Genomic DNA, 141,853 nt, shown 5'->3' with positions numbered 1-141,853 from the left:
AAACAGTAATAGAAAAATAACTTTTTAGCTGAAGACCGTTTAGTAAAACATTGGTAGAAGCATAACTTTTCAATTGAATGTCATAAAGCAGTAATAGAAACATATCCTTTTCTTTAAAATTCGTAAATCAATAATAGAAAACTATTTTACGATTTGATCACTGTTTTACGATCTTCAGCTAAAAATTTAATAATAGATTTTTTTAGGGTGATTAAGTTAAAGGTCGCAAAATAGTAATAGAAACATAACTTTCTAGCTGAAAATCGTAAAACAGTGATCGATCGTAACTTCATCGTTGAAAATCGAAAGACTTAAATCACCTTGAAAATATCTATTCAATTAAATCTTCTTGTTATTAATTTTTAGCTGAAGATCATAAAACAATGATCGAATCATAACTTACCTGTTGAAGATCGAAAGACTTAAATCGCCCTAAAAAAATCCAATCAATAAATGTCCTTGTTATTAAATTTTTAGCTGAAGATCGTAAAACAGTGATCGAATCGTAACTTCCCTGCTAAAGATCGAAAGACTTAAATCGCCTGAAAAAAAATCTTATCAAACAAATCCCCTTGCTAATAAAAGTATTTTGCTCTTGTTGAAAATCAACAATTTAGGTATAGCAAAAACCCATGCTGAATAAAACCAACCCAAATCAAGTAATGGAAACCTTGAGCTCCATTTCAAATTGCCTATACCAAATCTAGCAAACAAACCAACACAAGAAATACCAAACTAAACACCATTTAAGAAATAAAACATGTTTGTCTAAAAACAATTCAAGAAAGTACAAATATCCCTATTTCTTTCCCCATTTATGATAGATACCTTTTGCAGCGCCAGAACGATCAAATTAATTATCTTAATAATTTGGCCGTTCTAGCTGCGGAAAAAAATGCATCCTTTTAGACGATTATGCTCAAATTATGTACAAGATCTTCGATAACCAAAGAACATATGCATGACCATCTCTACCCGACAAATCTGAAAAAATAAAAAGAAAAAAAAGACAAGTTCTTTTGCTGGCATTCTAACGCGCGATCTCATTATTCTCATCACTTCTCAACAATTCTTGCCCCGTAGTATGGTGCTCCAACCACCATTAAGCCCGCGGGCTTGTCTATCTCCTCAAGCCATGCATAGTCTTCGCTCTTCTCATCATCCGGCAACTTTTTATCATCAACTGTTATTTATGGAAATAAAGTTTTGATTTTTATGAGTTATTTATGGAAATAAACAAATGGGAATTGGTTAATTGATGAGAGTTATGAGTGATAATTAATAAACCTGAAAAACACGTGAAGGGAAGAGTGCGATAGTATTGGCAGTGGCGGCCTTCGGGGTCACAGTAAGGTGGGCCCAAGACATCGAGAACCGCACATGAAGTAATGGCGGTAAAGCAATGCATATTACCGCCATCAGTCGGGTAAAGAATTGATGTGTCGCATGGAGCGGTGAACGCAGAGTTGACTTTGAGTTTTGCCAGGCGCACGCTAACAGGCCCGCTTACGGGTCCCACTTCACCTGATAAAACACAAATGCGTAAGTTTTGTTACATGAATATAAAGTCAACCGACTTGTTTGTAATGGTACAAAAGTACATGTATTGACCTGAACCCGAAGCAGCCCGTTTCTACTTATTAATCATTATCATGATATTTTTATGTGAATATTATGGAAAAATAATATATCTATAGTTAAGAGCTTACCCTTTGCAAAAGGAACACTAACGGGCCCACTAACGGATCCCATTTCACCTGATGAAACACCGATGCATTACATTCAATGAAACCAAAGTCAACGACCCGTTTTGACCAGTAAAAAAATTGTATTTTGCCATGAACCCGTTACTAAAGTCAACCCGACCAGTTTGACCATTAAAAAAATATGTATTTTGACCCGTTTAGCTCATTATAAGTTCATTTTATAAATTGTAATTATGACATTCTTGTGTGAATAATATGGAAAACAATATATCTATAGTTAAGAACATACCCTTCGATGAGCCAGCTTCGGGGGTAGAAATTGAGGCGCCATCATCCACCCAATCATATGCTTTGATATGCATGGTTCCAAACAAAAGCTTACTGAAAACCGTCATCTGCGGGTGGTTATGAAGCGGGAGGATACCCGATGGAGGCAGTAAAAAGATTCCGATCTGAAAAGATGAATAATCGTCTATAAATTAAACTCACAATTTCCGTCTTTGTTCTTAACTAAGACTAGATATGGAAATTTAACAATAAAAAGCGTACCGAAAATTTGTCGCACTCGGTAAGGTGGAGGTAAGTGATTCTAGGAAATCTTGAGGTTTCTTTAATCTTGAAGTAGGGCATATTACCCCATACACCGACATCACATGCAGTAATTCCGTCTGAAAAAAAAATCGACCATTAGATTATATAAATCCAAAATGTTTTAGAATACCATATTTATCTTAACCTCATAATCACATTATGCTAGTTTTCAAGAGATTTGATCGGTCAACGAACGGTGTAAGTCAAATGAGTCAACCCAAATATAAGCATGTCATTGTTTAAATATTTATGGTCAATCTTAAACCTAAGTTGCCAAACACAGAAGTTCAACAATATATGCTTATAGAAACAGTTTATACAGAATTAAGATTTATGAATATTTTGTACGGTTAGTTGGCCGGGCTGACAGTGACCCAAAACAAAAAGGCAATGCTAGACATCTAAATCATTCACCGACAACACACGTAAACAAGAAAGTAAGGCACGGAAACTCATTCAGTTTGATAAGTCATGGTGACGAGTGATTCGGTCAAATAATTTAATTCGAATTAAATTCTAGCAAAATTCGATAAATAACATTACAAGTAGCAGACTATTAAATAAAGACTGAACAAAGCAGCAAAGGTTTCTATATTTTAATAATTTTCACATACTCCTTCCCTAAGTGGAATAAACCTAATGCCTTTACAAGTTGATATTTTATATTCAAAATCAACCCACTTGACATCAAGTCAAAATTAAACAATGCAAACTACAAGGAATCAAAATACCAAATTGAACAGAATGATTAAAAAGACCGATTAGAACCCGAACCTCGCAAATCAAGAAAACCCTACAAATCAAAATGCAGTCTTTATCATAGATTTAAGCTCATATACATTGAAATTGATCAAAATCATTAAAAAGATACCCAAATTAAACCCGACCCACATATCAAAATGCAATTTTTTTTACCATTATCACAAATTCAAGCTCGAGAACATTCAAATTGATCAATAGATATTAAAAAGACAGCCAATTTAAACCCAAACCTCACAAATCAAACCAACCCACAAATCAAAATTCAATTTTTATTATAAATTCAAGCTCAAGAGCATTCAAGTTCTACAAAATCATTAAAAAGACATCTAAATTAAACCCAACCAACAAAAATAAAGCCAACCCACAAATCAAAATGCATTCTTGATCAAACATTCAAATTGATCAAACTCATTAAAAGATGGTAAAATTAAACCAAACCACAAATCAAAATGCAATTTTTATCATAATTTCAAGCTCAAAGACATTCAATTTCAACAAAATCATTAAAAAGACGTCTAAATCAAACCTAACCCTTATAATTCAAAACATCCCACAAACCAAAATGGTTTCTTGATCAAAGATTCAAACTCAAGAACATCGAATTTAATCAAACTCATTAAAAAATCATCCGAATCAAACCAACCCACGAATCAAAATGCAATCTTTATCATAAATCGAACCTCAAAAACATCAAATTCCACCAACAAAATCCTACCACATCATCAATCACAGATCAACCCACCTTTCAAAAAAATCTAAAAACATAAAAAGAAATTGAAACTTTAACCAAAAAAACTTACTTAAAATAGTTTTTAACCTATCCACACCTTCCACAAAACAACCCACAAATCAAAATCCAGTTTTTATCATAAATTCACACTCAAGAACATCCAAAATGATCAAACTCATTAAAAAAACATCCGAATCAAACCAACCCACAAATCAAAATATAATCTTGATCATAAATCCACCCTCAAAAACATCAAATTCCATCAATCAAAGATCAACCCACCTTCCAAAACAATCTAAAAACATTAACAAAATTAAAACTTTACCAAAAAAAACTTACTTAAAATAGTTTTCAACCTATCAAGACCCTTCACAAATCAAAATGCAATTTTTATCATAAATTCAAACTCAAGAACATCCAAATTGATCAACTCATTAAAAAAACATCCGAATCAAACCAACCCACAAATCAAAATGCAATCTTGATCATAAATCCATCAATCATAGATCAACCCACCTTCCAAAACAATCTAAAAACATAAAAAAAAATTAAAACTTTACCAAAAAAAACTTACTTAAAATATTTTTTAACGTATCAACACCCTCCACAAAACAACTCACAAATCAAAATCCAATTTTTATAATAAATTCACACTAAAAGAACATTCAAATTGATCAAATCAAACCAACCCACAAATCAAAATGCAATCTTGATCATAAACCCACCCTCAAAAACATCAAATTCCATCAATCAAAGATCAACCCACCTTCCAAAACAATCCAAAACCATAAAAAAAAAAAAAAAAACTTACTTAAAATAGTTTTCAACTTATCCACACCCTCCACAGATGGCACAATCCCAGGTCCACAATTAGCAAACACCTCTCTGCATGTCTCATACAGCTTCTGAACTGCATTAACTTTGTTCTGTCTCATTCTCCTCTTCTTCCTTTCACCACTCATCTTCTCCATGCCCATTTGATTATCAAACTAACCACAAAATGAATAAAAATGAACAAAGATTATAATCTGGGAATATAAAGGACAAAAACAGAATCAATGGGCACTTTGTTGCATCTTTTTTGTTCTAAGATCAGGTGACAGTGAGGCTATTTCTATTAATATTATTAATATCAATATTAATGGGATAAAGATGATGTTTTGGTCTAAAAGATTTGGAGATGAATACCAGGGGCCATGGTTGGGGTTTCCAGTGGGCCGTTACAACACCGGATTCGGTATTTATTGCAACCTTGACATAATTAAATATTCATTTATTAGTGTTATTATTATTATTATTGTTATCATTTGAACTAACAGAAATCGTTCAAATGTTCAACTGGCTAAATTCATCACATCAAAATGCACCCGTCTTTTGATCCGGAAAAACCCTCATCTAATGGCAATGCCCAGGGGCAACGCTTCCTTAGGGGCAGGGCGGGCCCGACCCCACTGTTTTTTTTTTGTTTGGTAATGTAAACCAACCCTTTTTGGCGTCGAAAATTTGTATACGTAGTTCAAATTCACTTGTTTTTTGCCCGAAAATTTGAGTCCCCCCCAAACCAACGAACTCGTCCAAGCTTCATCACTGGGAACGCTGTGAACAGTGGCCCGAATGCACGACTATGTAGTGAGATAAAACACGTTCAATCAAGCATCCAGCTGGTGAATGCCACCTACTCGTCTAGTCTCCCATCATCACCTGGTACCCGCCAAAATTAAATGGTTGGGGTAGGAAATAAACCTGAGTTACATGAAACACCAAGTCCTTTTCTTACCACTTTACCACAAGCTCATTATCATTTATTTATTTGTTTGTTTGTTTATTAATTTATTATTTTAAATTGTGTAAATCATTAATGGGTTGTTAATTTTCTTGATATCTTTAGCTTTAAATGAAGGCATGAAGAAAACGTGACATGTGACAACTGTGTTTTGGTTGTAGGGTTTCTTTGTAACAAACTTAACTTTTTCAATTTTAGATAGGTTGCATTAATTTAAGGGTGAGAATTATATAATTTTATATTTAGGAAAAGGTTAGTATATAAGGGGAGACGGGGTGGTCCGTTATGGACCTCCCATCACTTGTGATGGCTTGTGGAACACCGCCGCCGGTCCTCTAAGCATCGCATGAATGTGACCACCTGTAGCGTAGCTAGAATGCATTATTGTGAAGCTAGAATGCATTATCGCATGGATGATATGAAGTCACATGTCTAGAATGCATTATTGTGGTTATCCGCACATTAGAAGGGACAAGAGCATGCTGGTTATGTGGGACCCTGGAACTAAAAATTATTTTTTTTTTAATTTGAAATCAGCGACCGAACTACTTAGTAAAATAAATAAATTTTTTTAATCTTAATTTTATTCAATATGTTTTAAATTGAAAACAAAAACTAATTTAATTGCTTGATTTTTTTAATTACTTACTAGTTAAGTAATGTTAAAATAAACAAAAACATAAAGAAAAAATGCGAATAAAATTAAGATTAAAAAAATTTACATATAAGAAGAATGAGTGTGGTAATGTTAGGGATAAAATGAACATGTAAGAACTTATGATGTGGCATGTGACTCAAGAAGATAAATTCAAACATAAAAATGAATAACAATATCCTTTCTTTTATTTTTATATATAATTATATATAAGATAACTAGCAAAATGTTGGTGGCATAAGTTTTGCTTTTACATTTATTTTAATATTATGATTTTTTTCATTTGATATTATATATAACATTTGCTTTTTTTATTTGTTATTATTTCTGATTTTTGTATTTGTTATTTTTATTTGAGTTATAAATTTTTATTTACTTTTTAATTTTATTTGATTTACAGTTTGGTTTAGTTTATGTACCTTCACGAATCTAGCTGGTAGTTACCATATTTATGTCAACTCGCAACCATAACAAATGGGTTATACCAACTGCGTACACGTCGTTTTAAACATGGTTTTTTTTTCTTTTTATTGTGTTATAAACTATTTGAGTGCCAATACTATTTCGGGCGTTTACTAATTTATATTTGGGTTTAGGGTAGTTACCGTAACAAATCTAATTGATAAAGGTTGGATTTGCATCACAATGTCACCGCAACGTAGCGTATATAACCTATATTTTTTCATAAATTTGGTTAGATTTTGTTGAGCTTAGTATTTGTTGATTAACTTCGAATATAGATACCCACAAACAAGAGAAAGATTATGATATCATAAAACTAATATTTGTGATCATCTGGGTTGTTGTAAGGTTACTGTCGTCTAGCATCGATAATTGTGGATTTGTTGATCATTATAGTAAAAAGCTTCTCGCAACCAAAAATGATCTTACAAAACTATAAGACGAAATGAAGTTGCGAGAAGAGACGGGTACAGCTGTTAATAGCTTATATAAAAAAATTATAAGCGTTAAAATATGAAATATAAAATACATTCAAAATTTTACATATATGAAAAAAAAAGAAATTAACCAAATTCATCACGCAATGCAGCAAGAATTCAGTTTCGGTTGATATCAGCTTGATTTGGTTTTTTACGGAGCATCGGATCAAACTTTTTATTTAACACATGATGTGAAAGTTGTATAGTATTTTGTGTAACCCATGATGTGAAACCTATTTGATGTAATGTAGCATGTGACCTGGAACAGATTTGTCACTCTACCTAAACAATTTTGACGAGGCATTCTCTAGAATTAATAAAGTAGTTCTATTATAATTTAGTATGCTGAATTAAATAAAAAAACATTATTATATATGTGCTTAAAGATATAATACAATAATACATTATAGTGTTTCTTTTGTTTTTGGTTTAAATATATATATTTTATAATCCGTGTCGCGTGCTTGTAAATACGTTGCATATGTATATAACAACGTAATGCTATGTATATAAGTATATAACTTGTATATAATTACGCATAAATATAACAAAACGTAGTTACATAGCTAGAAGATAATTAAAGTTGCGGAAAGAGAAAATTTGGTGATGACGTTAAATAAAAATAACTAAATAATATGTATTATTTTATACATAAAATTATAATAGAAAAAAAAATATAAGCTAATTATTAACATACAAAAAATAATTGATAAACAATAAACGAGTCGAACCCGAGCCAAGCTTGAGCTTGAAAATCTGCTCACGAGCCGAGCTCGAGCTTTAAAAATAGCGCTCGAATCGAGTCGAACTTGAGCTTTAGCTTCGTGTTAAGTTAAACGAGCCAAGCTTGAGCTCTTTATAAGTTAAACAAGCCGAGCACGATTCAAGTCGAGTCTGGGCTCGGCTTGTTTGTACCCTTAAATTAATGGAGAACCCATTTCCAAAACCCTCTCAGATCTACGGCCACAAAACCACACAAATGACCGCTTTACCTAATCCAACGGTCCATATACACCAAATCACACGTCAGCAGCAACTTTTCACACTTCACCAATCGGTCCTTCAAAACCACTAATCGCACACATAAACAATCGTACATCACGCAGTACCACTTGTACTCCAAATACAATTCAGCCATTTAGGGTTTGGTAAAACGGTTACCTCTCACATTCACCTATTTCATATAGCTGTGACCGTACTCTTTGTTTCTCGGTACGGATCTGCAATTTGAGCTTGAAATCATGGTGAAAGGTCCAGGACTGTACTCCGATATCGGCAAAAAAGCCAGAGGTTCGTTGTTTCTCCATGCGTAGATGCGATTTTGTAGAATTACAGTTCGATTTAGGTTTTATTTGTGCGTATGAGTATGTATTTACGGTTTTATAGTTTGATATATGTGCGTGTTAGGTGTATGATTGTATTCGTGTTGATTTTGAGTCTGTTTTATAGAATTATAGTTATATTTAGGTTTTATTTGTATATGAGTGTGTATTTACGGTTTTATACTTCGATATGTGTGCGTGTTAGGTAGATGATTGTTTTCGTGTGGATTTTGAATAATTATAGTTCGATGTATATGTTTTTGTGTGTATGGGTATTATTTTACGAGTGTTTAGTTTGTTGTATGTGCGTGTATAAGTATATGATTGTATTTGTGTTGATTTTGAGTCTGCTTTATAGAATTATAGTTAGATTTAGGTTTTATTTGTATATGAATGTGTATTTACGGTTTTATAGTTCGATATGTGTGCGTGCTAGGTATATGATTGTTTTTGTGTTGATTTAGGTGTTTTTGTGTATATAAGTATGTATCTACGAGTGTTTAGTTTGATATATGTGCGTGTATAAGTATATGATTGTATTCGTGTTGATTGAGTCTGTTTTATAGAATTGTAGTTTGATTTAGGTCTTAGTTGTATATGAATGTGTATTTACGGTTTTATAGTTTGATATATGTGCGTGTTAGGTATATGATTGTTTTCGTGTTGATTTTGAATAATTATAGTTTGATTTAGGTGTTTTGTGTATATAAGTATGTATTTACGAGCGTTTAGTTTGATGTATGTGTGTATAAGTATATGATTGTATTCGTGTCGATTTTGAGTCTGTTTTATAGAATTATAGTTAGATTTAGGTTTTATTTGTATATGAATGTGTATTTACGGTTTTATAGTTCGATATGTGTGCGTGCTAGGTATATGATTGTTTTCGTGTTGATTTTGAATAATTATAGTTTGTTTTAGGTGTTTTTGTGTATATAAGTATGTATTTACGAGTGTTTAGTTTGATGTATGTGCTTGTATAAGTATATGATTGTATTCGTGTTGATTTTGAGTCTGTTTTATAGAATTATGTTCGATTTAGGTGTTTTATTTGTGTTTATGAGTATGTATTTATGAGTGTTTAGTTTCATATATGTGTGTGTATAACAGTATAAGTATATGATTGTGTTCATGTTGATTTTGAACCTGTTTGTATGGAATTATAGTTCAATTTAGGTCTTATTTGCATATATGAATGTGTGTTTGTGATTTTATAGTTTGATGCATGTGCGTGCAGCCGTGCATACGCATATGATTGCTTTCGTGCTGATTTTGAATCTGCTTTGTAGAATTGTAGTTCGATTTAGGTATTTTGTTTATGTAAATGTGTATTTGCGGTTGTATAGTTTGATATATGTGCGTGTATATGTGGATGATTGTTTCATGATGAAATTTTGGATCAGAAGAAGTTGATTTCTAATCTGTCTGTATAGTATTATAGTTCCATAAGGTTTTTTTTTGTGTTTATAAGTCTGTATTTGCGGCTGTATAGTTTGATATATGTGCGTGTTAGCCATGATTGTTTTCATGTTGATTTTAAATCTGCTTTATAGAATTACAGTTCAATTTAGGGTTTTTTTTTCTTATGTATAGGATGTATTACGAGTGTTTAGTTCGATATATTTGCGTGTATATGTATATGATTGTATTCATGTTGATTTTGAATCTGTTGTATAGAATTGTAGTTCGGTTTAGGTTTTTTTGTGTATGTATTTGCGATTGTTTAGTTTGATATATGTGCGTGTATACGTATATGATTGTTTTCGTGTTGAAATTTTGGATCGGAAATTGATTTTGAATCTGTTTTATAAAGTTATATTTCGATTTTGGTATTGTGAATATATGAGTATGTAGTTACGATTGCATAGTTTGAATTAGGTATTTTGTGTATATGAAAATGTGTTTACGATTGTTTAGTTCAATATGTGTGTGTGTATGTATATGATTGTTTTCGTTTAGGAATATTGGATCAGAAGAAGTTGATTTTGAGTCTGTTTGTTGTTTGATGCAGATCTTCTGTACAAGGATTACCAGGCGGACCATAAGTTCACTATCACTACCTATTCAACGACTGGAGTTGTGAGCTACTTTTTCATTTTTATAACATGTTGATCTGTTTAATCGTTTTTGTCTGCTTATTTGCTTAACCTTGTTACAAGAGTGTCAGCAGGTTATCGTGTATGAATGTAGCTGTTGTTTATGTAATTATCAAGTTTTATGTTGTTGATGAACAAACATCCGTTTGTAGGTGATAGTTGATTGTATAATTGTTCATTTTTCTGGAAAGTGGAAGTTGCTAGGCCTGCTGTTCACAATTTCAGAATCATGTTTTATGTTGTTGATGCACAGACATCCGTTCTTCTGTGTTTACAACTCATATCATTGTATAGGCACTAGTCTGTTGTGATATGACATTGTATATTTGAATAGTTAATGAACATCGTTAGTTTTGCAAAATTAGAAGTGTTAAAAGTCATTTCTAATTTTTTAGGGAGTCTAGTTAGGAGAATTTCAATTATGTTGCAGCATTGTTGATGGTGTTTATGCTAAACATTGATTCCACATCAGATGTTGATGTGCCTTTTACATTCTGATGTGTCTGAAGTAGTTAGCTGTAATGAGACTATAATCATATAGTCGTTCCTAATGGCTAGTGAAGCTAAGGATGCTCTGTTAGAATTTGTTCGCACCGCTTGTACTTGTGTGGTTATTTTACACGTTTACTAAGCTATATTTGTTATCAAATAGTATGAGCTTTCTCTATATACGGTAATTGTGAGCTCAATCTATGTCGACATTTGAGAATGTTATGGCCTTTATTTAACATCAGCGTGTGTGCATAGTGAGCTCTTTTCGTAGGGTTCACATGTCTTTCTCTTGTCTTCTATTCATTTGTGTCGACTTCATCTGGTCTTGTTTCCAACTTCTGTATAGCAAATAGTAGTTATTGGACAATCATAATGCTTGCTGATTTGGCGTATATCTTACTAGACGCAAAAGATCCAATACACCCATTTGTAATGTTTTAGCAAGTATAATATTGATCAACACTTTCTCTGAAGGTTCTTGTTAGCTGATTTCAGGATCATATTTGTCGAACGGTTTGGCTTAGTAGGATAGGTAGCATATTGCTGCTCTTATACAACTTTGGTTGTGACTAACCGACTAGTGGGCATAATTCACTTATTTGATGTTTTTTAATGAGGTTTTTATATGTGATAGATTAGATGTGAGTATACTGAGACATTGCATGACTCACAATCTGGTTGTTTACTTTATATGAGACATATTATTTAAGAAAAATTATATGTCTGATAAAGCCTTATTAGATGCAATCCAAGGACTTGCAGTATTCTCTTGTTAGTGGTGTTTGCATTACGACTTACATTCTCAATATCTGACTTTCACATTATGTAGGTAATCACATCATCTGGAGTAAAGAAAGGTGAAGTATTTCTTGCTGATGTCAACACACAATTGAAGAGGAAAAACATCACTACTGATATCAAAGTGGACACCAACTCCAATGTAAGACACTCCTTTATTTTGACTTAACTACATCATCTTTTGTACTATCTGGAACGGATATTAACTGAATCGTCTGCATCATTACTAGCTCTCCACAGCTATCACCATTGATGAACCCATACCCGGGCTTAAAACAATAATCAGCTTTAAAGTCCCTGATCAACGGTCTGGCAAGGTATGCATTATGCAATCTACTTGAGAAACCGCAGATATATTTTTACAACTGACGTCTCATTTTTTTTAATTAAAATGTGTTTGTAATGTTTTCTGATTTGACAGTAATTTTATTTCATTAGGTTGAACTTCAATACTTGCATGACTATGCTGGAATCTGTGCGAGTGTTGGGGTGACCGCGAACCCGATTGTGAACTTTTCTGGTGTTTTGGGAACAAACATCGCTTCCATTGGAGCTGATGTGTCTTTCGACACCAAAACTGGAGACTTCACTAAATACAATGCTGGCCTTAGCTTCTCAAATGCTGATCTTATTGCTTCTTTAACCCTGTAAGTTGCCGACGCGTTTCGATTAAAGTTTCTTTTTGAATGTAGTATAACTAAATCAGCGGAACACATGATATGTGTAATGCGTAAATGTTTCGAAAGCGTGACATTTGAAGTATTATGTTGGTTATACAGGAATGACAAGGGCAACACACTCAACGCTTCCTACTACCATATCGTTAAGCCTTTGACCAACACATTAGTAGGTGCAGAGGTGATCCACAGCTTCTCAAACAATGCAAACACCATTTTGGCTGGCACCCAGTACTCATTGGACGCGTTGACCACAGTCAAAGCCCGGGTCAACAACCTGGGAACAGCGAGTGCAGTGATCCAGCACGAGTGGCGCCCGAAGTCCTTTTTCACACTTTCAGGAGAAGTTGATACTAAAGCGGTTGAAAAGGGTGCAAAGTTTGGTCTTGCTCTGGCTCTAAAGCCCTGAAGTGCTGACACGTGTTGGGAAACAGTCGATGCAGGTTTTTTTTCTGTTCCGTATTATGAAGTTTTGGTAGAAATAATTCCCAAATGTTGTTTTGAGGACTAATACTTTCTTCTCTACTTGATCCATTCATTGTTGAGGCATAATGGATAGTAGATACATTTTGAGGTTCGTCTTTCGAGTTTCTTCTAATCAACTGTTGATTGTTGAACAATTTCTTTTATAGTTCATTAACAATCCAATCTTCTTTTTAATCAACTGCGTTTAATAAACAACCATGTGGTGGGATTTTGTGATCATGAACGTTAGATTTAGGGATGAAAATGGGAGTATGGGACTAATATCTAGTTCCAAAGGTGCCCAAAACGGGGTATTTTCAGGAACCGGTTTTGGGTATGGTTAACAAAAGTCCAAACCGGGTTTGGGTAGGAACCGCTTCTGGGTATAGTCGGGTATTTGACCGGGTTTTTTCGGGTAGGGATGGGTTTTGACCGGGTGCAGTTCCGGAGAGAAACCCAAAGCCCGGTCCGTACCTGCGGGTAGGGTTGGGTCGGGTCTGGTTCCGGTTAGGAACCATCGGGTCGGGCCTGGAACCGGTTTTTTTTGTGCACCTCTATCTAGTTCTATATCCATTTTCTAATGGTTTTTAAAATATTTTATTGTGGGTAAACAAGTTTAGGTTATCGGTCGAGCATAATGGTATAGTACATCCATCCTAATCATGAAGTTTTCGAACTTATCAAATACCTGGATTCCTGTTTAAAATATTTCGGATGACCTAACTCTAGTTACCGTCAATGGTTTAGACATTAGGACAATTATGGGTGTAAGCAAGTAGTCATTTGCGAGTTACTCGACTTGTTAAGATCTTGAATTGCCTGAGCTTAAGACGAAGCTTATTTTGGTGATCTCGGCAAAACAAATTGTTTTTGTTATGATATAATATTTAATTATTTAATTGTATCACATATTATCTTATATAACATTAACTAATATTTAAATACAACTAATATTGCGTATATAATATGTATAAAAAATAATTTATGCGAACAAGTATATAAAAAATGTAATACTTAAAAAGTATAAAGAAATAATTATTAAACAAAAAATAAAGTGGTCAGCTCGATTAACGAATTTAATTCAAGCTTTTAATAGAAAAAGCTTCGTCTGGTTCGTTTATAGATTCTTTAAAAATGGAACAAAGGCAAAATGATAGTTGTTGGGAAGCACTATCGCACGGGTGACACACAACGAAAAAAGTAATTAAATATGGGGGTAGAATATGGCAAAACTATAAATCGAAGGGTGATTTGTGAACGTTTACTAAACATTAAGGGTTAAAGGTATAGGTTTACTTTTTGGTCAAGTTAAAGCTTTCTTTTAGGGGGGGCAAGTTGTTAATAATTGGTCCCATGATTACATGTTAAGAGGTCACACACCAACCGGAAAATTGTTTTATTAAATTCAATAAATGACATTAGTTCATTAGTTGTTCCAGAAAAGGCTGTTCAATATTATACTATACATTTTATAAATATATCAATTACAATTATTGTCAATGAGCTGGTGGTAGAGTGGTAAGTTGGGGTTTGTTTGGTATGAGATAATGGAATGCATGATGGAATGGATGACTGAATGTAGTGGGCAGTGGAATGGAATGATAGGCGAGTAGGCGACTTTCACTAGTTGGATTCTTGAACTGAGCGGGTTTTATCTCACCTTACTTTGTGTCTTCAGGCGAGTGATTATGGGCGTTGACCTTAGGTGAGAGTTTTTCCCGGATCGAAAGACGGGTGTATCCCGATGTTGTGAATTTAGCCAGTAACCTATTTAGAGGATTTGTTGGCCGTTAATTATTCTAGTATAAAAGTTACACATAAATAATAATTACATTAGTGTTAAATGTTAACATAATTATTCTAGTTATTTGTACGTTTTTCACGATAAAATAACACTACTTGCAATTGAAGTAAATGGTAATCGTAAATATAAATTTACTAAATTATACCTAAGTTTCATAATCTTTCAATCTAAGTCCACATGTAAGACATAATTACCAAGTAATAACCAAAATTCGTGTATATGACCCAACCCAATTCGACCCAACTGGAAATTTTTGAAAAATTTATATAACGAAAGTCAATTGAGTACCAACCCTAAAAATTTTTGAAAAACCTGTGAAAATTTCATGGGTCCATCACTACCGTTGCTATAGGGTGAAACTTTCTCTTGTTTTAGTGATCATGTTTTTAAGTTGAAAATGCAAGGTTACTATAGGTGCAAAATATGGTTGAACTTGGTTGTGGTAAAAAACGGGTTTAGGTTTATAAGAAATTCGCTTAGATAAAAATGGATGAACCTGCTATATTTGTTTTTACAACTACTGGTGATAACGAACAATATGGTTGCATTACATTTAAATCCACTCTTTATACCTCCTCTTTTTCGTACCTAAAACAAACTTTTACTTGTATGAATTTGAACCCACTACTTTTAAGAAGCAAACACATAACACTAGTCCACATGCTCATAAGCCTTTATACATTTTAACCATCTAAAGAAATGAAATTTCTTTTAAAAATACTATTAAGTTGGAATAGTAAATCATGGCAAACAAAGTAGGTTCAAGAAACTACCATTAGATAATTAAATGCTTGTTTTAAATTAAAATAAATGCTTGTGAGAGAAATCTCTATATTTTTTTTGAGGGTTATAATAAGTGAAGCATATAGAAAATTTTAAAGAGATGAATAAATTTGAAGAAACATTATTCGCCCTCTATTTACTTTTTAATATATTTGAAAGTGATTGTGAGTAAAGGAGAGAGAAAAAATAATGATAAAAGGATTATATAATATATAATTAAAAATGAGAAAGAAAATATAATGTTTTTTAGTATAATTATAGATATATATAGAGAAGCTACTATGAATGCTCTAATTACATTAAAAATCATTATCTTTTATCTCTTCTTTTTAATTAAATAATATTTTTATATGTTTATTTTCACATTTTCTCTCTCTCCCATTCACAATTCACGTCTGCTTTCAATAAATATTAAAAAATTATGAAGTATAAATAGTGTTTTTTCAAATTTACTCATAAACATATTCTTTTTCCTCTATTCATAACGACTTACAACCACAATCTAAGAAATAGAGAAACACTTCAAAGAAAATAATACATGAAGTTGAACTGCAACAACCCAAATAATGCTTTCATTTATAGAAAACCTAAGATAATGCTACATTTATTTTTTGAAAAAATAAAAAAAATGAGAGACTATTCAACTACAAAAAGAACTCAAATACAAGCATCAATAGTGCAATTAAAAGTTAAAATATTCAGAAAGACAAGCCTAGCCCCTAGGAAAAAAAAAGCATACAAAGTGCACTACAGTAAAGTCTTAAATCATCAATCCTACAAAACAGAATTCATCATGAAATTGACATCACTCAAATGTTGGTATACAATTCTAATATGATGTGTCAAATCCAAAGTTACTTTCTACATATTCTCATAAAAAAAAAAGAGAAAAAAAAAGGAAAATGGTCCATCAAGATTCTAGCTGAGAAAGCATATGAAAAAGAGTGTTTTTGAGACAGGGATAAAGAAAAAGCTAACTGTTATGTTTTGCTTGTTGACAATTTTCTATAGAGCAAAATAATATCCAAGTGGGCCTAAAATGTTTTCTTTTAAAATAATTTATAACCTCAAACAGACAAAAAGCACAAAAAAGAACTCATAAAGTGCAATAATAACAAAACAAAACAAACCAAAATTTTCATTGAGAAAGTGAACACAAGCAAAGGATGCAATAATAATAATAATAATAATAATAATAATAATAATAATAATAATAATAACTAAAGGCTAATGCACAAGTTTTATAAATCAACACAAAACTAAAAGAATTCAAAATCTAAGTAAGGCCCTGATGATCTATCAGAATCAGAAGCCTTCTTGTCGCTTCGATTCGTCGTTGCCTTTCCCGTTTGACTAAAGAACGAAAGGTCAACCGGTTTTGGAACCTCAGGAGGCTGAATCCCACGAATTAGAGCCCAGTTTATGCTTTCGAAAAATGGGTGTTGTTTAATCTCAGTTGCACCTCGTTTATACCCTAATCTTTTTTGTGGGTCCTTAACGAGAAGACCACGAATCAAATCCTTTGCAGCCGAACTAATGTTTGACCCCTCAGGAAACTTTAACGTTTGACCGACAACATTAAACAACGTCTCTCGGTTTCCATTCCCTTTAAACGGTGTTTTCCCATGCAGCAACTCGTATAAAAATATACCAAACGTCCACCAATCAACCGCACTCCCGTGACCATCACCACGAATGATCTCAGGTGCTAAATACTCGTGGGTCCCAACAAACGACATGGATCTAGCAGCAGTTGGTTCAACAATAAGCACAGGGCGCGAGTCTAAATTAACACTATTCTTATTCTTTTCGGCTTTGGAACTCGATGTTTTGGAAGAGTTAAAAAGCCGCGGTTTGAAGCAAGATGGTTGAAAGCAAGTGGGCTCCACACAAGAGGGTAGTTTACAAGAGGGTTCAATGCAAGATTGCTGGATGCAGTGTGACGTGGCAGTGCAAGATGGCTCGGTTGTGGACTTGACTAATCGCGGGTTGACACAACATCTTAATGACAGATCGAAATCGGATAGCATAATGTGACCGTCTTCTCTAACCAAAACGTTTTCAGGCTTTAGATCGCGGTATACTACTCCCATCATGTGAAGGTACTCTAGAGCTAAAAGCACTTCAGAAGCATAGAATCTGCAAAGTTAAATAATAGCACAGTTATGGATCAGCTATATAATCAAAAGATCATGTGACTGAAAATGTAATTTCATGTGGATTATAGCTAACAATGCTAAACAGGCCATGTCCACGGATTGACGGTCAACCCAGACACGAACCGAAAATCATGTCAGACAGATGAACTTGAAAACGACACGAATATTTGCGGGTTGACATGAAAATGACCACTTTAACCTGATTTTTTTTGTGCAGATTAATACCTTAAACTTACATTTTTAAAACAAAAAATAAATCTTATATAAATAATTACATTTTCAATATAAGTCCATGTCAATTTCGCTTTTAAGTTTTGGCATAAAATACTTAACCAATTTAAATTATAAACACAGTCAAAAAGTAAAATTAAAACATAAACGAATTAATCGGTAACCCGTGAAACCGCCGAGCAAATACGAATTTGGCCCGAACCCCCGTTTATATTGAACCCAAACCCGCAAATTTCGTGTCATAACAAAAATTGACAACTCTAAGCACAGCTACAAATTAGATTAAAAATTCTGAATTATTTAACACGTAATTGCATAGGTATTTAAAAAGCATACTTCAATTTGGTTCAATTAACCCTAAAGCAACAAAAACAAAACATAATGATATCTCATGTAACAAAATGTTTCAAAACATGTAACCAATAAGTTAAAAGTGTTAAACCTTGCAGCCTGCTCGGAAAAATGCTGCCGCTGCCGCAGAATATGAAGATCACCACCACTGCAATACTCGATAAGCAAACACGAAAGCTTCTCGGTATCAAAATGTGTCGGAAGAAACGGATGATCCAACATACTGAGAATCTCTCTTTCGGTTTGAGCCCGAACTAATTTCTTCCTCCCCACCAGCATCCCTTTGTCCATTGCGAATAAACAACCTAATGATCCTCTTAACTCAGCTAAATACACACTCCCAATATCCCCAAACCCTAGCTTTTTTAATAACCTAAAATTGCTTAAACTCAATTCACCATTCTTAGCCGTAACCGATTGAATGGCGTCCCATCGAATATGAAGGTGAATGGCATTCTTTTGAATTATTAATATTGGAAATGCAGAAGTTGATACCGGCTTCACATCGGCGTGTTGTGTTGTGAGTGACTAGTGAAAATGGAATACTTGACTGAGGTCAGATCTGGTGGAGGAGTTATAATAATAATAATAATAATAATAAGAGTGTTTGCTGGGCATAATAGTGGAAGTGGAACGAGTGTGTGTGTGTATGATGAAATGAGATGAGAGAATGAAGAATTTGTAGGTTTTTGTGGCATAGTTAATAGTAAATACTTTGCACTGAGATGTGGAATTAAGTGAGTTTGGTTGGGGTTTGGGTCTAGGTGGTATAGTTAAATACTTGATGTATTATATATATATAGAGAGAGAGGCAAAGTATAAAATAAAAACTCATTTTATTTTTGAAAACTCTAAAAACTCATTCTCAATCACATGTTTTTAATTAATGTTTAAATCTTGTGGTTCACAATTAAAGTAAATAAAAAATGTAAATATAAATATAATTTTTTCTCTCTTCTGAAAATATATATAAAAATTAGTAAAAAAATATTAAAAAATAGTAAAACATTTTTTTTTATGTTTCGATGTTTTGTATTAAATGTTACAATATATATTACATGTAACAAAAAAAAAACGATGTTACATAGGATTTTCGCAGGTTTTCACAACTCAAGTGGGTTTTTATTTTAACCTTACACTATATATATTTTATATATATATGATATGGGTAATGGGTTTGAATTCCACCCAAAGGGAAGGGAATATGCCAAAAAAAAAAAGAAAAAAAATACATGGTTTAATAGCAAGAATAATTTTTTTTAGTAGAGTGTACATTAAAAAGTGATCTTGTAAATGTAATTTCATGCTTACATGTCCATTTCAGTATTGGTTGGGTGATAAAGGCTCAAATGAAATGGTTTGATTAGAGATTTTCTAAGAATCGACTTAGCAAAGTCACCTACTGAAAAATGAACGATCTGTCGAGCTCATGATCGATTTCTGAGAATGGATTAGATCGCGCTAATGTCAATCCGTTTTCTTCCATTTAGTCATATACCAGAAATGTCAGCTAATGTCAATCGCGCTAATGTCAGCTATTTCATATACCGGAAAAATGAACGATCTGTCGGGCTCATGATTGATTTATGAGAATGGATTAGATCGCGCTAATGTCAATCCGTTTTCTTCCATTTAGTCATATAAAAAAGCATGGATTTAAGAATTCATTAATCCAAATCAAGGAACTATTCGTACATCGGTGAATCGAAATAAAGAATCTCAATATTTCATATTTTGTCATCATCTAATTGTTCTTGAATAGGCCCATTATTGTCTTTGGGAGTGAAAACCAAGGTTCAAAACTTATAGTAGTTTAGGATTGGAAGTAGGGATAGATTGGTATGTGAAGTCGTCAAAAAAAAGTAGTTGTGAATTGACATGTCTAGAATAAAAAGTCGGGTGATATTATTGGTACACCATGTCTAACAATATATACCAGGTCATTTGTTAGTTCATAAGGTTCGTATCACTTAATATTGGTTTGTATAGCCTTGTTATCAGCTAAAACAATGTTAGAGAAGATACGGATAACTTGAATAGGAAGATCGTGAAAGTATTGAAGGGAGAAGATATGAATACATGAATAGGAAGATCACAAAAAGATTGAAGGGATGCAGATTAGTGTTTGTCATCCTTGGGTGTGTTTTTTTTTCAAGCTCGCCTTAGTTATTTGAAGAAACACTAAGTGAACCCACGGGCAGATTATAGATAATCTGGGGGTTAAGTAATGTTTCCCACGAGGATGAGGTCCAGCAGAGAAGGTTGTTCTTCAGGGGACCTGCAAAACAGACACCGTAAGCTCGTCACTGAGAAGGGGGGGTTCCTCCTTGTGACCACCCTCCGGCGTGAGAATCAGACTAGATTGCTCTGAATATAAGTGTATATTAAGAGATTGCTAGATAAGATTGAGATATCAGATGATGATCCTTACCATTCCAAGGTGTTGGAGTATTTATAGCCGAAGGTAGGTTTCCTAGAAGGTACAGCCGGCTGAATAGTATTCCTGTTCTACCAACAGTGGACTACGCACAGGCCATGCTGGTTGGTGGATAGGCTACGGCCAACAGTAACAAGGTCGGCTGTATACTGTTCCTTTACTGCCGGCTACGCACTGTTCCACCAACTGTAGGCTGCGCACGTCCCATCGTAAGGGTTGGTGAGTAGGCAGCGGCTAATAGTGACAAACAGTACTAGAGGGTGCTCCTCCTCGTATTGTTGTCGGTGAGCTATCACCCTGTGATTGGTTCATGGGCTGCTCTGGTCAAATTGTCTGTTCCGCCCATACCTTAGTAGGTGTAGTACGAAAGACCTTCCAGAAGCATACGGACTGGCTCATTTAGGCGGGAGTATTCCCGCCTTGCTCATTCCTTCATGTGACTACTGAAGTAGCGAATGCCTTGTGCGTGTAGCCTTGCTGTTAGTGCGGGTAGCCTTCCCTGATGGCTTGTATCCGCAGCTGTGGGAACAGGCGGGGTACTTCACCATTGGGAGGCTTTCCCTGCGGGTACAGCTGGCGTACTGCGCGTAAGGTTCTCTGAGCATGGTGGGTCCTGCTGGAGCAGTTGGTCATTGCGCAGACGTCCCTATTCAAGGTGAGTCTTGCGGGTCCAACTGGGCTCTGCTGGGACCTACCTCTTCAAGTCCCCCCAGTCCAATGTTCTTCTCATGAATTATTAATAAATGAGGTGAACTTTTTGACTTAGCAAGGGGTTTTTGAAAAGGGTTTAGTTTTTAGGTTTTCCGTGGTGATTCTTCCCGCGGTTTTCCTGATGTCACGCAGAAATTCCCGACTTTTCTGCTTGATCTTTGGGTGTGAAGCGGGTAGGTTTGTAACCTCCTCGTACGTCAGGAGCGTTCGAGTCCCACTTGTGTGGATTCTCCATGGGGTTTTGGTAGTTTTCAACATACTGATCAATTATGCTAAAACCACCAATCCCATCATGGAGTTTCGAACAATGTAGTTCTCGACGTTCCCGCTATGCGGGGATGTTATTCCCGTTTCCGCAAGCATTGCCCAGAAGATCCTTCTTGGTTTCAATTCCCTGCGGAGCGCTAGGTATGTGAAGGGTTTTGCCTTGACACTGTACCCGCACTCGTCTTACGGTTACTTTACTTCCAAGTTATTCCTGGCGTCAATTCCCTGCGGGTGCTAAGTATGTGAAGGGTTTTGCCTTAACACTGTACCCGCATCCGTCTTACGGTTACTTGGTTGCCAAGGTAAGGGGTATTTTCCCGCTTACTTTTGAATCTTTTTGAATTTTGAATTTTGAAATTCGAAGAGTTGGTGGAAGGATAAGAACAGTCCAAACCTCTGAAACGTCGTGCGACGGTTTCTTCTGACTGTGTCAGGACGTGCAGGAAGTTATGGTGACGTGACAGTACATGGTCATTCCAGTCGCTTTTTCAGGCGCGTGGGCGCGATTTTTCGGGCGCGTGGCCGCGAAATTAATGGTATGCGTCCTATCAACAGCTGTTGCCAGCTTGCTTTTTGCCACGTGTCTTAGTTTCATTGCACCTTCGATTTCTCTCTCTTCCGCATTAAATGCATCGCATTAATTGCGATTAGTATATAAAGGGGGAGAGGGTTCTTTGTAATCCACACTTTCACTCTTCTCTTCATCTTCTAAGCGATTTCCGGCGAATACTCACCTTTCAGGCAAGCATTCTTCCGAAATCGTTTTCTTTCTTTTGCAAGATGTCGTCTCGTGATCTCGATTCTACAGCCGATGACAAGAGTACTGCTGGCGAGTGCCAGTGTGCTCTGCCTGGCGATCTGTATCATTACATCGTCAGGAAGTTCATGCTCGGGTCTCTCGAGCCTGAGTTTCCTGAACCCCACCAGACGGTGTATGATGCCCCCAGAGGCAAGATCGGGGTTTATGCTGCATTCTTTGTTTATGGGAATCTTAGGTTCCCATTGACAAAGTTTGTTTACCGTGTCCTTGAGAGGCACGGTGTGCACTTGACCGAGGTGCACCCGATGGCGATTGCCAAGATTCGGCACTTTGAGTGGGTGTGCCGGATTCTGGGCGTTGAGCCCTATGTTGACCGCCTGATGACCTTCTACACTTGGAGGTGCATCCAGGGGTGGTACACGTTGATAACCCGGATTAAGGGTTTGAAGATTTGCGCAACCGAGCGCAGTCTTCGCTCGTGGAAGAGGGAGTTCTTCTTCATCTCCGCTCGCGCCATCCCCCTTGCCTTGAAATTCAAGAACGGGCAAGCACTTCCCAGCCTTCACGCCTCCAACTACGAGGAGGCGGAATGGTTTTCGAAGATATCCTGGGTCCAATCTCCGGTTTACCGGTTTGCGGAGTCCGGGATGGTGATGTTGGGGATGAGCCGGGTGTGGAAGGAGGCGGATGCGCGAAAGATTCCGATCGTCCTCGAATACGGTTCGAACTCTGTTCCTTACGGTATGCTTTGTTTCTTTTTGTTGATTTTGAATTTCTTCTAACTTCTTTCCTGTTTATTTCAGAGGGGAACGACTTGCAATCGCTCCTTAACCCGCGGGAGGCTGACGGTCCCGCCCGGATGGGTACTCGTGCTCTGGACGAGAACGAGTTGCCCATCCTAGAACAAACGGCGGATCGGTTCGTGGAGGTCTATCCGCAAGGCCATGAGATCCTTAGCGCCCGTCGGCCAGGTAAGGCGCTATTCGACCCTCGACCCCTCAATGTTGAAACCTCTGCTGGAATTCCTCTAATCGTATGTTCTGATAAGGAATCCGCAGATGGTCCTCCGTTGGTGCGGAAGAAGAAGGCTGCCGGCGGGAAGGGGAAGGAGAAGGTGGCCTCACTGCCGATCCAGCGCCTCGGTCTGATTCGGAGACCGAGAGCGAAGAGGTGGCGGGGAATCTCGGTGGTGATAAGACCACCGCTCCGGAGGCTGCGACTGTCACCTCCGGAGAGCCCAAGAAGACGACGGTGAGCGGCGCAAAGAGGCCGGCTCCATCGGGTTCGTCCCCGCCTCTCCGTACCTTTAGGCTCAAGAAAACCCGTAAGTACAAACTTCCTTTATCTATTAACTTCATAGTTCTTATCATTAACACTTATCTTCTTTACGCATGCGTGGATGTTGACGCATTCCAGGGTGGAGCGCAGAGGAGTACCTCTCCGCCAATGACGGTAGGCTTGGTCAGCCTTCCTGAGGCGACGACCCAGGCGCCTGCTCCTGCATCCGCTGGTTCAGTCGCTCACTCCTTTGAGCCGACTGTTCCAGCTGTGATGACGTCACCGCTGGCTGTGAGTGCTATTTTTACAGCATCTTTCACCGAGCCGGCGGTTACTATTGCTGCGGATTCTGCAGCGGCCACCGCGGCGGCCGCCACCATGCCTCCTCCGTCATCGGCAACGACGGCCGATCCTTCAGGTATGCATGGGGCGTATCGCCAAACTCTGCCACCTTCCCATCTGCCTGACCTCTTGGATGGATTTCCCTTGGGTTCAGGTGATGGGTTCGGCGGCTATCGGCCTGTTATTGACCCTACAGGTGCGTAGGGTTCTTTTGGCCTATTTTATATTTTTCAATCATCTTTTCCTAACTGCTCTTTGTTTTTTGCAGTGTCGGATTCCAATGAAGTGTATGTTCCACGATGGAACATTCGCCGAGGAACAACCCTTCGCACACCTGTGGAGTGCGTGGAGTGGGCTCGTCACACTGCTCCCAGTGGTGCGTTGGGGGAAGCCATGGCTAGCTACCAGGAGGGTAGGCTAAGCAATGAGCTTCGGGTTCTCCTGGCCCGGATGCAGCCGCGCGTCGAGCTGCTTTGTCGTGAAAACGACAAGTTAAAAGCAGCTCGCCTTCAGGAAGTAGCTCAGGCGCGGGCTGTCCGGGAGGAGAATAGGAGGCTTTCCGCCGCGGCGGCGGAGAAGGAGAAGGCGTTCAAGGCCCTTGAAGTCGAGGTTCAGGCCCGTCTCGAGGCTCGCTCCAAGGCTGCCCAAGCTGTTAATGAACAGCTTCGGCTGGCTAAGGAGACTGCTAGGAACGCGACTGAAAGGGCCACCAAGGCTGAAGCTGTTGCTGAGCCTCTACGCCTGGAGAATGAAGAGCTTATAGCTAAATTAGAGGCTCTCCAGCAGGCTCATGATGCCTTGGCGATGGAGGACGCTAAGAAGCTTCAAGAAATCCTGGACCAGAGGGGGGTGCTTGACCATACCGAGCGTAAGCTAAAGGGCGTCGAAGAGGCTGCGGCTAAAGATGTGTTGCTTGCCAACCTCAACAAGAGTGAAGCCGAACGCGCCCGTAACGAAGCTCAAGCTGCCCTCCAAGAAGCTCTGGTTGCCAAGGAATGGCTTCTTCGAGAAGCGTTGTCTCAGGTATGTTTAGCTTCATGTCTTCACGCTTTTCTTTGTAAATAGAAAAGGTTCTGATACTTGTATTTTTTTCTTTGTAGGTTGTGCATCGGGTCTTCTCAGAGACGTCTTATGACGATGCTATGAGCACAGCCCTCAACGCTTCTCATGAGGATGGGGAAAAGGCCGGCTTCCTGCTTGGTCTAGGGTTCGTTGAGAAAGGCATCCCGCCTTCCAACTTCCCTTTGTATGATGTGGATACTGAAGCTATTTACGACCAGGCAGTGAACCAGTATGCCGCCTTCCCGCATCCGGTGGTGGAGAAGGTAAACGAAGTTGCTGCTGCTGATGATGGGCTAGCTATTCTTAAAGCCTTCCTTGAACCATCACGCTCTACTGATGGAGCGGGTCCAAGTGGAAGTGGTCCTGAAGCTTGATTCTGAAGATCCCTTTCCACCATTAGCGTAGATTTTTGCTTTTGTATAGCTATCTTTGTAATATTTGAATTTGATGAAATAAAGATTATGTTTGTTCTTTGCCTTGTTTATTTTACGCATGTTTTGATCTAACTTAGTAATTTCTTTAGTACTTAGATAAGTTAACTTTTTAACGTGGTAAATTATAAGTTTGTTTCGCTTCCTCTTTCATGATTGTGCGGGTATGACCGTCACTTACACTTAGTAGGATGGCTTAACTTTACTTATATCTGACCTGCGTGGAAGTTTTCCTCATCTTTTCCTTTGAAATTTTCTAAGTGTTCAGAATAAGTTAACCTTTGAACGTGGTAGATGATAGGTTGAAGTTTTGCTTCCTTGCTCGTGATTGTGCGGGTAAGACCGTCACTTGCACTTACAAGGATGGCTAAACTTTACTTACATCTGACCTGCGTGTAGGTTTTCCTTATTTTTAGCGTTGTGTTTATGCGGGTTTTGCCGCCTTCCACACGTAACGACTTACTTCTTTCCCCATTTATGCGGTGAATACCGGCACCAGTGTGGGAAGTTCATAAGTATAAAGGTAAGGCTATCAACACATTGTGAAAGGAGAATCATTTCCATTAGAAGTGGCTCTAGGCCTTTTCTTTACAAGTTTGGAATTGATCTACATATAACATTTGCGTAATTGAGCTCAATTCCATGTTCTTGGGATGGGAGTGCCATCGAGCCTTTCGAGCCGGTATGCGCCCTTTCCCAGGACTTCTTTGATAATGTATGGCCCTTCCCAGACCGGGGCCAGCTTTCCTGGGCGTTCTTGGTTCGAAGCCTCGTAGTTACGCAGTATGTAGTCTCCTACATTGAAGTTACAGAGTTTTACCCGCGTGTTGTAGTACTTTTGCATTTGTCGCTTGTAGTTCTCTTCACGCACTGCGGCTAAGTCTCTGCGTTCCTCGGTTAGCATAAGGTTCAACCGTCTTTCCGCATCATTGTCTTCTGGCTGAATCAAGACCCTTGGTGAGGGTAAACCAATTTCGACCGGGACCATGGCTTCAGTGCCATAAGTGAGACTGAACGGGGTTTCTCCCGTACTGGCCTTCTTCAGCGTTCTGTTTGCCCAAAGGACGTGCGGAAGCTCGTCCACCCAGCCGGATCTGTGTTCCAAGAGTCTTTTCTTTATGCCTTCGACGATGCTCTTATTTGCTCTTTCCACCTCACCATTACCTTGCGGGTGTGCCACTGAGGTAAAGGTGTGGGTGATTTGAAGTTCTTTCAGCCACTGTTGTAGCTTCTTGTCAGCAAAGTTGGTGCCGTTATCGCTCACCAAATTCTGTGGAAGTCCAAAACGACAAATAATAAATTCCCAAATAAATTTTTTGATATGTTTCGCGGTTGTTTGGGCTAAAGGTTTTGCTTCTATCCACTTGGTGAAGTAGTCGATGGCTACCACTAGGAACTGAACATTTCCTGCTGCTGTAGGAAATGGGCCTGTCACATCGATGGCCCACTTCTGAAATGGCCATGAAGAAGTGACCGGAACAAGTTCATTCTTCGGGCGGTGCGTGTTGGGTGCGTAAAGCTGGCAAGACCTGCATTTTCTGATGTATGCCAGCGCATCCGTATGCATCCCCGGCCAAAAGTATCCCGCGTTGTTTAGCTTAGCTACAACAGCGCGGGGACCTGCGTGTACTCCACAGATGCCTTCGTGTACTTCCCTCAGAAGGTAGTCAGCATCTTGGTTGTCCACGCATCTTAAGAGTGGGCCAAGAAAGTTACGTCTGTAAAGGATGTCATCGATGAGTTGATAATTCAGTGCTTTACAGCGTAGTTTTCTTGCCTGTGTTTTTGACTCTGGCAGTGTACCTGCCGCAAGGTATTTTATTATTGGTGTCATCCACGTTTCCGTGCCGGTTTGGATGACACAAATTTCCTTGTGCGGGACCGAAGGTGTCTCGAGGAGTTCTATGCGGATATCCTTTCCTAAGTGGGTGAAGGCTAATGATGCAAGCTTGCTTAACGCATCCGCAGATTTGTTTTCACTTCGCTTGACGTGTATGACTTTGCAGTCGTTGAAATCGCGCATAAGTGATTTTGCTTGTGCGAGGTACAGGGCCATTGTGTCGTTCACGGCCGTGTACGTCCCGTTGATTTGATTGGCTACTAACATGGAATCCACGTGGGCTTCCAAGTTTTTCACTCCCATCTTACGCGCAATTCTCAGCCCAGCCAAGAATGCCTCGTACTCGGCTTCGTTATTCGTACTTGGAAAATCCAGTCGAATAGCGTAAGTGTATTCTTGGCCCGCTGGGTTGGTTATTATAATGAAATTAAATCAAAAGGGCTCCATCAAGCATTAAACAAATGAATAAATTTCAATTAGACGTATTCAATGCCATTTATTTAGTTTAAAGTTCTTATTTAAGCCGTCAATCATCTTTTCAACCAATATGTAGTAAACTCACTTGGGCAGTAGCCAACAGCTCGAAAGTAGGATGAGAGATAGGCAGTGACCTGGACGTCAATTAGGTAAAAACTAAACCATGTCGGTGGTAGCGAGCGGTAGGAGATCCAAGTTGGCAGTGACTTCGCACAAGCCTTCGAAATATTAAAAAGCTACTCTTGGCTAAATGCCAAGTTTGCCATCACCCACGCCACGTGCGCGTTTGTGTTTCTCTTGAAAGAAACACTACAGGAGACTCCCGCTTATATACCACTTCAAATATGCTCATACCTGACATCCTATTTGGGACTAGTTCCCACTTCCCACTCTTTCCAACAATTTTTTTATTAGTTTCAAGGCTACGACAGTTTCAAACATCCAATTTTAAAATTGATATCACATTCATCTTAGCTTCATTTTTTATGTTGTTTGATTCATTGCAAAGTTCTCATAAAGTATAACACACCCATTAACTAATACTTGTGTGGACCGCCATACAAATAAATATTTGCGGTCCAAAGTTAGCGGGAATAAAAAACACTTTTACACTTATAAAACTTATTGTTTTCAACATTTTTTTCTACACTTGACAAGTCTCAAATCAAATCACACAAAAAGTTACCACAAAATGTGTATTTTCTTTGGAGTTAAAGTCCACTAACAAACATATGTGAGGTACAAAATTAATAAATAACATGGTTTAAGATATAGACTCGTAAATCCTTAACATACAAAAACAATTACAAGTTTCCATCAATATACTTTCCATTATCTTGGCCTTATTCTTATGAAACGAAGCATTTAATTAATTTGGAAGATCGCATTAAATTATGTAGCTTTATTAGTTTGGCATGATTAAAAACTACATTACAATAACAATAAATTTTATTTTTTTTTGTATAAATCTATGACCGTTAGGGCATGTTTGGGATTGAGTTTGAGAAATGATTATTGCCTTATTTGCTTTTTTCAAAAAACTATTTTGAAAAGTCAGAATTTAGAGTTTTTGAAAACTGATTTTTAACCATTTAAAAAAGCTATAATAAGAAAGATTTTTGTAATTTCTAAACACATTTTAGTTTATTGACTTTTTAAAAACATCAATAAGCCAATAAGCAATTTTCAAACTCAATGCCACACATAATACACATTTATAATGTTATGAGCATATCATATTATCATGTAAAATTTTGTGTCTATTCTTTTTGCTTACTCTATGTGCATTACAAAGCATATATTTCTTTTTATCTCCCAACAGTTTTCCCTTTAATAATGTTATTATAATGCCCGAATAAAAAGGGGAAAAGTATTAAATATAGAATTTGAAAGATACAAATAATACCAAAAAGTTTAATATATATTCATATCTATATAGCTATACTAAAAATCAATATCGTTTCTCTTTCATGTTCAATTAAATAATACATTTTTATGTTTTTATCCTTATCTTTATACTCTCATCCACTCAGGCACTCACAGTCAATTTCAGAAAATATTAAAAAATTATACGGTGTGAACAGTGTAACCCCAAATTTAAATTTTTCATATAACATTTTCTCTCTCTCTTTTACTTACAACCAGTCATAATCATACCATATAATTTACAAAACTACTCACATATTTATAGAGAACGAGCTAAGAATGCTCTTAGTATTAACATTATAAAAAAGTAATATTTTTTTAAACCCCTAACAGTACCCAGCCACCCGGGTAAATACATTAGCACAAGGCTATGCTTGTGATCGCAAACAATGCTTGTGGCCAGCCTACCATCAATTCCAATGAAAACACAACGTTCCAAGACCCACTATGATAAAACTTCTGGCTCGCGCACGACATTTTTTCATGAACTTGGCATTTGCTAATTCACAGGTCAGTTTTTTTAAATGATCTAAATAATAGTTACATTATAAAACACGTTCCATCTCATTATATAAACTGCTATTATATTTTAAATATTATTTAAAATTTAAATATGTAACTAAAAAAATAATGAAACCTAAATCCAATCAGAATTATGGCCCTTGTATAATATGACAAGTTATGTAAAACCGTATCCATTGAAAAGGCTTTTGAGTCCAAGTTCTCCAACGTGACGCCAAGAACTGGAAGACCATTGTGGCAGACACTGGTCCTTGTTATTATTTTATATACAAATTCTTTTATTTTATTTAAAAGTTTAAAATAAATATGTAAACAAAGTTATAGCATATTTATTTATTTGTAAAATAATACATTTTAAAAACTTGGTATATAAAGCATAATTATTAAAGTTTAGAGTTAATAACTTGGATGCTTTATGCGGTTTGCTGAATTGCAAACATGCTCCCCATCTTTCCAAAATTACATAAAACTTCACGTCACACGTCCACTAAAAATATCTACATTTATCCAACATTCGAACGTCTCTAAGCAATCCTATCATCGATCATGTTCTCGAATAGGTACAAGTCTAACAAATTATCCTAACCACCTATCCCATGCTAGTTTTGTAAAGGAGTAAAACCGCCCATTACCTCTTGCATCCTATGCCAATATTGAAAAACAACATTATTCTCTTCAAATGGTCAACTATTTGTTGGAACACTTATCTGCTCATCAAAAACCGTCACCTAGATTGTTGTTTTATACAGTTTTCGACAAAGGTGCCACCCACCAAATTTTTATGTGTAGCTTCACAATCTCTACATACCTTTTCTTGTTCACGGGTGCGACATACGCTCTTCTTTGAATAATATAAGTGTCATGTTTTTAATTGTTATAAGAAAAAACAATCATAGGATGACTATAACAAATTTATGTTGTAATTTGTGCAAAAGTATAAAATAAATGAAAAAATTGTCTGGTTAAATTGAAAAAAGTATTTATATAGTTCAATAGGTCATATACACTTGAGCTCATTAAGCGAAAGAAAGGAAATCTCTTTCTTTTCATTTTCTTTCCTTCTCTTCACTTAGCTTTCTTTCCTTCCGGTTTACTCTTTAAACGCCTTATTTTTCTTTCTTTTCCTCCCTTAAATGAAACTAGGGAACACGCCATCTTTATCTTTCTTTTCCTTTCTCTCCTACCAAAAATCTAAAGGAACAAACTTAATTGTTTCTTTCTTAGTTTCTTTTTATTTCCTCTCTCTATAAGTGAAGCTCGGGAACAAGCATAACATATCGTCCCTCCTCGTAGCCCAGATCTCCGGTCTCCCTCGCACACTCTGCAGCAGTGCTATCGCCTTCCCATTAGTCAGTCTCCTGATCAGGCGTCGTCACCTATAACCAGTTCTCTTAAGATACCCAAATCGAACCTTGTTCTGATTCGAGTACAGTTATACGCATCTAGTTAACATCTTATTCAAGTGTTATCATGTATACTAATACCAAGTTCGTGTTTGGGAAATAGTACATAAGTTTTTGCGTCGTGTTCGTGTCTTCTCGTGTGTAAGTCCTTACGGACTCGAAGAAAGGAAGCTGAAGGTCGAGAAAAATAGCTAAAGCAACCCAAAGATAGCTGAAGAAAGCCTAGTCCCACCACTATTTCAACTGTTGGTCCCGGCAAACACAAAAATGAGTGAGAAAAATCCTTTCGATGGACACGTGCAAGGCAACTGATATAGATGAAGAAAGGCGAACCGTTTGAACCTATTTTCATGTAAACATGTAGTTGAATGGGCCACAAAGGTCCAGAATAAGAAATCATGTCATTTCTTTTAGCCATAAACTAATTTCTAGTTTTTTGGCTGTCTTGTAACATTCAGTTGCAATTAGTACATTTACCGGTAAAAAAAACAAATTAACCTGCATTCGACGCAAACGTTTCTTTTATCTTTCTATAGAAAACAAAAGTCAGCGCAACACACCTTACCTTGTTAAGCAAAATTGTTTCAAAATCCACCTCAATACTTCATTTGTTTTCGGAAAACTTAATCAACATGCTTATTAATAGCATGCTTGTGAAAGGGCCAAAGGTTTACCAACCGCTCCAACACGCCCGCACTTTTGAAGTAACCAGAGAACCCTTGAGGAGTGGACGGTGGTGGAAAGTCTTCCGCAGGCATGGCAAAAGGTCTCATCATCTCCTCCATTTTATCCAATGTAAGATATGCCCCTACTTCTTGCAGCCTTTCCGGACCCATTATTGGTAATGTGTGCTCTTGGTGCAGTGAAGCCGCTTCGATGTCAGTTTTCTAAATAAATAACAATTATTAATTTGTGTGAAAAAAGATATATGAATGATTTCTGTTGAAAATGGGTTATACCTTCAAAGGGGATAAATCTGCGCCACGACTAAAAGTCAATTCAAGACGATACCGTTTTGGGTCCTCCAAATTTACCTATAGGGGATTAATGATAAGTGAAGTTAATATGATTGTTCTTTTTATTTTTTACTCAAATATACTAACCTCAGTATTTTCAAACATCCTTAATACGATATAACTCATGTAATCGAGTTCCTTTGTTTTCAAAAGGCGTTCCAAAGCACTGTCGCAAATGAGGCCCGCTTCCCCGTTAAGAGATTCATCCAAGTTACAGTAACGAAGAACGTTCATCAATGAGTGGATATGAGATTCCTGTCATTAAAATATTATATATATATATAGAGAGAGAGAGAGAGAAGGGATCATGAGAGAACTTTAAATATACAAGAAAACTTCGAGAAACTGCCTTTAAACAAGATTTCTTTAATATTTTTTCATATCTTATTAATCTTTGCCAAAAAATATAAAAATAACTATATGTGGCTAGCGAGTAACATATATGTAACTCGTAAGCTACATATATGTACCTCGTGTGAGATGCACATATGTAACGTCATGAGCTACATTTTTTTATATATATTTTTACAACACTAATCTTACAATTAAAAAAATGAAAAAAAAAATTTGATTTGTTGGTAGTAGTTTTCTTGTAACTTTATGGTTCCTAATGAACTCTCCCACACACACACACACACACACTCACACTCACGCAACAAAATAACAATGTTAACTAAGATGGTAGTTTTACTTACCGATGTAAAATAAAGGCGGGTTCGGACGTGTCTCTCGGGTGTCTTCACATTAGCATATCTAAAGAAGTGAATGGTATTCAAGTACTACCTTTTGAATATAAATACATATTAAAATTTAGGCATAGGTTATTCCAACACCACAAAGGTTATTCAAACACCAAGTGCCTCTATACGAGTCATATAGGGGCTATATGAGCTGTATAGGGCAAAATTATGTCATAATGTGTCGGAGTGTGTCTCAGTCTATACGGGTCGTATAGACCCTATACGACTCATATAGGGGCTATACGGCTCGTATAGACTGAAAAAGCTGTCATAGGGTATGTTTGGCAAAGAGCTTTTAGAAGCTCTTAGGAGCTTCTAGCTTCAAGCTTTTAAGAAAAAGCTAATATTCAATAAAAAGCTTTGTTTGGTGGAAGAAGCTTCAAGCTTTTAACTTTGGAGAAAAAGCTCCATGTTTAAACGCTACTAGTAGTAGCGTTTGAGAAAAGCTAGAAGCTTTTACAATTGAATTTACAAGTTTGGTACTTGAACCTTTATCAACTTTTGTTAATTTTTATAATAGCTACATATTTTACCCTTATTCAAAACTAACTACCCCTTTGACTTTTTAAAAGACCATAACTTTTTCACACGTTAATATTTTTTTGAATAAATTACATCATAAAAAAGAGCTTTTTATTCTCTTTAATTTGAGTATCATATTGCTATACTTTTTTAACTTTAAAAATTAGTATACTACGTAATTACTGGTTATGATTAACAAGAAGTCGAGTCAGACGAGCTCCGGTCATGTGTAAGACCAAATTAGGGTCGAAAGAGTCGACACAAAAAGGGTTAATTTAGTTCGGTTCGTGTCGGTACGGTTTTGAGTCGAAAGGGGCCAGGTCATAACATGTTTTAGATTAAAACGGTGCCGGGTCGAAAAGGGTTTCAGATTAAAATTGGTTGGTTTAAAAAATTATCTATTTGAAATTACTGTATATTTCAGTTTTGTTTCTTGATTTTCTCCATCGGTCACACGCTTACTACCTTTGCATGAATTAAGCGTCTGCATTCGGGTTATGTGTGCACTATTATCAAGTGAATCACATACCAACACTAATTATGCGTTTGATGTCAGGTTGCGCCTGCACTCGGCTGCACCGCGCGGGCGCCCAACTAGTTGTATTAAAAGCTCCAGTTACTATGCCAAACACCTAAATATATCTAAAAAGCTACCAGCCACCAGCCTCCAGGTTCCAGCCTCCAGCTAGTTTTGCCAAACATACCCATAAAGTACGTTTGTCAATTATGCAGGGGCTATACGACTCGTATAGCCCCTATACGAGCCGTATACACTTGTTAACACACTATTGGGATGGTGTTTGAATATAATGACCCTAAAATTTATGTACTTACTTTGGATCCAAACGGTATTTTATCTCCTTGTCATCGTCTTCATCCTGATCCATTGATCTATCACTTGTGAAGCTAGTTCTTCTTGATTCTTCGCTCTTAATCAGAGGTTTAGGTTGCTGATCTGCATGTTCTTTCACATTCTTGACTGAATTTGTTGAGCTTTGACATTGATTCTTTAACTCTACAACATTGATGGCTTCTTCACGTGTATTCCTCAAATCAATCAAGATTTTACCCAACAAACGACGAGCAATCTACAAAGTTGGAACCGAAGGTCATATATTATATTTTTCTGGAAAATAATATAGTTAAAGATATTTATTAAAGAACTTAGGCAACATAGATAAGGTAACAAATAATTAAGGTACCTTGGAGCCTATCTTCAGTTTCTGCTTCGGGTTGATGCCATACTCGTTTGGAATGACACCATCAGCAAGTAACTGAGATGATTGCAAATCTTTTAGGAAACTTAGCAGTAATAATAATAATAATAATAATAATAATAATCATAGACAAGAATAATGAATTTGATCCATAATCCATATCGATATACAAGTATGGATCCAGATACGATACAATCTATATTTAGAATGACCCTTTTTGGCCCAAACCCACTTCAATACAAACCCATTTTGACCGTTAGCCGACCCGACTAGGATTCTTGATTGTAGTTGATGAAATGTCGTACCTGAGCAACTTTGAAGAGTTCATCCAGTCCATCTATATTAAGATGTGCATTATGCAAAAGATCATATCTGTTGAAGGTTGTAAAATGAAGTTATATCCAGCACAAAAAATAAAATTTGAAAGTGTGATGTTTGCTTACTTGCACGAGTCATAAACATCTGGAATTTGAGTTATATCATATCGGCTGTAAAAAGAAAACAAATGCAAAATGTTAACAAAATCCGATCACGTTTGGATTAACTTAAAAAAGCTTACTTCTTGCGTTCATTATACAAATCCCGTTCCAGTTTTCTCCATCGTGCATACATTAAAAGAAAACCTTCACTTCCACAAGGCAACCCAGCAGCAATTCGGTCAACATCTATATTAGTTTTACCAAGTGCTCTTGCTTGATCATATGGTGGAATAACATCGTATGAGGTTGTTTCAGCAAGCGTCTCATCTTCATCTTTTGCTAGTAGTCTCACTTGTTCAGTAACCTTTTTAGTCAGACTCACCTATTAAACACACATCAAATCAGTAATACAACCATATAATAACACACACATTGTTGAATACAAAAGCAGAAACATAAGTAAATGTTTACCAGTGTAGGTAGAAGCTCGGCAGCATTAGGTGGAAGTCCAGCCCCATCAACCATCCAGGGTTTTTTAGATGATCCATTTGCTTGCACCGCCTTGACTCCAGACGTTATTAGGTCGTTTAATCTAGTCTATAAAAGCAGAAAGAAAAATTGAATTTATATAAAGAAAAGGAATATGGAATAATTAATCATGTGTGCGGATACAAAACAATATTGATTATTGCCTTTTTCAATGTAAAAACTCAGGATCCAAATCTACATATGATGAAGCATGAAAATCTAATGTGTTCGTCTAAATTTAAAAAAGTAACCTTCGCTTCTTTCATCTCAATACTTGCATTATCAAGCCCGTCCAACATTGAAGAGTCCTTACTGACTAGAGAAACCTTCATGCAAAGTTATAACTTTTTGGTTATAACCTAAACAAAAAAATGCATCATCAAACTTCTACTATATAAAGTAGAAGGCAACAAACCAGTATTGGTGTTAACTGTCCTTCCAAATCCAAGAGCCCTTTGGCAAACGCAGCAGCTGACATCTGTTTTGAGAGAATTTAACCCGCAAATAAGTTCGTTAAGGGCGGTGAAAGTTGACAAGTGCATAATACTTCAAATGAGGAGGCCTAAAATAAATTTGTGAATCAAACTTGATACCTGTACGCGGCCCTCATCAGAGCTGTAAATTTTGAGGTCATGCCGGTATGTACTGTGGAGGCGAAGCAGTCCAGTACCTTCACCTGAAATTATATAATATTATTAATTTTTCTCACATGCATAATAATGAAGTAAATAAGTAAATGAATTCATCCTCTTTCTGCAACTCTTGAAAATAATATTATGTTGGATCTCTTGATTGATGTCTAGGTATTCAGCAATAAGTTAGAAGTACTTCTACTTTGTGCTGTTTATACACACATTTCACTTAATATATGTATTATTTGTGATATTATTTGAATCACTCAGCACAAAGGTCAGATGCTGAGAGCACAAAGCTAGGGTTTCTTGTGAAATGAATTAATGAATCATCCACAGGCAAAAGTATGAACATGAACCACCTGAAAGGAAAATAAGTTAAGACTGGAAAATGATTTAGTATTTACCTGGATACATATTGTTGCGAAAATATCTGCCAAGTTCCTCAGCCTGTCATAAGAAATATATAGGCAATGCACATATACTTAGATGTTAATTATAAAAAGTTCCTGTTGTTTAAACAATAATCTACTGTATCACTTCTGTTAACCATGATCACAAATGATAACATTTGTGTATATATATGCTATAAGGAATTAAAATTCTTCAACTAAAGACCTGTTTCCGGCCAGCATGTGTAAGAACACCTCCATATTTCAGAACCATGAGAGCTTCTATTGGCCGTTCTTCTTCAGTATCACCTTTTGCAACTTTAACCCGCTTAAGTGGTTTAAGTTGAACCTTGCGATATATGCCAGAGAAATGACCGCCCTGAAAACAGAGCAGTTGTCATTTACCTAAAACAACTATGAACTTTAGAAACAGAACATAAGAAGCTAAAGCTCTAATACATTATAACTCAGAACAGTTGATCGGTTTGGCGGTTATAACAAATAATCCTTTTGCCCTACATTATCTAAATCAGAATTCTTGTTCTCCAGTTTTTATATGGACTAGCAATTAGTATGAAGTGAAGGTGTGATTGGAAACAAAACTAAAATTGCAGTAAGCATGAAAAGTTTTAAAATGTAAACCTCTTCAAGAACTGCTTTAACTTGACGAAGCTTTTCCGCATGTTCAATATCTTCTGTTTCGCTATCACTTCCAGGACAAGGTCTGTTAAAACCAAAATATTCCGTAAAAGTATATAACATCACTAATTTTACAAAGAACATGATTCAAATTCGTAGCATACAACATATAAACCAGATACTAATAACTTGAATAAATGCATTTCACATGAGAAATACCTAGTACGAGGTACTAATATCCGTGTAGCATCTAACAGATCCTGCAATTGAACTGCACTTTTGAGCTTTGTCTGCAAGAAAAATAATTGTTGAGTAGAGTTAAGCAATGTATTAACAAATAATTAGAAACAACAAGATAATGAGGGTGAGCATATGAAAAGCACCTCAGCTCTAGGTCTTCCGCCATTGTATTTTAGCATCAAATTCAACAACTTTTCTTCAGTGACCTTCAACTTCACCTTTTGCTTTGGAGTTCTATCGCCACTGTCCAACAAGAACATAACTATTTGCAAAATGTACTCACAAAACCAATAAAATAAAACTAAAGGATATAATATCTTACTGGCGAATAATGGCAATCACACAACGTAGCTCCTCACCCTGCCCAAATGAGCCAATGATCCCGCTTCCTTGGCGTGTTAGCCCCTCAGCAGGCTGAGTTGGCTCATTGACTTTCCAAGGCAAAACTGGTGGAATAGTTGTTGAAAGATGGGGAGCTTTTGCATCTAGTAACATCTTTCTCAACACACAGGCAGCATCATCATAATATCTGCAGTTGTGTGCATATCATGAAATAAGCTAAGCAAAAATAGACAGAGCACTTTCCAATCTAACTTTGATTTAAAGGTACTGAATATGTATTATTAATGCTTATTACTTGTGAGAGTTTTTGACAAAGCTCCACCCATTCACGTCACAGACATATGAACGCCCTTCACAGCGCAAGAGATCAAACCCACACACCTGCAGAAATAACATGAGTATAGCAGATCAACCAAGTTGGTAAATGGATAGAATATATTTATTAATAAGAAAATCTATAATTGATCAAACAGAAATGATAATAATTTAAAAGGTAAAAACTGGCAAATTTCCACATAATATAAAGATCGTAAGCGAGAAGAAACAGAAAGTGGCAAAGGAACACACACACAAAGAGGTCTTGAGAATAATATTGTAGACGCAAAAAGCTTTTTTGTGAGAAGTCTAGGCGTGAATAAGATAGCATACCCCTTGCCTAAACGCGATGCAAACTTCTCTTGCCATTTGCTTCTCATTTGGTGTAAGAAGCACTGGATACCTGACCTGCAAATGATTACAAATTCAAATAGATATCAAACAAACTCTCTAAATCCCTCACAATGCACAAACAGCATCCATGTGAAATAAAAAATGTAGAAAAAGTTCATTGGCAACTGTTTCAACAGTACGTCATTGATATCCTTACAAAAGATACACTTATGTTACATGTACCACTTACTTCTTTGCCATCTGGATTTCTCATAACTACACCATCAACAACAGGAGACTTTCTAGCCTCAGCATGTGCATATTCCGGACCAACTGTATACACCTACAGCATAATAAGTACCCAGTAAGCAAGATTTTACAAGGATGCATAATGATAATGCAATCACTAAGAAAACAATTGCAATGAAATCTAAGTCTGTTTATATAAATATGTTTGGTCAAGAATTTAAATAACCTTAACATCTGTTCCTCCGGTTGGCATAAACTCCTCATATATGTAAGAACCATCGCGTCTCACTCTTCTGACCTCTGGATGAAATTCACTTGACCTGTTGCCGACCTGAAGGAAAGACACATTGTAACCATGAATTAGATACTAAACACACGTGGCAAATATGGACACAAAGATTTACACGTGTTATCACATATAGAGATACTTCACACAACCAGTTGTTATATTTTATGTTTTAAGAATGAAAACAAAAGGAGCATGTGTCCATACATCTGTGTAGCTAGCTTTAATACCTGTTGACAAGGATTTAGAGAAAAATAACATTTTCTAGCTCCAGCTCAGACATAAGGCTTATGGCAGTTTAGGGTCTAGAAGCAAAAGGAAGGCACACAACAAACCAAACAGTTTAAATTGTAACTAATTTGTAACTTGAAGATCACTGGAAACATGTTATACCTAGATGTTCAAGTTCAAATATCACTTGTTAAAAATATATAGTTTAACGTGCCCCACAAACTCACAAGCAAAAAAGAAAGGGGAACACAAAGAAAAAACCAAAACCAAACATAAAAGTAAATAAAAAAACAAATAGAATCATTTAAACAGATCACCTTTCGAAACAATTCTTTCATGCCACCACCTGCTGAACTGGGGTAATATATCATTATTCTGTGATCCTCACCTTTAAGGAGAAACATAAAAACAGACAACTTAGTTATAAACAATGTAAAAACAAAATCTTACAGAAGTATGCACAATGCTCACTTTATGGAAAAAGAGTTATGAGAGTTTTGAGTAAAGATTACAAAGATAAGAACGACCGTATATTGAGGCACGCATGAAAAGAGTAGAAACCACAAAACAGTAGTTTAAAGAAGGTAAACTGAAATGGTTTTGGCAAATGCGTACCGTGAACAGGTTTCTCCACAAAAGGCTTCCAAAATCTTTGCCCATGGATCTCAACAAAATCTTCTTCCTCAACAAAATACTCCAACTCTTGGTCTGGCCTGTCTCTATTTACAAACGCGTATCTCGGAACTGGAATCCCATACATTTCAAGGCACTTGATTTTTTTACCAGAAAAAGAAGAATTTAAAATTAAAGAAAAATGACAGGCACATTAATTATTGTCTTCATAGGGAACATAGAAACATCATAAGTATGTCCAAAATCACTGGGGTAGTTGAACATGAGTTCATTGGAACTGAGGATTGGTTGCTTGTAAAGAAACACTGCAAAACATGGTATCTATAGAAGGCCGTTAAGCACCATACCTCATATACTTTCCTCCGGTCATGAAGAAGGTGTTGTGGTTCCAGTTCATTTACAAGATAAGGTCTGAAAAAACATTAAGTATAAGGTAACTTGAGAAACCAGCTTTTTGGAAGAACATTGGAAATTGTCACAAATTCTTGTAAATCACACACATGGTAAATTGGTAATGAACAGAAAAATTGGATGGATAATCAAACAAATAACAAGTTAACAACTAGCCCAACTCAATAAGAATGATGGAAAAAAAACAAGTTACGTTGTCAACTTTAAAAAAAAAAATTTACGGTTTAAAGAAAAAACTATAGCCTGGTTTTCAACAATTATAACGAGAGCAGCTCAAAATAGCAAGTCAAGGCTATAGTTCGTGGAGAAAAAAACTTGACCATATTCAAAACAAAGAAATGAAAAACACATACTTCCTTAGTGCAGCATAAGCTTCAGCCTTTTCAAGTGGATATCCAGAGGAATGAAAAGCAATCAAACAGTCACACATTGGCCACCTGAAATAGCAAAGTCAACCCATTATCAGTAACTGCAAGCAGGTAAGACCGGAATATCCTAACAATACTGTTTTTCAAAACACGTATTTGAGAAAACTGATCTGTTTTTACATATATCCTGTATATAAAAGAATATTGGCAGCCACTAGTTTGCCAAAAATATGCATCCCACAATGTGGCAATACAAAGTCAAAGATGGTGGATATTGACTTGCTATATGGCATTTACCATATTCCACTTTCTTCATGAAGAGAATAAAGTGAACCGTGCACCCATAGGTTTCCATCAGCAAAACCAATTAGAAATTTTTTGTTTATAAAGTTATGCATGAAGAGATTATAGCTATAGTGTAGAACGGATACTAAAAACACATATTGCATTAAAACTGTGTTACGTGAACGATAATTTTAACAGTAAGCCATATAATCAAGACTATAAACTGCTAAGAATAAAATAACTAATTAATATTTTCAAACTAATATTAGATAAATATACCTCTCTATAGGTTCCTCCAGGATAACTTTGTCCCCAAAATAGATGATCTACAGGATTATACAACAAAACAATGTTATCATGAAAATTTTTTGGCTACAAACCGACACCATCAACAACTTCATTCAGTCATTCAAATCACTTATAAAGTTATAAGTTATTTGCATGTCAACAAAACCACAAATAGTATTATGTCTAATCGCCAACCTTTTATTTAGAGAATCCGATAGGCTTGAGCTCGTCTAGGCTAGGGTGTAAACGAGCTGAGCCAACCCTGAGCTCGTCTACGCTTGAGCTCAGCTCATGAGTAGTTTTTCAAGCTCAAGATCGGCTCGTCTCGTGAGTAGTTTTTCAAGCTCGAGCTCTATTTCAAAAACTTGAACTCCGGTTGTGAGTAGTCTTAATGCACGAGCTTGGCTAGTGAGTAGTTTTATATGCTCGAGTTCGGCTTGTGCTCAGCTCGTGAGTGGTTTATCAAGCTGGAGCTCAACTGTGAGTAGTTTTTAATGCTTGAGCTCGGCTCATGAGTGGGTATTAATGCTCAAGTTTGGCTCGGGCTCGACTTGTATATTACTTCTTAATTATCTTACTTATATTTATACTTATTTTGTTGTATATATTTTTAACTATATTTTTTACATATATAACATAATATAAATATAAATTATACACTTACTTTTATCATAATTTTTCAAAGAATTATTATAAAATATATATTTAATATTTAATATACAAAATAAAAATAATATATATCATAGGCTCGTGAACAGCTTAAGCTCAACAAGTGAAGCTCAGGCTCAGGCTATTAATTAAACAAGCTTATGTATAGGCCTGAGCTCATTTAAACTCGGTTTGATTCGAGATTTTATTGAGCCAATTGCTACCGAATCTCACTTCCATTTCAATTCACAAACACGACTCTAGCTACAATTAACAAACACTTAATAATCAATTACCTCAAATTCACCAAAGGCCTGCAACCTCTCCAGTATTTGCCCCATCGGAGCCGAGAAAACCTAACGCAACCGGAATAAATAATAATAATAATAATAACAATAAAATATAAACAAAAAATCAAATTAGGTCACAAATGAAATGAGATCATTGAAGCAAACACATTCGTTACACTGTTAGTTAGTTAGTTAGTTAATAATAATAATAATAGTGTGTGTTAGTAATAATAATAATAATAATAATAATAATAATAATAATAATAATAATAATAGTGTGTGTTAGTAACAAACTGAATAAAAACCTCGGGGCCGCATTTCACCTTCTTTTCCATTACGCAAACACCGACTATTATCTTCTTCTTCATTTCTACAAACTTCTTCGATTAACTAACTGTAACGTATATATATGTATATACGTGTTATTATATATATATATATATGGAAAGATATAGATATTGATTGAAAGTTTAGATGACGAGTAGTAGTACCGTATATGCGAGAATCAAATCGAATCAGTAGGTGGTCGTTGTGGTTTCGCTATCAGTGAGGACCGACTGTGGACGAAAAAGGTAAACAATTGTGTATTTAACTATTTATATTTTATAGAATATCCGTGACAAAAGAAAAAAGATATTTTACTTTTTTATACTTTTTATTTAAACGATGAGTGACGTGGACTATGATATTTTTGGAACGACAAACGTAAATGGGGATACACTCGTCTTTTGATTTGAGAAAAACTCTAACCTAAGGGTGAGTTTGGGATTGTTTATTCAAGTGACAAATGACTTTTTGTTAAAAATGACTTGTTAACTTATGAATATTTTTAAAAAAAGTTTTTAAAAAAAATGTTTGGATTAGCTTTATGTGTTGGAGAAAACCAAAATGACTAAAAAGGACACTGTTTTTTAAAAATAATGTAATAGGTTTTGAGGGTTATAGAGGTGTAATAGGTAAATCAAACTCATTAAGTTAATAGGTTACATACTCCTAATTTTTCAAAACCCATTTATTTTGTCTTTTCCATAAGTTAAGATCCATAAGGCCTTATGGTTTGTCAAACACCTTATACATCTTGTTAACTTTTCAAAAAGTTTATAAGCTATAAGTTGATGAAAATAAGGAATCCCAAACACCCCCTAAGGCCAACGTCTGTGAACACTCGACCGAAGGTACGGCAATGCGGTGAACTAAAACTCATTCAGTTCAATGATCCAACTAGTGAATGTCATCTACTCGCCTAGTCTCTCATCGTCACTCTAGTTTCATTGAAACTCGGGACAGAATCGAATATTGATTCCATGAAACAAGTGTCTCCGTTATCACTCCATCACAAGCTCATTGGCTGTATTTAGTATTTACATATATATCCGTGACAAAATAACAAAAAATTACTTTTTTGGAACTTTTTTTTTAAGATGAGTAACGTGGAATATGATGATTTTGGAATACCACATATATAGTACTTTTTTTTCTTTTTTTTAGCATTAAAAGTACAAATCATATAAAGTTATAAACACATTGATATACTCCTTTAGCCTTTTAATGTCAGTTATTTTTTTTTTCGTTACTGTTGGGCACAAACAATGCGAGCTTTCCTACGGATCACCACCGGCTGCCAATCCTTTGCAATATTATGACCTAACAAAAACGATGTTAATTCAAAATCGAGACCAAAGATCTATAAGGAGTTTTTGGTCAAGCACTTGAGGTGGAAACTAGATAACAATGTACATCAAGCTATTGATAGTTTCTTTTAGCTGAAATGTATTCATGTTAAGGTAAATTGTTTCGTTTGGAGGTTATATTTAGAGCGTGTTGTCACAAAATTAGCACTCTTAACGAGAGGTATTGATGTTGGAAATGATACATGTGTTTTGTGCGATATGAATCAGGATTCGTCTGTACAACTTATGGTTCATTGTCTGGTGGCTAAATGGGTTTGGTCGATTATCCATGGCTGGGTAAGGTTACCGAAGTCCAATAATTTTAATACCGTGATGGATTTTTTGAAGTAGCCTAATAAGCATAAAAATAATGTAGCAAAACGTGAAGGCCATTTGATGTATGATATCAAGACAACTCCATTTCTCTGGTTCAAAAATAGGAGTAAATATGCGGGCTTGGAGTAAAAGAAATGGTGCATATTTAATTTTGTTAATTTTCATATTTAATCAATTGTAAAAGCTTTTATGCTTTGTGTTTTTTGTCATTTTCATTTCATTATACATTTTAGGCCTCTTGCGACTTACATGTTGTTTCATTTTTTTTTATATAATGTTGAGCCTTTCGAAAGAAAAAAAAAAGGAGCCGCACTAAAAAATAAACTATCTATACCCATCTCATTACTATCCATATAAAAAATAATTTGTTGAATTAAAGCATTCCATACCGAGTTAGAGTACCCATATGTCCACCAATGTTGTTGAGACCGGACCAGACCGGCCGGGATTCGGTCCATCGATCGGTCCGGTTCTATGTAGTTCGCTCGATTCTCAAAGAACCGGCCGGTCTGAACCGGTCCTACCAGAAAACCGGACCGATTGAATCGGTTTTACTATAGTTTTTTTCTTGAAAAATTTTAATTTTAGCCGTAACAGTCATTTTTGACAAAAGTTGTTCGGCCGATCAGACCGGTTTGATCGGTTGAACTGGTGATCAGGTTACCCGTCTAGTTCGCTGTCTGATCCGGTTTTAGAAACGTTGATGTCACTGATATCACCCTTAATTTCGTTTTGGGCCTAACAAGGCCCATATCAATCCTTGGCGAGTCCAAGTATTCATAAACACCTTTTATACAATCTATATATTTTCTAAATTACATTTAATCACGATGTTTTCTGAAATTCAGTGAAATCCTCATCTTAAAACATACATGATGGTTTAGTGGTAAGAGGTATGTCTTCCTTATATGGAGACACAGGTTCGATTCCTACCTGGGTCGATTCGAAGGACATCTGTGCGAATAGACGAATCTGGGCTTTAATCATGTGTTTGAACCTGACAGAGGGCGAGGGTTTACAGATTCCTCCGGTTCCCGCGCATCACTTGGTTATGGTCTCACGATGATTGAGAAGTCAACTTTGGACATAACCCCCAAAAAATAGGTTTACACGTGAGATTCTCTGCTGTTTAAAACGCATGATGTATATATAAACAAAATGCATGGGGTAATATGAATACTCGAATAGAACTTTACATTTGTCATGGGTGGGCATACATGTACATATATATTGCAAGTGTTATACATATTGAGATACACGTGATATACTCGTCTCACAAGGTATATACGATACATAAGTAACGACACAACACTCATAAGGTTTTGCGAAATTTACGTGAAAAAATGTATCTAGAGGTTCTTCCATTAGTCGTCTCTTTCTCAACCTTCAAGCCATTGTTCTTCATCTTTTCCTTTCGTTTTTCTAACAAGAATTTCAAACCAGATAACACTTTGGATATCAAAGATTCTGAATGTTTCAACGTATTCGAAGGCGAGTCAACAATCTCAATATGCCATAAAAATTTCTTGTTACGAGGAATAGGTGTGTCTTTCCAAATAGGATCATGTGTAATATAGTTCCCCAATGGGGGCGGTCCAGAATGCAAACGCAAGTAACTGCTATGAAGTGTTTTTAACCACACTAAATGTTGTTCTTCAGGGTCAGGTCGGCTCACGGGTAACCATCGATGGGAGGTATTTCTTTTCTCGGGTTGGGTTTGTGTAACTCTAAGAATTCTAGCAACCAATCATGGGATAGAAGGTTGGTTTGACGCGGTTAGGTATTTTCCATAACAACTTTTCAAGTATAACGATTCTTCGTCGTGTATCTCAATTGTCCATTGTGCATTTTGTGTAGAACCGTCTCGCGATTTTGAAACAGATTCTTCACCTTGTGCAATTAAGTACCTACCCTGATAGTTTTTTAGACGAATGATCATGCCATTTCGTAATATCTCCATATCAACCGAGTCTAAAAGCAAACAAGAACACGGGTAGATTTATTTTCAACCCACATTCACCTTCAACAGGTGAATACGAACACGAAAATAAACCTACCACAAAATTCTTGGTAGCATGCAAATGCAAGATTTGAATGAAAAAATGAAGGGAAAATGTACGGGAATGAAACGATAAAAGAGCTTAAATTCACAATGGGATTTTGCCAATTGGTTTGTTCCAATGAATTTGCCATTTTATAAAATTTTGAATTCGACCTCACACGTTTTTCAAGTAACATAAATTACGGGATACAAGATAATATTATTTATGACAACTTTTCTAATATATACACACACACTATACGGGAGCTCGCGCGATGCAGCAGGAAACGCGGACTTTGGTAATCACATTACAAGTTTATATGTATTCATTGCTATAGTTTTTTTAGTTAAAAAAAACTATATTTTACGTACGAGTGTTTGCGGTCTGGTTTGATCATTTTTAAATTAAACCGTGAGCCAAACCGTGTCGTCGAAAACTAAAGACCCCGTTGAAAATTGAAATCGGCTGGCCAAAAGTTAAAGAAAGAAAATAACTCGTGAAATCAAACCAATGACCGGTTTGAACGGTTTCACGGTTTCAAACCGAACAATGAACACACATAAACTTGTAATGTGATTACCAAAATTGAAACGATCCCGTTGAAAATTTAAATCGGCTGGCCAAAAGTTAAAGAAAAAAAAATTTAGGTAATCACATTACAAGTTTATGTGTGTTCATTGTTCAGTTTGAAACCGTGAAACCGTTCGAACCGGTCATTGGTTTGATTTCACGAGTAATTTTTTTTCTTAAATTTTTGGCCAGTCGATTTCAATTTTCAACGGGGTCGTTTCAGTTTTCGACGACACAGTTTGGCTCACGGCTTAATTTAAAAATGATCAAACCAGACCGCAAACACTCATACGTAAAATGTAGTTTTTAACTGAAAAAACCATAGCAATATGATACTCAAATTAAAGATAATAAAACGCTCGTTTTTATGGTGCAATGTTTTATAAAAAATATTAACGTATAAAAAAGTTATGACCGTTCAAATTTTGTGGTGGAAGTTGGGTTAAAAGTGAATATAAAAAAAGTATATAGTTAAAAGATTAAGGGTCATAGTTGTAAATATTGTTTAAATTTACAAAAAGATGATTAAATTTAAGAGGGCAAATTGATTTGAAATTCACGTGAAACTTATCATTAAAAAGACCATGTTACCCTTTCTAACATGCTTTGTTGTATTGTAAGCAATGTATTAAATTTTGTAATTTACTTAAAGGCAAACGTCTTAATTTGCCCATGTCTTCCTCATTATATATATATATATATACACTAGATGGGTGCCCGCACGATGCAACGGGAACACAGACTGTTGATAATGGTTTGGTTTTTAATTTTTAACAGTTCTGTTTCGGTTTAAGATGATCAAAAACCGCTACTAATTGTTTATTTAAAAATTGTCAAAACCAGATTGCAAACACCGCTACGTAAATGCTAATATTTTTAACTAAAAAAACTAAGGCGATAGCATACTCAAATTAAAGAGAATTAAAATTCTCGTTTTTATGGTGCCGGTTTTTTTAAAAAATATTAGCGTTTAAAAAAATTATGACAGTTTAAACGTCATGGGTGGAAGTTGGGTTAAATGTGAAATTAAAAAGAATACATGGTTAAAAGTTAAAAGGCTAATGTTGTAATTATTACTTAAATTTACAAAATTTAATTAAAGTTGAGAGGCCATTATTGTAACTATGTTTAAATATTTTTTTGTGATGGACTATTTTATCCCTCCTCAACATGCTATATAAATTGTGCCATTTATTAATTAAGTTGTAAATTACTTAAAACCTAAGTGTCTTAATTTGCTCATGAGTTATGTATTATATATATATATATATATATATGCATGATCTTAAAAAATATAATTTTGTGTAAAAGACAAATAATCAATTTACAATTGTGAAGATAATATTATTTATGACACCTTTTCTAAAACTATCTTTTAAGACTCATATAGCTTAATCAAAATAATTTTTTGTCCAAACTTCGAATGCTGAAACTAACTCAATTATAAGTTCGAAGGTTTCAAATGATACAGTGACAACACGTAAATGTCAGGGAGACACGAGTGTTTGGTACCCAAGATGACACTGAATACTTTATATATATTTTTATGTTATAGAGTGTTAGATTGTCAGATGCTATTTTCTATATGCAATATATGAAGAGCGATTCTTGCAAAATAAAAAAACAAATCATTACTGTATTTGCAACTTTACGACATCTATACGTCCTTAACTTTGAGATGTCATTCCGCCCCACTAATAAATAGCCAAGTGTTGTTGAATAATTCCTTCAGATAAAAATAACAGTCTCTTTGTAAGTTATGAAAAGTATAACTGCTGTATAAGATTTAAATCCGAGTCTTTTTAATGAAGAGGTAACATAACTACTAATCAAACTAAAAGTCTTATATTATTTTTTACCACGTACATTATTATTTATAGGATTGTCTAGAAAACCAGGATGTCAATGTCCATAATACAAACATAGTATAGAAAAAGAAAGTGAATTGTGAGTTGACATAGGAATCCAAATGTAAATTTGTGTGGAGAAAGAATAGACAGGAAACACAAAACAAACTCACATTTATGCGATGCGTTATTGCCGTTAAAAAAATTATTTTTATGTTTACATGCTAAACGTAATTAAGGGTGTAAATGAGCAAGCCCGAGCCCGAGCCCGAGCCCGAGCCCGAGCCCAAGCTTGATTAGGCTTGAGCCAGCTTGTTTAACTAATAAAGAGTCTGAGCTTGACTCGTGGGTAGTTTTCAAGCTCAAACTCAAGCTCGAACTGGGCTCATTTACTATTAATTAATTAATTATATATTTATAACAATTTTTGCATATGTTTTTAATTATAAGTTTTTTATAACATAATATATATTATTCAGTTATTTTTAATCATAAGTTTATGTAAGTGATGGGTTTGAACCCAAATAAAAAAAAAGTTTGTTTAAGCTCATGTGCTGGTAAAGGAAGCTCAGTCTCATTTATTAAACAAATTTATTTTTTAGGCTTAAGCTCGTTAAAGCTCGCTTTAGTTTGAGCTTTTTTTTCAAGCACTAAAATAATTAATTTAGTTCATAACTATTTATTAATGGGACCGTCACCCATCTAAGGTGAGAATGGAGGTGCCTATATATTGTATGACCAAAGTTCTTTTCGCGGGCTGGAGTCGAACCACTATTTCTTTTGGCATGGAATCGGCTTAATCTCGGATCACTCTTTTAAGAACAGGAGAAGTACTTTGATAAACATACTTGATCTTGACTGACTCAATTAAAATATAAAGGAATATTAGTTTTAAATAATCTCAACTGTGTCCTATTGGTAAATAACAGTCTCAACTAAAGGTGTATTGTTTATAGCGGTGTGCATTAACGGAGGACTAACTCTGTTAGCTTTAGGTCGCTAGAAAAACGTTTTTGACCGAAACACTCATATTTTTTTAACTCGACCTTTTTGTCCCAAACATCTTTGTAACATTAGATCAGACCTTTAAGAATCTTTTTTAATAAAAGCCCCGTTATTAAGGTAATCAGAACCTTGGAACCACCGTCGGAATCGGTTGGTGATGCTCAAGTGGTGGTGGTTGGTTAATGGCGAGTCATTTGGTGGTGGTGGTGGTGGTGTTCAGGTTGAGTTTTCCGACAAAAAGTGTGAGTTTTTCAGTCAAAAATGTTCCTCCGACAATCTTCAACTAACGGAGTTAATCCTCTGTTAGTCACGGACTGTTATAAACAATGCACCTTTAGTTGAGACTGCCTCCAACCAAAAGTGAAGTTGAAACTATTATTTACCCATAGGATACACTTAATATTATTTAAAATCAATATTCCTGTATAAAATGTTACCTTTAGTAAGCACAAGGACTTAAATGCAAGAAAAATGAAAACCACAAAACGACAAAGCTTTTCAGTTATAAAAGACTCTAGTCTTCTCATCATCATCAAATAAACCCCAATTTCCCTCTCAATCTACACACACTTGTTCAATTCACAATTTCACACATTCATAGTGTATAATAATATTATTATTATTATTATTATAGAAAATGGAGGAGGCATTGAAGAAGGTTTACGCGGAGTTTATATTGAACACAGCGAAAGAGGCAGCTGCTCGAGTAATGGTTTCGGAGAGTAAAGCTCTTCGCATTCATCACGATTTGCAAAACACGAAAGACGAGGCGGTTCGGATGCTCGTTCGGTTTAAACGGATGATGGATGTGAAGGTAGTGATTATGATGATTTAGATTTGGAAGTTAATTAGTTGCTTATGAATTATGAATTATTATGAATTTATGATTAATACTAATTTTGGTTTAGGCAAATGGCAATTAAGTCTCGATCGATAATTAAACACGAAGTAACGAGTGGCTCTTGTTTATATTAATTAGAAAATATAGCTCAAAAAACTGATTACAACTCTATCAAGCCCTAACTCGGTTTGACTCTTGATGAACGCTAACTCGGTTACATCTAGTGTGTTTTTGATGAACCCTAACTAACCATAACTCGATTTATATTTTGTTAACCTAACTTGTTAGCCAAGACATTACCAATTATATAACAATTAGGAAACATAACCAACTATGACAGACTGGTCAAGGCCTGATTGATAATTAAACACGAAGTAAATGACTTACTCTCATTTATATTAATCAAAAAATATAACTCAAAAACCTGATTACAACTCTATCAAACCCTAACTCTGTTTGACTCTCGATGAACACTAACTCGATTGCATCTCACATTCTATAATGTTGACCATAACTCGGTTTATATAGACTAACCTAACTTGATTGCCAAGGCAATACCAATTATATAACAATTAGGAAACATAACCAACTATGACAGACTTGTCAATATTTGTTCCTCAAGTTCACCGACTTGTGACTTAGAGTCCGAAATTACGTCCAATAGGCAATGGAATGGATGAATTTTACCAAATGATATTTTTTAAGGCTAAATTAGATGTTTCTTATTCATTTCAAGTGTTGTAGAACTCGCTAGGTGCTAGTATAGGGAGTAGCAATTAATCGGGATTAAGCCGATTGGAGCTTATATGTAGTTTTTGAAATATTCAAATATATACCAAATTTTCAATTTTGACCGAGTTTGACCAAATAACGATTAATCGGCAACTAATTGGTGGGGTAGGACTAGCGATTAATCAGAGCCTAGTCGGGATTTTTACAACATGGGTAACAAAATCTAGAAACTATTTGTTCGGTTTTGGACTCAAACCGAACCAAAACTGAAATTTTGGTTTATGACTTATGATTAGTCCTAATTTTTGTTTTTGGCAATGGATTGGATGATTTTTAGTGAATGATAGCTTTGCTAAGTTAATTTACATGTTTCTGTTTCATTTCAAGTAGGTAACAAGTGTTATAGAACTCGCTAGGCGCTAGTCGGACAGAATGATAGGGACTAGCGATTAATCAGATTGGAGTTTATATGCAGTTTTTGAAATATACAAATATATACCAAATTTTATGTATAAAATTTTCATATTTGACCGAGTTTGACCAAATAACGATTAATCGGAAACTAATCTGTGGGGAAGGACTAGCGATTTATCGGAGCCTAGTCGGGATTTTTAAAAAAGGTAACAAATCTAGAAACTGTTTGTTCGTTTTGGACTCAAACCGAATCAAAACTGAAATTTTGGTTTTTGAGTTTTTAAAGCCCGTTCAGTTTTAGTTTTTTAGCTTTTGGTTCGGTTTTGTTGGATGATTTTTACTAAATGAAGCTATATTAGGTTAAATTAGATGTTTCTGCTGAATTACAAGTAGGTAACAGAATCTAGAAACTGTTCATTCGGTTTTGGACTAAAACCGAACCAAAACCGAAATTTTGGGTTTTGAGTTCTTAAAACACGTTCGGTTTTGTTTATTTAGGTTTTGGTTTTGTTGAATGATTTTTACTAAATGATAGCTATATTAGGTTAAATTTGATGTTTCTTCTGAATTACAAGTAGGCAACAATTTCTAGCAACTCTCCATGATGTATTTGGTTAGAATTAGGTCAGGACTTGCTTTATATAGACGCTTAACCATGGTGTGAATTTATAAATGTTAGGCTTGTGGATGCTGTTATTGATTTGGGCCCGGTTTTGTTGGATTTTATGTTTCTTGTCAACTAAGTTTGTAACCCTAGTTGGTCTTTATTTATCATCACAACAGCAGAAAGCAATAATGATATATCCTAGTTGCAACCCTTGGACGTAGGTCAGCTTTGAATGAACCATGAAAATTCTCGTGTTCTTACTTAACTTTTCTGCAGTTTGTTTGTGTGCGTGTTCGCAACCCGCTCCTAATAATATATTTATAAGTATTTTTGGTTACTATCACTGAGCAATGCATTAGGAACAGCTGAACAGGTGTACGTTACTAATTCTTATGGAGGGCAAAATTGTTGTAATCTGTGTATTTGGCTTCTCTTCTGATTACTATGATGTTCAGCATTATCTGAGAAACATCAAGAGCTCTGTAATAATTGTTTTCAGGGCGTTACAAAACTCTAATGTGTGTCTCATATTGTGAATAGCACCTAACAATTGTTGCATACCAGATTGTGATAATTCTAGTTGGTTGGTTATGCATGTTTTAAATCTAATTGTACTACTATATTTATCCATTGTACTTCCATTTGATCTCGCCCGATATTGAACCTATTCAAACTTTTCATCTTTGTGGTCATTTTTTGCTTTTAAACATGTTAAGTCTGCAAGGTATCTTAGTTCATCTTTACAAAGTCGCATTCATGAATGACAGTTGTGGGACACTGAAACAATTTTTTTTTCTGTTATGAAGTTTTAAAAAAGCACTGAATTCGGCTCTGATCTTAGCTGCAGAAGCTCTCCATGCCTTTAGATTGGTTGCTACTTATATATGACAAGAATAACTTTTGACATTGAAACCCTAGGCAGTTTTTACTACTTTTTACCTTAAGTTTGGGGACTTTCTTGAGTTGGACTTTCTGTTGGTAATTTCCATCTAAAAGGTCCACTTACATGTCGGTGAGTTGGAGGTGGTTGGGCACGTGTAATTCATTATTAACTAGCTTGAGACCCGTGTACTACATGGGTAATTGATGAAAAATTAATAGTTAGTAATTAAGCAAAGTACAAAAAACAATGAACTTATCATACATTGTTAAAAGACAACCGTTGTACAGTAGCGCTTAAAACAATTTTAGTATTTATTTAGTTTTTCATCCTTCAAATTAGTATTTAATAGTTATCAATTAACAAATAAATGATAGTGAATGATTTTAGGGATTTAGTTGGTTTTAAATTGTGAGGATTAGTGTGGGAGTCACAAGTTACAAAGTCACAAAACATTGTAGGTTTTTATTGCAGAATATAGATGCTAATTTGTTTTAAGGGGTGCAACTAGGGTTTTATTAGTTGTCTTGTTCACCAAGTTTGGGTTTCATATGAGAGTTGTAAGAGAGACACGAGATATGTGTAATCAACGTTTTCGAGTGATATTTCTTTGATAATAATATTGGGAGTTATCCAGTATATACGTTTTGTTTGTGTTTGCGTTTCGTGTTTATCAATTGATTTATGACTTTGTAGGTCTAGTGGAGATTAAGATTTGTCCATGATTCAATAGTTACAAATATGTTTCGTGGAATAAAAAGATGATTGAAAGTTGAAACAACAGAGCTTAATAGAACAAACTGTGGTTACATATAGTGAACTAACACTAACCTAATAATCTTACACTGAAAAATATCTTCTATGGTGTTTGTTACTGACACAAAACCGTGTGAATTTTCTTGATTCAGACAACTGAAGCAGAGTCGACAGCCCTGAGTCAGCAAAAACGAATCAAAGAGCTGGATGAACATCTTAATGAAACAGAAGGTGTGATAATGGATCTTAGAGCAGAAATAAGGAAAGCACATGAACGATTGGAGGTAATGAAGAACAGCGACATGCAACAATCAGACCAGCCATCAAAAAACGAGCACACACATCAAGAACATACAAATGTTAATCCAGCAAAAGAGATTACAAAATCTGATCCAGATTTAGCTTCTATAATCATTGGACACAAAGAGCCTGAGTTATACAGAAACGGATATACTCACAGAATCCATGCACTTGATACGAATATGGTGGATGAGAAAAAGATTTCTGAAGAAAAGGAATTAATCATCAATATGGATGAAACAAATCGTGCACCAAACAAAGATGCAAAGAACATTAATGGGTCAGAATCAAACCACAAACTTTCTCGGTTTTGTCATGTGAAGTTGAATTTAAAAAAGAAATCTTGTGGAAACGATGCGAAGTTAACAGAAAATGATGAAAACAATGCGTGTGCTCTTCGTAGAAGTGTTAGAAAAAGGAAACCTAGGTGTTGGGATGAAATATCTTCATTATTTAAGTCGCGCAACTCACTTTCTCACTGCAAGGATAATAATGGTATGAAATTTGAAGAAACTAAGGATAATGAGACCCGTAAAAAACATGAAAGTGCTGCAAAAGAATCTGTTGGGACGGCTCGTGATGGTGATAACAACGGGCGTCTGAAGTATACGTTTAGCAGGAGGCAGAAGAAGGCTTGTTCTTCCATCAGTTTGACTGGTCAAATGCGAGAGAAACCAAGTTACAACCTTGAAAATGAGAAGTCAACTCCGATTGATGATTCATATAGTGATAAACAAAACATACTTGATGTTGCTTGCCAGGTTAGTTTCTCTTTACCCAAATTATTTCCTATGTTATATGCGTCCTCGTTTAAAGTTTAATCATATCTGTCAGGATTGATGATGAGATATGCAATAATAATAAATGTAAAAACATGTTGTAGCTATTGGAACATAGATTAGGATTTATTAGTATCGAGCCCACGGGCCCAATTAGGCATCTAGAGTTTCCTTTTAGATATCAGCCAATTCAATCTTTCGTAATCTTACATTAGCGTATTAGCCGTTGAAACTTGAATACATGTATTCAGTGGTGAATACAATATAAGTATACATATGATGCATCGGAAGATTTCATGAGAAACTAAAAAAGATATGAGAAAGCTTTTACCAACTAATCAATTTTCTTATAATTTATTTTTCATTTCTTTTAGTTATAAGGTTAGAAATGTAAAAGATTAAAATAAAAATATATCTGTGTATAGAGCTACATTTTTTTTATTTTATTTTTATATTTTTTACATTTCTAACCTTATAAATAAAAGAAGTGAAAAATAAATTAAAATAAATTGATTAGGGTAACTTTGTGGTGTTCTCATGAACCCTCCCCTATGATGTATTATTACCAATAAATAATTATACTTTCTAATATTGCATTCACTAGTCCATATGTGTATACATTGTTGTTTACTTGTATTCACCGGTAAATACAACTTACTTGAACATTAATTACGAAAATGCCACCGCGTGATTATTTTTCTTTTACTGTCAAAAGCTGGTTATCAATTCTCAATTTTCTTATAGTGATTTTCATTAGAAAATGTGCATGTGTATATTGCTCATCTAATGATGTGTAGTCTTAATTTGCAGTTAATTTCTTTGTCAAAGTGTTGACTTCTTGGAAACTTCATTTGCAAGCAATGGTGAGCAACTGGTTTATGCATCTATTTATGTTGCTAGGGGGAAGTAATTAAGTAAATACTAAGTTACTTAAGTTCAATCACCTGTCCTTGTCATTTGGTAAATCATGATGTCAATTTATTTTGTTAGGTCAAATCTAGTTACTTGGATTTTGTATTGTCAACATATATGAGATCTTGAGTTCTATTTATGCGCTATATATTTCTATATGTACTTAAGAGGGGGGGGGATTGATGATACGACACGGAAGGCATTGGGTCGGTAAATATAACTCGTTTATCCGAACATGACATATTTAATAAATGGATTAACTTGAAGTTAACTTTTTAATCCGTTTAAGGGGTTTTAAAGTTATACTAATATTTACTTAGGGGTATCTGATGCATAAAACGAAGAAGAAAAAAATTTTGCACTTCGCCAAGAAAGTTAAGGGGTAGGCCGGGCATCCCAACCAAGGCTTTCATAAATTCGCCCATGGTTGGGGTGTAGGAAATAGGAATAGTCTAAAGAGCAATAATGAGTTTTGTGTGGCTCAAAGTGATACCCCATCCTCATGTTAATGGTGCATGTACAAGCAATGGCAACTCAAAAGAAAAAAAAAGGATATCCAACAAATGCACAATCAAGTGATGTCCAGTCTAAAAATCTCAGCTTGAAATTAAGGCATGCATTATATATTTATATCATGACAACTTTGAATTGGAGGAAATACTAAATAGTTACATTTCAAGCAAATTAAAATTTTTTTAGTTTAAAAACCGGATAATATATATTTCAAATCTTTCAAGCGGAGCCCCTTTCTTTCGTATCTATACCAGGGGTGTTTTTCGGGTTTGTTTTTTGGTTTTGCGGGTTGGGATTTTTGGGTTTTAAAGTTTTAAATCTAGACCCGAAACTCAACTCAAATCTCTCACGGAGAAAAAAGTTACATGTCATGTTAACAAGTGGTAACTTGTAAACTTGGTAATTGAACAATGGTTAAGGGTCTGTTTGGTAGGAGATGATGAAATAGAGAGAGAATGTAATGAACGACAAAATGGAACAGCCCTCCGTATAGCCCTATACGGGGGCGTATATGAGAGTTAGGTGCCTCTAGAAAACCCCTTAGTTAAAGATAAAAGAAACATGCTATTATTTTAATAATTTTCAAAAATATGTAACTATTTTTAGAATACATTACTTGTTCAATCAACATCCCCATTTTGGCCCTCAATACCTTGATCACTTTCATTCTTTTTTTCATCATAATAGTTGCATTAATGTCCATTTAATTTTGATTCTTTTTGAAGTCTATTATTCAAAACATTAATGATTAGTTTCTAAATGTGACCATACATTTATGAACATGTTTCTATTGAAAATGAATATATTATTCCTTATGATAACAAGTTCTAAAATTATTAATAGTTTTTATGCCTCTTTAGTAATCATAACTTACTTTTCAATTAATTTGGTGTGGTGGTAGAAAGTTTTGGTTTCTCAATGAAGACCCAGGATCGATTTCATTTATAACACTTTGGGGAGGGCATATGTGGCATAATGAAGTAAGATATTAATCTTTGTGATTTCTGGTTTGATCCTGAGAGCGTCCAGGTTTTACCAAAAGTGAGCCTTTAGGAGGGTGAGTTTTCCCCGAAGCTGGAGATAACTTGGAGCGGTGGTCTTTTGCCATTGAGTCACCCCGCACAGAGTACCTAGATAATTCCCCGAAACTGGAGATAACTTGGAGCGGTGGTCTTTCGCCATTGAGTTTTCCCCGAAACTGGAGATAACTTGGAGCGGTGGTCTTTTGCCATTGAGTCACCCCGCACAGGGTACCTAGATAATTCTATGTTTGTTGGTCGTTAGAAAAAGGTAATTATGATTATCATTAGTTAATTATGGCTTAATTCTAAAAGTGTTATGTTTATATAATAATTGTATTATTTATGAGGAAACATCTCCTAATTTGAAACGAAAAACAAATACATATATAATCATATATAAAAAATATTTTCTTAATCTAATCATGCATAGGAAAGCATGGGATCAACATTGATAATCATATTGCATATATTCTAGAGGTTAAGTGTTTTTGTTAATATTTTTTTAGTATGATAAAATAAGAAATATCCAATTCCTTTCTAATGGATATTGTTAAAGCTCAAATTATACTAAGGTTCCCTAAAGAATATAATGTTTTAAAAGTATGTTTCAGGATTAAAAACAACTAAAGCATATTAAAAAAATTACTAAGAAAATACTCTTTGATTAAATTATTAAAAGAGAAGAAAAATGATTTTTTGTTCCCATACAATTTGTATAGAGATGCGAGTCTAGTATTTTAAAATTTTGTGTGCGCGTAAGAGTTTAAAAATATCTAGAAAATTAAATATGTAAATGATTAAATCTTTGTGTACTAAGTTTATACCTAAAAAAGCGATAAATATGTCAAAAAAAAGTCCCTAACCAAATCGTGTTAGTGTGAGCCCCGGGAACTCTCTACTATGTACTACATGCTTCCCAAAGGAGTCCCAACTCCAACTTGCGTTTTAGACACATGTTATTATGGAGAACCCAAACAAATAAATTATTAATTATGTATCTCATGTATCTATATAACTAAGTATACGTGTCCAAAATTCATGAAAATTACTTTTAATTTAAATTAAATTTCCCAACAAAAAGACTATTCTTGGTATTCAATTGCGTAAAAAATTTTCTTGTTGCTTATACCCGAACACATAGAGTTTTCTCTAAACTTGCTAGGAAGATGTAGCTTATGCCATATGTGAAGGCATTGTAATGGAATATGTAAGTGGACTTGTATTCATGGTGGCAATGATATGATTTTATGATGTTTCATAAAGCAAACAATTGCATCTAGCTATTACCCATTAAGATATTGTCAATACAAGGAGACCTTGTGGTTTTTCTTTTAAAAAGGAGACACTAAAGTCCTGTTCGTTTCAAAAATTTGGAAGGAATTCTAAGGAATGAGATTTTAAATCCTATGAATTGATATGTTCGTTTCATTAAATGAAAGAATGGGAATGGAAACTAAATCGCATCAAATCCTACATTTCATGGGATTTCAAAATCCCACCTATTTTAAAGGATTGTTATGAAAAATAAAAACCCCTTCAAAAAAATTCAAAAAAATTAATAAAAAAATCATAACTCAAAATATAAATCAAAAACGAAAAATGTAAAAAAACTAAAACGTTTCCTTCGTTGTCCTCGTTCTTCAAAAAAAAAAACCCAAGAATGAAGAAGATTCTAATTCCAATACATATTAACCAACCAAACACATGACAGAGATTCTCAAACATTCCATTCCATTCCAATTCCAAATCCTTTAAAAAAGCCTGTGAAACAAACGGGCCCTAATAGTACTTCTTGAAGATAATACAACACTTATTACCCAGCACTCCAATAACATTATAAACTTACAAATTTAGTTTGAAAATCAAGTATTGGTGCCACAAGACTGTCATTGCTCTACGTGAAGACACCAACTCATGTCATGTCATTCAATATTTTCTTTTGTTTTATATATATGTAATTTTTTTGTTTTAGTTCAAGCAACGTAACAAGCGTAACCAAAACTAATCCAATTCGTGTCGACTTGTCGCCACAATGGTTGGGTTTTATAGACCGAATAAACGTCATTTTAAATACGTAATTTTTCGTATTATAAGCTGTGCGAGTATTTTAGGCATTTACAAATATATTTTTTGGGTTTAGTGCCGTATCGTAATGAAGCTCACATATACCAATCGAACTCGTCACTTGAATCACAAATTGTATTTGTTAATTTTTTAATGTTAATATTTATATTGTATGGTATACAAGTGTCGTTACTGTCTTCTACATTAATAAAATAATATTTTCCAATTCAATGTCAGTATCGTAATGAATTTAACCTATATCAACCAAACGCATGTCAATGCGTCGCCACAACACAACGGGTATAGACGTAGTTTATTATTATTACTATTATTATTGCTATTATTATGTAATGCATTGTAGCTAACTTTTTGTATAATAAGCTTACAAATTTTTTTTTGAAAAATTGTTCCCCATTTGCAAAAAGCAAGTCCAATTAACAATGACTGTGATTTGAGAACCCTCACTTCCCAACACGTTTATATCAGCATGTATCTTGATGCAACCAATAAGACTATGTGTTATGGAGGTTTTGTTGGGGGGCTTTATTGAGAAAAAGTGTTGCCAGATAGACGACATATAGACACACTTTTTTTTCACTCATGAATACCTAAAAAGGCTGTAATGAAATGGGCTTCGTTAAGGGCTTGATTGATGATTAGGTAATCATGATTTGGTTGAGGCCTTGGTTGGTGATAAATATAAAATAGAGAATATACAGGAAAAAAAAACGTAAATTTTAAAAATAAAAAATCAAAAATACAAAGTGAAATTTATAATAGCTTTTAAAGAAAAATTAATACTTAATAAAATATTAGTTTTTCCTTATACTTTTAGAAAAACTATATGTATATTTTTAATGTGTATATTTCTATATTCACGTCCTTCTTTTCCTTCTTCTCCTTTTCTTCTCCTTCTTCTTTATGGTTTATTTTCATATTCGCATCCTTTCTTCAATCTTCCCTACCATTTAAAAGATCCACAGTGTGTAAATTATGTGTATATTTTCAATATTAACACTGTGTTCCTAAGTCTCATTTAATGAGGTGAAAAGGAAGGAAAAGAAAGCAGGAGAGAAAAGAAATGAAATGAAAATCATTTTTTAGTGTTTCTGAGTTTAATGGAAAGGAAAGGAAAACAAAGGAATTTAAATATTTTATGTGTTTCCGAGTTGGGAGGGGAAAGAAAAGAAAGTTACAATTTTATTATTATACCCTTCAAATAAAATCAAAATAGAAAATACATGGAATAACATTTGTTGGCTCTTCTCGTTAACAAAATTTGGTCAAACAAATTGCACTTTGATCAAATCACAGTATCTCACTTTTGAGCATACTCACGTCTAACAACTTAATAAATTTTCCTCAGTCAGGTTTTTCACATTATTACCCAAAATAGAATTTTCTCATAGAGAAATAATTTTCATAGGAAAGGTCAAAAGGGTAAAGAATAACTATAACTAAGTAATAAGTATGCATGTAACTTCAATAAAATTTTCAGTGGCTCTAACCTCAGGTAACTCAACATAAACCACTTTTAAAACAACTGCAAAAGTTTTGGTGTTTAATAAAAAATATCAATATTGAATCAATAAGTATTAATAAACTAATTCAAAAAGTCAACTGCAAACTATGTTGCATACCAATTTGAAATGATAAACGGGCTTGGCTCGTTTTGACTTGTGAGGGCTTGAGCTCGGCTTGTTTGGAATCAGTCAAAAGGAAATATTTCATGGGTTAAAACTATTAAATGGATCAGATCTGTTCTGTAGGTAAAAACTATTTTTGCAGGTCATATGAGTCACACATATTTAGCGTACCAAAAGCGTTAAATAGATCAGACCTGATCTGCATGTCACAAAATTATTTTTGCAAGTTATACAAATTAACAATATTACATGAGTCAACATGTTGTGTGACTCAAAAATTCTTTTGCAAGTTATAAATATTAACAATATTACATGAGTCAACATGTTGTGTGACGCAAATAATTAACAATATTACATGAGTCAACATGTTGTGTGACTCAAAATTTTTTTTGCAAGTTATACGAGTCTTCCTGCATATTCATTTATACATGCATATATATCATGTCTCAGTGACTGTCAACAATAACTCCTATATACCACTATATTTCAACCCTTTTAATTAAAATTAAAATAGAAAATATATTAAATAACATTTTTTGGCTCTTCTCGTTAACAAAATTTGGTCAAAATTAAATAGCACTTTGATCAAATCACAATATCTCATTTTTTAGCATAGCTCACGTCTAAAAGATTCATAATTGTTTTTCACATTAACAACTGAATATTGACTATCAGAAAGAAAGTCAGTACATCTCTTAATCTCTTATGGTCTCAATTGATCATGTTCGGTCCAATAAACACACTTTCTACATATCCTTCTTTCCGGTTGCTTCATTTTCTGCATGGTAACAAAATTAAAAATTTGCATTTGTAAGTATGTTAACGGCTTACAGAGCAGCAATGTTATAACTAATGGATAAGTTCAAAGTTACTAAAATCACAAATTGCTTTAAAGTTTACTGCAGGGGTATTCTTGTCATTAAGTTAAATACAGGTTACGGGTGTAAACGAGATGAGCCAAGCCTAAGCTCCACTAGGCTCGAGTTCGGCTTGTATACTATTTAATTATTAATTTATATTCAATTTGTTTTTATTATTTTTATTTATTTTGAGAAAAACCTTAAACGGGCCTAAGCTCGGCTCCAGCTCACACAACATGAATTATACGAAGTATTTGATCATCCATAGCAAAAGGGCCAAAATTCAATTTATAAAAAAGTAGAACAAAACATTACTTTAACACAATGAAAGCTATGATATCATTTAGAGTTAAGAATGGTAACACAAATAATTAATTATCTCAACTCATATCACATACAGACTTTACAAATTTACTACATGTCGGTTGATAAAATTGATCATATCACATGAAAAATCATCAGATGTTTATGATTATATCAAATTCAGTAAATTACATATCTCATCAGATGTTTATAAACTAGGGCAAAACATGGAACAATCGATTAGGAAGCAAACTAACCTGATTAAGGATGAAGTTTACGTTCCAGGAAGAAGACGATTCAAGATGAAGAAGATGAGATGTCCGTTGTGTTACTAGATACGTGGGTAATTTAGGAATTGTAAGAGAGGTAAAATATTCTCTCTCCAATTAAATGAGACTCGGAAACACGTCGTAAAATAAAGAAAAGAATCACCATCTCTCTCCCCCTCACGCCGCGACTCGCCCTCCGGCCACCACCCCGCGCCCCCATCTGCACCAGTGTGTGGCGGTATTCCACCTTGGCGCCCTCCGACGTGGCTGTGTTTGGCGCCCTATTGCTGTATGATAAGGCTAAGGGGTGTGGGGTTAGCGCCCCGGGGCGCGAGAGGAGGGGCTCTAGCGCCCCGGTTAGCGCCCCACACCCCTCAGCCTAACACATAGCCAAAGTTTGGTTTATAGTTTAATTTATTGTAGATGCCCTATAACTTTTAAATAATAATAATTGAAATTAATATAAGTTAATTTATTAATCTCAAATATCATTTTTTAGTCGATGTTAATGATTTCATCTTTTATCATATATGTTCTCAACGGTTCGTGACTAACGGAATGCCAACGTCATTAGTTGCAGGTCGCCAGAAAAACGTTTTTGGCCGAAAAACTCACATTTTTCCCGGTTTTCGCCCCAAACATTATTGTAACCTTAGATTGGGCCTTTAGAAACTTTTTTCTAGTAAAAGCCTAGTTGGTGGTGCTCAAGTGGTGGTGGTCGCTCTCGGAATCAGTTTTTATTTATCTCAAATATCATTTTTTGGTCGCTCTCGGTCTTAGCTAACGAATTGGCTGATAACGATCCCGCCTTTTATCATATATATGTTCCCAACGGTTCGCGACTAACAAAATGCTAATGTCAATAGTTGCAGGTCGCTAGAAAAAAGATTTTGGCCGGAAAACTCACATTTTTTTCGGGAAAACCCAACATTTTCGTCTCAAACATCTTTGTAACCTTAGATCGGGCCTTTAGAAACCTTTTTCTAGTAAAAGCCTCAGTTATTGAGGTCGCCAGAACTCTAAAACCATCGTCGGAATCGGTTGATGATGCTCAAGTGGTGGTGGTGGTGTTCAGGTTGAGTTTCCCAATAAAAAATGTGACTTTTCCGACCAAAAACGTTTTTCCGACGTCCTGCAACTAACAACATTACCGTTCTATTAGTCATAAACCATTGGGAACAAATATGATAGATGGCGGATCGTTATCAGCCAATTCATAAGTTAGAACTAACAGCTACTAAAAAGTGAAAATTTGGATTAATAAAGCCAATACACCTAGGTTAAAATGTGTTTTTAGCAAATAAAATTTAAGTAAATTATTTTATTATTAAAATGATATTACTGTTGTGTTTAAAGTACCATTATTTAAAAATTTGGTACCATTACTTGGAATATTTTGTAGAGAGTTGTAACAAATTTGGAATTGGAAATATTTGGCATCATTTTAAAGACTTGGATGCTTTATTAAAGTGATTTTAGACTCAGTTTTAAACTTTTAAATGGACTATAGTATATAAGGATTTTTTTCCCAAATAGCCGCACCGATTTACCATATATGCCCCGCACCGATTTACCATATATGCGGTAACGGTGTTGGTACCAATAGGATTCCGGTATCCCGTACTTAAGGGTAAGGGTATTTTTGTGGTAAAAAATGATTGCAGTACTGAATTTAAATACTACGGTTTATTCATTTTATTTTTGGTCTTGGTATTATGTTTTGGTTATAGTATTACGGTTTTGGTATTACAGATTCTTGAATGCAGTGTTGTACTAAACCCCTTACCAATTTAGTCAATTTAACCGATTAGCTTATTTGTTACCCGTACTGGTATCAATGCCAAGATAACCGTAGATTTGACCAAAAAAAAACAACAAAGTAGTATCAAAGTGGGTATTATACCAAAATACCCGTGCTTGTACCAGTACTGTACCAATAAATTCAGTACTCAGTTTTATTGATATTCGGTACTAAACTTTAGATACATGTACGATACCGTTCTCATCCCTAACTAATATTTAATAGTATGACTACTGTGCAGGAAATTGGGAGGTTAAATAAAGGGAAAGGTTTTGTTAACTTGTAGATGAATAGGTTAATATTGCTTTTGGGAAGCTGCGAATAAGTCATGGGAAGAATAATTGAATAATGTTGATTTGATTAAGCAGGGGAGCAAACAAGTCGAGTCGAGTCTGAGCTTGACTAGGTTTGAGCTCGACTCGTATAACTTATATGGAGCTCGAGCTCGGTTCGTGAGTAGATTTTCAAACTCAAGCCCAAGCCGGCTCGTTTACTATTTATTAATTAGATTTTTTATATTTATAATTATTGTGTGTGTGTATATATTCAATTATTTATGTATAAAATAATATGTATTATTTAGTTACTTGTTGATAACATTATATATATTAATTAATATTATTAAATATATATTAAAAAATTATATAAATGATAGGTTTGTTTAGGCTTTCGAGCCGGCTCGAGCTCGATAAGTGATGCTCGAGCTTGTTTATTAAACGAGCTTACTTTTAGGCTCGAGATCGTGCTCGGCCTCGATTAAGCTCAGCTCGATCGAGCTTTTCCACGAACCAATCTCGAGTAGCTCACGAATAGCTCGGCTTATTTGCTCCCTATTTGTAAGTTATGGAGTGACCATAGTAGATTTGAAAGTGAAAGTGGTAGAAAGACATGCGTGATGGTTTATTTTGTGTGTGAAAGGTGTTTAATTTGTGTGGAAAAGGATAGTGCATTATTTGAAAGGGAAAGGGATAGATAAATATGTGTGGTGGTTTATTTTGTGTGTGAATATGTTTTAATTAGTGTGAAAGTGTATTGGAAAAGTATGGTGCATTGTGTTGTCTACATTGAATGATAACATTCCTTGGTAACTTTATTTATGATTTGATTTAAACGATTTATAGTGCGGTTTTTAGTATGGAATTTGAAACCAACTGTGTAAACTGCACTAACATTTAACGCTTATAAATTATTTATTTTTCGTTATAGAAATATGCTGTTTTTCTTGAATAGACTATGTTGTTTCATCAAAACACATTGTTTTAGAAATAATAATTGCTATACAAAGATATAAGAGGGAAAACTCAAGGTCCTTTTTTATTTACTTAGTTGCGTAAATGAATAAAATTCTTTCTTACGGATTTAAAGATGGAAAACAATTGACAATGAAAAATTAGTATTCTTTTAACTCATGCTCTATACGAGTGACTTATAGTTAGGATCAACAGAAACGACTCTACTATTGACAGATCATACGGGACTTTGAAGTTAAAGGATAAAAGTTAGGTTTCCTTGCATCCGTGGTTTGCTGCATCTGGTTTTCGTATCGGTTTACGTGAGTTGTTATCATTTCTCTTCATTTCGTCATTCCCTTTTGTTTTATTTTGCGTAATGTTGTCGTGTGTTCTCTCTTTTTTAGATTTGTACTTAATATTAAAAAAAATAAACAATTGTAGTCATATTTTTCATACAAAACTATGCTTTTGAGAAAAAAAAAACAAATTTGTTCAAGATCGTTAAACTGTGGAACGCAGACCATCAAGCCAACCCAATCTAACCAACTAACCTAGTTCAATTTGTCCTTTTTCAAAACCAACCGCAGTTATCGATTCAGTCCAAAATTTTTGTAAAAGCCATCCGAACCGGTTGTGAACACGCTCTAACACGAAGCCTTTATAGAATTATCCATATATGCAATGAAATTCTATATGTGACATTCGTCAATTTCGGGTCACTTTTATTATGTAAACCCGACCCGTTTGTAAACCGAACATTTCAAATATATAAAATATTGGATCTTGTCATTTAAAATATATAAAATATTGTTATTTTTATATTATGCATTATTTGACCATTTAAACATACCCATTTTTATGCAAACCATAAAAGAATCTTTATACCCAACCCTTCACTCCTTCCCTATATATACACACTCATCTTCTTCATTTTACTCTTGCTACATCTCCAAAAAACCCTCTCAAACTCCATAGATTCAAGGTTGTTATTTCTTATGTATTTTTTTGAAGTTTTGACTTCTCAAGTCAAACTAACTATAGTCTTTCATTCTAACTTGTTCATCTAACATTACTAACTCTTGAATATGGTGGTACAACATATATATAATACACACCCCTTGTTTCCTTTATTTGTTACTTCACCGACTTTGGTTGGTTAAGTTTCGAATGTCATAAGGCAAGGCTTCATGGAGGACTTCGTGTTCTTGATATATATTTACACACACATAACTTATTATACATATCACTTATAACTAACTTCTAACCCTTTAGTTTGTTCATCTTATTTACAAGTTCCATGGTGTGGGTTTGTATAAGACTAACCTCGGTTTAACCGAAACTAGTCCAAACCGGAAACCGAACTTTTGTTTACTAGTTTTGTTAAAATAGTTGTTTAAACATGTTTATTGCTATATTTGAGTTTCAAAAATCATTTTTACAAGTTCTTTGATATTAAGCATATAGAATCCATCTATGAACTCGTTGGGAGATGGAAACCGAACTAAACCGAAACTTTTGCTTAAAAGACTTGTAGTTAACTTTTTTGTAGTAAAATTTAAGTTTTCTTCATTTATAAACCAATATACATGTTCTATGATATTTGGGCATGTAGAAACCATCTATGAACTATTTGTGAGATGGAGACCGAACTATACCGACTTTTACTCGCTTAAGACACACAAGTGTGTTTTTAGTTATCAAGACTTGTATATTTCTTTAAAAAAAATAGTTTACAAACTGATTTTAATTATTTTTCTTAAGTACTTGGAATACTTGGATCCAACTTGATCTCATAACATAGTTTGGACCGACAAAACCGAACACTCGCTTAACGTGCGTTGTTAGTTCTAAACAATAGATCTACGTACTTGGTTAAGTGTTAGTATGTTTTAATGAGTTATCTCATAACAATTAATATTTTGGAAAGTTGACTTTGGGTTCGACCATTTGTCAAGACCCGAACCGACAACCCGAACACTCGTTAAAAACCCGTTTTAGTATCTTTAGCCTAATGGAACTTGCATTTTAGCATTTTCCCCACCTTATTACTTAACATTGGTTAAGTAAATATTAAGGTTAGATACTTAAACCCGGTTTTGAGCAAACTTACATTTTTTAAAAGGGTTATTATTATAAATTCTTAAATAGTTACATTTTAAACCTTGAACTTTAATTGATTAGTTTTTGCAACAATTACTTTATTTAAAGATCTTCAAGACAACCTTTCTAAATCCAAGACTTTCTTTTATTTAGGCTTCATACGTTAAACTCGTCGTTCCGGCAAATCTCCAAATAATCAATCTTTCAAGTTTATTACTTGAATTTGAGTAACTTCATACCACGTTTTCTATCTTTTATTTTAGGGGTGACATTTCAACTTATCTAAACTAAATGTTTTATACTTGGGGTCTTAAACCACAAACGTTGTTGTATACCTTACTTGAATAATTGCTCGATTTGGTGTTCTATGCTTATTTGACTATGTGTTTATCGCTTTTGGATGGTGGAACTATAAATCATAGACCATTTGGCAACCCCTCATGGCAAGGTGTCGTTAACGTAATGTAATTAACGATAACTATAAAATCCTAAACTATTTGGCAACCCCTTATAGTTGGGTGTCGCTAACTTGTTAGCAATAACTATTTATCCAAGTTTATAGCTATTATTTATGGTTTTGTATACTAGTTTTGTGGCTTTTCATACTATATATCTATTGTTCAAACTTATGAATTGCTCACCAACCTTTGTGTTGATAAACTTTATTTTATGAAATGTTACAGGTTTGCATCTAGGTTGATTATGGAGTTCGGTGAAGAAAACATCACAAATACCGTTAGGATATTAGCAAAAATGAACAATATTTGATTTGCTATATTTTGTTATATTTTGTTGTATTTGAGTTATGAATATTTGGTTATGTGACATTTTCGATGTTGTGAAATGAAATGAGTTTGTTAAATATTGTCGCTTTAAATAGTGTCATGCGCTTATGAGCAATCGTTGCACCCCGGCATGTTCCGCCGCCTTTGGTCGGGGTGTGACAGATTGGTATCAGAGCCATGACAATTAAGATAGGTGGTTAGACGTAACGACCTAGAATTGTTATGCTTAGGGTCCTATACGTGTGTTCATACGTGTTTACTCTATCTAATTGTTCATATCGCATGTTTATTAACTTGTTTAAAATTCACCAATATCCAAAATGATCACATACACACACTTTCATAGTATTTCCAAGGCATCCTTACCTTAAAACGCAAAAAGTATATTTTCATTGTGTTTTATGGATTACAAGATTAACTTGGATCCCGTTGTTTCAAATCCCTTAAAGGTTGCGTTTATTTCGGGTTTGTAGCCATCATAGAAAACGAGAAATTATAAAATGACCATTTGACAAAAAGATTCCAAGAATCGAAGGAGATTTACTTACCTGGGATGGTTGAGTTATAATGCTCGTTTTCTAGGCCATAAATCGTGTTATAAATGTCAATACTTTAAGTAGTCGAATGCGAGCATTCCGGTCGCCATCCTAATTTTCGGTGTTAAAACAATAGAACTACGGTGATTTCGTGGACTAGTGTTTTGACATGACGTTGTATCTCGATTTATTGTGTTATTATCGTTATTTGAGTCGAAAACATGAAAAAGTTTCGGTGATTCGTACACATGTTTAGACTCCAATATGTTGTTTTATAAAACTTTTAGTGTTGGAATATCAAGTCATGGTGGTTCATGCACGATTTTTCCAACTCTATAAATCTCAAAATCTCAAATTTTTAAGCTTTAAATTCTCAAAAAAAAAAAACCATTTACTATTGTTTTCGGTTTTGTTATTTATAAACAAAGTTTTATATTTTATCTAACACTACATCTTCTCCATACTAACTCTAGGATTCACAAATCAAAAATCGAAATCTTATTTTATTTTATACACCTTTATATTCATTTCTTTTTTACCCAAAAACTTATCCCATTTTCTTTATAATTTTTTTAGCATGCCTCCGCTAAGACGCCAACCGCGCAAGAACTCCACTCGACGTATGGCCGCCATCATCGCCAAGCAAATGGCCGCTGTGATTCCCGAACTAATAACCCAAATACAAGCAAACCAACCCGCACCCGTTGTTGCACCTATTGAGCCCAAACCCGCATCCTACCTGCTTAAACAATTTACTAGTGCCAACCCGTCCGAATTCTATGGAACCAACTTTGCGACTACGTTGTTGCAGTGGTTCGAATCTGTGGAGAATGTGTTTTTACACAGCGAATGCCCGAAGCGAAAAAGACAAACTTCGCTTCAAGCATGTTTAGGGGAACCGCCCTAACTTGGTGGGGTAGTGTCATGCACCTCCAAGGTACGGATATGGCCATGGCTCTTCCATGGGCCGAGCTCAAGGCGCTGATGAAGAAGAAATTCTGTCCTAAACACGATCTCCAAAAGCTTGAGGTAGAATTTTGGGACCTAAAACAAGAAGGTGGTGATAACGCCGCTTACTCGCTCCGTTTCCACGAGCTAAGCGTTCTTGTACCTCACTTGGTCACCCTAACCGAACGTGAAATTGACAAATATATTGGGGGTTTACCGATGAAAATCCGGGACTCAGTCATGAGTAGCAAACCCGCGAACCTTGAGGAAGCCATCACGTTAGCCGGTTGGCTATCGGAAAATCACGTGAAGGAGGGTACCCTAACCCTCAAGAAAACAATCGAGAAAACCAAAACCGAGCCCGCTCCCCAAGCCAAGATTGAACCCGCACCACAAGCTATAAACTACTCCAACTCCTCCCGACACACCAACAACAACAAGAAGAAACCCAAGACTAATTACCGAAACTTTGTCGTCACCCAACCTCAACTACCACAACAAGCCCAAACTCTTCCCCAAAACCGAAAACCTTATATTGGTAACTCCCCACTATGTAACACTTGCCAACTTCACCACCCAACGAACTCGCCGTGTCGCCATTGTACAATTTGTAATCGATTTGGTCACTTCCCCAACACATGCCGATCCACCCAACGAAACCAACCCAACCAACCCAACCGAGAACTTTCCCCAAAATGCCCAAAACCGCTATGCACCATACCCATCAAACCAACCCCAACAACCCCGAGCTTGCTTTAATTGTGGTGATCCCAATCATTTCCGCCAAAATTGCCCACGTTTATCTTTTGCCAACCAAGCTCAAACCGTAACCATACCATACTACCAAACACAAGCTTACCAAGTTCAAACTTACCAACCCCAAATTCCCCAACTCAATGCACCACTCATCCAACCCATCCAAACAATCCAAGCACCACCTCCACCTCCACAACAAGCACATCAAGTCAACCATGGTAATCAAGAGCGGGCATTTATGATGAATGCAAATCAAGCTCAAGTGGCAAACGATGTTGTGAACGGTATGTTTTTGGTGAACTATCATTTGGCTTCTATTTTATTTGATACCGGTGCCGATAGAAGTTTTATTTCTTTGAAATTTGAGTCGAAACTTGCGATGCCTCGAACTAAGCTTTCCCGACCGTTCTCTGTTGAAGTCGCCAATGGCAATTCTATTACCATCAATTCCGTCGTCCGCGATTGCTCTCTTATTCTTTCTAAGCATAAATTCTCCATCGATCTCATCCCGATGCAAATGGGTAGCTTCGATGTCATAGTAGGCATGGATTGGTTGTCTTTGCACCGTGCCGAAGTCGTTTGTTTTGATAAATTCATTCGCATTCCGCTTGTCAACGGCAAGGTTCTTAAGGTCTTTGGAAACACAACGTCTCAAAGGCTAAATCTCATGTCGTGTTCTCAATCGCAAAAGTACTTACGCCAAAAGTACGTTCTGTTTTTAGCTCTCTCGGTGACAATAAACAAAAAGGAAAGGAAGATCCAAGATATTCCTATTGTTCGTGATTTCCTTGATGCCTTTCCCGATGATGTTACCGGTCTTCCTCCCGTTCGTCCAATTGAATTCCAAATCGATCTTGTGCCCGGCGCGATGCCCGTGGCCAAGGCTCCTTATCGTCTAGCCCCGTCGGAAATGCAAGAACTATCAAACCAACTCGAAGAACTTTCCGATAAAGGCTTCATTCGTCCAAGCTCTTCTCCTTGGGGCGCTCCTGTTCTCTTCGTGAAAAAGAAGGATGGTTCGTTTCGTATGTGCATTGATTATCGAGAACTCAACAAACTTACTATTAAAAATCGTTATCCATTGCCACGTATCGACGACTTATTCGACCAACTTCAAGGCGCAACTTGTTTCTCCAAAATTGATCTTCGATCGGGTTATCATCAATTGCGTGTTCGCGAAGAAGACATTCCAAAAACCGCTTTCCGTACTCGATATGGACATTTCGAATTTTTGGTTATGCCCTTCGGGTTAACAAATGCACCCGCGGTGTTTATGGACCTCATGAACCGCGTTTGTAAACCATTCCTTGATAAATTCGTTATTGTCTTTATTGATGACATCCTTATCTTCTCTAAATCCAAAGCCGAACATGAACATCATTTGCGTTCCATTCTCGAGCTCCTTAGAAACAAACAATTCTATGCCAAATTCTCCAAATGTGAATTTTGGCTCGAGGAAGTTCAATTTTTGGGACATATCGTAAACGACAAAGGTATTCATGTTGATCCTGCTAAAATTGAGGCTGTTAAGGATTGGAAAACTCCAACGACTCCCACGGAAATTTGATCCTTCCTCGGTTTGGCCGGATATTATCGGCGTTTCATTCGGAATTTTTCCAAGATCTCTTTGCCTCTTACCTCTCTCACCCATAAGGGACAACCCTTCGATTGGGGTTCGAAGCAAGAGGAAGCCTTTTGTACTCTCAAGGACATGCTTTGCAATGCTCCTATTCTAACTCTTCCCGATGGAAACGACGATTTTGTTGTATTTTGTGATGCATCCCATCAAGGACTTGGTTGTGTTCTCATGCAACGAGGTCAAGTCATCGCATACGCATCAAGGCAACTTAAGGTCAACGAGAAGAACTATACGACTCACGATCTCGAACTTGGTGCCGTCGTTTCCGCTCTCAAAATATGGAGACATTACCTTTATGGAACAAAATGTGTGGTTTTTACCGATCATAAAAGCCTTCAACACATATTTGACCAAAAAGATCTCAACATGAGACAACGACGATGGGCAGAATTACTTAGTGATTACGACTGCGAGATTCGCTACCACCTCGGTAAAGTGAATGTTGTCGCCGACGCCCTAAGTCGAAAGGTTAATGTTAAATCCGTTCTGTTTCTAAGCGTCATTGTTCAAACCGATCTTCAAATTCGTATCCTTCAAGCTCAACGCACCTCCGTTGAGGAAGGTAACATGTATGACGAAATGTCATGTGGAGCCGAACTTCAACTCGAAACCAAACCCGATGGTCTTTTGTATTTTCTCAATCGTTTGTGGGTTCCCGATCACGATGACCTTCGTACTTGTATTCTCAACGAAGCTCATAATTCGCACTATTCCGTTCATCCCGGTGCGGATAAGATGTACTTCGATCTTCGTGCTACCTTTTGGTGCCGGGTAAGAAAAAGGACGTAGCGTTGTTTGTATCTAAATGTCTTACTTGCTCGAAAGTCAAAGCCGAACATCAAAGACCTTTTGGTCTACTCGAGCAACCACCGATTCCCGTCTGGAAATGGGAAGACATTGCTATGGACTTTATCACCAAATTACCCAAAACCCAAAAAGGCAACGATAGCATTTGGGTGATCATCGATCGATTAACCAAATCTGCTCATTTCATTCCGATCCGCGAGAAGTATTCTGTCTAGCAGCTTGCTCAAATCTATGTTCGGGAAATCGTGTGCCGACACGGTTTGCCATTGTCTATCATCTCCGACCGCGATGCCCGTTTTACCTCTCATTTTTGGCGTTCACTTCAAGAAGCTTTGGGAAAACGTCTCGATCTTAGCACCGCTTATCATCCTCAAACAGACGGTCAATCCGAACGTACAATCCAAACACTCGAGGATATGCTACGAGCATGTGTTCTTGATTTCGGTGGGAATTGGGATTCTCATCTTCCATTCATCGAGTTCTCCTACAACAATAGCTACCACTCTAGCATTGATGTGGCTCCTTTTCAAGCTCTTTACGGTCGTAAATGTCGTTCCCCGATTTTTTGGAACGAAATCGGTGAAGCTCAAATCACGGGACCCGAAATGGTCCAAGAAGCCACCGACGTCATTGATCAAATCCGTAAAAATCTCCTAACCGCTAGAAATCGTCAAAATAGTTACGCCGACAAACGGCAAAAACCGATTGAATTTAATGTTGACGATCTTGTCCTTCTAAAAGTATCTCCTTGGAAGGGGGTAGTCCGTTTTAGAAAGAAGGGTAAACTAGCTCCTCGTTTCGTTGGTCCTTTTAAAATTCTTGAGCGTGTTGGGAAAGTAGCGTATCGACTTGAACTACCGCAAGAACTTGCCGGTGTTCATCCGACATTTCATGTTTCGAATCTCAAAAAGTGCCTAGCCGAGGGTAATCTTCATATACCCCTCGATGAAGTTCATGTTGATGAGTCTATGATTATGGTTGAACGACCCGTTGAGATTATGGATCGCAACGAGAATAAAACCAAACGTAGTCGTATTCGGTTAGTAAAAGTTCGTTGGGAATCACGGCGTGGCGCGGAGTTTACTTGGGAGCGAGAAGACGCAATGAAAGAGAAGTATCCACATTTGTTTGCATCGTCGTCTTCATCTTAATTTCGGGACGAAATTTCCTAAAGTAGAGAATACTGTGATATTCGTCAATTTCGGGTCACTTTTGTTATGTAAACCCGATCCGTTTGTAACCCGAACATTTCAAATATATAAAATATTGGATCTTGTCATTTAAAATATATAAAATATATAAAATATTGTTATTTTTATATTATGCATTGTTTGACCATTTAAACATACCCATTTTTATGCAAACCATAAAAGAATCTTTATACCCAACCCTTCACTCCTTCCCTATATATACACACCCATCTTCTTCATTTTACTCTTGCTACATCTCCAAAAAACCCTCTCAAACTCCATAGATTCAAGGTTGTTATTTCTTATGTATTTTTTTGAAGTTTTGACTTCTCAAGTCAAACTAACTATAGTCTTTCATTCTAACTTGTTCATCTAACATTACTAACTCTTGAATATGGTGGTACAACATATATATAATACACACCCCTTGTTTCCTTTATTTATTACTTCACCGACTTTGGTTGGTTAAGTTTCGAATGTCATAAGGCAAGGCTTCATGGAGGACTTCGTGTTCTTGATATATATTTACACACACATAACTTATTATACATATCACTAATAACTAACTTCTAGCCCTTTAGTTTGTTCATCTTATTTACAAGTTCCGTGGTGTGGGTTTGTATAAGACTAACCTCGGTTTAACCGAAACTAGTCCAAACCGGAAACCGAACTTTTGTTTACTAGTTTTATTAAAATAGTTGTTTAAACATGTTTATTGCTAGATTTGAGTTTCAAAAATCATTTTTACAAGTTCTTTGATATTAAGCATATGGAATCCATCTATAAACTCGTTGGGAGATGGAAACCGAACTAAACCGTAACTTTTGCTTAAAAGACATGTAGTTAACTTTTTTGTAGTAAAATTTAAGTTTTCTTCATTTATAAACCAATATACATGTTCTATGATATTTGGGCATGTAGAAACCATCTATGAACTATTTGTGAGATGGAGACCGAACTATACCGACTTTTACTCGCTTAAGACACACAAGTGTGTTTTTAGTTATCAAGACTTGTATATTTCTTTAAAAAAAATAGTTTACAAACTAATTTTAATTATTTTTCTTAAGTACTTGGAATAGTTGGATCCAATTTGATCTCATAACATAGTTTGGACCGACAAAACCGAACACTCGCTTAACGTGCGTTGTTAGTTCTAAACAATAGATCTACGTACTTGGTTAAGTGTTAGTATGTTTTAATGAGTTATCTCATAACAATTAATATTTTGGAAAGTTGACTCTGGGTTCGACCATTTGTCAAGACCCGAACCGACAACCCGAACACTCGTTAAAAACCCGTTTTAGTATCTTTAGCCTAATGGAACTTGCATTTTAGCATTTTCCCCACCTTATTACTTAACATTGGTTAAGTAAATATTAAGGTTAGATACTTTAACCCGGTTTTGAGCAAACTTACATTTTTTAAAAGGGTTATTATTATAAATTCTTAAATAGTTACATTTTAAACCTTGAACTTTAATTGATTAGTTTTTGCAACAATTATTTTATTTAAAGATCTTCAAGACAACCTTTCTAAATCCAAGACTTTCTTTTATTTAGGCTTCGTACGTTAAACTCGTCGTTTCGGCAAATCTCCAAATAATCAATCTTTCAAGTTTATTACTTGAACGTGAGTAACTTCATACCCCGTTTTCTATCTTTTATTTTGGGGGTGACATTTCAACTTATCTAAACTAAATGTTTTATACTTGGGGTCTTAAACCACCAATGTTGTTGTATACCTTACTTGAATAATTGCTCGATTTGGTGTTCTATGCTTATTTGACTATGTGTTTATCGCTTTTGGATGGTGGAACTATAAATCCTAGACCATTTGGCAACCCCTCATGGCAAGGTGTCGTTAACGTAATGCAATTAACGATAACTATAAAATCCTAAACTATTTGGCAACCCCTTATAGTTGGGTGTCGCTAACTTGTTAGCAATAACTATTTATCCAAGTTTATAGCTATTATTTATGGTTTTGTATACTAGTTTTGTGGCTTTTCATACTATATATCTATTGTTCAAACTTATGAATTGCTCACCAACCTTTGTGTTGATAAACTTTATTTTATGAAATGTTACAGGTTTGCATCTAGGTTGATTATGGAGTTCGGTGAAGAAAACATCACAAATACCGTTAGGATATTATAAAAAATGAACAATATTTGATTTGCTATATTTTGTTATATTTTGTTGTATTTGAGTTATGAATATTTGGTTATGTGACATTTTCGATGTTGTGAAATGAAATGAGTTTGTTAAATATTGTCGCTTTAAATAGTGTCATGCACTTATGAGCAATCGTTGCACCCGGCATGTTCCGCCGCCTTTGGTCAGGGTGTGACACTATAATCACCAAGTTTAAATGTAGTATAAATAAAAAGTATCAATTATGTTTTTCTAAGTTGAGTTTTCATTTTGATTGGTGGGCCGGGTTTTTGAGTTTTTCATGAAAACTTTATTGTAAATAACTGGGTCTGATTAGTTCGGATCTTGTGGGTCTTATCCAAACGGGTCTTACCCAACATACCCAACCCGAACCCGGCTAATGGTATTCTGATCATGATCCGAGAAACCGACCATATTGTAATAAAACTGTGTCTGATCGGGTTGAGTCTCGCGAGTTTTTTCCCGGTGTATGCTCACCTCTAGATGGGTATGTTTTGTTCTTCGGGTGGAAATATGATTCACTTGCCAAGTGATCCAGGTGTTCGAGCCTTTGCTGTGACATTCGTCAATTTCGGGTCTTGTTTGTATTCGTTTTTGTATTTGTTTATTATGTAAACCGATCCGATTTGTAAACCGAAGCTTATGTTATAATCAAAATGATGGATTTATGTTACAATATTGTTTCACACTTGTTGGGTCTTGAAAACATCCTATTTTTATTTATTTATTAATTAATTTTTTTGTTGTTTTGTGTTTTTGTCTTGATCCATTTTGCATGAAAACTCTTGTGTCTCACACCCATATTTGACCACCAACATTACCCTATATATACACCACCTTTCCTCTTCATTTTCCCTTGCTACAACTTCAAAAAAAAAAAAAAACTCTCTCAAACATCAAAGATTCGAGGTTATCTTCTTAAGTGTTCTTGAAGGATTTTGGTCTTTCATCTTAATTAGTTTATGTAGCATTATTAATACTTGTTTATGGTTGTGCAACATATATATAATATACACCCCTTGTTTACCTTTGTTAGTTACTTCTCCGATTCCAGTCGGTGAGGTTTCGGACCCCATAAGGCAAGGCTTCATGGAGGACTTCGTGTCCTTGATATATATACATCTATATAACTTGTTCATACATATTAATCTTGCTTATTTTAGTTTGTTGGTCATGTTTACAAGTTCCATGGTTATGGGTTTTTAAAAGTCTATGCTTCGGTTTAACCGTAAATAGCTCTAAACCGTAAACCGAACTTTGTTACTAGTTTTGTTTGTTTAAACATACTTAGTGTTAGATCTAAGTTTCTAAAATCATTTTTACAAATTCTATGGTTATGGGTTTGTAGAATCTTACCTCGGTCTTAACCCGAAACACGATCCGAACCGAAAACCGAACTTTTGTTTAAAGACTTTATTGTTAACTTTTGGTATTTTTTTATTTGTACATTATTATACAAGTTATTTAGTGTTTGGACATGTGGAAACCATCTATGAACTTGTTGTGAGATGGAAACCGAACCAAACCGATTCTTGCTCGCTTAAGACACACAAGTGTGTTTTTTTAGCCATCAAGACTTGTATATTTCTTTAAAAATAGTTACAAATTGATTTTTAAATATTTTCTTAAGTACTTGGAAATGTTGGATTCAACTTGATCTCATAACAAAGTTTGGACCGACAAAACCGAACACTCGCTTAACGTGCGTTGTTAGTTCTAAAACAATGGAAATACATACTTTGTTAAGTCTTATTAAATTTTATTGAGTTATCTCATAACATTCAATATTTTGGAAAGTTGACTTTGGGTTTGACCAATTATCAAGACCCGAACCGACAACTCGAACACTCGATAAAAAAAACCCGTTTTAGTATCTTTATTCCAAAGGGATTTGCATTCTTGCATTTTACCTACCTTATTACTTAACATAGGTTGAGTAAATATTAAGGTTAGATACTTTAACCCGGTTTCGAGCAAACTTACATTTTTAAAGGGTTATTATTATAAATTCTTAAATAGTCACATTTTAAACCTTGAACTTTAATTATTTACATTTCTCAACATTTATTTTGTTTAAAGACCTTCAAGACAACCTTTCTAAATTCAATACTTCTTTTCTTTTTAGGCATTGTGCGTTAAACTCGTCGTTCCGACAAATCTTCAAATTATCATCTTTCAAGTTTACCACTTGAAGGTGAGTACTTCATACCCCATTTTCCATCTTTTATTTTAGGAGTGACATTTCATACTTATTCAACAAAATGCTTTATATTTGAATCTTAAACCACAAACGTAGTTGTATACTTTACCTAAATAATTGCTCGATTTGGTGTTCTATGCTTATATGCCTATGTGTTTATCGCTTTTGGTTGGTGGAACTATAAAATCCTAGACTATTTGGCATCCCCTTATAGCAAGGTGTCGTTAACGTAATGCAATTAACGATAACTATAAAATCCTAGACTATTTGGCATCCCCTTATAGCTAGGTGTCGCTAATGTGTTTAGCGATATCTATTTATCAAAATTACCACTTTTATTTATCGTTTCGTATGCAAGTTTTGTGGCTATTTTTATTAATACTAATATGATTAAACTTATGAATTGCTCACCGACCTTTGTGTTGACAAACTTTATTTTATGAAATGTTGCAGGTTTGCATCTTGGTTGATTTATGATTGTGAAGAAAACGACATCAAAGACCTTAGGATATTAGTAAAAATGAACAATATCAATTTGCCATATTTTGTGATATCTTGTGTATGGTTATTTTATGGATAATTGTTATGTGACATTTTCGATGTTGTGAAATGAAATGAGTTTATTAAATACTGTCACTTTAATTAGTGTCATGTGCTTATGGACAATCGTTACACCTCGGCATGTTCCGCCGCCTTTGGTCGGGGTGTGACATTTGCCGTTAAAAAAGAATCAATAATATATATAAACCAAAACCCTAAAATCCTATGTGTCACGATGAGGTCGCTCCCCCCTTTTATGGAAGCCACCAGATTGCTTAATTTTTAAATGGAGACCTCTCATTGATTTAACTCAAATTCATGGGTATGGGTCTTACCAAAACCAGACAGCTCTTAAACGGGTTATAACATCTCATTAAATCAAAAATTAATCTTACCAATTATTTGATGTGAAAATCCTATAAAATAGGGGTATACTAAAATTTAATATCCAAATTAAAAAGAAAAAGATATTATTTATAATTAATAAACGATTTTATAGTAAAAAACATAAGCGGGTCATGGGTCACCAAATCCAGATAGTTTTTAAACGTGTTATAACATATCATTTATTTATGAAACTCTTTCATCGTCAAACCCTAAGTATATTATTAACTTTCTTACAATAAATAAAATTAAAATCCCAAAAATAAATATTAAAAAATGAAAAATGTAAAACAACCATTCTCTCAAACCATCAGATTGCTTTATTTGTAAATGAAGGCTTCTCACGCATTTGATCTGAATTCACTTGTAAAGGTCTCACCAAACCCAGATAGCTCTTAAACGGGTTATAACATCTCATTATATTAAAAATTAATCTCATAAAATATTTGATATGAAAATCCTATAAAACAGGGATATACTAAAAATTAATATCCTATTTTATTTAAAAAACGATATTATTTATAATTAAGAAATAAAGAAAATAAACGGGTAATGATTATCACCAAACCCAGATAGCTTTTAAACCGGATTATAATATATCATCTATTTGTGAAACCATTTTATCATCAAACCTCAAGTATATTAATTATTAACTTTCTTACAATAAATAAAATTAAAATCCAAATAGACATATATAAATATTGAAAACAAAAATGTAAAACAATCTCCGTAATACGGGAATAAAATCTAGTAATAATAATAAAAAAGAAGTACCAATACGTACTAGTTTAAACATAATCTATCAAGATGCCTTAACCATAATCGTCAATGACTCAATATTGACAATTATTATATTAGTAAAAACAAATACTGTTTTCCAAAATAAAAAATATCATTTTTAATTTTTCATTTTTTTATTTTCAGTCCACACCTTATATATATGCTCTTTAAAACTCTTTCTTCCACCCTTACCTTAAAAACTCATATTTTCCTCACTCTTGAGTCCTAACAACCTCAAAACTCTTCATATTAACATGATCAAACACAATAAAAAGGTCCAAAATGGATCACTCCGGTCAATATTCATGCACGCTGACCGTACCGACACGTTTCTAATGATTCTTGGTTGTTTAGGAGCCGTCTGTGACGGTATTTCGATGCCCACTATGTTACTTATCACCAGCACCCTCATGAATAATATTGGTGACTCTTCTTCTTTGTCCATGGATGTATTCACTGACAAAATTAATAAGGTCAAAATTATTAATGCATGCATACATTCATGCATATATTAAATTTATATCATTATATATTTACATGGATTATGATCAAGAATATTCTAACTGGTTTTTTATTTTGTATGTATAGAATGCTGTAAATCTTTGTTACATGGCTTTTGGGATTTGGGTAGCATGCTTTCTTGGTAAGTTTTTAGTTTTTACTCAAATTTTCAACCTTTTTTTTCCTTTTTTTGTAATTTATTCTGGAATTTACAGATATAAAATACACATATTATTTGATAGATGATCAAATGATGGAATGAATATGAACTATGATTATTTATTTATTAGCTTTTTTTTCTTTTTAGATAAGTCCAAGTTTGTATTTTAAGTTTTAACCACTAGACTTCAAAAAATTCATTTTTTTATTGAATATTTTATTTAACATATGACTTTTGTGTTGGTTATTTTATTTAGGGTTATTGGATTGTAATAATCCCAGCTTTACCTATTGGTCGAAATAATCTACACTCAGAAAATGTTTACAATAGTCCTGACTTTAAACGTATTTCTCTACAACAAACTTATACGTATTTTTTATGTCATCAAAAGGCTAACGTGTCACTTTTCAGTTACTATGGAATTGCTGAAGGAAAACACGTTCAAAGTTGAGACTGTCTGTAAACATTTATTGAGTTTTAGTATGTAATTTAAAAAAAAAAACTTTATGTATTACAGAGGGATATTGTTGGGCAAGAACAGCTGAGAGGCAGGCATCAAGATTAAGATCAGCTTATTTAAAAGCAGTATTGAGACAAGAAGTTGCATATTTTGATTTAAATGTTACAAGCACGTCTGAGATCATTACAAGTGTTTCTAGTGACAGTCTCATTATTCAAGAATGCATAAGTGAAAAGGTAATTTTCTTCAAAATCTTTTTTTTTAATTTTCATATAAACTCGATTAGGTGCGCACGGTTCAGTTTGATTCAATTATTAGTCTCAACCAGATTAACCAATTAGTTTTTGGTTAATTTGTTATTTTTTTGGTTCTTGGTTTTCGGCTATTACCCAAAACTAACTTTAGGCTAAATTTTTTTTAGTTGAAGATACATGAAATTGACGTATAAATATATGAAATAAAGTTATAAATACATGAAACGGATATATAAATATATGAAATGGCGCAGGTGTAATACATGATCAATGGTGGTATAAAACATGAAATACGTGGAAAGGAGGGATAAAAGCTATAAATAATTAAATATATGAAAATATGAATGGTTCAATTCAGTTCAGTAATTTTGGTTAACCAAGGATACAAAAAATAACCGATAACAGATTTTTTGTTAATTCAGTTTTTAGTTAATTTCGATTCAGTTCGTCAGTTTTCTGCTCGGTTTGGTTAACGGTTCAGTTATTGATCACCCCTAAATTCAATAATTGTAGGTTCCGGTGTTTTTAATGTACATATCGAATTTTGGCGGAGCGTATGTTGTGGCATTTATATTATTATGGAGGCTAGCAATTGTTGGCGTTCCGTTTATTATAATTTTGGTCATCCCTGGTTTGATTTATGGACGGGTTTTGATGAACTTATCGAGAAAAATCAGGGACGAGTATAATAAGGCCGGGACTATGGTTGAACAGGCAGTTTCGTCGGTTAGGACGGTTTATTCGTTTGTTGGTGAGAATAAGAGTTTGTTGGAATATTCTGCTGCTTTGGCGGATAGTGAAGTTAGGCTTACAACAAGGGTTGGCTAAAGGGGTCGCGGTTGGGAGTAATGGTGTCGTGTTTGCCGTGTGGTCTTTCTTGTGTTGGTACGGTAGTAGGTTGGTGATGTACCATGGAGCGAGTGGTGGAACGGTGTTTGCTGTTGGAGCGGCAATCGCTATCGGTGGATTGTATGTTATCTTGTTTTTTTATCGAACATTTCGTCAATGGCTTTGTCTGAATTGCGTATGGGTGTTGATTTTTCGGTTTTAAATATTAATCTGGAAATGAAACTAAACTGAAAATGTTTAAAACTGAACCAAATTACATATTTGATTTTCGGTTTAGTTTATATCGATACCGAATTGGGTTTTCAACACAAATAACAAATGGTTATTTAAAGCTTTTCACTTTTAAGCTCAACCCAATTACAATTTTAACCCGGTTTTATTTAGCACAACTCAGTTAATTAAAAATAATTGTAGAAACAAATAAACAAAATAGTGTATTCGGACCGAAAACCAAACCAAATTGGAATTAAGTTTTCGTTTCGGCTTTTAACAATCTGAATTCGGTTCGGATTGGTTTTTAGTTTCGACTGAAAAATATTCAAACGAACCGAATGAATTGAAAACCGACCAAAAAACCCCTATTTCTGCATGCCACCCACTTTGTTTTTTTTAATATTTAAATTAAAAAAAAAGAATTTCTATTCCATCGGTGACTCCATATTATCCTGTTCTCTATCTGACATTTGATGGAATGACTTGTCTGCATGACACACCCAATTATTATTATTATTTATTAAGATTAAACAAAGGGAGCCCTTGAACAAAAACATTTTCTGTCATCAAACATTTACATAAAAAAAACAAGATATCAACTTTTAACAATATCTGAATATGGGCAAGAAAACACAAGGTTAAAAAAGGGAATATTCCCAAAATAGTTCTTTTTAAAGAGAGGATTTTCAAAATAGTCCTTTTTTCTTTAAAATTATTTAAGATTTGGACTGACAAGACGTATTGAAAAAAGATAAAAATAATGAGGGAGCAGTCCAAATTTTGAAGGAAAGTCAGGTAGGAGACGGGATTTGAGGAAATAATGAAGGTAAAGTCCAAATTATTTTGTAATGTTGGAGTAAAAGTTCATATTTTTTCAAAACTTTTTTTTTTAAAAAACTTCTTAGGAGACTGTTTTTTTATGTTTCCTACCTTTCCCGTCCATATTTTCAAATTCTTGGAAAAAGAGATTTTAAAATCTCGTCTTGAGAGACGCATTTAGGATGAATTTGTTCTTAACAGACGAGATTTCTTTACTTTCCTACCTTTCACGTCCAAATTATATAATTTAATATGGGTTTTCTTTCTTATCAATCATTAACATTTCTTCATCAATCTTCTTCATCGGATATCTTGTAGTCGGCCAAATGACGAGGTTTAAGAGGGGAGATCGTGTGGAAGTTAAGGAACCAATGAACCCGGAACCCAAATCCTTAACTTCCACACGATGAACCCAGAACCCAAGTTAAGGAACCAATGAACCATCAGATATCTTGTCGTCGTAGTAAGAACCAATGAACCCGGAACCCAAATCCTTAACTTCCACACGATGAACCCGAAACCCAAGTTAAGGAACCAATGAACCATCAGATATCTTGTCGTCGTAGTAAGAACCAATGAACCCGGAACCCAAATCCTTAACTTCCACACGATGAACCCGGAACCCAAGTTAAGGAACCAATGAACCATTGGATATCTTGCCGTCGTAGTAGGAACCAATGAACCCGGAACCCAAATCCTTAACTTCCACACGATCTCCCCTCTTAAACCTCGTCATTTGGCCGGCTACAAGATATCCGATGAAGAAGTGTTAATGATTGATAAGAAAGAAAACCCATATTAAATTATATAATTTGGACGTGAAAGGTAGGAAAGTAAGAAATCTCGTTTGTTAAGAACAAATTCATCATAAATACATCTCTCATGACGAGATTTCAAAATCTCTTTTTCCAAGAATTTGAAAATATGAACGGGAAAGGTAGGAAACATAAAAAAACAGTCTCCCAAGACGGTTTTTTGAAAAAAAAAAGTTTTGAAAAAATATGAACTTTTACTCCAAAATTACAAAATAATTTGGACTTTACCTTCTTTATTTCCCTAAATCCTGTCTCCTACCTGACTTTCCTTCAAAATTTGGACTGCTTCCTCATTATATTTATCTTTTCCCAATGCGTCTTGGCAATCCAAATCTTAAAACATTTTGAAGAAAAAAGGGCTACTTTGGGAATCCTCTCTTTAAAAATGGCTATTTTGAGAATTTTCCCGTTAAAAAACTACAAGAATTGCATAAAATACTTGTACCTAATGCATTAATGATTTAACAAAATAGCGGGCAGGCAGTTATGTAACTAAACTTAAATCAAAAGGTACAAGTGTGTTATTCGGTTATCATAGTTTTCAATATTTTTTTGATTCTCATTTGAATGTCTATTTGTCTAAATAATTCCGATAATGACAGATCACTGGGTTCCGAATTATCCAGCGTGAAGTACTTCTCCGACGCAATTGCAGCAGGCGAACGCATACGCGAAATCATACTAAGAGTCCCCGAAATCGATTCTGACAACATGGAAGGCGAGATACTCGAACAAATCTCGGGTGAAGTTGAATTTAAAAACGTTACATTTGCATACCCGTCAAGGCCAGAATCTTTAATATTAAAAGAGTTTTACTTAAAGGTTCCCGCGGGTAAAACAATGGCGTTGGTGGGTGGGAGCGGGTCAGGTAAATCGACGTTGGTCGCATTGTTGCAAAGGTTTTATGACCCGCAAAACGGGGAGATTTGCGTAGATAGGGTGAGGATTGATAAGCTTCAACTAAAATGGTTTAGATCACAAATGGGCTTGGTGAGTCAAGAGCCTGCTTTATTTGCAACAACTATTAAGGAAAATATATTGTTTGGCAAGGAAAATGCTACAATGGATGAAGTTGTTGAAGCTGCCGAAGGTTCAAATGCTCATGAGTTTATTTCTCAGTTGCCTCTTGCCTATGATACCCAGGTTATTTTTCCTTCCTAGAAAACATATTTTAGCCAAACTAATTCGTTAAAGCATATATTCTTTTAGTGTTAGGATCAAATACAAATAAATTAGTGTGTTAAGCGTCTAAAGCGTACACATAACTAGAGTAAATATTATTACTTTTATGATTTTTGTACTAGAGTAATTATTATTACTCTACTTCATTTTTTGTATTTAAATTACTCTAGTTTAAAATTGTATAGAAATAATAATTATTCTAGTTACTTGTATGTTTAGTAGGTTATATTTCGTTCTTTTATTAAGGAAAAATGTTTTTATAAATAAAGCAATAAAAACAAGAAAGATAAAAGGTAAAAACATAAAAAAGATAACAATACAAATATAACTTTCTTTTTAAATTGGTTTGTTAACAAAATAAAAGATAATGATTTATTTAAAATAAAAAAAAAGGTCAAATGATAACTTAGTAATAAAAATTAAAAAGTGAACAATCATTTTTAGTCAACTTATATTGGTTAAAATAGCTAGTTTTGTGCTTTTGTGTGATTGGATTTTATATATAAAAACTGTCTTTTTCATGACAAAAAAATTATGAAATACATAGTTTATATAATGCATTTTTTACTATCTTTATATGTTATAATGTAAAACACTTTATGTATTGACTTTGAAAGTGATGCAAAACACTTTATGTATCGGCTTATTGGTTAAAATAGTCCTACAGTTCTCAACGTATTATTGATTCTAAACAACGTTATAGTCTCATAACAGGTAGGTGAAAGAGGAACTCAAATGTCAGGTGGACAAAAACAAAGAATTGCAATTGCCCGCGCAATAATCAAGTCGCCTCGTATCCTTCTTTTGGACGAGGCCACAAGTGCGCTCGACACAGAATCCGAACTAGTGGTTCAAGAGGCACTAGACCAGGCTGCAGTTGGCCGAACCACCATCGTCATAGCTCACCGCCTCTCAACTATTAGAAACGCAGACGTTATAGTCGTTGTCCAAGATGGTCAAGTGGTAGAGTCTGGTTCCCATGATAACCTCATCCAACTCGAAAGCGGCCTCTATACGTCATTAGTTTGCCTGCAGTAAACCAAACGAAGCGATGAACCACCTGCTGGACCATCTGCAATCGCCTCAACGGTTAATGCGCATAGAACAAGTAGTCGTGGGCGGTCAATGGTTAGTCGGTCTAGCTCGATCAACAAAAATGGAGGTGAGAGCATGAACACTACATTCCTAGTCAAGCAAGAGTTTCCAGTTCCTTCGCTTAAACGCCTCTTGGCAATGAACATTCCCGAATGGATGCATGCATTGTTAGGAAGCTTGGGTGCGATACTATTCGGTTCGATACAACCCCTTTATGCGTTCGCATTGGGTTCAATGGTATCCGTTTATTTCTTAACCGATCATGACAAGATCAAGCGCAGTACGATGATTTACGCGCTATATTTCTCTTGTTTAGCAGTTTTCTCTATGGTAGTCAATATCATTCAGCATTACAACTTTGCAGCCATGGGTGAGTACTTAACCAAGAGGGTTCGAGAACGAATGTTGTCGAAGATACTCACCTTTGAAATCGGGTGGTTTGATCGTGATGAAAATTCAAGCGGAGCCATTTGTTCTAGGCTTGCTAAAGATGCCAATATGGTATGAGCTTTATGATGAGTTTAGGACTGTAAGCGAACCGAACGGACATGAACAAGGCCTTGTTCATGTTCGTCTGTTAAGGAAATAATGTGTTCACGAACACTTACCGAACACGATTTTATGTTCGTGTTCGTTCATTAAGGAAATTAATGTGTTCACGAACACAAATAAAATCGACAGAGCCTAGAGATTGAGACCTATATATTCATTAATGTTAAACGAACACGAACACTTTATCGAACAAATATTTATGTTCATGTTCGTTTATTTAAAAAATGAACATTTGTGTCCGTTTATGTTTGTTTGTTTAAAATCTAAATGAACATAACTGAACAAAGATAAACAAACATAAGTGAACATATATGAAAAAATGTAAATGAACACAGACAAAAATAAACGAACTTAAATGAACACAACTTAACAAATATAAAACCTTTAAGTAGATAACTCATCCATATAATATTTAATTATTCTCTATTAATACATAAACGAACATAAACGAACGTTCATGAATATAAATGAACGAACGGAACATGTGTTCATGTTCGTTCACTTAATTAAACGAACCCAAATTTTTTGTTCATGTTCGTTCATTTATTAAATACACGAACTTTCCACGAACGATTCACAAACAGTTCACCGAGGGTTCGGTTCATTTACAGGCCTAGATGAGTTTCTTTAATAGTAGGGGTGTTTGCAGTTCAATTTTGACTTTTCTTTTTTGGTTAAACTGTGAGCCAAACCATCAGTAACTGTTTTCACAAGACAAAAGCAGCAAACTCGCAGCAGAAGCGGTGTCAAATCTACGCACAATCACCGCCTTTTCGTCTCAAACCCGAATCCTCAAAATGCTCCACGAGGCCCAAAAGGCGCCGATGCGTGAAAGCATCAAGCAAGCTTGGTATGCGGGGTTCGGGCTCGGGTTTTCTCAAAGCCTCATGGCTTGTACTTGGGCTCTAGACTTTTGGTATGGCGGGAAGTTGATTAGCAACGGTCAACTCGGGTCGAAAACTTTGTTTCAAACGTTTATGATATTAGTAAGCACCGGGAGGGTGATCGCAGATGCCGGGACCATGACAAATGATCTAGCTAAAGGGTCTGACGTGGTGCAGTCGGTGTTTGCGGTGTTGGACCGGTACACTTTAATAGAGCCCGAGGACCCGTATGGAGAGAAACCTGAGACCATTACGGGCCAGGTAGAGATACGCAATGTGGAGTTTGCGTACCCTGCCCGGCCCGATGTTATGATCTTTAAAGGGTTCTCGATTAATATTGAATCCGGGAAATCAACCGCTTTGGTTGGACAAAGTGGGTCCGGAAAATCAACTGTGATCGGGTTAATCGAACGGTTTTATGACCCGTTGAAAGGCGTTGTCAAAATCGACGGTAAGGATATAAAGTCATATCATTTGAAAACTTTAAGAAAATATATCGCGTTGGTGAGCCAAGAGCCGACGTTATTTGCGGCTACTATAGGCGAAAATATTATATACGGGGCGTGTAAGGACGTTAGTGAATCCGATGTAATCAAGGCGGCAAAAGCCGCCAATGCTCATAACTTTATCTCGGTTTTGAAAGACGGGTACGACACGTGGTGTGGTGACCGAGGGGTACAACTTTCAGGGGGTCAAAAGCAACGAATAGCTATAGCCCGAGCCATACTGAAAAACCCCTCGGTTTTGTTATTAGACGAGGCGACTAGTGCACTAGACAGTCAGTCAGAAAAGGTTGTACAAGAGGCGCTTGACCGAATGATGGTTGGGCGGACTAGCCTCGTGGTGGCTCATCGGTTGAGCACGATACAAATGTGTGACACGATTGCGGTTTTGGAAAAGGGGAAAGTGGTTGAGACCGGGAACCATGGTTCGTTACTAGCACGAGGGGCGGCTGGAGCTTACTACTCCTTGGTTAGTTTTCAAAAGCCTAGTTGCGTTAGCCATACGATCGGTTAACGTTTATTTGATGGATTGCTTCGGGTTTCATGATCGCAAGTGTCAATATCGAACGATTTTGATTCGGGTTTTGAAGCGAATTTGAGGGTGGTATGTATATAATAGAAAGGTTTGTTAAACATATCATCTCTTAACACAAATGAACTGAATTGTATATATGTATTTGTAACAAGTGAATAAATCAATTTGTTCCTATAATCTGGATTGAGCCTAATGGTGTCAATTTTGGGGTTTACTTGTATTTGAACATCTTGCGTTTACTCCAAATTTATTTTTCAACATAACTAGGCCTATAAGCGAACCGAACGTTCGGTGAACTGACCGTGAACCGTGCGGTGGGGAGTTTGTTTATGTTCGTTTATTTAATAATTGAACAAACATGAACAAAAAAATTGTGTTCGTTTAATTAAACGAACGAACATAAACACATGTTTCGTTCGTTCATTTATGTTCGTGAACATTCGTTTATTTATGTTCATTTATGTCGGTTTATTTATGTTCATTTACATATTAATATAAAATAATTAAATGTTATCTTGAAGAGTCATCTACTTAAAGGTTATATATTTGTTCATTTGTGTTTGTTTAAGTGTGTTCATGTTTGTTTGTGTTCATTTACATTTGTTCATGCGTGTTCATTTATGTTTGTTTATCTTTCTTTAGTTATGTTTGTTCATGTTCGTGAAATGTCCGTTTGACCATATATGATTTTGCAAGTGGTTGTGTGAATCAAGATATTAGATATATGGATAATAATTTAGTTAGAAGTTGGAACTAACTAGTAACTTACGTGGTATGCAAAATTTGAGATTATAAGTGTTAATGGGTTGTGAAGGATTGAGATTGAAATGACATGTTAGAAGTTCAAAATACGTTGCTCGACTACTAAATATGCCATAAGCTAAAGAAAAAGGGTGGAATGTGATACAATGCACATTGAGCTTAATAGGGTTTTTACTGTTTTTCGTTACCAATAACTTGTGTTGTAAAATGCTTTAGTTAAAGCTCATGAATAAGATAGTGTATAAGGATCCTGAGAACAAAAAAACTCCAAATCTTAAATTTATTTTAAAAGCTTCTAAAATATGCACTACATCACATCCATTATCATCTAAACTAACTCTAAATTATATATATAGAAAAAGACCACTACATTTATTTTTCATATATGAAAAACTACTATTCATCATCCATTAAGATATTTATATATATAAAAAGAAAAAATAATAAAATAAGTATTTATTTTTAATATATGGAAAACTACTATTTATTGTCCACTAAGTTATGTGTATATGAAAAAAAGAAAAATAATAAAATAAGTATTTATAATAAGATAAAGATAAAAATAGAAAATTAAATGCCAGGAATAAATTGAAAAGTACAAATTTTTAAAAAAATATAATTTTAGTTAAACTATATTTAAATTACACGGTGGAGGGATGTGAACGCTTCAATAACAAGAACTAATATCTTCAAACTAACCCAATTCTAATCTTCTTTCCTACTTGGTTTGTATTAGGGGTGTTCAGATTTCGATTCGCATTCGAAACATTCGAAATTCGATTATTAAGATTCGAATTCGGTTTTAAAAAATTCGAATTCGATTCGATTCATATTCGCGTATATTAATTGAATATGAACCGAATACGAATTTATGATTTATTATTCGATTCGATTCGAAATTCGAATTCAAATTATATATACATATATGTATATATATAATATTTTTTTTGTATTTGTGTCAATTCCATAAATAATAAATGTTCATTACAAATTATTAAACCCAATATGTCATATTATTGTATTCTAGCCTATACTAATATGGGTGTTATTTACTTCTCGTTTTGAATATTTTAAATTTATACTATTTGTAGTTTAGTTTTGAATTTATTATCATGTGATATTGTGGCTACTTTAAATTTATATATTTTTTTTGCAATTATGATTATGGTTTTCAAATTTTTGGCGTAGATAAACTTGAGTTAGATTGTATTTATTCGAATGAATATTGAATTTATTCGAATTCGAATTTCAAATACGATCTTGACTTGAAAATTCGTATACAAATTGAATATAATAAGAATACGAATACAAATCGAGTAGTTCAACTTTTAATCGAATACGAATACCAGCAAAAAAAACAATTATTCGGATTATTCGATTCGATTTAACTTGAAAATTCGTTATTCGATTCGATGAACACCCCTAGTTAATATCAATTTGGGGTTTCCCCACTTTGACTCACTTTCAACCCGAACCGATTTTGACTTTTGACCAACGTTAACCCAACCCGAAACCCGTCTTTACCAACTTTAACCTAACCCAAAACCAACTTGACTTTGGGCCAACTTTAACCAAACCCGAAACCAGCTTTGACCAACTTCAACTTAACCCGAAACAGTTCAGACCCGTACCAGAAACCGAAGATGCACAAAATACCCCGTTCCGCATCCGACCTGGAACCGATTCCTACCCGTACCCAACCCGCGGGTACGCCTGGCATAGGATTTCTCCCCGGAGCCATACCCAGAACCGGAACCGACCCGGAAATACCCGGTCAAAACCCGATCCTATCCGAAACCCGAAAAAACCCGGAAACCTGGTCAAATACCCGATTATACTCGGAACCGGTTCCTACTCGACCCGATTTTGACTTTTGTTAACTATACCCGGTTCAAATCCGTACCGGTTGACCAACTTCAAGCTAACCTGAAACTAGTTCCTACCCGGTTCCACAAAATACCTGGTTACAGACCCGACCCGCGACCGATTCCTAGCCGTACCCGACCTGTGGGTGTGACCTGGTATATGATTTCTCCCCCCGGAACTGGACCCACCGAAACCGGAAATACCGGCTCAAAACCCGATCCGACTCGAAACCTTAAAAATATCCAGAAACCCCCGACCATACCCAGAACCGGTTTTGACTTTTGTTAACCATACCCGGTTCCAGTTCCGGTTCCTAAAAATACCCGGTTTGAGCACCTATATCGGAAGCTGTTGGATCCGGATAATCCAAAATGAGTAAATCAGGTATCCATTTCCAAACGAGGCCCAAACTCACAAAACCACAGCACTCACTTTGAATCATAAAGCCCACCCAATGTGTATCCTCCCATACGATTCACGTAATTCAATTACATATAAACATTTCAGATTATTATTATTATATCATCATCATCATCATCTTCATCTTCATCATCACTTGCACAATACACACCAAATTCATTCACCTCTCGCCGCTTAATCTAATTTCACTAATCACCGTTCCAGAAGCCTCGATCCAAATCCGATTCAAGTCATCTGCTGCCTCTTTAGATCTGCCCTAATTTGTCACTTCACCGGTTTGTACTGTTTCTGTCACGTCATTTATATGTTATCAACCGGATTTAAGTTTTAATTTCAAGTCCGTGTGTTTTGAATCTGTTATTATTAATCGGTTGATTTGTTTACGCAGGGATGAAACGGTTACGAGAGGATCCTCACGGAAGCTCTCAAATTAGACGGCCGTTTGCTGCTGGTGGTGGTGGTGCTTATCGAGGCGAATCGTGAGTTCTCGTGTTTAATCGGTTTGATTTTGTGGTTAGGTTGCTCATTTGTGCTTTGATTGTTTGTGAATTTGAATCTGATTAGGTTTTTTAGGGTTTAGGTTTAAGCTTGATTAATTTAGGTGATGTTACTTTTGTTTTTTGGAAAATAGAATTGTGCGATTTGAATGAATTGTATCGGAAATCGCATTTTACAGAGAATCACAACTTCTCGTGTTTAATCGGTTTGATTTCGTGGTTTAGGATGCTCATTTGTGTGTGAATTTGAATCTGATTAGGTTTTGTAGGGTTTAGGTTTGAGCTTGATTGATTTAGGTGATGCTGCATGTGTTTTTTTGGAAAATAGAATTGTGTGATTTGAAATGAATTGTATTGGAAAGCGCCTTTTACTGAGAATCACAACTTTTCGTGCTTCTAGTGTTTAATCAGTTTGATTTTGTGGTTTAGGCTGCTCATTTGTGCTTTGATTGTGTGTGAATTTGAATCTGATTAGGTTTTATAGGGTTTAGGTTTGAGCTTGATTGATTTAGGTGATGTTGCATGTGTTTTTTGGAAAATGGAATTGTGCGATTTGAATGAATTGTATTGGAAAGTGCCTTTTACGGAGAATCACAACTTCTTGTGCTTCTAATGTTTAATTGGGTTGATTTTGTGGTTTAGGTTGCTCATTTGTGCTTTGGTTTGTGAATTTGAATCTAATTAGGTTTTTTAGGGTTTAGGTTTGGGGTTGATTGATTTAGGTGATGCTACATGTGTTTTTTGGAAAATAGAATTGTGCGATTTGAAATGAATTGTATCGGAAAGCGCCTTTTACGGAGAATCACAACTTTTCGTGCTTCTAGTGTTTAATCAGTTTGATTTTGTGGTTTAGGCTGCTCATTTGTGCTTTGATTGTGTGTGAATTTGAATCAGATTAGGTTTTATAGGGCTTAGGTTTGAGCTTGATTGATTTAGGTGATGTTGCATGTGTTTTATGGAAAATGGAATTGTGCGATTTGAATGAATTGTATCGGAAAGTGCCTTTTACGGAGAATCACAACTTCTTGTGCTTCTAGTGTTTAATTGGTTTGATTTTGTGGTTTATGTTGCTCATTTGTGCTTTAACTGTTTGTGAATTTGAATCTGACTAGGTTTTGTAGGGTTTAGGTTTGAGCTTGATTGATTTAGGTGATGCTAGATGTGTTTTTTGTAAAATGGAATTGTGCAATTTAAATGAATTGTATCGGAAAGCGCATTTTACGGAGAATCGTGAGTTCTTGTACTTCTCATGTTTAATTGGTTTGATTTTGTAGTTTAGGCTGCTCATTTGTGCTCTGATTTTCTATGAATTGAATCTGATTAGGTTTTGTAGGGTTTAGGTTTGAGCTTGATTGATTTAGGTGATGCTACATGTGTTTTTTGGAAAATAGAATTGTGCGATTTAAACGAATTGTATTGGAAGTGTCTTTTATGGAGAGTCACAACTTCTTGTGCTTCTTGTGTTTAATCGGTTTGGTTTAGTGGTTTAGGATGCTCATCTGTGCTTGATTGCTTGTGTGTGTTGATTGGTTTCGAGGAAATGGTTTTGGAATGGTGATTGTTTGGGAATTTGAATTTGATTAGGTTTTATAGGGTTTAGGTTTGAGTTTGATTGATTTAGTTGATGATAGATGCTACTTTTGGAAAATAAATTTGTGTGATTTAAATGAATTGTATCCGGAATCACATTTTACGGAGAATTGTAAGTTCTCGTGTTCAATCTGTTTGATTTTGTGGTTTTGGTTGCTCATTTGTGTTTTGATTGCTTTTCTGTTTTGATTGGTTTTGAGGAAATGGTTTCGTAACGGTGATTGCTTGTGAATTTGAATCTGATTAGGTTTTGTAGGGTTTAGGCTTGAGTTTGATTGATTTAATTGATGTTACATAGATAGCTCTCAAATTAGGAGGTCATTTACTGCTTATCGAGGCGAATCGTTAGTTGTCGTTTGTTTTTGTGGTTTAGGATGCTCATTTGTGCTTTGATTGTGTGTTTATGGCTTTATGCATGAGGGAATGGTTTTGGAAGTGTGATTGTTTGTGAATTTGAATCTGATTAGGTTTTATACGGTTTGGGTTTGAGTTTGTTTGATTTAGTTGATGATAGATGTTATTTTTGGAAAATAAGTTTGTGTGATTTAAATGAATTGTATTCGGAATCACATTTTACGGAGAATTGTATGTTCTCTTGTTCCATCGGTTTGATTTTGTGGTTTTGGTTGCTCATTTGTGCTTTGATTGTTCGTGTGTTGATCGGTTTCGAGGAAATGGTTTTGGAATGGTGATTGTCTGTGAATTTGAATCTGATTAGGGTTTTGTAGGGTTTGAGCTTGAGTCTGATTGATTTAGTTGATGTTACATTATAGCTTTCAAATTAGGAGGTCATTTGCTGCTTCCCGAGGAGAATCGTGAGTTCTCGTGCTTAATTGGTTTGATTTTGTGGTTTAGGATGCTTTTTTGTGTGTGTTAATTGGTTTTGAGGATATGACTTTGTAATGGTGATTGTTTGTGAATTTGAATCTGATTAGGTTTTGTAGGGTTTAGGTTTGAGTTTGCTTGGTTTAGTTGATGTTAGATGCTCTTTTTTTTTGGAAAATAAGATTGTGTTATTTATTTGAATTGTATCGAAAATCGCATTTTACGGACTGATTAGGTTTATGTGTGCCTTTAAGGGTTGTGTGCATTCTGCAGCTTTATCAGTTTTGATTTTATGGTTTAGGTTGCTCAATTGGAGACTGGAGTTTGAATATGTGTATATATGTGTTGATTGGTTTTCGATGTCTGTTTCGAGGAATGGTTTTGGAGTTGTGATTGTTTGTGAATTTGAATCTGATTAGGTTTTGTAGGGGTTAGGTTTGATTTGTTGATTTAGTTGATGCTACATTCGTTTTTTTTGGAAAAGAAAGTTTACGAGATGATCCTTACGGTAGCTCTCAAATTAGGAGGTCAATTTGTTGCTGCTTCCCGAGGAGAATCGTGAGTTCTTATGAAGCTCTCAAGCCCAAATCAGCTGATTCGATGGGTGGTTGTCGAAAACAGTGACGATGGCCAAGTCCATTGATTAATTAATTGACATTGTATATATATATATATATGTATATAAATATAATAAAATTAAAAATAATAAAATACCTAAAATAATATGTTTTGTTTATCAATAAGCATTATTGCATTCTCTTCGACAATCAAAATAATCTAACCTCAAGAAGCCTCCAAATAAACACTACTACTATCCCTATCGCTGCACGAACGAAGCTCTCAAACCCCAATCATATCAAGCCACTAGTCTACTACAACCACCGAACCATCTCCTGGTGTAGATCCTCGGCCCCTTTACAGATTAGCGGCACCATCTTGAAGCTGTATAAAGACAAACTTAACGATTTTCCATGATTTAGACTAAAATAAGGAGAGATGCAATTCTTCTTTGTTTGCTCCAGTGAGCCGACATGGCAGTACCACATGTTCAAAATCACCCCAATGCTGCTTGCTTTCATTATGGCATCCCTTTCATCAAGATAACTTGAGTAGCAACGGACTTTTCCACCCGGTGCATAAACCTGTCTCTTACAACAAGCGTGCCTACATACATGCTCCCAGGTGGCAACACCAGCAACACCACCTGAATGTAAAACACAAAAAGTAAATATAATGCATCCAGGTTTATGGACCTCTCTGTGTCGGCCTTCCCAGTCACGTGTGTCCATGCACCGCTGAGCCGCCTTTTTGCCTGTGGCAGGAGCTCTCTGGTCAAGTAGCCGTAGGTCCATGAAGAACAGAAGTGTTTGTGCCATGAGGTGCACATACGTGTGAGCCACCACCATCATAAAGGATGATGGTTCTGGCGGTTGCTGGTCTTGGCATCTTGCTCTGGTTTTACATTGACCATGATTTCAATCTTCTTTGGGGTTAAAATTTTGGTCTCAAACATTTTGTTGTACTACTTATAATAGGTTTTGTAGGGTTTGAGTTTGATTGATTTAGTTGATGTTACATGTGTTTTTTTGGAAAATGAAATTGTGAGATTTGAATGAATTGTATCGAAAAGCGTATTTTACGGACCGATCAGGCTTTTATTTCCTGTTTTTTAGGTTTATGTAGATTTTGAAGTTTTTAATCAGTTTGATTTTATGGTTAGATTGCTCATTTGGAGTTTATTAGGTGTCTATGCATGTGCTGATTGGTGTTTGATTTTTGTTTCAAGGAAATGTTTTTGGAATTGTGACTGTGAATTTGACTCTGCTCAGGTTTTGTAGGTTTTAGGCTTGAGTTTGCTTGATTTATTTGATGTTACATGCGTTTTTTGGAAAACAAGTTTGTGCTTTTTGAATGAATGGTGTCAGAAAGCGCATTTTACAGACCGATCAGGCTTTTGTTTCTTGCCTTTTAGGGTTATGTGATTAACTGATCATTATAAATCTAATTGGAATTAGGCAAAAGTAAATTGAAAGTATAATTAATATTAATAACATTTACGCAAGGGTTCATTTATCCAATGGGGACATGATATGAGGTCTTATCAAGAAAGGGGAACTGAAGCCCGAAATTTGCATAGGGTATAACATCACTTGACATCAAACAGCTTCAGAAAATTACATAAGGGCTACAAAACGATTTTAGGAACACAATTTAGTCAACGAATTGATTAGTATCCTTAAATACTATTATAAGTAAGGATTTGCATATGTGATTCTTAAGTTATAATGTATCTTGCTTACATGTGTCATGTGATACATTTTTGTGGAATGCTAAAATATTAAATGTTCATTTATTCCTTTTTAAATTATAGACATGGCCAACCTCAAGCCGCAGGAGTAGGCAGTGAAGGAACAGGAGGGGTGGGTGTAGTAGGTGGCGGAAGCGGTGCTGGTGCTGCTGGTGGTGGTGATGGCGGCAGCAGTGCGCAGAGACTTACAACCAATGATGCGTTGGAATATTTGAAGGAAGTAAAAGATATGTTTCAAGACCAACGGGAGAAATATGACATGTTTCTTGATGTGATGAAGGATTTTAAAGCTCAAAGGTAAATAATTTTCTGTTGAAAGATTGACCATATTGACCTTGGTTTGACCTAAATAAGAAATTATTTGATGCAGAATTGATACTACAGGTGTCATAGCAAGGGTGAAAGAATTGTTTAAAGGCCATAATAATCTAATTTTTGGGTTCAACACTTTCTTGCCCAAAGGTTATGAAATAACTGTCATCGAGGATGATGAGACCCCACCAAAGAAATCTGTGGAGTTTGAAGAGGCTATAAGTTTTGTTAACAAAATAAAGGTGGAGCTGGTTTTTATATTTGTTGAAAGAAACAGCAGTAGTTTGAAATTTTGGTTATAATTATGCTACCATTTCGGTTGCAGAGACGCTTTCAAAATGATGATCGTGTTTACAAGTCGTTTTTGGACATCTTGAACATGTATAGAAAGGACCATAAGGGTATTAATGAAGTCTATATTGAGGTGAGTTTTTGTAAGCTTTTATAAAGTTGTTTTTAGTGGTATACAAGGTTATTTTTTTTATTTCACTCCTTGGAATCTGTGCAGGTCGCTTCGCTTTTTGATGATCATCCCGATCTTCTAGAACAGTTCACAAGATTTTTGCCAGCTGCATCAGCTGCTGCTTCTGCACATCCTGCTTCCTTAAGAAATTCCCATCAACGTTTTGATGAACGAAGCTCAGCCGCAGTCCCACTCAGACCGGGACAACATGATAAGGTGTGTTGGAGAATTTGTTAGTCTTCAGTATTTCTTATCTAATTTTCTTTTACTATTTGAAGGTAAGCTTGTAAACGAACCGATCTAACACGAACAGTGCATGTTTGCGTTCATTCGCTTAACTTTCGTTGAACAGACGACCGACACAAACAGTTAAACAAATGAGGTTTTCTTGTTCATGTTTGTCTGTTAAGAAAATGAACATTTGTGTTTTTTTATGTTTGTTCATTAACAATATGGACGAACGACAACGAACGCAACTTAACATATAAAAGAACATAGCTGGTTAAAACCAGTTAAAGGTAAATGTGAACAACAATGTGTTGGTCTTAAAATGCTATTAAAAATTGTAAACTAACTATGTTGTAATGGACCTAAAAAATTTGAATAAATATATTAATGAATGAACTTAAAACAAAAGTAAATTAACGAATCATGTCCGTTTGTTTATAAGCCTATTTGAAGGGGCTAATATTCTTTTGCATTAGCAACAGGGCCAGAGAGACAGGAACAATGCTGAACGGGACCCGGGTGCTGATTATCCTGATACGGATGATAAAACGATGATGAAACATCATAAGGAGCAGAGAAAACGTGAAGATGAGAACAATAGGAGAAATACTGATCAGGATCACAAGGATTCTGATATTGATGGCAACAGGGATCGTCTTGAAAAACGAAAATCTGCACGGAAAGTTGAGGATTTTGGGGCACCTTCAGGTTCAGTTCCATATGATGATAAAGATGCCATCAAAAGTGAGTAGATGATCAACTTATCAGTTGTTGAATTTATACATATGCTTTTCATTTGTTGAATTCTTTAAACATTGTGGTATTTGTTCATTATAGGTCAGTACAGCCAAGAATTTACTTTCTGTGAAAATGTGAAGAACAGATTACGGAATCCAGACGATTATCAAGCTTTTTTGAAATGCCTTCATATCTTTAGCACAGAAATAATCACCAGGAAGGAGTTACAGAGCTTGGTACATCACATAGTTTGTGCTTTACATTTATTTGCTCTAAAAGAAGTCTTGCATGTTTTGTTTGTGGAACTAGACAATGCAAATTTGACGTAGTTTTATTTTTCATTTTCAGGTTGCTGATTTACTTGGGAAGCACACAGATCTTATGGAAAGATTCAGTGCATTTTTGGAACGTTGCGAGAACATAGGTGGCTTTTAGATTATTATTATTTTGTTGGGACTTGTTATTTCTTTATGAATTCATTTTCACCCTCACTAATCTGTCTTGTTTGCAGATGTGTTCTTAGCCGGCGTCATGGACAAAAGTATGTGTTGCTTCTTTTTTTTTTTGCATTTTTTATTGTTAGTTTACAATTTACATTGGTGTAGGTCTGTAAACGAACTGAACGTTCAGTGAACCATTCATGAAGAGCTCGGCGGAAAGTTCATTTATTTAATAAATGAACAAACATGAGCATAAGTTTTTTTATTTAGCTAAACGAATGACATGAACTCATGTCTCGTCTGTTATGTTTGTGAATCTTTGTTTATGTTTGTTTTGAATTCGTTTATGTTCATTCGTTTGCAATCATTTATGTTTGATACTTTACGTTTGCTTAAGTTTGTTCATTAATATGTTCATTTAATTTTTTGAGGCTCATTGCTTTTCAGTCTAGTTTGAATAACTTATTAGGCTCAAGACATTGCTGTTCACATACTTTTAATTGGTTTTAGCTCAGTTATTCATTCATCTATGTTCGTTTACGTTTGGTGAAACCTTTGTTTATATTGTTAACAACAAACATAAACAAACTCGTTCATTATTTAGCGAGCAAACCCGGACAAGAAAACCCGGTTCGTTTAGTTCGTGTTTGTTCAGTTCGTTTACAAGCCTACATGGGTGTGCACTTTGATTGGAGTTGTATTCTCATCATTTCACATGTTTCTCATGTTAGAAACTTTATGGAATGTTTCTAAGTCAACAAGAACAGAGGAGAAAGAAAGGGAGAATAGGCGTGAAACTGACGCTAATAAAGAGAAAGACAGGTGCAAAGAGAAGTATTGGGGGAAGTCCATACAAGAGCTTGACCTTTCTAACTGTCAGAGATGCACTCCCAGTTATAGACTTCTTCCTGATGATGTAAGTCTATTGTGTGCTGACTTTTTCTACTGTTATTGAGCAACTTACTTTCATGTTTTGATAGCTTATATAATATATGTATTTTGTTTTTTGCAGTACCCGATTCCATCAGTAAGTCAAAGATCAGAGCTTGGCACTCAAGTACTGAATGAACTCTGGGTATCTGTGACTTCTGGTAGTGAGGATTACTCATTCAAACATATGCGTAAAAACCAATATGAAGAGAGCCTGTTTAGATGTGAAGATGACAGGTAAGCTAACATTTAATTGTGTTAAGTGATGAAGTTAATTTCACACATCCCTCTCAAAACCTGGTATAATATCATGTATATTATACCCTTTTTAAAGTTTATGACATTTATACCCCTCCCATAAAACTTGTATTAGCATATGAGAAATTGAGAATTTCAGTGGTCATATAAGTATTGTATTTAATGAAATGGGTGTATATGTATTTTAAGTAACTTGAATGGGTATATTTGATACTAGTTTTTTTGACTGGGTGAATGTAATACTGCTAGTATTTAGGGGTACACAAGGTTTCCCATAAAATATAATAAAGAAAACGTGTACAGGTACATATCAAATTAAGTAAGTTTTTTATGGTGCCTTTTAAGGTTTGAGCTATAATGAAATGGGTTTATATGCATTTTAAGTAACTTGAATGGATATATTTGATACTAGTTTTTGGATTGGATGAATGTAATACTGCTAGTAGTTAGGGTACATAAGGTTTCCCATAAAAATATAAAGAAAACGGGTACAAATACATATAAATTTAATTAAGTTTTTTTATGGTGCCTTTTAAGGTATGAGCTGGACATGTTGTTGGAGTCTATTAGTTCAGCAGTTAAACGTGCTGAGGAAGTACTAAACAGCATTAATGATGGTTTGATTAGTTCTGATGGTCCCTTCCGTATCGAAGACCACTTCACTGGTGATAATAATTTATCTTTCTTATGACATCCTATAATTCAATTATGAATTTTTGTTATCATTTCGTGTAATTTTGTTTGAAATTCTTGTAGCTCTGAATTTACGCTGCATTGAACGTCTATACGGTGACCATGGACTTGAAGTGTTGGACACACTGCGTAAGAATCTATCTGTTACATTGCCTGTTGTATTGATTCGCCTGAAGCAGAAACAAGATGAATGGAGAAAATCTAGAGTAGATCTTGACAAGGTTTGGGCTGATGTTTATGCTAAGAATCATTACAAGTCACTTGATCACAGAAGTTTTTATTTCAAGCAACAAGATTCAAAGAATTTGAGCCCAAAATGTAAGTTAATAAGCATTTACTGATTGCACAATTTACTTGTTTCTCTCTTTTATATAATGTTTCTTTTGTTTTCATTATTACTAGGCTTAGTGGCTGAGATCAAAGAAATAAAGGAAAAAAGCCAGAAAGATGACGATGCACTCCTTATTATTGCTGCTGCAAATCGACACACTATTATGCCAAATCTTGAGTTTGAGTTTGCTGATATGGATCTTCATGAAGACTTGTTTAAACTTATTAAATACTCATGCAATGAAGTTTGCACTAGCAAGGATGAACTGAATAAAGTGTTAAGACTTTGGACTACATTCTTAGAGCCAATGCTTGGTGTTCCTTCTCAGCTCCACAGTTCTCCAAATGTTGAGGCCAAAAATGAAGGTGATGTTGATGGAAGTGCATGTGGCGATAGTGATACTGTTAATACTAAGCAAGGAAAACCATCCTGTAATGGAGATGATAATAATATACCAAAAAGAGTATGTTCAAGCAAGGGCATTTTGGTAAATGGAGGTACTTTGTCCAAAGAAGGTGGATCTAATGACGTTCATTCGCCTCAGGTTTGACTTTTTTCTGTTCGCCACGCGTTTTACTTATCCGATGAGTTATATCTGATATATTTCATCTGTTTTACAGCATGGTGACATGCCAAGATCACTAACAATGGCAAATGGAAATTATGCTAAATTTGAGAAAGAAGAGGGAGAGTTATCACCAACTGATTTTCATGAGGTTGATTTTGCTTCATACGGAGATAATAACGGGTCACATACTAAAGCAAATCATAGTATGGAGATTGATCAAGATGCTGATGACGGGGATAGTGAGAATGCTCCAGAAGGTGGTGATGACGGGTCAGGCAGCGAGTCCGCTGCTGCTGATGTGTCAAGGGAAGAACAGGAAGAAGATGAAGAGGAAACAGAAACTGATGGTGAGGCTGAGGGAATAGAAGGTGCAAAACCATTGGCAAAACATGTGGCTTCTTCACTACATGATGGAGTGAAAAAAGATTGTAATGTCTTTTATGGAAATGAATCCTTTTATGTTCTTTTTAGGCTTCATCAAGTAAGTATATACAGTTTCCTTCTTTTTTTCTTTTGGATTTATATTTTTTAGCATTATTTACTCGGATATGTTGCCAGGTATTATATGATAGATTATTGTTGGCTAAGCTTAATTCGGTTTCTGCTGAAACAAAGTGGAGAGCTGCTAAGGACACCTCCTCACCTGATTTGTATTCTAAGTACTTTAATTCCACATTTTTATCTTTTACTCAGAAGCTTATACCGAATATTTTCTCACTTATGATTATACTTTGCAGATTTATGAGTGCCTTATATAACCTGCTTGATGGATCTACTGATAATACAACATATGAAGATGATTGTCGTGCTATTCTTGGAAATCAATCTTATGTGCTATTTACTTTGGACAAAGTTATATATAAGCTCGTGAAACAGGCATGCATCTATTGATCTTAGGGGGTGTTTGGGATTCCTTATTTTTACCTCTTTCTGACTTATCCATAAGTCATAAGTCACATCCTTGTGACTTATGGAACTTTTCCACTCACATACTAAGCAATCCCAAACACCTTTTTAACTTATTGATAAGTTATAAGTTATAAGCAGGCAAAAATAAGGAATCCCAAACACCCCCTTATACCTACAAAACTTGTAATAAGGCATATATACCTAAAACATGTTTTAAGATCATTGTACCTTGTGCGTTAAAATCTTGTATTTTGGGTACATATATGATATTATGTAGGTTTTGTGCAGTGTATAGGAAGTTTCTCCTATTCATTTATGTCTCTTGGTGAAAGGTTCTGACTACTTGTTTATGGATGCAGCTTCAAGCTATTGCAGGTGATGAGGTGGACAACAGACTAATTCAGCTATACAAGTATGAAAGATTCCGAACGCCTGATAAGTTTATTGATTCTGTATACTATGAGAATGTACATCATATCCTTCATGATGAAAACATATTCAGATTTCAGTGTGTAAGTTTTTTTTGGTCTTTTTACTCTGTTATTTTTTTTCTTTTCATTTGGCATGTAAGCGTTTTGTTTATTCACTTTATGTTCTGCAGTCTTTTGGATCGAGTTGTTTAACTATCCAGCTTATGGATGACTGGAATGAAAAGGCTGAAGCCGTCACGGTTTCTATGGATTCTAAATTTGCAGCTTATCTTCGTAGTAATTTTCTTTCAGTTGTGCCTGGAGAAAAGGAATCTGGCATTATGCTGCAAAGGTGACACCCCCCCCCCCAACCCACACATCATTGTTGAGTTTGACGGGATGCAGGTGCTAATTTATTTTATAATGATATAATTCTAACCACGTGCAGAAATAAACGCAAATATTCAGACATGGATGAATCATCTGCTACGTCTGTTGCTATGGAAGGTGTTAAAGCGGTCAATGGTTTGGAGTATAAGATGTCTTGCTGCTCGTCAAAGGTACATGTTATCATTGCATTACTTTATTTATATGCTACTTCTATAGATATTATGTATTTTTTTTTTCATTTATGAAATTGCAAAGAGGCATCTGCTGTTTTATTCATTGTTTCAGAGTACGCCATTCTTTCTTTCTTTGCATCTTTTTTCTTAAAAACTTTCTTCTATCTATTTGTTGCAGAATCAAAAGATTGACTCTCAACACCCATATTGAACTCTTCAAATAAATGAGTCTTATTCTGGACACAAAAAATGTGATTTTGTCTCGTGTGTGCACAAAACTATTAAATGACCTATTGAGTCTCTACTATTTAGGGTGTCAAACTGATGTTCCCTATCTACTTTTCTTATTGCATTGTGTTTGAATCTTGGTTCTCTAATGGGAAATATTGCTACATGTTTTCTTTGACTTTCTAAAAACCATATATCTTTCAATTGTTTCACAACTTCTTGCCTAGTAAGATTATACTGGTACTTTTGGTGATCTTTTAATTATCTGAAGTAGAGCTATAGCGGATTTGGTAAACAAAAATCATCACAAAATAGATGAATGCTATTTGAATGGTGCACAATGCCACAAGTTGGAAACACACTGGTTTCATCGTTTAGTGTAGTGCTTGCCTAATGACTATTTTCGAGCAATGAATTCTAACTTCCAATTAGGATTAATGATATACCAATTAGGCTTTGTGTTTGGGTTTGAAGCTTCTTTAGATTCTATATATAGCTTCTTACGCTGTACATATAGCTTATTTGGTTGTACACATTGCTAGGTTGCTTCTGGAAGAGTTTCTTTAGGCTGTACATATAGATTCTTAGACTGTGAATAGGTTCTTTACATATTATATCGCATGAGTGTTTTTATTATCTAATTTTTTGGTGCTTGAGGGTTAACAATGTAGTAATTATTATCTAGAATTAATTTATAAATACTGTATGAATTTGTGGCGGCTTGCATACGTGAATTATAGTTACTTGCTGTTTTGAATTACTGTCCTTATTTATACTATGCTTTTATGTTCTTGATGTTAATCTACTTTCATGCTAAGCCATGCAATCTTGTGAAATTATGGAAACTGAAGAAGGAACCTTTATAATTCATTAATGCCAATATTTTGTAAAACCAAATTGTTCACTGGCCCAAAATAGTTACAAAATGAAGAAGCAATTATGGAGAAGTATTTAGATGTGACGTTAAATTATGCAAAAAGATATTCACAAAACATATGTTGAAATTTTAACAAACAACGAAAAATGACGTATAAGAAAATGAGTAGAAAAACGAAGTGAACCATATGATTCTAGGCCTTTAAACGAATCAAACGAGAAGTGTGCTTATGCTTGTTTATTTTAATAAATAAACAAATGGTTCGTTTGTTCATTTATGTTTGTTTGCATTCATTTATGTTTGTTTTAAGTTCGTTAATATATTTTAGGGCCATTACTTTTTAGTCTAGTTTTAATTAGGGATGGGATCGGTAGTACCAAATTTCTTGAAAAGTGGGCACCGAATACTGTATCGATTTTACCAATACGATATGGGTACTGGTACTCGTTACAAAATTCGGTACTTTATTGTATTGTCACTTACGGGTATAGCTTCCTTACCGAACTGGTACCGTATCGAAAATTTTGGTACGGTATTCATGGGTACCAGTACTTGGTATCAATGCTCATCTCTATATGTAATAACCTTTTAAGGTTGTTGTTGACATTTACTTTCAATTGGTTTTGGCTTAATTGACCGCGTTCATTTTTTTTAACGAACGAACACAAACAAGAAGGCCTGCTCATTTAGTTGTTGGTGTTTGTTTGTTTGTTAGGTTAAAGTTAAATGAACGAACATGCTCTGTTTGTGTTCGTTTGGTTCATTTAAAAGTCTATGTAGGACCAAATGGCGGGATTATTAGTTTTCAGTTCATGAATAAAGTCTCCATAGATCCTCCAATACTTTGTTATGAGTGGGACTATACTAGGTACGCTTGTTTATTTCATGAATAAAGTCATGAAACGCTATTAATTGCTTGAATTTCTAACTTAATAACGTAATAAATTTGCTTCAGTCGTTTCTAAATTAGTTAATTTACAACTACGTTCACTACATAAGCCGTTAGCTCTAACCAGTTGGAACGTTAAGTGTTTATACGATACTAAATTATAACTAGTGTTAACACTAGGAGGTGCAACCAATGTTGTCAAGATTGAATTTTACTCGAGATTGCTTTTGTTTTTGTAAGATTGGAAATTAGGATCATAAGTTGGAATCATCATCATACGCTCCTACTTAACGGTCATAATGTTTTTCATAGATATTGTAACCATAGGGCTTCAAACTTTAAACATTATAAGTTATATGTTAGTAGGGATTTAGGTTACTAAATAAGTTATAAGGATCTAGATTTATGTTGAATATTGAAGTCAAAAGACTTCATGAAAATTACTTTCTTGGACTACTTGATAAGTTTCTTTATATTTTTGACATTAAAGTTCCTTTATATGCTAAGTTTGAGCAAAATTGAGAAAGCAAGAATTTCAAATTTACACATTATAGTCCCTCTAATTGGTGGTACCGGTTCCAAGTTGTTTAAAGTTTTTTCTTTATTTCTTTTTTTTTTCACAGTTTTGTTCGGAATTAACATGTAGAGTTACTTTAATGTGCAAAAATTTGTTGAACTTTTGTGAGAAAAAATATAAAGTGTGTGGGTATTTTATGATATTTGCCCTTGTTTTTTTATTAAACAATGCTTAGTTGATTTGTGGTGTTCTAATTCAGTGATACAGGTCAAGCAAGATCTGATCCTATGGCCAAGATCGTATACTTTTCATTTTCACTTTACAAAAAAACAAAACCAGTTTCACATGTTAGATGCTTATAATCCTTAGTGGGCTATTAATAAATCCACCATGGTTTAAGTTTATTCAAGAGTTATTGGGCTAGCTTATGATTTTGGGCCTGACGTGTTCGGTATCCTTTACCTGAATATGTTCTGTATCGATAAAGGTTATGGGCCTAAAATCGCAACATGATGACAAAAATGGTAAGAAATCTCATGTAGAAGCTACAGATCACAAAATACAACTACACATCTATGTGCACTCTAATTTACTAACAGAACTTGAATTGTTTGCTTTTTGAATAGAATAAAATCATGTGGTTTAACCCCGGATCTTACCCTTTTGATTATTTTGCTATTTTGTTATGTAGTTTGCATAGATCCATTCTAATTCGACGGTATATAATTTTTCCTTAAAGAGATGATTTTAGTTATATATTTCTTGCTGATATGACTTTGTTTCTGTAAGAAAAATTAGGAGTAAATGACTTCACTGAACTCTATTGTTAAATGGGCTGGGACCCACTACTTAGGCTTAATTATTCCTGTTACTGAATTTAATGCAAAGTTTCCGACGGAAACAACACAAAAGCGGCAAGAACTCTAGGGTAGAACTTGTGTAGTTATGATATACTTTCCATTGATGCGTGAATGATTTGCCATGTAGATTATAATGTGCTAATTGGATGTGTTTTGTTTGCTTCACGAATTGAATACAATCATTTCATACAATTTTGACAGTTACAATTTGCGTTGTATGTTGTATCCGCTGATAAGCTTTTATTCGTTTTCTAAATTCTAATCAGTTAAGTGCTTGCAGATCTCCTACGTCCTCGATACGGTAGATTTCTTCATTCGCGGGAAAAGAAAAAAACGAAAAACCAACGGATGCAGATCTGCATTGTACAGCAATGCTCAGAGAAAAATACAACGGTTTCATAGATTTCTAGAAACCTCTACATAGTAGCTCTCAGTGTCATTCTCCATGAGGTTTAAGGTACAGCATCTTTCTTCATCATTTAGATTTTAAATTAATATAATACTCTGTTGGCATACACAATCTGTCTTATGAAGATTGCAATATCTGATTTTTGGATTAATGGCTATTGTCAAATGTTATTATCTGGAATTTATTGAGGTAAAACAAATTTTTTCTTAAATGGGGACAGATCAACTTAGATCTTAAAAGTCTAATGCCAAAAACTAGAGGTTGAAGGGTTAATCTTGATTAAGTTGTGATGTATTTGAGTTCGAGTCGGTTAGTTGAGTTATTCAAGTTTATCGAGTTGCTTAAATTGATTATATAGATATCAGTTTTATTAGGATAAGTTTATAAGTGTTTTTGAGTCATAGTTGGTTTAGGTTTTGAGTCTAGTATATATAGTTTGATAGGGTCAATGGTTTATGTGCGGTTTTATTTTGCATGTTATTATTAAAAAAAGAGTCCCATCAATTGCTCTTGGTCAAAATCATTTTCTTATTTCTTGACTGTTAATTCTGGGCCAACAGAGGTGGCAATTTCAAACCATGCACTTTTTATTGGGCTGATTTGGGTTGCATTTAAAATGGATCAAACGAGTCAACTCGAATTTTAGCTAAAAAGGGGTAGGGGTCGAATGGTTAAAAGCGTATTTATTAAATGCACTAGGCTTACTCAAGGCACATAAGCCTAGTCTGGGGCCTAGGTGCAAAAAAATAAAAGCGCACTTAAAAAAATTAAAAATATATTACGTGTATGAAAAATTATATTATTCTTCAAATAAAATAAACAAAAGCTATTATATAACACTTAGTATCATCTAATTAGTACCATAACTCCATAACTTATAAAATAGTCAAGATTCAATTGTAATTCCAAAACTTGAATAACTAAATGTTCACTGTAGTTCCTTTGACCTCTCCTAGATCTAAGTTCCAACAGCACTCTTTTCTTTTCTTTTGCTCGGCTTTTATCTTCTGATGTTCCTGTAGTAGACAATGCCGAATCACTCACCTAGGAACTAGAAGCGCATTTATTGAGCATCACCTAAGAAATGGGCCTAGGCGCAAGAAGCGAGAGCTTTTAATAACTATGGTTAAAAGCCATTGTAAGTCTGTTTTTAATGCATACGATCTTCTGGTTTTTTTCAGTGATTTAGATTGTTAGTTTTATAAAATTACGAAAGTGTTTTTTGAGTCAATAAACCAGACCCGTTTCATTTTGACCCCTACCAAAAAACTGGCCCATTTCAACTTTTGCTTCACCCTTCATCTTGCTAGGGCTGGCAAAACAGGCACGTGTGTTGTACACACGATTAAACCTGTTTAATGAAAAGCATTGTGTAATTTTATACTTGTCAAATAATTAATATTAGTAGGTTAGACTCCTTCATTTCTCCTTGGTACATGAAACATACTATTGTGTTAATAGACATGAGATATAAAGTAGTTAAACAAGTTGTATTCATGTTTGATAACCTGATAGGATCCGGGAATCAAAGAAGGGAGTATTAGGGTTTTTTAGCCTGATTCGAGAGAGGCCATATCTCCAAAAACAAAACACGTACTTTGCTTGATATATTCACTTGAAAAACAATTACAATGAAAGACAGGAAATTAATACTAACACTTCCTACGGTTACTAGAAAACTGATAAAAACTGTAAATAAACTGCGATTAGCTAGGAGATGAGTTTAGGCGGGATCTTATCATAACCATGTTAAGCGCGTCGTCTCTGGCTTATTAAACACGATAAGACCCGTGATCTTGCTACCTAAAAAAGTATAGAATCTCTTTCAGAAAAGTGAAAAACTTTTCTCTGTTAAAACCCGAAGAGCGACATTAAAGTATAAAAGGGGTCGCTCATTTTGGAACTATGCATGTAAGTTACTAGTTACGTAGTTAACTGTAGTTGTCATAGTCCCTTTTGACACTGTGTTCAATAATGACAATGAGATCTTATGAATGCAATTAAAGATGCTACCTTCGTGCTTATGTTGTAGAATCTTGCTGGCATATATTAGCTCACAACAAGTGCCACTATAGGAACAAGTACGGAAGTACCACGTGAAGTTCATACAAACAATGATATACAAGCCATCAATTGTGTAAATATGCTTCTGGAGATTTCATGTTGCAGCTGAGGTTTCTTCTCATCTAACCGCTTCTTATTGTTGTCATGCCCCAACGCAGAGTACTTGTTTGTTTGTATTTCTTTTTCTTTTTGTATTATTTATGTCTCCGATAGAGGGGGTTTTTTTCTTTTTCTTTTTTTTCCGATTTTGTAATGGCAGTATTTGTTACAAGGTGGTGGGGGGAGGGGTTTTCATTTTTTTTTCTCAAGAAATAGGAAAGCTTTTGCTCCATGAAAGGGGTATTTTGGGCTTTGTACAGACCGTTAATGTTGCATACATTTATCAATTTATGTAATCTTACAATTATTTGGCCTCAGAAGCGTTTATGATCTTTCCCATTCCCCCCTTGTTTTTCGTGGTTTGTGAAACTTCTGTACTCATGTAAATTACTAGAGAAATGTGTTGATTTGGGTCATTTTTGTTGGTTAAATGGGAATGGGTTGATTTGTTACTCAAGTCATATTACAGGTCACTCGTAATTATGTGTCTTGAAGAAGCCGTGTTGCATTGTGTGGTTTGTTAAATTCGTCTCTTTTTCTTATGTAAACAAATTATAAGTGGTATCTGAGTTGATTTGGGCCATTATTGCTGGTTAAATGGGTTGATTTAGTCACTCAAAATATTGGTTACATGTGCTAAATTATAGTTTCGAGCGCTTATATCCAAATAGCCAACAGTATCTGCCAGCAGCAGCTATGTCCGCTAGGTGACCTTTGTTCACTGTTTAGTTATGCTGTTATGTTTAAAATATGCTATTTTCTTCAGAGTTTTTTTTTTAGACTTACTGATTATGTTTATAATTTATTGTTGGTACGATTTATATAGAATTCATGATCGTAAATCACAGTTTTTTTTAATATGCTAATTGTGGTATTTTGGTGTCCGCATAGTTCATCTTTTTTGTTTTGATCCGGTTCCGTAACCTGATTGCAACCAAATTTGCGTCGACTCTCAGCCGCATGGGTTTTACCAACAATTACATGTTTTAAATAAGTATATATTTTTTCTATCACCGTAACCAACAGAATATGAATCTGTATACGGCTACAACACGCCTGAGCAATCATCCAAGTGGTCCAAGTTGGCGGACGGTGGCACGCCTTTCAAGTTTTCACTTTTGACTGTTGACAACTAATAGTTGTTATTTTTATACACAAGGTGTGCAACTTGTCAAACCCCTCAAACATGTATATATATCATAGCCTCTGCATTCTCCTACAACCGTTTCCTGTAACTAACTAAAGCATCCATCATCGTCGTCAATGGCGTCTTCAACCTTGAACCGTTGGTTGAGGCCTGAGGTTCGTTTGTAATTCGGATCTTCAATCATTATTATTCCCTGCTTTTGCTTATTTTAAGTTTGTTTTCACATATTGTTTTTGAATGTATTTCACGATTTAAGAGATAATTGAAGCTATTTAATTATGGTAATGTGATCTAATGGACCTGAGAATATTGTTATGTTAGGTTTATCCTTTGTTTGCTGCGGTTGGAGTCGCCATTGGAATTTGTGGTATGCAATTGGTTAGGAACATCAGCGGTAATCCGGAAGTTAGGTTTGTTTCCATCTCTACATATACATGTATTTTATTGAATTGTATTGTATTATATATTATGTATCTGCAAGTTGCGTAATCGGTAATCCGGTAGTTAGGTTTGTTTCTATCTCTACATATACATGTATTGTATATTATGCATCTGCAAGTTACGTAATCGAATAATTGCGGTTATTGTACTGTTTGTGATTTATGTTATGAGAAGTTAGGGTTGCGTAAATGTCGGATTGAAAGTAATTGATGTTATTTTTGAAATTAGAATGAGATGTGATGTGATGTGATGATTATGTGATTGAAGTTATAGGTTGCTAGATTAGGTTACAACTTTCTCATTCACTTGCGTGAACAAATGACAAATCTAACCGTCGATTTCGAGATTGGATCGATAAAAAGCTTAAAACGAGCTGAGCCTTATTGCGCCTGAGCCTCAAATAAAGCTCGATTAGTTATCTAGCTTGAACTTGAGCCTTGTGTATATTTAAGTTTTAATTCTTTTGGACTTGTATGTATTAGTTTCCCACTGTACAGTTGGGCTCGATTGAGCTTTCGCTCGTTTAAGCCTTAAAGGTACTGCACACGAGCTCAAGCTGAGGTTAGGCTCGTTTAAGGTTTTTACAAAATATATAAAAATAATGAAAATGTGTATTAAGTTAATCAATAAATAAAACGAGCCTAGCCTCAGTTATGTTTGGGCTTGAAAAAAGACTCACAAGCGTAGCCCGAGCTTAAGAAGAAAACGCTCGAAATGAGCCGAGCTCAAGCTCTCGCTATTTAAATCGCCTGAGCTTGGGCTCAGATCGTTTACACTCTAGAATTGGCTGTAGCATCTTCAATTTGCAGTAATGGATTTTGTGCACATCCAGCCAATCCCTAAATTGATGTTTTTTAGGTGAATTAGTTTTTGCTTTGAAGTATATAATCTTGTTCATAACCTGATTTGGGAAATTTAGATAAAGATTATAACTTAGAGATCATTGTTCAACTTTCTGATATTATTTGGAACTTTATCCAGTCCATTCTTCGTTTGCTTTTGCTTTAACTTTCTGCAGTTTTCGTTCTTATTTATAAACTTGAAGCTAATTTCTATAACTTGTTATAAACTATTAAATTGTAGAGTGACCAAAGAAAAAAGAAGTGCTGGTGTGTTGGATAACTTTGTGGAAGGGGAAAGGTATGCAGAGCATGCGGTAAGGAAGTTTGTGCGCAACAAGTCTCCGGAAATTATGCCATCTATTAACGCGTTCTTCGCAGACCCGAAATGAAGTGATTTTGGGATCCAATATTCATCAAAATAAAGTTGATTTGAGTTTTTTTGAAGATTTAAAACGAAATTGTTACTGGGAAATTTTTTTAATAAGAACATTAGGGATTTACCATAATTGGTGATATGATTTTATTTTTGTTAAAAAGACTTGTATGAGAAAATTGCTATCATGATTTAAGAGATTATTGTACTTGTTGAAAGCTTGTGTTTTTAGGAATTGTGTTATTTTGTAAGTTAATATACATATATGAAAAGATTGTAATGAGTGTTATTTGAGTTTAATTAGATGACTATACAAGATCAACATATCAATGAGTAAAATTGGATTGATCCCCTCTTCCTATTATTTTCCATTTCATATTTATTTTATGATCTTGTGCCCTACGCCCCTGCTGATCACAACATTTTTTTGGTATGCATTTATAATATATATAGATAGATTATATTATAAAACATTTAAGAAAGGTAATTTAAAACTTTTTTAAATTTAAGAGTTTTACAAAATTTGATATATATGATACAACACTTGATGTATTTACGTTTAAGGTAAAAAAAACCTTTACAATCACTAATAACAAGGATACATCAGTTATTAATACATATTTAATTTACTACATTAAGTACATATAATAATACATCTTTTATAAATTGTTATTTAAATAATAGTACCCAAATATAATAAGTGTGCAAGGTAAATTGAGTTAGATGTTGGTTAGATTAAGGGGTTGTTTGATAGTCTCTTAATAGTCATTAAGAGGCTACCTCTTAATAGCTTATAACATTTGAAATTTTGAATGATTAAGAGGTAGCCTTAAGTCTGAATGCTTAAGAGGTAACCATTAAGATGTAGCATCTTAACCATTCAGACTTAAGGCTACCTTTTAACCATTAAGAGGTAGCCTCTTATGAAACCGCCGCGAAGCGCAGGCCACCCACTAGCAACTTTATGTAAACACATATTTAAAATATTAAATAAAAATTGTATAAATAGTAGGTTCATTCAAGCTCATTAGTGTATTAAAGCTTGATAGGTGGGGTCGAGTAGGCCAAAAGAAGCTCGGGCTCAGCTCAAACTCGTTTAGGCTCCACTTGCTTCGAGCTTTTAAAACGTTCATCTCGATTAGTTTACGAGCAGCTCAGATCATTATCACTCTAAATTCCGATCATAAGCTGTGGATAGAGGTGGGAAAACCGCGTTTTTTAGGAACTGAGAACCTGGTAGGAACCATTTCCGGGTGTGGTCGTGTTTTTGATCTATTTTGCCTGGTTTTGATCCGGGTCCAGTTTCTTTGAGAAATTGAAACCTGGTTCATACTCTTGGGTCGGGTCCGGTCCGAAACCTTGTTCACCTGTAACTAGAGGTGTACAAAACTCACACCGAACCGGTTTGGTCAACGGCTGGTCAAAACCGGTTTGACTCAAACCGGTTTAGACACAAGATAGGCCGTCCTGGTCACGTCGGTTCGATTTGGTTTATAAACCGGTTTTTCTCAAACCGGTTTGGTAGATCTTAAGGGGAGCCGGTCCTGAAACTGACGGTTTGGGTCTGTTTGAGAACCAGTTTGGGTGAAACCGGTTTTTTTGTACACCTCTACCTGTAGCCTGTAGCGATGGTCTATCATTATATTATATACAGAAGTTTAGTGGGCTTTGAAGTTGAAAGCCCAATACAACTATACATACATATACATTTAGTATAATGTATCTATTCTCTCATCATCAGTCAGTGTCTTGTTTCCAAAGCTTTGTATTGAGTCATTTACAGAACAAACACCATCATTCTCTCTCAAAACACACAGCAAGCCATGGAAGAATCAAAGCGAATTGAACACGAAATCGGAGGCCTAAAAAACGACGCACTTCGTTTCGGACTGCAAGGCGTCAAGAGTGACATCGTCGGATCTCATCCTCTCGATTCCGCCTTTCAATCGGTACATTATTATTATTATTATTAATTAACATATTATTACATAACCTTATTAAATTGTTTGTGAACGAAGAATTAGAATTTGTGTTGTTAATTAATTATCAGGCGATTGTGAGAGAAGAGGCGATGAAGAAGAAGATCCATGCCAACACGTACGGTTCCGCCTTTCCGTTGAAGCAGGACTTTGATCGAAAGATACTTTCGAGGTATTCATTCATTCAATTGCTTGTTTACTTTAGTGATTTGTGCTAATTCATGATGCTAGCTTAAAATAGAGAAAGCTAGGGTTTGGATATATAAAGCTTGAATTAATTAAGTTAAATTATAATAGAAGGCTCAGTTCAGTACTTTAAACAAATGAATTTAGTTTGTAATATGCTTTACGCAGCTATGCATCGAGTCTAACTGACAACGCCCACTTTTTATTAGCTGACCGAAAGAGTTGTTTCTTTCGGGCCACTCAGCTTAACCAAGACGTATGCTGTAGCTTGTTGCAGCTAAAAACTGAGCAGTTAATGCTGAAAATTATCGGATATCGGTCGAGGACCGATATTTGAGATATCTGTTATCCCGGTGAGATGTATATCATGTAGAATTTATATATATAGCACTTTAACACTAACAATTCAGTATATTCTCCTACTATTAACAAATTAACTTTTTGCAACACTAACAATTGTAGCAAGTAGGAACTGATTAAGGCTCGAAACACCAACATTAGACACTAAAAGTTGAAAATTAAGAATTAAAACACTGATATCGGGATATCGGTGATATTATCGGTACCGATATTTTGACCGATATTTCACATGAGGACCGATAACCGATATACCATCGAGATACCACCAAGATTGACTGCATAGGCTAAAAATTATCCAGGAAAATGGTTAGACCTTATCGCTTAAGCCGGTTTTTGGTTAAATGACATTTTCTTTCTGTATTTGCTGCAAACGCCATGCTGTAGTTGTAGGTGATCTCCTGTCAAATACTGAAATTTACTGCTTACTTTTGCTTTTGTGGTTGTTACACTGATTAAACAAATAAAAACATTCTCTCAAAGTTTTTGTTTTCAAAGGGAACATGGACTAGTCTTCTAGGTGAAAAATGGATCTTTCGTTTGGCTTGTCATTTGGATTTAGCTTTAACTTGTGAAGTTAGATCACACATTTTTTTGTATTTTATTGGATTGTTTAATTGATCAAAACTGCTTGTGGGATATCAATTTATCATGTCATGTTTAGATCTTTATATGCAACAATTTGAACTTCAGATAGTATAGGAGGATGCTAGAAAAGGTATACACCCCTAGATTGACCATATGGCCCTAGGAAATTCCTACACCGAACTCATAAGGATTGTATGACCTTAAATGCCACCAATGCTATATGGTTTAACGACTTAACGGGCACAAGGGCGTATGGTGTGGGAGCACGTCCGTTTTCAACCAATCACATAATCCAACTTACATTTAAAAAAAACATTAATAAATAATAGTTTTCACTAAGCGTTACGCGCTTTTGAGGAAAAGTCAGTGAGAGTCCCCATGGTGATGACGTGGCGGAGCATTATTCACTTTTTTGTTGAATCACTACACAAGTACACATAGCCTAAGTATTCATGGATCATTTGATTTCCCAAATCCCAGTGGGAGTTATATATATTTTTTGATGTTTTGATGTACTAGATTTCAAAGGCCTCCTGGGCTTATACCATCCTCCATGCTTGGATTAGAGTCGTATACTGGAGCTTTGGAAGATTTTGGTGTTGAAGATTACCTCCAAGGTAATTATATATATATTCGAGCCAAAAACATCTAACAAGAAGTTGGTTAATGATTGTTCAATTTTGGAGCATGTGTTGCCATTTGTGGTGTCTTTAATGTTTGTGTTGATGATTCTTGTAGGTGTCCATGACACTGAAACGATGCGCGCCCCAGACATGCATCATGGAATGGAGGTTCGTGTCGGTCTTTCAAAGGGACCTGTTCATCCCAGTTTCATGTGAAGCATTTCTGCAACCATTTATGGTTATCGATCTTGTAGACATTTGTGGTTTGGGTTTGAATATGTTCTTGAACACCTCTATCTAAATGATGTATGTTAAAACATGTTTCTTTGTGTCATTGCTAACTACTTTTAAAAAGAATATTCTTAAAAATCACTGTTTTTTACATAAAGATAAGTAATTGAAAATGTGAAGAGGATCTAAAAGAATGCGTAGTTCGGTAGCTTTGAACCAATGTTGTTATTAAATCTATATATGACTGGTCAGTTGGACTGGAAAGTGGAAGCTAAACCCTTGGCCAGTTTAATTGGCATGAGTCGAACCTAGCTTCTTACAAATGATGGTTGAACCAGCAACCCGGGTTACTGCATGGCTTGGTTTTTACTATCATAAAGTGTTTTGTGATACAACATTTTAAGAATTTAAGTTATAAAAGATTTGCACTTTTGAGACATTTTGTACTAAACAGTTTGTAAACCTGGTTGAACAAGTGACCCAGTTCACTTCGCGGACCGTTTTGTACATGGATTTGCACTTTGAGATACTTGCATAAGAATGACACTTGGTTGTCTTGTAATTTTAGTTCTTTACCTTTCAAAAAATTCTTTTTCTTTTCTTTTAAAGTATCCGGTTTTTTAATTGCACAACTTGCTAAAGTTTAAATATAAAGTGTAAGGGTTTACAATACCGTTTTAATGGTTTGACGGTTTACAGTCTAGTTTATGGATTGGAATTAAGAAGTATCGGTGTAACGTTATATACATGCATTATAGTTATTAACCATCCTTACCAATTTTTCAGTTAAATACAACATTGTGCTTTTAAAAGGTGAATAAAAGAATTGCCCAAAACTGCTAAAACCAAATTATTAAACCATCAACCATAGTTAGAAACTAGTCGATTTTTTTGTTAAAACCAATCAGCACGGACTGTGAACACCCCTAAATAAAACTTTCAGCATCATTTAATTCTCCAAAAGTAACATTAACAAAAATTATATCTGAACTATTATAATTCCAAACTGGGTGACAAAACACACCCAAAACAGTTACATAAAAAATGTTTCAAGCACCAAAAAAACTTAAAAGTATATTAAACCCTTGATGGAACAAGCACTAATCTACACGCAGCGATCAATTCCAAAATCCAAGTGTGCTCAACTACCCGTGACCCTGACCCGTATTCTTGAGCTACACTCTCTGCTGCATCTAATCTTCGAGACTTAACAGAATTCTCGCCCGCCACCTCAGCACAAAATGACAGGTCAGCATTGTAGACAATAAAAGTTTCTTGATCCAAATCGTCTTTGTTCTCACTAATTACGCCTCCAGCAGTCTTAACCAAGTTCAAAAGATCATTCTTGAACGCTTGAACAAAATCGCCAACAAAATAAAATTTCATGTTGTTAAAAAGCTTTGGAGCCTGCAAAAACATACATATTATTGTCACCAACATGTCTTGCTTCCACTTATAATAATAAAAACAAATAATAATAATAATAATAATAGCTTTTACATTATTTAGAACTCTTAGCCTCCCTGCTGCGGGCCCACCCGAACAACCATGCGTATCTAAAGCAACTTCATATGGTTCTTCATTCACAACACGTCCAGCTATCACGCAAGCTTTTAACCCTAAAAAGGTAAAAATAATATAAGCCCATGTCACATTTTTGTTTTATAAAACATTTGAACCCTAAGATCAACGGTTTAGACTAAAAACTTACATTCAATTGTAACGATCCATTTTCCGCTCAAAATAGCCATGAGGACTTTCAATGTTCTTGTACATGCACCCTTTGAATCGGTGGCAGCAATTACGTGTGTTACGTTATCTTTCCAGTACTTCGACACCGATGATCCGTTAGTTCTTGCAAAGTCAAACATAGTCAACTGCATGTTCAAAGTCAAAGGTTAAAAAAGAGCTATTGACACATGAACTTATAAATTATTTTACCAAAAGTAAATAGTTTTGTATAACAATTAACAACCTTTTGTTCTAAAGAAAGAGCAGAACCACATAACACCAAATTCTTTCCACCGTTTAGTAATGTTGTGCAGTGATTCAGATTTTTAGATATTCTGCAATCAAATAGGTACAAGAAACGTCAAGCAGGCAACTTTCATCAGCAACTTTCATCGTGTATTTAAGTAGATTGATATAATAAAAAAAACATTTTCTTTACTCAACCTAATTTCAATATCTCTAAACATGTCAAAAATACATGAAAAGTCAACAAACCAAATTTTGGTATATTAAAATCCCTAAGCATGTCTAGAATGAATGTATTTCCGAATAAAAAAAAATACAGCTTAACTTAAAAATTGCTCAAAATAAAAATAATACCACTTTTGTTATAATATTGTTAAACGCCACTTTATGAAATAATGGAAATATTTTAGAATAGGGTTTAGAGACTTTAATATTCCATAACTTGGGTTGAGGGATTTATTTCATGTATTTGCAGCATGTTAAGTGACTATTGAATATTAATATACAAAAATTAGGTTGAGAGTTTTTTTAGCAAAATAATAAATTATGTTGGGCTTTTATAGTATTTACATAATTGTTCAAAATAAACTCAAACTTGTGTACTTACTTTTTATTAGTGTTTTCTTTCACAGCTTTCAACTTCTTCTCTTTATGAAACTTGTGTGATTCGTGAGTTGGACACAGCAACAAAAAATCCTCCTATAAAACACATACAAGTTAGAAAACTATGACCATAAACCATAACACGAAAATGCACACACACGTATAAACGTTCACTCACACAGTCCCATCTGCATTCCGGGATATCATATGCACACGGCACATGATAAGTCCTTTGGCATGATTTCATGTAGCAGCCGAGAACAGCACCCTTTTTACCACAGCTGGTGCATTTTAGCTTGCTAGCCCTACTTACTTCTGACTCCAAATTCTTGATCATTCCTTTCTGAAAGTAAATCTGAGGAGCCCTGTAATTGTTAATGTCACAAGTAAATTGTTATAATTAATAATCCCACAATAAATATTCATAAAGTTCATGACTTTTTTGTGACTTATAACATTAAAAGTCAAAAAGACATACCATTCAGTGCATTTTACGTGAACATGTGTAACTTTTGAGAAATTAGACACATTTCCATTAACTTCTTTCCCGTGGGCATACGCTACCAATGCTCCACTTCCCTATTCAATCAAGATTTATAAATTATCAATCTTTTATAAGTTTTTTGCGTTCAATAATATCAAGAAAGTTTAGTTAACTGAACTTACTTCTGTTTCTTTGGAACACTGGCAAAAGGCACAAGGATTACTTTTCAAATTTGCTTGATCTTTCTGCTCACCAGAAACTGGCTTTTTGGACTCGGTTTCTGAGTTGCAACTCGCAGTGGCTGCATTTTCGGAAGAAACATTACTGGTATCAAGATTATGATTTGATTCCATCTTAATATCATCTGTTTCCTTTTGTCTTTTGCCTTCAGAGGTGTGACTTTTGGCTCCAGAAGCATCATTTTCAGCATGTCTTTTTAGTGAATATCTTATTTAAGTCTGAAAAGATTAATGAATTAGACAGGTGTTAACGTTGATCCTAAAACCAAAACAATGAGATTGCTAAAAGTAAAGACTAAAGACTAATTTTGGCAAAGCAGGTGGACCAGGCCATCTCATTTAGAGGTGGGCAAATAAACCGGTTAACCGAAACCGAACCGGTTTGAAACCAATTATGTAGAAACCGGTTTGGAACCGAATGAAACCACAGGTTTGGAACCAGTTTGTAATTTTCTCCACCAAAACTGGTTAACCGAAACCAGCCAAAACCGGGCAAAAACCAAACCGAAACCGAAGAAAACCCAAACCAAAACCGATCGTAACATGGTAAAAAACCGGTTTCAACCCGAATTGAAACCTATCATAAACCGGTTGACTTTTGTTGACCAAACCGAACCGGTATTAACCCAAACCGGTTTTAAGTTTTAAACCGGTTTGTGCACCTCTAGTCTCATTGTGTGTAAAGTCAAAACAGTTTCGCGCCACAAAGTGTTCAAGTCAAACAGGCTCAACTGTAAATAAATACAGACTAAAACATGCCATTTTAAAAAGTCAAATGAGTTCAGCAGCAAATTTGTTTGGACTAAAATGGGTTGTTTTAAAAAGGTCGAACGGATTATGCACAAATAAGTTTAGACCAAAACAGGCCCGTTTAAACGGTCAAACAGATTCGAGGGTAAATGAGTTGCAGTCATCAGTTCATTTCTTACCTTATGCTTTCTGTTTGGATCACTGCAATTACCATCCACATCTTTGCAATCACTTGATAACAGAGGGCACAATTTTTCCATCTGAGTAAAACCGACACCATTCTCCAACTGATTATCAGGAGCTATCAGCACCTTAGAACTAGCACCACTAATCTTAAACTCTGGTCTTTTAACACTTTCTGGGGTGATGCATTTTTCCAAGTTTTCAAGAGAACCGAATGTTAAATTAGGCGCATCGGTTTGTAAAGTTGTGGATTGGCCATTACTAGAATTACCCTCTTTTGTTATCCCAGCATTTTCATTTGTTAAACTGTTATTAATATCAATCTTCAATGAAGCAGGAGATTTTGCTGATGGCTTCCCCATATCTGCAATAAATTTTTTTATAAATTAATTTAAACTACTAGCATGACCATCTAGAGATGTGCATGAAACCTAAGTAAAAAAAAATAACCAACATAATTAAACCAAACTAACCAAACCAAACCCAACCCAATACAGACAGTTTGGTTTTATCACTTTATGTTTATTTAAAAACTAAATTTCAGGTTCGGTTTCCGTTTTGCGCATACCAAAAACCAATAAAAACTTAAACAAACCAATAAAAAGAAGGAAACAAACTACTTTTTTTGTTGAATTCATTAATTAACATGAAGTTTTATAACCCAAAAAATTGAGGTTCAAATGTATAATATGCAATTAATTATTAATTAACAAAAACTTGTGGCTTTAATGCAATAATCCATTATTTTGAGCTCAAGACCTTCACAAACCGATCCATGAACACGTGAGTCCATCTTTAAACATTGAGCAACATAGTTAATATAAATTACTGGAAATAATAAGTATTTTTCATACCTGAACACACAGGATGAATAACATTTGCATTAAGGGTAGCTTCAATATTCCTAAAGATGGTCACAATGTTTTCCATGAAAGGTGCAGACTTCACCTCTGTAACATTAAAAACAATTCAAGAACTGTCAGAATCAAATTAAAAATAAAAACCCAAGTGTATTTTGGTTTTTTTTTTTTCATTTTTTGTTTATATCTTAGAGTTATGAATTTTTTTTCAATTTTGTCTTGAGGGTTTTTTTTTTACGACCACAAATCCTTCATGCACTTCTTATTTTTGTTTTCTTTTGCATTTAAACTTTTCCTATGCCAGTATTATTATTTTGAAGTGTTTTATTAATTAGTCATAAATGTAAATATTAAATGGTTTACTTATTTACCATGCTTTTTTATTATAAATTGCCTTTAAAATGTAGAAGGAAAAGAAACAATATAGTGGCTATGTGAAAAAATATTGTATTTCATGAAGTCGGTAATTATAAAATTTTAGTATTTTAAATGAGTATATTGAAGTTTCTAGAGGTGTGCGATTACTTTTGTTATTAAGGGTTTAAGCCTTGAAAGGAAGAATTTTGTCACTGACTCTTACATAATTACGAGTGTTTAGGTGTTAACAAAAAGAGTTAGGAAGAAAAATATATAAGTAATTAAGATTAACTGTCATGTTTTGTAGAGGTAACCTCTCAAAACAACCGACTTAAGATCAAGTCACATCAACATGGATAGCGACATCAAGTGGTCCTAAAAAGCAGTTACGAGTTATTATCATAGGTGGACCACAAAAGATCAAAATAAAATATTTGGATAGCAACATAAAGTGGTCTTGTAAGGAACCATTATAATATAGGGGAAATGAAGTTATTTCTCAATCTTAAATGTTTAAGCATGAGTGAAAAGGTTATAGACTATAGTTATAACAATAAATATATTCACTTCAATTAACATATTTTATCAAACCATAACAATCATCTCTCCGATTAATATAACTAGTTTTATACCTGTCCGAGTTCAGACTTTCAAACTATTAAACTTCTTACCAAAAATAAAAAAATTAAAAACTTCCCAACTGATGCTACTTCTGTTTGATGTTGTTGATGCTATGCTGTTTAAGCAAGAAGTTGAATCACACCTTGATCATTCACAACAAAAGAAATGACCTTAGTCACATTACCTGGTTCAACCCACTTGTTTGATACGAGCACATATCGGTTTGGTTCGGTTAGTGATGTCAGTTACTGCAAATACCTTGTTTTGACTGTATCGCACTATGTGCTTAACTGAAATCGAAACCAAAACAGAAATCGAAACCATGTGCTAACCTAAGCCTTGATAATTGAACATCAGTTATGCTGATTATCGGTTATGAGCGGATTGATGTTGGAACTTGATTTGACCCAAACCAAAGTGACGCGTTTCTAAAGTGACCCATTCTGATCCAAACCAAATTGATACTTTTTTTAAAACAACCCAATTTGACCCGGACTAATATTATTCAGAACCCGTTTTTACCCGAACACATTTTGACCCGTCATCAGAAGCCGCCCATCTCGCCGGTCTGTTAGGCTTAATCTTGAGCATATCAAGTGACTACGCTACATAATATTAAATTATAATTTGCATCTGTTAACACCCAACATTAATCACATCATAAACAAAGTCACATCATTCATATCATAAAGTCCAAGAATGGTGGCAAACTTCTAACAACAGCCTACAATTTATGGTCAACTTTTCATGCACTCGAGTTTTCTTCTTCAGTACACATTGTTTCGGCTACTGTCTGCTGAAAGACAAACGAGTACTAAGGAAAACACTCGTAATACGTTTCAAGAGAACCTTGTTGAACATGAATCTTCAGCCACAATCGCCTTCTTTCCTGTTTTTCCTTTATTTTTTCTCGGTTGTAAATTATTTCCTTTATTTCTGTATTGTAAATTATTTAAAATTGTTAATATTAATTTTACAATAAGTTCTCCTACATGCTCAAGGTACACCTTTTTTTTTGACAATTATTTAATATATATAAAAGGATCCAATTACAATAGAGAGACAAATACACATTTTAACGCATACCTAAACAAAGGCATGCATTTCATTATGGCTGCAAAAACAATCTTTAACATCCATTATTAACTAGAAAAATACAACAATAAGAGTGAGACATTGCGGGTCAAATGTACAATAAAAGAACTCTATATATGTTCCATAACTCTATTACTTGGGAAGACAACAAAACACAAATGAAAAACACAGTATCCGCAAGATATTTCAAGATAATGAACAAATGGAACCATATACTTAGTTGCCATCTTCATCAAAGCTCAAATTCAGTGCCTGCAACTTGAATCCAGAGTTTTGTATGATCTCAACCAGACCAGAAGCCACTCCGGTAGCCTGCACCGTTGTTTTCTTCTTCAACTAGAACACAACAAAAACAGGTCAATATGCGTTCAAAAATCAAAGATGTCTTCATACTGAATAATGGGATCTTTAAAGAATATAATATTAAAAATGTGTTCACCTCGACACTCGCAATACCCTCGAGAACTTGGACCTTTAAGTTTGAGATGCCATCTGTTTCCTGAAAGAAAAACAAGTGCAGGGTTGCATAACTCAAAAGAGGCTGCAAACAAATGTAATTTCAAAATAACTATTTTAATTTTGGAATCAACAAAAACCATACAACTGAAAATAACAGTTAAGATAAATATGCTAATGTTACTAGTACAACACATTCGAAACAATTGCTTGATAAAACATATATAACATACTGGCATATTGGTGACAGGTTACATTTACCTCTATGGCACTTGTTACAGAAGGAATGGCTGCTTCACTCATTGTTCCTTCAGCCTCCATATACAAAAAAGATGAAAGATCACATTAGTGCCTTTGAACAAAGTTGGATAACAAAGAATAGTATTTTAGGTCAATGCTGTTATAAAACCAGAATCTTGAATTGGTGTCACAGATATCTAGGGATAATTACCAAAATACGCATGTAAATTTTTATTTACCATAATAAGCATGGCCAATCACAGCTTGACACAAATTTTTCGGGCACCATTAGGCACCAAAGGAGCCAACACAGAATATTATGTAAACTGAGTTGGCAAAACCATGTTGTGGCATGTGTCGTGATCGGGCTACAAAGGTGCCTAAGAATGAGCTCTAGTGTAGTGTTCTACACTTGTTGTTATGTTTCTTGGGAAGGAAAATTTATGCAATAATGGTTCAGGACCGGCTCCGAGAACTGAAAAAAATTTAGGCCGAAGACAAAAAATATTTTGGGCAGGTAAAAAAAATATTTTGTTGGGTTTAAACAATTTAATTTTTAAATGGGCTTACTTGGTTATGATTTGAGTTGTGGAAAAAACTTTTGTATAAAAATACGCTTAAACATATCTCAAATGAGACTAGAACCCACAACCTTTTGGTTGGAAGTCATACCCGTTTGCCACTAGACTAAGCTAGTTGTTATGTAACTGAATTTAACCATTAGCGGGTTGTCGGCCGGGGGCAGTCAACCACCCAGCCCCCCCCCCCCCTGCGGGGACTGACCCTGTAATGGTTAGGCTAAAGCAGAGCCTCACCATTAGACTCAGCGTTGTGGGCATTAAATTGGTAGGCACCAAAAGCCAAATCCGCTTTAATGCCTTTGAAGGCCAAAATGGGCGGATTAAAGAAGGGCGTTAGCCCCTTGGGTGGTACCCCCCTATAGGGCCTTCCCACACGAAAAGCGGATGGGGTCCACTTCTCTCCATCAATTACATGCAAAACGCGCACACACATTTATTTATTTTTCTTTTTTAACTTAGTTATTAGTTAAATCACAACGCACGTGTCAAAGGCTAGGTTAGTTAAAAGTTAAAACACACTGATTGGTTTTTCCCAAGAAACATAAAAAGAAGTGTAGGGCAACACTAGATCCCAGTTATTGCTAGAGGTGTACAAAATGGTTTTAAACCTAAACCGAACCGGTTTATAAACTGAACCGGTTTGATCAATGGCTGGTCAAAACCGGTTTGACTCAAACCGGTTCGGTTTATAAACCGGTTTAGACACAAGATAGGCCGACATGGTCACGTCGGTTCGGTTCGGTTTATAAACCGGTTTTAACCAGTTTTAAACCGGTTTTTCTCAAACCGGTTCGGTTTTAAAACCAGTTTGGTAGATTTTAAGAGCAACCGATCTTGAAACTGGCGGTTTGGGTCGGGTTGGGAACCGGTTTGGGTGAAACCGGTTTTAAACCCAAACCGGTTCGGTTCAGTTTGCCTAACACCGGTCCCAAACCGGTTTTTTTGTACACCTCTAGTTATTGCCGTTTAGGCACCTTTGTAGCCCGATAGCCCATCCAATGCCTATTTTGCAAATATTTTGGTCGAACATGCATATTTTGGTAATTTCTCCATTATGATGGACTTAAAATCCAAAAATCATAACTCAAAATATAAATAAAAAACAAAAAATCTAAAAAAACTAAAATGTTTCTGCCGCTATTCTCGTTCCAAAAAAGAAAAAAACCCGAAACCCGTTCTGACTCGTTCCGACCCTAACCTATTCTGACCCAAACCAAAACAACCCGTTTTAGTTGACTCATTCTGACCCAAACCCGTTTCAACCCATGACCCGTTCGACCCAACCCAACCCAACCCATTTGCCACCTCTATCCAAAACATGTCCACTTACAATTAAATTCCAGTACCCAATTAAAAAAAATATCTTTAAACAACCAAACATGAACAAGTTCTCCTAGGCATTTCATCAAACACTTTGGTGTGCATACATTTTCCAACCATAACACAATAACCCCCCTGAAAGAACATGGTGAGAACATCAGAAGGTGAGACTGGAACAGTAACAGAGTCTTGTTCAGTTACAGAAGAAGCCCTTATGTTCTTCAATCTTTTGGAACTGGGAATGGTGATGCAGTGATGAGATGAGTGAAGTGTGTTAGCGGTTTTATGGGGTTTGAAAAATGCGTAACAAGAGATTGAAGGAGATGCATAAATGGTTGCCATTAGTTAATGTAATGGTATTTGTTGACTTAGAATTGCATCAATGTGGTGAATGGAGAGATGAAGGTATGTAACTATGTATATTATCACCCTATCCAGTACCGGGTTTTCAGGAACAGGAACCGGGCGGTAACCGGTTTCGGGTATGGTTAATAAAAGTTAAAACCGGGTCCAGGTAGGATCTGATTCCGGGTATAGTCGGGTATTTGACCGGTTTCCGGGTTTTTTTGGGTATCGGGTAGGGTTGGGTCGGGTTTTGACCAGGTATTGGTGGAACCGGTTCCACCGGGTCCGGGTCGGTTCCGGTTCCGGGACAGTTCCGAGGAGAAACCAAAGCCCGGTCCGTACCCGTGGGTAGGGTCGGGTCCGGTTCCGGGTAGGAACCGCCAGGTCGGGTCTGGAACCGGTTTTTTTGTGCACCACTACTATCCTATCCAGTGTTGTTTATTTTTTAAGAGATGTTTGGAACTGCAACTAATACCCGAGTAAGTGTTTTCGAGACGAGTTGTCAACTGTGGAAACTAATTTTGGCAGTTGAATTTATAAGGATGATAACTTATAAATAGTGTGTTTGTTAAAGCTTATTAACAAAAAGAGCAGTGCTCTAGCGGTACTTTTCTGTAATGGAGGACGCCAGTTGGAGTATTGCTCATGACAAAATAAATGTCGTGTGCGAGTCAGGGTTTTGCTGTAGTGGGTCTTCGAGAGATCAGTCGGTGGCAATCTGGGTTACCAACATTGTTTGCGATCACATGTGAGAGTGGTTTTTGTCAATGGGTTTACTATGTGACCAGGCTTTGTTGGTAGTTCAAAACTAGAGATGATCAAAAAAACCGGTTTCGGAACCGGAACCGGTGGAACCGAACCGGACCCGAACCGGTTCCTACCCGATTTTTGTAGGAACCGGACCCTATCTGATTCAACCCGATGATCCGTGACCGGTTCTTGCATTTCTGAGTGGGGGCGGGTAGGAACCGGAACCGGTTAGGAACCGGTTCCATCCGGAACCGGTTCTAGCCGTTGGATCGATATAGCCGTTTTTTGGCCGTTTTTTGACCGTTGGGGTCAAAAATAGCCGTTTTTTGGCTCCCCCAAGCACCCCACTACTAGTATAAATAGGTATTTGGTGTCATGGGTTCATCACAACACTCAAAACGCAAACCCGAACGCAAAGAAATACAAAAAAACGCTATTACAACGTTTTGAGTTCTCTAATCTCTTGTTTTCTCTTCTTCTATATTCATATTTGTTGTTATGGCTGCCTCACAATCATCGGTTGGTCAAGGTTCCAACGCCGAACCAAGTTTCGTTCGTATTGTACCTCATAATCGTAATCAAGAGATTTGGTGCAATTGGGATTTGGTTGAATTGAGTGACCATTCATTGAAGGCTCGGTGCAAGTTTTGTGGGGTTTATTTAAACCCACTTTCGAATTCAAATTTGAAGAAACACATCGAAAAACCGTATTGCAAGGCGTTGAAAAAGAACGTCGATTCGCAACAAACGCAAATGGATAGTGAAGGCGGAATATTTACATACCAAATTGATCGAGTTCAAGATCGTATGGCGAAGTTTGTGATTCAAGAAGCTTTGCCGTTTAGCCACTTCGACAACCCTCGCTTAACCGCCATGATTCGAGATACGCTTCAACCACAATACACTCACGTAAGTCGTCATACTCTTAAACGTTATTGTTTAAAATTGTGGAAGAAGGCCAAAGAGGTACTAATTGCATATTTTGAAAATATAAATACGGGAATAAACTTAACTAGTGATGTTTGGTCGGCTCCACATGGTCTACCCGAATCTTATCTTTGTGTCACCGCTCATTGGGTAGACCTGTCATCGTGGGAAATGATGAAACGCACCATTGCTTTCGAACTCTTTGAGTATCCACATACGGGAGATAATTTGTTTGAAATTTTAGATTATGTTATAAAAACTTATAAACTAGAAAATAAAATATTTTCAATGGCATTTGATAACGCGTCGAATAATACATCGGCGGTTGATAAATTAAAATTAAAATATACGCCGATTTGCAATGGTGTATTTTTCACTCAAGGTGTGTTGCACATATCATTAATTTAATCGTGCAAGACGGACTTGCTTCGGATGAGGTTACATCGGTTATAAACGATTTTAGACTAATGCTACATGAAGTTTTTAAGAAAAGTAAAAAAAGACAAATGGATTATATAAAATTTTGTAAAGATACGGGAAGAAAAGCTTTGGGAGCTAATTGGGATGTACCTCATCGATGGAATTCCACTTGCACAATGTTTCAAAGTGCTTTGGAACAAAGAGAAACTTTACAAATGTTTCATTCTAGTCTTGCCGAGAATGATTTGGCAATCCCCTTTTCAAATGAGAAATGGGAAATTATCAATGACTTATCGACTTTTCTTGAAGTTTTTAAAACATCAACTACGAAACTATCGGGAACGTATTATCCGACAAGTCCCTTGGTTCTTTCGGAGTTATTTTTAATGGTTAACAATCTTAAAGAATTTGAAAATAAAAGTCCAATGTTTTCAAACATCATATTACCAATGAAGTTTAAATTAAAAAAATACTTTCTTGAATTGCCACCGGTTTTTACTTGCGCCGCCGCTTTAAACCCAATGTTAAATGTTACGGGGGTTGAATGTGTGATAGACGAAATTTTTTCAGCCTTAGATATGCATGAAATTGACCCAAACTTTTCAACAGAGGCAAAAAATTATTTTAACTTGAATTTTAAATTTATGTATGACTTTTATTTAAATAAATATGGGTCAAACATACACATGCCTATGCCGGGGGGTCTTCATCAAGTTCAAGTGCTACTAGAGTACGAGATCCCATGATTAGCCTTATGAACACCGTTCGCAACGTAACGGCTAAAAAACAAAGGGGTAACACCCCTTCAAGCGAACTAGGAAGGTATAGTGCAAATGATTACTCTACCGGTTTATCCGAAGAGGAATATGACACTTTTGATGTTTTGGCTTGGTGGAAGGTAAAGGAAACCGAGTTTCCGATTCTTGCCACCATGGCCCGTGATTTACTAACCGTCCAAGCTTCTACGGTAGCTTCGGAATCCGCTTTTTCTCTTAGTGGCAGGGTAATATCGGTGAGAAGAACAAGACTAAATTCGGAGTCGGTGGAGATGTGCATTTGCTTAAAGGATCACTTGGACTCAATCGATCGTATTCAACACTTAACCACTCTCGAAGATGAAACACCACTTGATGTTCGAGTGCACGACGAACAAGAAGACATTTCTACAAGTAATTCCGAGGAAGAAGTCGCCACTCTCAATAATTACGACGAACAAGAAGGCTTTTCTAGAAACAATATGTCACAACTTTATATTTATAAGTTTAATGTTTTGTTAGTTTGTTTTTGAAGATTTCAAAACATGTAACCTTTTTTTTTTTGAACTTCTTAAAGTAAATAAAATGAATTTTATGTTAATTGTTTTGTTTATTTTTCATGCTATACAAATACGAATCGTAGTTTAGAATCCAAATCGCAAACGAAAAACGAAAAAAAAAAAATTTTTACACTGTAACCGGTTGGAACCGGTTACAGTGCAGGAACAGGTTTAGGAACCGGTAAGAACCGGTTCCATAGGTTAGGGGTCCGAGGGTGGGAGAACCGGTTCGGTTCCCTAACCGGTTCGAGCCTAGAACCGGTTTCAAAGGGGGTTTTGAATATAGGAACCGGTTCCGGTTACTAGTCCCAAACCGTTTTGAACATCTCTATTCAAAACTAAAAGTTAAATCATATAATTATTATTGAATGTAAGCCGGACATGTGACTTTCAGTAACCTAAAACTCTTGGTAGAGTGAAATTAAATGTTTATCGGTTCACTACACAATTTTTGTAGATTAATTCTTTATCCATAATCCAACGAAATCAATACTACGAAATAAGATAAATCACAATGTGAATCAGGCATGTGACTTTCAATAACCCAAAACTCTTTTAGAGCGGAATTAAATGTTCATCTTTGAAGATTAAGTTAGAACGTCTACAGTATCTAAGATTAACAAGTTTGAATGTTTATAAAAAAAGGTAGCAACGCAGCTTGTTGCCCGTTTGTCTTCTCTTACGATATAATTAACAGGTAAACTTACACATTGATATTTAATAGCATATAATCAATTTTAAAAAAACAGGTGCATGTTGTTTGCTCTTTTTTCTCGCATGTTTTTTAACAATAACTAAAATAACTAAGGTCGCCTTCAATGTTCAAATTTCACGTCACACGTAGAAAAGACGTCTTCATACTCGTAAAATCAAATGATTTTAGACGATAACGGCTCGACATGGCCTACTTTATAAATTACACATCAGGTTTGAAAAGGGTCATGTTCTAACTTAACACAACAACACAGTTATAGTCCTGCATATTTACCTACAAGTTACACATACAATGATCAAAGTGCATGAACACATTCTAATGCTACACAAATGGTGACAAATCTACCCCTTAACTCGCACCGAAGAACATAAAACTCCTTTCATCTATCTCCTCTCAACTTCCTCTTGAACCTCTCCAACTGTAAACAGAATATATATATATATATATATATATATATTAATAATCTCTTTTTTTTTCTTTTCAAAAAATAATCCAATAACATCTTACCCTGGAGATGTATTCCCATATTTGCTTGAGCATCAGCTTCAGTGTTGAACTCCTTTAAAATATCATAAAAAAGAACATAAGACGAGGTTTCATTTGTATGTTGGCGAGGCTTTAAGAAGTAAGAACAGAAGTATATATGCATACCCTTTCTACATGACAAATCTGGAAAGTTGCAAACTTATGTTTCAGCTCCTTCGCTACTTTGCACAAGCTCGTCATGTTCTCAGTTTTGGTTTTCCATAAACCGTTTACCTGTTTTATACGTGTTTTAAGACACCGGCTCTTAGAACTGATTGATACAAGCAAATATTTGATTTTAATTTCAAGGTTTGCCAAAAAGAAAATCTTACAATCCCGCATATATAGGAGCATGTTCATTCCAGAACCGATATTATATTGAGAACCACCAAAACCACGTAACATAGTGTTTCGATGAAGAGTAAAATTGAAAAGAATGCATACATAAAAGTTTTGGAAAAAATGGCTTATTTCTCTCTGCACTATTTCTTTGATTTTATATCCTCTACTAAATTTTTATTAAAAAAATATAACAATGTCGGTTCAATCCCATATTTTTTAAAGCGGTTCACCTAGCTCTCAACAGATTAATAGACACACACATATCCATGTATATATGTATACTAATATGCTTACATAGTAGTGACCTACTCATTTCATTAACTCAACAAGTCAGTAATATTAGATTTTAACCAATATTGACAGTTTGAGACCCATAAAAGAAAAGGCATACCTGCATACAGGCAAGTTTGGAGTCCCCTTGCACCCTAATATGCCTAAATCCTCTATCAAGGGCATATCTCAATCCTAAAATAACTGCCCGATATTCAGCAACATTGTTTGTTGCAACACCCAAACCTTCACGCAAACGATAAACCTACAAATTTCAAACTCAGACCTCCAAATACTACAAAAAAAAAGTACAATCATAATTATTATTGTATTACGGGAGTGTGATGATTAAGAGTATACCAGACTTCCATCTATTACACGCAGCACGGCCCCTGCACCCGATGGTCCAGGGTTCCCTTTTGATGCACCATCGAATTCAAGAATACATGAGCACTGAAAATGGTCAATGCGTTAATAGATGTAACCGGCGATTAAAAACACGAAACGTATAATTGAGCAAAACAAGTTGACTACAAGAATATTAAATGATCAGAAAGGTTTTCAGTGAAAGTTATTAGTCTAGAACCTAATACTGTATAGATTAAATGGGTTAAAACCTCACACCATAAGCAGAAACTGGTAGTGTCTCCATAAAGCTTTCAAGTTCGGGTAGCTTTCTCTGAGAACCTTCTTGAGTAGATGTTGATCCAGTTTTTTTCTGCACAAAGAAAACATAAAAATAATAAATTTCAGCAGAGCCCTAAACAAGTTGCAGTGATTAAAATATGCAAAAATTACAAATTTATGTAAAAAAATCACCTTTGTCCAATTATCAGAAGGATTCCTAGTACCAACTTTACCGTTAGCGAAAGATGGTTGCTGAAACAAAATCAAAATAATACAATGTCTTAAACTGATAGTTGTTACTAAAATTATTGAAGCTATACTATGTCTAGCTACACGCCCTTAAAACATATGAGTATGTGATGAAATATAAAGTACCAAATGAATTAAAATGAATGAAATAGTTAAACCTGAAAAGGACAAGGAACAAGTTGACCAAAAAGTTGACTTTGTACATCCGAGGCACCAATAGAGTATATTGCATTGCTCAGCCCATTTGTGGCAAGGTATTCTTCACCAGCCTTGGGCAATCGATAGCCTTTAAACACAGCAACATTGGGTCCATATAGCTACAAATAGTAAGAAAATAACTATAATAAGTGATACATATAGTTCAAGAATTGCAAATGCAACAATTAACTTGAGTAACATAAAAGGTATACACTTTACACATATAATATAACTATCTTAAACAACACAAAAAAGGTTTATGCAAATACGATAATTAACTTGAGTGAAAAAGTTATTATTGCTATTCATAGCTTCAAGGACTACCTAAGCAGTTAATGTGGAAAAAAATTGGATATCAGTCAAGGACCGGTATCTAAGATATCAGTTATCGTGGTGGGATATCGGTAATTTTAATATAATGTAAAATTTATATATACATAGCAATTTAACACTAATAATTCAGTATACTCTCCTACCATTAACAAATTATTAACCTTTTGCAACTTGCAAAACACTAACAATCGTAGCAAGTAAGAAATGACACTAACATTGAAAATTGATAATTAAGACTTAAAACATTGATATTGGGAATATCAGTGATATATCGGTCAATATCGCTGATATATTATCGGTACCGATATTCTGACCAATATTATACCAAACGACCGATAACCGATACATCATATATCGGCGATGTCGACTGCATAGAGGACTACCAACTCAAAATGAGGGTCCTTGAGGCTGATAAGTAAAAATAACCAAAGGGACCAAAAATCTATGAAAGATTACTACGAATGGTTGTAAATAAAACTAATTTATTTGAGCATAAGAGTAACACCGGCTTTTGGGACCTGAACGCCTCGAAAGACCCTAACTTTGTCCAATTTTGTATTCAAATTAGAAGTATGCAATAACCGAACCGAATCAAAATTAACCGAAAACCGATCGGTTTCAGTTGCTAATAACTGAACCGAACCGTGCACAGCCCTGATTCAAATAAATAGTCGATATTGACATGCTACCAGTCGGAAGATCTGGTGTCAATTTCATGATATATCATATATGTATGCATATGTAATGTTATTATTATTATTACTACCAGAGGTTGAAAATCATTGAAATTTTTGTAGACACCAACAATGTCTCCTTTCCTCACAACGTAAAACGCATCCTTCTCATCCTCCATTAATAATAACAATAATAAACCCTAGCAGCTCCAATCCAATACACCTGAAATAATTAAAGAAGATTGGTTAAAGCAATCGAGTATAAATTGAAGATCGGAAGGAAGATGTTAGGTTGCTTACCTTTGAGCTTGATGAAGAGATTAGGGTTTGTGGTTCTTTCGCACTTTGACTCAATGCTTTACTTGTTTGTCTTTACACAGTATAAAAATGTGTAACAAAAATTGTTTTTATTATTTATGGATTAAATATTTCAATATATTATCATCGGAACCCGATGGAAACTCATTTGAATTGAGAAAAATCCGTAAAAATCTTATATAATATCGTTTTTTATATGTAATATATGTTGTTATATTTACAAAACATCGGGAAAAAAAATTGTTTCATATTTTTTTTTTAACTTTTAAACATATTTTTTAGGAGATAGAAAATGTGAATGATGCTCTTTTGGTTAAGTGGGTTGGAGATACAAAACAGAAGAAAACGGGCTTTGGAAAAGAGTGATTGACTCTTTGCACAATCAATTAAATGATCGAGAAGTAGTTCCTAGTAAGAAGGGAAATACTGGTGTTTGGTTAAATATTTCTAAGACAATTAATATGCTAAGATGGGGATGAGGTAGTAAGGTGGTTGATTTGATAAAGGTAGTAAGATGGTCAGAAGCTAAGATTTTGGACAGATAATTCAAAACTTAAAAGAGATCTGCCCCAACCTGTTTAAATTGGAAAAAAAATAAGTTATGCAAGGTTAAGGATCGGTTTTGGAAACTGGAGGGGATAATCGGTTGGGCTTGGAACTGAATTAGGCCTCCAAACTCAGCCCAAGAAATGAAACAATGGGAAAGTTATGGTTTCAGCAGATTGGAAAGTTGGGCCGGATACTTGGACGTGGACTGAAGACAACAATGGAGTGTTTTCGGTAAGCTCGGTAAGAGACCTGATGATTAAAAATAAATATGTTGGGAATAATTATGTTTGGAAGTAGAGTAAATGGGTCCCCGCGAAGTGCAACATTCACATGTGGAGGGCCGAGATGAATAGAATACCAACTCAGGAGGCGCTTGAAAGAAGGAATATAAGGGTTCCGGATACTAGTTGTACTTTTTGTGAGATGGGTCGGGAATCAGCCGATCATCTCACTACAGGTTGTTTAATGTCAGCGATGGTGTGGGATCATATTAGTCGATGGTGTAAAATACCACCTATTTTTGGGTTTTCGATCAGCGATCTTTTGGAGATTCACAAGACCATAAAGATTGGGGAGATAGAGAAAGAGGCGTTACATGGGATCATTATTATAGCTTGTTGGAGTATTTGAAAGGCGCGAAATGAAAAGATGTTTGAAGGTAAGGAAGTCAAGGTGGAATAGATAATAAGACGTATTAAATCGCTTGGATTTCTTTGGTTATAGATCAAAACATAGATCGATAGAGTGGTTGAATTGGTGTAAATTTAAATTCATGTAACTTGTCGTTTTTGGTGTTGCTTTGTGCTCCGGCTAGTGGAGACAGGGCGTGTCTAGGTGTTTCTTTTTGGGTGTTGGTGTTTATAAAAGTTCACAGTTCGAAAAAAAAATGAGATAGAAAATGTAATTTTACTTTCACATTTTTTTTATTAATTTTAATTGTGTACCACAATTTTCAAGCTTTAATTAAAAACTTACGGTTGAAATTGATTTATAGAGTTTTCTCAAATTAAATAGGTTTTTTTTTATCCTAACCCTATTATCATTTCAGTAAAGGTGTTAAGCTTAGCTTGGGTTTGATTTATTAATTTATTTATATTTTATTTTGAAACGATGAATTTTTTTTGTGTGGTAGGTCATTGTACTCTTCAACTTGAAGAGCTCTGTTGTCCCACTTCGGCAAGACTATGTTGTTTTAATCGGACTCGCGCTAGCTTCAAAGTTTGGCTTGGGTGTTCTCCCCGGAAACCATACCTCCTGCTGTTACTTGACAGTCGTTTTGTCATCACAAGAGCTAACACACAATGAACTAAAACCCGGGTGGGCTTGGGATTCGAATTGACAACTTTGCAAGGCCTAGCTGAAATCCTTCGCCAATATCCACTCAAAGTGCTACAGATAGGGATCAAACTTGGGTATCCACTTGAAAACACAACCTTTTACCACTAGACCACAAGTGAGGGATGTTTGACTTATTTATTTATTATTTATTTTGTAATTATTTTAGCATATGTTTCAATTATAATCTTTATACATAATATAACATGTATTCTTTAGTTATTTTTATAATTTTGTATAAAACTATCATTATTGTAATATGTAAATATTATAAATAAAAATTGTATAAATGATAAGTTTGTTTAAGCTTGCAATTGATTCTAATTTTAACGAATCTGAGTAACTCATAATGACTTGGCTCCATTATATCCCTACATCACAGGAATTAAAAGTCTTTGACGTGTTGTTTAGCCATAAGCAACTCGTGCACCTACTTTTCTTTTGCTTGCTACTCCTCTACATCACCTCCGGTTAATATCACCTACAAAAATATTAAGCATATATTATACCAATGATCTGTGGTATTTTTTGAGCAATCAAATTTAAGAGCTTATAAAAAGGAAACACATCTATGCAAAAGGACTAAGAGCATAAGATCTTCGGTGCTACAACTATCAGCATCACCAGCCATGAATCCCGAGTGGTCCCAAAACCGAAGGGACGGCCATTCTCTCACCCTTTAGCAATCCACTCCCACGTACAACTGCGGGCCACCTACATAACATGTGTAGCAACATGTCTTGTGAAGTAACTAGACATATATTAAGTGTACCAGACACAAAGAGGAATGGATAACTTATAGACGTTTTGGCAACATAACTCTTGTAAGTAAATGGAGCTTTTGAACATTCAAACTTTTTCTTTAGGCTTTTTTATCCGTGGCTTATCACCAACGACCTTTATAAAATTCACTGTGATTCGTCGATAATCACTAATGAAGTTGTCCGTTAGTATAATTTCATTTTTTTGTTAATTTTGTGTTGAACTTTGTATTAGCAGGGCGATTAACCCTTTTTGTATTCACATGTGTTTATGGTAAGTGTTTGTGTGTGTGATGGGTAGTTTCTATGTAATAAGCATTACAAGATCATGGAAATAAACCTATAGAAGATAGCAACAACTTGGATACATGCACTAGTAATCTCAATCCCATACTTAATTATAAACCATGTCACATATTTTATTTAATCTACTAGAATGAAACGTTAATAGAGACAAGAGTTAAGAGAAAACATAATAAAAAAAACATGGGTATTTAGTTTGGTTAAATTGATATATGATTTCGAGTAATCGGGTTTCAAGTCCCAGATCGATAATCAACACGAATAAAACGACTAACTCTCGTTTATATTAATCAGAAAATATAACTTAAAAAACTAATTACAAACTCTCAAACCCTAACTCGGTTTGACTATTGATGAACCCTAACTTGGTTGCACCAACTTCTCTTATTCTAATGTCTAACCATAACTCGGCTTATATAGGCTAACCAAACTTGCTAGCCAAGACATTACCAAATATATAAAACCCTAATAATTCTTGGGTTGGGCTTTACACTTGGGCCAAACAACAATTGAGCCAACAATCACCCCCCCCCCCAATTGTTGTATCCAACTCACCCAACTCACCCCCTAATTTCCGACTTGAACTAGACGGGTCTTCAACTTCACGCTTCTCATCATTCTCTTGATTCTCCTGAGGCTTTTCTTGATCTCTTGCAATGTTCTTTAGGCTCCACCTAGCTTGAAGTAACACTTGCTTCGTTTGATCATTAGACGCCTTCCCTTGGGCTCAAATCACTTTCTTGACCACGCGTTTAAGTTCTTGAACACTTTTCTTTGGACTTTGAATTTTGGAACTTGGATCTTTGATTGGAAGCTGACTCGTACCTGGCTTGTCTTCGTTCAGTCCAATACTTTGAAGATCCCGACCTGCAAAATTCTTCATTCCAATACTATTTCGTTTACCGGGACTAGCTATCTTGAGGCTAATCTTGTATAATCGGTCCTTGGTCCTTGTCACCTTCATCAAAAGCTTACCTGTATCATCTTTAATGGTTAGCAAATCATTTTTCATGTGAATCTCGCATCTACCTTCCGTTGCTTGACCAAGACTTATGATATTGCACTGTAGGCTCGGGATGTAGTAGACATCGGTCAACAGGCGCTGCTCCCTCGTTTTTCTTTCAATTAACACCGACCCTTTCCCCCGAATATCAATACAAGATTCATCTCCGAACTTCACCGTTCCCGTTTCTTGTTCATTCAATTCATAAAAGTACGCTTTATTACCCGTCATGTGATTCGATGCTCCGTTGTCGAGATACCAAACATCTTTTTCCACCGGTTTGGTTTCGAAACGCTTTGGAATCACACCGTCTTCATTCAGAAAAACCGTTTTCTGATCACCTTTTATCATAAACAAAGATGGATCAAAATTATCAACTTTGTTCAAATTAGATTCTTCCTTTTTCTTCATACGTTCCGGACACATAGCCGCAAAGTGACCAAACTCATCACAACAGTAACACTGAACCTGTGGTCTATCCTTTCTTCCCCTTTGACGATCATTCGTTCTTCTTTGACCTGCCTGTGACATCTGCCCTGATCCGACCCGACCCAGGTACCCGTTTCTCTGACCCGATCTCTTTCTTTTATAATTTAATATTTATTTATACTTATATTTTACTTTTAATAATAATATATATTTTCCTTCCCGCCTCTCTCTCTTTCTTTCCGCCGTCCCCTCCCTCTTCCTTCTCTCATTCCGCCTTCTTTTCCCTCTTGTCGCCGTCCCGCCCTTAAGCCTTGTTTCCCTCAACTCTTTGCTTGTCCTTTGGTTCTTCCCGCCTAAGGATGTCTGCAGCTCCACGCGCCAGACTCCTTACATGGAAGCCTGCGTGAAGACATCTTGTTCCTGCGATGCGTGAAGAGAACTCTTCTCGCAGCGCGCTAAGAATGCATGTTCTTCCCGCAATGCGCTAAGAATGTATGTTCTTCCCGCGATGCGCTTAGAATTCTAGTTCACGCAGCACGCTAAGGATGCGATTCTTCCCGCAGTGCGCTAAGGGTTGTTGTGCCAGCCTTCGCGCTCGCGCACTCAGCCTTCCCGCGCTTAACCCTTGTATCTTCTGTTTAAATCTAGCCGTTTGCTTTTGTGTTGTCTTATCTTTTGAGCCGTTGACCTAACCCATCTAATGTCTGAAAAGCCACTTTTGGCGCAGCATGCGCACCAACCCCATTGGTTGGCAGATAAAGTGACTGACATAATCTTTTGAGATCTGCTTTTGCCATGCTTGACCAGTACCTTTATCTGATCCGCCCATGCTTTTTACTGTTCCCTGTCAGCTTTATCTTGCCCCCTGCAGCTGCCATATCTTTTGATATCTTTACTTTTCAGAACTTTTTACCGTTGATATATTTTCTTTTACTTTTTGAGATCTTTTCCCCTTTTTCTAGGGTTTGTGTCTCCTAGGGTTTTCCTATATATAATAATAATATTTTCATAACACATCACACACAAACACTTAATCTCTCCTGTTCTCTTGCTCCTTGCTCTCTCTGCCGTCTTCCTCTCTGCCTCCGTCTTCCTCCCTGTCCTGCCCTGCTTTTCCGGTAATATATATATATTATATAATAATTTACTTATTAATTATGCTAACTTATTATCAAGACTTAAAACAGATCGTTAAAACAATAATCTTAATTATAGGTTAACTTTGCTTGTTTAAGAGTTGATTCTTGCATATCTTTCACCGCATCGTTTATCAAGTGAGTTATCTCGTATCTAATCCCTTTTTATTTTAAATGCTTTGGGATGTTCATGTGTTCATACAAAACTTGAGTCTTAAACTGTTTATGAACTTTAGTCGCGCAGTATCCCATGTGTTGAGGACGTAGACTCGGCTGTTTATTTGTATGTGTGGATCATTAACCGTATGGACGGTCTATTCCGCAGTTTTCATGGTACCATTAGATGAACACGGGAGAACATTCGTTTATGATTTTCTCTTTTGTTTACACATGCACAGTTAGTCTTGTTTGTGAGCTCAATTGTGAGCACTGGCAGTCTTGTCTCTTAGAGTTGGTCCCGATCAGATTACACCCTTGTTGAAAACCAGACATACACATGTTGCGCGCAGATTTATTGTTATCTATGTATTGTATTAAACTTGATTTCTCACCAACACGCAAGTGTTTGACGTTTATTTTAACACATGTTCAGGTTTGCAGTAGCTGTTTTGGAGCTTGTGGACACGTAGGACGTTTTTACTTTTGGACCTAGAATTAAAATGTATCAGGACAAGTTAATGATGTTTGAATGTTATAATTTATAATATATTGATTTATGTTTGATTTATGTTCTTTATTTTCCCCGCTGCGCGTGCGCGATAAAATGTGTATTAATAAATATTGACACCAATAGTTTCACGAGTAATGAAACAATATGTGGCGCCCCGATGTATAATCCGCCTTTGGTCGGGGTGTTACAGATTGGTATCAGAGCTCGTTGACTTTAGGATAGGTGGTTAGACGTAACGGCCTAGAATACCTAAGAGTCCCTTCTCGCGCATGAGAGAAATCTCATGTTTGCGCGCTTATTGTTAATTACTCGTTATTTATGAATATGCTCGCACTTGCGCAGTATATGATTTTATGTTCTATTTCGCGATATTTCGATTTTGGTTGAATTTCGATTTTTATTGATTTTACTTACATATTCGTTTGTGGGATTTGAAAATCCGAAAAGTCATGGTGATACATGAATAGTTGATTTTCAATTTCCATTTACGATTATGTTCTGAGGTTGGAGACTTGAAAAGTCATGGTGATACATGAATTGTCAACCTCCAATACTCATTTTCTTGTATATTTTATATTGAAGATTGGAAAGTCATGGTGATACATGAATCGTCAATCTCCAATACTCGTTTACTCGTATATTTTAAATTGGGAATTCGGAAAGTCATGGTGATGCATGAATT

At 35.3% G+C, this 141,853-nt stretch overlaps 8 protein-coding genes, 1 long non-coding RNA gene and 3 pseudogenes across 12 annotated transcripts; 6 read left to right on the top strand and 6 right to left on the bottom strand.

The window, feature by feature from the left end:
• Positions 1-1,055: 1,055 nt before the first annotated feature.
• LOC143628756 (plant cysteine oxidase 2-like) lies at positions 1,056-4,820 on the bottom strand. Its single transcript, XM_077098251.1, has 5 exons — positions 4,601-4,820; positions 2,256-2,374; positions 1,996-2,158; positions 1,288-1,524; positions 1,056-1,183 (listed from the first exon to the last, which is right to left on the bottom strand). The coding sequence occupies exons 1-5, from the start codon at positions 4,764-4,766 to the stop codon at positions 1,056-1,058; spliced, it is 813 nt and encodes a 270-aa protein (XP_076954366.1). The 5' UTR covers positions 4,767-4,820.
• Positions 4,821-8,373: 3,553 nt separating this feature from the next.
• Positions 8,374-13,173, top strand: LOC143628812 (mitochondrial outer membrane protein porin of 34 kDa-like). Its single transcript, XM_077098296.1, has 6 exons — positions 8,374-8,458; positions 10,502-10,569; positions 11,908-12,018; positions 12,107-12,193; positions 12,315-12,523; positions 12,656-13,173. Exons 1-6 carry the CDS (start codon positions 8,410-8,412, stop codon positions 12,960-12,962), a joined length of 831 nt encoding a protein of 276 aa, XP_076954411.1. The 5' UTR covers positions 8,374-8,409; the 3' UTR covers positions 12,963-13,173.
• A 3,665-nt stretch (positions 13,174-16,838) lies between these two features.
• LOC143628688 (serine/threonine-protein kinase D6PKL2 pseudogene) lies at positions 16,839-21,729 on the bottom strand (annotated as a pseudogene). Its single transcript, XR_013152802.1, has 3 exons — positions 21,691-21,729; positions 18,438-18,802; positions 16,839-17,744 (listed from the first exon to the last, which is right to left on the bottom strand). The product of XR_013152802.1 is annotated as a serine/threonine-protein kinase D6PKL2 pseudogene (transcript).
• A 10,119-nt stretch (positions 21,730-31,848) lies between these two features.
• On the bottom strand, positions 31,849-42,704 carry LOC143628811 (inositol hexakisphosphate and diphosphoinositol-pentakisphosphate kinase VIP2-like). Its single transcript, XM_077098295.1, has 30 exons — positions 42,631-42,704; positions 42,332-42,391; positions 41,379-41,425; positions 40,800-40,883; positions 40,383-40,446; positions 40,018-40,171; positions 39,720-39,790; positions 39,112-39,216; positions 38,887-38,979; positions 38,637-38,711; positions 38,284-38,369; positions 37,969-38,175; positions 37,790-37,889; positions 37,626-37,696; positions 37,410-37,491; positions 36,994-37,146; positions 36,783-36,825; positions 36,337-36,419; positions 36,159-36,221; positions 35,995-36,069; positions 35,687-35,812; positions 35,356-35,597; positions 35,240-35,284; positions 35,102-35,168; positions 34,782-34,853; positions 34,414-34,667; positions 33,013-33,070; positions 32,405-32,572; positions 32,261-32,335; positions 31,849-32,188 (listed from the first exon to the last, which is right to left on the bottom strand). The coding sequence occupies exons 1-30, from the start codon at positions 42,691-42,693 to the stop codon at positions 31,925-31,927; spliced, it is 3,150 nt and encodes a 1,049-aa protein (XP_076954410.1). The 5' UTR covers positions 42,694-42,704; the 3' UTR covers positions 31,849-31,924.
• Positions 42,705-50,432: 7,728 nt separating this feature from the next.
• On the top strand, positions 50,433-55,146 carry LOC143628687 (uncharacterized). Its single transcript, XM_077098204.1, has 2 exons — positions 50,433-50,609; positions 54,178-55,146. The coding sequence occupies exons 1-2, from the start codon at positions 50,433-50,435 to the stop codon at positions 55,144-55,146; spliced, it is 1,146 nt and encodes a 381-aa protein (XP_076954319.1).
• Positions 55,147-80,784: 25,638 nt separating this feature from the next.
• On the top strand, positions 80,785-89,369 carry LOC143628686 (ABC transporter B family member 15-like; annotated as a pseudogene). The gene is made up of 8 exons (XR_013152801.1): positions 80,785-81,041; positions 81,157-81,211; positions 81,747-81,925; positions 82,457-82,912; positions 85,242-85,782; positions 86,536-87,417; positions 88,053-88,062; positions 88,183-89,369. The product of XR_013152801.1 is annotated as an ABC transporter B family member 15-like (transcript).
• A 3,438-nt stretch (positions 89,370-92,807) lies between these two features.
• On the top strand, positions 92,808-110,571 carry LOC143628810 (paired amphipathic helix protein Sin3-like 2). Its single transcript, XM_077098294.1, has 22 exons — positions 92,808-92,917; positions 97,722-97,955; positions 98,029-98,212; positions 98,296-98,394; positions 98,479-98,649; positions 99,138-99,405; positions 99,499-99,635; positions 99,748-99,823; positions 99,911-99,940; positions 100,571-100,755; positions 100,852-101,006; positions 101,565-101,692; positions 101,784-102,038; positions 102,123-102,595; positions 102,672-103,100; positions 103,178-103,278; positions 103,357-103,495; positions 103,888-104,040; positions 104,130-104,290; positions 104,387-104,498; positions 108,153-108,329; positions 110,314-110,571. Exons 1-21 carry the CDS (start codon positions 92,829-92,831, stop codon positions 108,294-108,296), a joined length of 3,723 nt encoding a protein of 1,240 aa, XP_076954409.1. The 5' UTR covers positions 92,808-92,828; the 3' UTR covers positions 108,297-108,329; positions 110,314-110,571.
• A 1,126-nt stretch (positions 110,572-111,697) lies between these two features.
• LOC143628755 (uncharacterized) lies at positions 111,698-113,269 on the top strand. The gene is made up of 3 exons (XM_077098250.1): positions 111,698-111,746; positions 111,913-112,001; positions 113,116-113,269. Exons 1-3 carry the CDS (start codon positions 111,708-111,710, stop codon positions 113,261-113,263), a joined length of 276 nt encoding a protein of 91 aa, XP_076954365.1. The 5' UTR covers positions 111,698-111,707; the 3' UTR covers positions 113,264-113,269.
• Positions 113,270-115,047: 1,778 nt separating this feature from the next.
• Positions 115,048-117,314, top strand: LOC143628754 (cyclin-B1-2-like). The gene is made up of 4 exons (XM_077098249.1): positions 115,048-115,196; positions 115,298-115,398; positions 116,877-116,974; positions 117,096-117,314. The coding sequence occupies exons 1-4, from the start codon at positions 115,071-115,073 to the stop codon at positions 117,194-117,196; spliced, it is 426 nt and encodes a 141-aa protein (XP_076954364.1). The 5' UTR covers positions 115,048-115,070; the 3' UTR covers positions 117,197-117,314.
• A 974-nt stretch (positions 117,315-118,288) lies between these two features.
• LOC143628685 (BRCA1-associated RING domain protein 1-like) lies at positions 118,289-122,410 on the bottom strand (annotated as a pseudogene). The gene is made up of 10 exons (XR_013152800.1): positions 122,302-122,410; positions 121,444-121,811; positions 120,458-120,733; positions 120,270-120,370; positions 119,970-120,156; positions 119,796-119,887; positions 119,187-119,277; positions 118,923-119,088; positions 118,712-118,830; positions 118,289-118,618 (listed from the first exon to the last, which is right to left on the bottom strand). The product of XR_013152800.1 is annotated as a BRCA1-associated RING domain protein 1-like (transcript).
• A 2,159-nt stretch (positions 122,411-124,569) lies between these two features.
• On the bottom strand, positions 124,570-125,160 carry LOC143628753 (uncharacterized). The gene is made up of 3 exons (XR_013152815.1): positions 125,098-125,160; positions 124,820-124,879; positions 124,570-124,716 (listed from the first exon to the last, which is right to left on the bottom strand). It is a non-coding gene; the product is annotated as an uncharacterized LOC143628753 (long non-coding RNA).
• A 6,474-nt stretch (positions 125,161-131,634) lies between these two features.
• Positions 131,635-134,890, bottom strand: LOC143628752 (uncharacterized). The gene is made up of 9 exons (XM_077098248.1): positions 134,760-134,890; positions 133,621-133,779; positions 133,406-133,465; positions 133,209-133,304; positions 132,947-133,039; positions 132,708-132,851; positions 132,101-132,208; positions 131,957-132,008; positions 131,635-131,867 (listed from the first exon to the last, which is right to left on the bottom strand). The coding sequence occupies exons 1-9, from the start codon at positions 134,844-134,846 to the stop codon at positions 131,833-131,835; spliced, it is 834 nt and encodes a 277-aa protein (XP_076954363.1). The 5' UTR covers positions 134,847-134,890; the 3' UTR covers positions 131,635-131,832.
• Positions 134,891-141,853: the final 6,963 nt, after the last annotated feature.

This window comes from Bidens hawaiensis, unplaced genomic scaffold (genome assembly GCF_021521415.1).
Source record: "Bidens hawaiensis isolate Kalapana, Puna unplaced genomic scaffold, B.hawaiensis_p1.1 tig00005061_1, whole genome shotgun sequence".
NCBI lineage: Eukaryota > Viridiplantae > Streptophyta > Magnoliopsida > Asterales > Asteraceae > Bidens > Bidens hawaiensis.
Note: the sequence above shows the minus strand (reverse complement) of the source record. Positions and strands in the feature narration are given on the sequence as shown.

Coding starts and splice junctions, on each gene's coding strand:
- LOC143628756 (XM_077098251.1), bottom strand. CDS start 4,766: ATGGGCATGGAGAAGATGAGTGGTGAAAGGAAGAAGAGGAGAATGAGA. Junction 2,159..2,255: donor CCGAGTGCGACAAATTTTCG/GTACGCTTTTTA, acceptor TCATCTTTTCAG/ATCGGAATCTTTTTACTGCC. Junction 1,184..1,287: donor TCCCTTCACGTGTTTTTCAG/GTTTATTAATTA, acceptor CATAAATAACAG/TTGATGATAAAAAGTTGCCG.
- LOC143628812 (XM_077098296.1), top strand. CDS start 8,410: ATGGTGAAAGGTCCAGGACTGTACTCCGATATCGGCAAAAAAGCCAGA. Junction 8,459..10,501: donor TATCGGCAAAAAAGCCAGAG/GTTCGTTGTTTC, acceptor TGTTTGATGCAG/ATCTTCTGTACAAGGATTAC. Junction 12,194..12,314: donor CTGATCAACGGTCTGGCAAG/GTATGCATTATG, acceptor TTATTTCATTAG/GTTGAACTTCAATACTTGCA.
- LOC143628811 (XM_077098295.1), bottom strand. CDS start 42,693: ATGAAGAAGAAGATAATAGTCGGTGTTTGCGTAATGGAAAAGAAGGTG. Junction 40,884..41,378: donor CTGGAGGAACCTATAGAGAG/GTATATTTATCT, acceptor TTGCTATTTCAG/GTGGCCAATGTGTGACTGTT. Junction 37,492..37,625: donor ATATTAGTACCTCGTACTAG/GTATTTCTCATG, acceptor TGGTTTTAACAG/ACCTTGTCCTGGAAGTGATA.
- LOC143628687 (XM_077098204.1), top strand. CDS start 50,433: ATGGAGGAGGCATTGAAGAAGGTTTACGCGGAGTTTATATTGAACACA. Junction 50,610..54,177: donor AACGGATGATGGATGTGAAG/GTAGTGATTATG, acceptor TTCTTGATTCAG/ACAACTGAAGCAGAGTCGAC.
- LOC143628810 (XM_077098294.1), top strand. CDS start 92,829: ATGAAACGGTTACGAGAGGATCCTCACGGAAGCTCTCAAATTAGACGG. Junction 97,956..98,028: donor AAGGATTTTAAAGCTCAAAG/GTAAATAATTTT, acceptor TATTTGATGCAG/AATTGATACTACAGGTGTCA. Junction 104,041..104,129: donor ACATATTCAGATTTCAGTGT/GTAAGTTTTTTT, acceptor TATGTTCTGCAG/TCTTTTGGATCGAGTTGTTT.
- LOC143628755 (XM_077098250.1), top strand. CDS start 111,708: ATGGCGTCTTCAACCTTGAACCGTTGGTTGAGGCCTGAG. Junction 111,747..111,912: donor ACCGTTGGTTGAGGCCTGAG/GTTCGTTTGTAA, acceptor TTGTTATGTTAG/GTTTATCCTTTGTTTGCTGC. Junction 112,002..113,115: donor AGCGGTAATCCGGAAGTTAG/GTTTGTTTCCAT, acceptor ATTAAATTGTAG/AGTGACCAAAGAAAAAAGAA.
- LOC143628754 (XM_077098249.1), top strand. CDS start 115,071: ATGGAAGAATCAAAGCGAATTGAACACGAAATCGGAGGCCTAAAAAAC. Junction 115,197..115,297: donor TCGATTCCGCCTTTCAATCG/GTACATTATTAT, acceptor ATTAATTATCAG/GCGATTGTGAGAGAAGAGGC. Junction 116,975..117,095: donor TGTTGAAGATTACCTCCAAG/GTAATTATATAT, acceptor TGATTCTTGTAG/GTGTCCATGACACTGAAACG.
- LOC143628752 (XM_077098248.1), bottom strand. CDS start 134,846: ATGGAGGATGAGAAGGATGCGTTTTACGTTGTGAGGAAAGGAGACATT. Junction 133,780..134,759: donor TCAATGATTTTCAACCTCTG/GTAGTAATAATA, acceptor TACTATTTGTAG/CTATATGGACCCAATGTTGC. Junction 132,852..132,946: donor GTGTAATAGATGGAAGTCTG/GTATACTCTTAA, acceptor TGAAATTTGTAG/GTTTATCGTTTGCGTGAAGG.